The sequence below is a fragment of the Melospiza georgiana genome, chromosome 6 (genome assembly GCF_028018845.1).
Source record: "Melospiza georgiana isolate bMelGeo1 chromosome 6, bMelGeo1.pri, whole genome shotgun sequence".
NCBI lineage: Eukaryota > Metazoa > Chordata > Aves > Passeriformes > Passerellidae > Melospiza > Melospiza georgiana.
The window spans coordinates 6097987-6220180 of NC_080435.1; the positions used below are offsets into that span (position 1 = coordinate 6097987).

Here is a 122194-nt window from a genome sequence, read left to right on the forward strand (position 1 = left end):
GCCCTCGGTACCCCCTGGCGGCCGCGGCTTCTCCGGGCCCAGCCGGCCCTTGCCCCGTGCCGGACCCTGGAAACACGATAACCCCCCGGGAGAAGCACGGGCAGCGTCCTCGCCTGTGCCCGCAGGAGCCCAGGGCAGCATCGGCCTGGCTGCACAGAGGAGCGTTAGCCCCGGCACGGTGCCCCTGCCTAGGCTGTCACCCCGAGCGTCCCTCAACCCCTGCCGGCACTGCCCCGCCCCGAGCTGCGGCCTTGGGGTGACTGAGGAGTCGAAGGTTCCCCCAAGAGCCACAGGTTGGGGGAAAAGCCGTGTTTGGCTCACAGGGGCCCTCCCAGGCTGCACCAGGGCTATGGCAGGATCCTGGCTTTCCTTGCAGCGTGTGACAGCTGCCATATACCCACTGCCAACCACAACTCTGAGACTACACAGACATTTCCCACCTCCACCCCAATGACCTCCTCAGATGGTACAGTATCCTACCTGCTTCCCACGCAGAAACAGCTGCATCTCTGGGATGTCTCTGGTCAAGAGGAGACCAGTGACTGTAACAACCTGGTTTATGTCCCTGGTTTATGCTCTCCCAAACGGGCCAGACCCTGACATCGCCACACAGGGTAGTTTCATCCATCCCCTTCTCATAGGGTAGTTTCATCCATCCCCTTCTCATTGGTTGTTTTGTGGGCTGCAAAATCCATGCTGCTGGAGCTACTGCTCTGGTTTCTGCAAGGGAGAATGCATCTTCCTGTGCAAGGCTGGTTTCCAGGTCAGACTGCACTCTAACGCTCATTTATCACCCCTTGACTCTCATTAGTGTTTGCTCTTTCTGCAAACCTTCAAGTGATGAGTGAGAAAATCAGATGATCTTCCCTGCTTCTTTCACTGTAGTTGAAAACAGCTCAGAAATGCAGTCAGGGAGCATTTGTCTCTGAATGACAAAGAGAAAGTAGATATGTGCAGCTATGGCGGAACAGGACTTGTCTGAAATCAGGAGTGGGGCAGGGTTTACTTTGCAGCTTGTTTAGAGCAAAGAGCAGAGCTGAGTCTTATTTTAATTCCTGACCTGTTAGGCATCTCAGCTTCAACATTCCTTATGCTTAGCCAACATAAATCATCTATAAGCTCCTCAGATCTGAATGGGACTTTTTTAGTTAGAGAAGTCCAGGGTACATTCTTCTCTACCTAGCAGCTTTTGAATTTCATGAACCCAGTCTATATTTAGCCTAAATGTGAAGGATGTGTAGACTGGATGTCCTGTTGGAAACGCATGGAAAACTGCCTGCTGACCTGACCCGTGCTTGCATTTCACCCAGCAGCTGCAGCCCCATTGGCACATTAAACACTTTCAAGTCATATTCTCCTGTATAAAGAAATATCCTGAGTTGCGTTGGCTGTGAGCAGGAGGGGAAGTGACCTCTTGGGTCAGTGTTTATTGCAGTAGTTATAAGAAACCAAGGAGTGACTCCATAAGGAGGGGCATGATCCCAAGACAATGCCTCTGGTAGGATGAGAACCTCTCTCAAATCTCCCAGTTTGGAGAACCCCACCTGAAATGGCAAAAGCAGGGCTCGAGGGATTGCTGTTTCCTTCTGCCAATGGTATACTCTACAGTCTTACACTTCCCACTTTCCTCTCTGTAAAGCAGGGACAAAAGCACCATGTTTGACAAGACCCCAGTGTGACTTAACTAGATAGAGCTTGCTTTGTGCTGTGGGATTCCTCAGCAGCTCAGGTGTGCATGGCTCAGAAGACGAGACAAGTCAGTCACTTCTCTTATCTCACAGTTACAGCAGTGCCAGGATGCAGATATTGCTTTGCTCAGAATCCTTCTGAGACCTTGGCCTGCACAAACTGGCACTTTGAAATAGTCTCCAGCTTGTTCAGTCTCCACATTCACATGTCCACCTCCAGTCTCCAACCTAGAATGCTGTTGTTCTCCCACACACAATAATATCATTTACGTATTAGGCCATGGGCTTTTCAAGGTCAGTGTCATCAATATATGGAAAGCACTAGAGGACAATAACAGGTTGATAAATCACATGGCAAATTAGGAAAAGGCCCTCAAGGGCTGTAAAGTGTATCAGATCTACTTATCACAACCCTTTCTGATAGTTTCTCTGAATCCCTGGTAGTAAACATCCTGCTTACTGTGCCAATGTTGCTTCCTCATTGTGTGGTATCAGGCAGCTGTCAATCCCAGCCACTTCTGATATAAACCTGACATTCTCCTTTCTTTCTCTTGACAGGAACAACTCGAGTCATTCACCCTGCAGAGCTGAGCAATCTCTTCTGCTTTCAAATCTCATGAGACACAAGCGAGGGCTCTGTGAAGAAATGCTGCCGAATCCCTTTGGATTGTGCTAAGATGTTTGCACTTGTTGAGGAATACATTTGGTATTGCCAGCTCAGTGTCCAGCTGAAGGGGGAATGACAGCACACTCAGAAACAGCAGGAGCTGATGATGCCAGGCTTTGGCATGCTTAGACTGTGAGGGCATAAAAGCCGAGGGTTTCCTTTTTTTGGGGTCCCTCCTTGGAGGCACATAGAGCAAATTGTTATTATGATTAAATTATTTTAAGGATTCTGATGTCTGAGAGTCTGCTATGGGGGAAAGCTAGGGCTGAACTGGTAAGGAAACCTGGTCTGACTGGGATGGAGGGGGTGGTGTGTCACCATGAAGGGGCCTTGGTCCCAGCTCAGGTGGTGCATGTGTGACTGCCAGTGTGGCTCCTGGGTGGTCACACAGAGAAGTTCCCTCCTTGCTTTGCTTCAGAGTCAGTAGCTGGGACAGCAGCCAGAGGTGCTTTGAGAATGGTAGGGCAGGGCAATATTATGAGACATCTGTAAAACAGTGATGTGGCAGGAGTAATCTAGGATCAAGGTTCCTCTATCCTAGTGAAACTAATGTTGCCAGGCACTGGTATATTGCCTACTCTGTCAAATGGAAGTGTCTATTGCACAGTTTTGTCCTGTGAAGCAGCTCCAGGCATGGCATAGGAATTAGCACAATATGGACGTGAATGGTTCAATGCTATATAGCCTCAGTGCTGAAAAAAGTCCCAGGTTCATTTAATTTCATAGTACAGATGTACCATATGGCTCCAGAGCTGTAATTTGCTGACTCTTGGAAGGAAGGAACACAGACCTCTTACCTGTTCTAAGCGTCTGATTCCTGGGAGGAAGGTGGCTCACTCACCATTCAGTTTAGCAGAGCAGGGACAGACACAGCACTGAGCAGCACAGGCACATCCAGCAAACACACTCCTTTCTACCCATTCTTGGGGTGGGATTCACCTCCCCTGAGAACAGCTCTGTCTCCCTGCAGAAGGGTGGAGGAGGACAGACACCTCCAGAAGGTGGTTCCTCCCACCTTGGCTGATGCTAGGTGCCTAATCTGAGTCTGGCTGAAAGGAGATGTTTTCTCACAGCTCGTGGGCTGGCATATGCCGAAAGGGTGATTTGTGTCCCCCAGCCAGAGAACAATTCTCCCCATAGGATATGGACACGGCAGACAAGTGAAACATTCACTGAGGAAGAAATGACCCAGTTATCTTCATCCTGTTAGCTCTGTTCCTGCCAAACTGGGTCCAGTGTCACTTGGAGATAAAGAGCAAGCACCTTATTATCACCACCATGTCTGCCCTTGAGGGTTTATTCTTTCACCCCCTCCTGTCTTTGTTTCTTTCCCCCTTCCCTGATTTTTTTTCTGTGTTGTCTCCCTACTTCCTACCATGCAATTCCCATTTCCCATATGGGTTTCATTCCTACCCTGTCCCCATCCTGTCTGCTAAAATAATCAGCAGTGAAACCCGGAATATGGCTGTTCACATTGTTTCCATGGGACTCGGTGGCAAGTCTCCTAGTGCGATGAATGAAGGCAGGACGCACTTCTCAGAGCCATTGTTTCAAGCTGTCTGCTGTCTCAGGAAAGCACTGCCAGCTCCATTTACACTGAGTCCTTGACTGCTGTGTTTTCTCCTCCATCTGCTGTGAGTAAGAAAAGAATCAGGTCCTTGCAATTTAAACAGTGGCTGCTTAGTTTGTGGAGTGCATGCTTCATCACAGTGCTTCCCATGGGCCAGAGCTGATCCATGGGGAGGATGTCAGATGAGAGCATCATGAGGTGGTCCTTTGTAAGCAGCCACAGACTATATTCACTCCCTGATGTGGTTGTTAAGAGCGGGAATCTGGCTCATGACTGTGGAATAGAATTGACAAACCTGAACTGAGGTTCTCCTCCTCCCTGGAAGCCCTGATGTCATGTTCATCATATTTACCGTTTTCAGTCCACTGAAAGCACGGAAGAAGACAGCCCACATGTGTTTGGAGAGAGCTGCACAGACATCTCCTAACTCAGAATAACAATAATGAAAACATGCTGCAGCACCTTTTAGCTATGACACATGGTACCTCCAGTCTGTGCTGGTCATTTGAAACATTTTAGTACATGATCTAAAACTGCCCACAAGGAAGCAGGAATTATGGTAGATGAACCTGGAAGACATCAGTAGGATTTGCAGGTTGTAAAATAGTTTCTTTTCGGAAACATTTCAGATTGTTTTAATAGTTTCCAGGCTTCCAGCATACAGAAACTGGCAGGACCTTGTCCAATGTCTGAACAGCTGAACCGTACAGTTTACAAACATGATTCACAAAAAGAAGACTAAGTGGGATCTGAATACAGACGTAATAAAAGTGAATATGAAGTGTGACATCCCGTCTGCTGAAGAAACCAGTTTCCTGGTAATTTACCAGTTCAAGTACCAGTTTTCTGGTAATTGAAAATTCAAGGCAGTCTCGCCTATTTCAGTGAAAACATCTTCCCATACCAGGAGAACAGCTTCCCATTCATGTCCTGCTCAGTGTTGCAAGAAATTTGTTCTGTCTCCTACTGCTCTTCCCATTTTGACCCAAGTGCTGGATAAACGTCCTTCTGTGCAGTTTGTATATGCTGGAAGTGTGTAGATAGAGGCCCTGGTATAACAGAGCCTGGAGGGTCCCAACCTCCTATCCTAAACAAGAGATTCCCTGAACACAGGGAGGGTGACAATTTCTTGTAAAATGCCATTCCTTTCACAACCACAGATCGTCCCCCAAAGCTCTCCTACTTCCCCCCATGCAGAACCAGGCTGTGATGATTCCTCTGTGGGCACAATGAGAGGGTTTCACTCCTTCAGCCCGAGCAGGAGGTAGATGTCCTATCCAAAGATCTCTGTGAGGATCTCCCAGCTCCTGTGACAGTGTAAGTCCTTAGGCCTGGTTCTGGGTTTATTTCTGGTTTATTTCTTTTTCTGGGTTGTTTCTTGCTTTATCACATATAAATCCAGGCTAAGATTAAAGATTCCTGGAAGAAGGGGGATTCAGCAGCCAAACTCTTCCAAGCCAAATTCCTCTTAAGAAGGAGGACCTAAATTACTTGTGCTGCTTCTATTCATCACAGTCCCTGGCTAGTCCCTTGAGGAAAACAGCTTCAGCCTAACACTTTAAGAGTGCCCTTCATCTCCAAATGCTCCAAGAGGTGGAGCATTTGCCTTAGACATGCAGGACCAGGAGAGAGAGAAACTCCTCCAGCTGTTCTTGTGGAAGGAACCACTAAGGACTAGAGAGCAGGCAACATGGACAGCAGTTGAATGGTTAGTGTTCCTGGGTAGAAAGAGGAGTGGATGTGTTCAGACAGTGATATTTGAGCAGTTTGTGCTCTTTGTATGACAACTGCATATTTTACAAATGCATCAGAATGCGCAGTGCCCTCAGAACATCAGTGGCATAGCTACAACATTTGGTGAGTGGGATTTCTGCAACACATGATTCACCCTTGATGGCCCAAGTCCTTTCCCAGACCCAAGCCCTTTTCTAGATCTAAGCCTAGGCAACTCATCAATTTGCCAAAATCAGGTTGCCTAGGATAAACAGGTCTTTAACCACTGTGTCATCCTGGGTCTTTGTGCCATTTGTTATTTCATAATCTTTCCTAGGCAGCTAACAGTTTCAAAAAATCAGTTCTTTTTGTGGTAATTACAGTTTCAGTTTGCTTTCCCCAGCAGCTGCAGAAGGAGGTACAAGCACAAAGCACATATGTGGCATTGTGGGTGGGGAGGGAGAAATTCTTCTACAAAAGTATTTGTAGATTAGAAATATGGCTGCCAAAAAGCAAGTTCCAAATGCCTGGGGTCCACATGTTGCATAAAAACAGAGTACCGTATTGGCATGGAAAAGGAACACTGCATGAAGGAACTCAGAATCTCTCCAGGTCACATTGTCCTTACCCAAGATGAAAGCCCATGAGCTGCCAAGTGGTACCCCATCAGCTGCCTTTGCCACCAGGCAATGACTTGCTTTGCTTTGACTGCTTTGAAAGAAAACCCCTTACAGGAAACATGTGCTGGGTATACAAATGCAGCGTTTCGTTTATTTATGACACAAATGCAAAACCAAACAGGCTTTCACAGTTCTAGGTCACAGATGTCTTTAACGAAAACCAGCTATTGGAATGTTAATAACAGCTTCTTGTATCGTAAGCAATGAGTCCACTCAGTCATGCTTTTAGGAACTTAACAGTTTCAACAGATCAACCTATTAATCACTTGGCCTCCTAATAGTTCACATAAGGGCAGCTCTTATGAATCTGTTAGTGTGCTGTGCTGACAGTTTTCCGAGCAGTACAAGTGCCCCAGATTCTGCTCCTCTGAGGTCCAAGAGGGACAGGATCTCCCCTGCGATAGCAATGAAGAATCCATTTGACCCAAACTGCTTCCATTCATTCAGTCTTTAGTCACTTAGTTAACTTGGAAATGCTGCTGTGGCTACAAAATATTCACCAGTGCTAAGAAGATGACAATTCATAACCCCACACCAGCCACTCTGGAAACCTAAGTGACAAACTGGTGTAAAATACTGTCCCTTAGTGCAGTCAGGGAAAGATGATGATTTATACTGCCCATGAGAAAAACTGTGAGGTGAAATTGTTGTTTTATTTCATTGGTAAGAGGCAGGCAATCTGGGCAAATATTTCTAAAAAGTGTTAGCTTGGAAAAATTGTGGAGTTCCTGTAGATTGAATCTCTGTGTTTTCCTATGCAAGGTCTGCTGCTGCTGCTTCTGCTCTGTGGCTTCATTCTTCAGAGCCTTCATGTCAAGCTGCTTAAATTGATCTGGGATGGAACAGACAATGACACCTGTGGGTTTTGTCCAATTTTCAGCCAGAAGCATGCACAGCACTAAACTGCACCATGTAAGCTCATTACTTCTATGTATTTTTAGACATTCTTTCAAGGTTAATCACTGCTGTTGTCATTAGAAAGCCAGGAAAGATTAGCTACAGCTGGACTTTCCTCTCCTAAAGCTTCAGCTTCAGAAGTAAGCAAGGGTTTTGTGATCAGTCCTGGTGCATAGCATGGAGTTACAGCCCAGAGAAGCTTTAGCTGTTCTCACTCTCCGGTTCCTCTGCTGCAGCCCTGTGCTTAACACGGTGCCACAACGGCTCTCCAGGTCCTGAGGCTGCTGGTGGGTGGGTTGAGCTAAGACATGATGTTCCCAGTGCAGAAGCAGGTACATGTCATGGTGGGGATGGTAACTTCTGGCACAGGAGCAGGGTGGGTAGCTGGAGTCAAAAGTCTGATTGTCAAACATTTGAATCAGCAGCTTCTTCATGGGACAATATAAGGCAAATGAAGCTGCCCATTCTTTGTTCCATATCTGTATCTTACTCACTCTGTGCTATATTTCCTTCCCCTTCTCAGAACACGAGTAACTAGCTATGTAATCAAGGTGACAGCCTGAAAGATATTTTCCTTTTATTCCTAGCAAAAGACACAGAGTCATGCTTTGGGCCATTATGGGCTTGTGTCCTCCAGCTGAAAGTCCAAGTCATGGCAGTGGGATCCTGCTACAGCAGCTTACCCAGTGCAGGGCAGCTGGCCCACAAGGATGGACATGCTTTCCAATTGAAACAACACTGTCTACAGAGAGCAGTGCAGACCAATACTCTAAGTGTTCAACCCTGGTCCTTTGCTACACCTCATTCCAACAGAAGCTCACATTTTTAATCAAGGCATTCCATTATTAAATGAGAAACCTCTGGCTGACAAGAGCTGATTACATGGTGTAATCTAATACAATACTGTCTACATGGTGTACCCAGGTTTTCTCCCCATCTGTATCCACACATACAATTTACACCCTGTGGTGTATTTTCTTCATCAGAACTAATTGTATTCCAATTATAGAGACAATATCACAGCTTACATCATAATGCTGGACTGCACATTTAATACATGTGTCTTGGGATCTCTGCCCTAATGGGACATAAGCACTGCCAGTGTCACCAGGAAAGGTCTGTGCTTACCCCAAAGAAAAGAGAGTCCCATAATCTGCAAACCATCATCTCTTTTCCAGGAAGATGAATTCACAGATAATAATTGGTTCATGGGAAAGGAAGAGGACATGTAAGGAGAGAACTGCTGAAAATGCAATGGTTTGCTACGTAACACTGATGCTTAGCCTGCTGTTTCAAAGGTGAAAGTTTAAGAATGAAGAGTCCTTGCCTCCCCATGCTGCATGAGAAAAACCAGCGTCACAGCCCACAGAAGGCAGTTGTTTTTGTGCAGGGTTCCTGTTTGTTACTCATTTCCCCTCCTGTGTCCCAACACTCTGCCCCTTTAAAGCTCTTCCAAGATTCCTTATAGGAGAAGGCCTGCTGCCAGCTCAGAGCTTCCTGTTGTACTCTGAGAGAGTCTTATCTCTGCAATCTTCATGCAGACTGCAAGGAGATTTTGTGTTTGTTTGTGTTTTTACAAACCAGGCCATTTCTATGGACTAAGTAGTCTCAGTGCTGACTGTGGTGGGGCACTTTGTCGGAAAAGTCATTAAGTAGATTTCTTTAGTTTGAAGGTTTCAAATAATTCTCTCTAATTTCTGACAAATTAACACTGCCAGGTTGCCTTATTTAAAAGTCCTTTTTAAAGGTCTTAAAATGCCCCAGAGAGATGCCTAAGGATCTGGCAAGTGAGTCTCTCTGCCTTTCTTTGGTCTCTTTTTTCTTTTGGTTTTCTAGCATAGCTCTCATCTCTGGGCCTCTACATCATAATTGTGCTCTGGAAATAAGGGCTTAATTTTCTTGTAGCTCTTCTCAACAGCAAGGGCATCATTGCATTTCTCAGGTCCACTGAAAGTCTGTCAGCATTCAAAATTAATGTAAAAAACCTTCATTTCTGAGATCATCCTTAATTTTAAATGTCTCCTTACCTCTGCATTTGTGCCTCTCTGCATAGAACCTGTATGAAAGTGAAGCTTTAAAAATATTATAGTATCACTAATTCTTTCTTACCAAGTTCTACTTTGGCTCTGGATAAAGATGGCTGTTTATGTCTGCTCAGAGGTACAAGAATCCTTCTGTTGCAAGCTGATGATGTTACATGTCCAGTGGCATTCCAGGCAGCTGCCAGCAGTAGGATGAGAGCACTGGCTGTAGCTGCCAGAACAACTTTTATCCAGGAGAAGTCAACCTGAGCTTGCTCACAACAAGCCAACAACACACGCTCCCTGGGTCAAACTCCAGATGCTAAATTTATTGAGAAGTGGCTAGCATCTCTAAGAATACCTAGGACTGTTCCAGAATGTTCCACTTACTGCAGTAACTATTGGGCATCGATATCCTGGAGCATCTGGTTTGTTAATGGCACCAAAGGGACCAACAGCAGGGTTAGCTCTCAGGAAGGTCCCTGCCAGAGCAGAATTCAGAGCAGGGAGTCCTGAATCTCAGCTCTGCCCTGTACCCATTTCTCTAAGGCCATAGGATATATTTCACATGTTTGGAGGAGGGGTTGTACCAGCTACTTAGACACTTCTCATGCTAATGAATAATTGTGGACCTTCCCAGACACTCAGTCTATATTAGGAAAGGATTTCTCTGCTATTAGTTAAAATAAGAACAGCAGGAAGGCCTAATATCCTGGATCAGTTCTTCATGCAAGAGCCAGGCTGAGCTGGCTTTGCTCTCCACATGAATCACACACTTGTTCTTGTGACTCTGTCTAGGAATGAGGTATGGATGCCCTGAGGCTGCTCTCTGGGGAAGAGCTACAGTGTGCCAGTGCTGCCATGGAGAAGGTGCTTTCTTCTTTCTGTTCTTCTGATGAAACTTGCAGTGAAAATGTTGTGGTGCCCAGCCAGATGATGGTATATCACCTGATATGCTGCAGTGAGCAGCTTGGGCATGCTCATGGCTTTGGGATCCACAGAGGCAGTGTCATCTACATTCACCAATGCAGTGACTCCAGAGATGGACAGTTCAAGGGAGCTTGGAAGCAAAGAAGTGGCAGTTTGCTCTGTGTGTTGGCATGAAAGAGTGCAAATTCCAGCTTGTCCACGTGTTTGGATGCAAGAAAAATTGGTGTGCTGAGTGGTAGCTTTCCTTTCCCTTTGTGAGGGAAATACAGGAGTCAGAGCAGCACAGCATGGACGAGAAGGTGAGCATTATTTCCAGGACTGAGAACAGAACAGTGCCAAATGCTGCACAGTGGGACAATTTGGGAGCGAGGAAGGCTCCAGGTGATGCACAGGGTGGCAAATGCTTCGTGTGTGCAAATGGAGAATGAAGTACTCTGTTCAAAATAGTGAAAGGAGAAGGAAATAATCTGTTGAAGGAAACATGTGGGGGCTTGAGAGGAAAAAAAGAATATGGAAGAGGTGAGAAAAGTCCTTCCGGTGCTTGGGAACAAAGCAGTGCAATGTAATATGGTATCTCCTCAAGTGAATTCTCAAAACAAGAGAGCAATATGTAGCTGAGAAGTGCGGTTTGGCCTCTCAATTAATAAGCCAAGGGGTGATCATCATTACCAGGAATTCACTCGTGAGGGCATGAGAGGAAAACATCAGCTTTGAACAGACCTGTCCTACTGAGAATGTTAACTATTTTGCCTCATAGAAAAACACGTGTGGACCTTTCTACAGCACTGACCTTTCAACATGACTTCATGCACTGCAAGGATCCTGTTTCCAAATAGCCCCATGAAACTGTCAGACACAAATTTTACCTTTCATTTCTCAACAGTTTACTCTTCTATTCTAATAAGGTTGCTCCAACTGTCCTCACCAGAGACCTGTCAAGCCAAGGCAGACTGTGACTATAGCAGTGTCAGATGAAGAAGGAGCAGGTGGCCATGCCCCTAAGCTCTTTTCTTCCCCCACTGTCACCCTTGGAGAATGCTTATCAATGCGGCAGCCTTGCTTTTGGCAAGAGAAATTAATTTTCTAGCAAATTATTGAAAATTCAAAGTTACTCTCATTTTCCACACAGCAGCAAATAATAAACTATTAATATTGTTGTGAGTTGAAGACCTGTGTAGTTTGCCAAAGTGAGATAATTATTTGGCTACTTTGAGCAGACACCATCAGGTAGCCTTTTGTGACATTCATTTACTGCTGGGTCCCCAAAGCCTCATTATATGGTGCCCTGGGGAAGAGGTGGAAAACTCCTTTCTCTCCATTGTCAGCACAAGGCTACATTACATGGTGCTGAGCCCTGACATGCACAGTTCTTCAGAGCATGAACATGGTCCATCCCTCTGGCCCCAGACAGTTTTGGGGATGCTGGTGATCCTTGGGGTATTACTGGCCCTGGCTGAGGAAGATATCAGTTTAGCTGCTGTACCCATCTAGAGCACAGATGTCCATATTTGATCTCCTTGACTGGACTCACTTCTAACACCTGAAAAGTTCAGGCACTTCTAATGTGTAGTTCACCTCAGCCTAAAGCAGAGGGCTGGAAGAGCTCAGATTATTTGCTCTCTCTCCACTGACTGAAAAGATACTGTCTCAGATTTGGGGAGATAGGTTTGTTTGCTCTGTTTACCAAAAGCTGACTCTGACAAAGCACTCATCTGGGGGTCAGAAATATATTACAGTGTGATGTTATATTAAAGTGTGACATTTAATATAAAGTCCTGTGGGGAGGGAGATAAGCCTTAGTTGGAGAGTCTGACTCTCAGCACAAAATGTGATGGGAGCAACATGCTTCCCAAAGGAGAGCTGCAGCACCACAGCCCCAGCAGAACCACTGAAGCACCAAAGCACCTCAGTTGCCTCCAGCTGCCACCACCTTTATTGGGTGGGAAAAGGAAGAAGTCCTGGGTGAAAGAGCAAGGTAGCCCAACAGCCAAAGCACTTCTGCATACGCGGGTTTGATCCCTGTGTGAGCCATTAATTAAGGATTAGACTTGATCCTTCTGGATCCCTTTTGACTGAGATTCTGTGATTCTGTAACTTCTGAATGCTTTTGAAGAGCTACCACTATCATGCTGATGGTTTTGCCTGGTCATCCGTAACCAATTTTTCTTCAATCTCCAGACATCGTTTGTCTGTAACCTTTTCAGGTTGCCCTTCTCAGCATGAGCAATAATCTGCTCTGTGCTAAGCATGGCCCAGCCCTGCTGGCCCATGGAGGACTGAAAACTGCCAAGGCATATACCAAGAAAGGATCAAAGAGTAGTTCAAATATAGGGTAATAGGGGCATCTCCTAGATGGTCACATGAGCACTCACATCACACTCCCAGCTCCCATTTTCTATCTCATCCCCTCATTCGAGACAGTTTTCAAAGCTGCCAATTCTCCTGTGCTCTCACAACTCCAGGCTCCTTTCACAGAAAAAAACCTGGTGATAAAAGGAGAGTAACAAAGTTCTCCTTTTCCAGTTCTGACCAACATCAATAATTTAAGAACAATCATTATTTTGGTGTTTCCTTTTTTTTTTTTCCCCTCACATTTCTAGACCAGTTCAGGGAAGGGAGGAAGAAGTGGCAGACAGTATTTTGAGCCTATCAGTCATGGTGTGAGATGAAACCGAAGAGTTTCTACGTCACTGCAAGGTCTAAGTCCCCTTGAATGTTCTTTAGATACTAAAACTGCTAAAGCCCAGAGGAAATCAGAGGTAATGATAGTCTTAAAAGTCTGAATTACTTGATCAGAGATAGCAGCTGATAAGTACACCTTGCAAAAATTTGCCTATTTATAAATGAGCTTTTTCCCTGCCTTTCCTCAGTGCCAATTGAGTGCAAGTGTTGGCAAGATCTGCGCTGGTTTGTCTGGACTCTGAGCCACTTTGCTGAATACTTAATCAAGCTGCTCGCCTCCCTTTCCCAACAGAGGCCATTTATAGAGCAAGGGAATCAGCTGGTCGATGCAGCAGACAAGTGGAGCAGGGGAGAGGGAGCAAGCTCTTTGAATGGGATGAGAACAGAGCCACCGGCACCTCAAGAAAGTTTATCTGTCTCCAGTGCCAAGCATACACAGTGCTAATCTTTTGTTGCCATGAATATTCAAGCCCAGCTGCCAGCAACAGAGGGAGCAGCTGCAGTGGCAGAGCTGGCAGGTCCCCTCGTGGTGCCCTCGCTTGCCGACCCTGGCATCTGGGTCTGTCTGGGTGTGGGGAGGGGGAGATGCTGCTTGCATTGCAGACAACAGACAACAAGGCACTGAGCAGCCCAGCCCCACGCTTCCTGAGCAGCAAGAAGTCAGGAACTCACTCGCCTTGGAGAGCCCAGGACTGTCCTGTCTTGCTAACATGGGTATGCCAGCTGCTGCAGATGTTTGGGGTCATGTGAAGCCCTGGAGGGAAGAGGTGAGTCCGGGATAAGAAAGTGCAACAGCTGGGGCACTATAGGATTGAAGGATGTCTGCTGCTGCTCGGAGAAAATAGTGAGACAAAATCCTGCAGGCTCCCTGGAAAGCTAGATGTACATAGCCCTAGGCAGATCACAAGTCTCATGGCTTATTTGGCAAAGATGCCTGTTTGTTATGACAGGGTGGGCTGGTGAAATGCCATTACAAGAACGCAGCACTGGTCACAGACAAGTTGGCAGGTGAATGCTGCTGCAGTGTCATGGAAGAGCTGAAGGATTTTTGTCACGTGAGGTGGGAAGCTGCAGTAGGAGAAAGCCATGACCAACTTGTTCTTCTCCACAATTTAGGGCAGCATTTTAGGGACAGGGCAATGTAAGAGCAAGTATTTGCCTCAGCATACTCCATAGGGGCAGATAAATGCTCTGGTACAAGTGTCAAGAGACAGCAGGTCAGAGCAGACATCCATGCTGCCAAGGAATCCCTCTGCCCAGCACCAAAGGCTATAATGAGCCTGCTTTGGCATGGAAGATCACTGAGACCCACTTTGCTTGGATTTTCCCTGCAATGCAATGAAATACGCCAGGGGAAAAAAAAGAAATTAACCACCCCCCATCCCCTGCCAAAACAAAACCAAAATATGACTGAAGAAGGCAAGACCAAGCTTCAAGAAACACCTGAGGCTCAGATTACTTCCCATCAAACCCAGGGTGGTCACTGTTATAGAGCTTTGGGAGGCTGGAGACTGCTGCTGAACTTTTTGCTCCTGCGTGTTGAAGAAGATGGCTCCTGGAGCCCTTGCTACGATCAGCTGTAAACTGCTGGCATTCAAAAATGTTAATTCCCATTCTTCTGAAGCTCTAATTCCCTTCAAGAAAGCAGAGCCTCAGAGCAGCAATATATTCGTGTTACAATGCCACAAGCACAACATTGCCTAACCAGAAGTGCAAATTTCCTGCTCTCTGGCACAGAACTTTCCATCAAGCTCAGGCACACAGCCACAAAACAGACCAGTTATCCAGGCCTCCTTGGTACAGGGCTCAGAACTGTGGAGTAGTTGATATTGCTAGAAAAAGTACCAGAAACAGAGATAGACAGGTATCCTAGGAGAGGGAACAGTCTTTGAAGGCTGGAGGTGGACATTGTGCAGTTAGCTGCTGATCTCCAAGAAATGGGGGACTGGAATTTTCCAGTAGAGGATCAGACCTGATCATCTGGGGGTTTGTGTCCCCAGAACAATTTCTGTAGGCAGCCTGTAAGGAAAAATAAGCCATAGACGTGCCTTGGGATTTACATTTTAGAACACCACATGGACCAGGATAAGCACTCTTAAGCAAGAAATAATGCAGCACAGCAAAGGGAAAAAAAGTGATCTCTTGATAATGCTGAACTTTTCAGTTTTCAGTGCTGTCTCAATCCTTCCAAATTAAGAACAAAATTCTCTCCTAACTGTATCTGCAAATAGGCCATCTCAGACAAAGAGGGGAAAGTAGGAATAAAGGCAGGAGAAATCACATCTATCAAAATCTTTCATGTTTTCTTTGCCTTTTATGTATCAATTTTTAAAAGGTAACCCAAATTGAAAAAGCTGATGACATATTTTACATTTTAGTAGGAGCCTTAATGATAAACACAAATGTAATAGTACCTACTTGAATAATCTGATTTTTTTTTGCCTAAATATAATTTTCCCAATTTTCTAGCAAAACCCTTCACAGAGTAAGAGCCCAGCCACCCCACAGTCCACTTGCCTGGCACACATCTCATTCAGGACTAGAATGGACACAGTATATAGATGCCTCACATAGATTTATGGCTATCTTTGTCCCTAGATTGATATTAAATGATAAACAGTTTGTGGAAAAGAGCTTTATCCACAGCAAATCCACCTCCGCCTGCTGCTGCTTTTTCACACGAAGAGGTCAAGGGTTTAGAAGCTGATTTCAGACTCCCAAGCTGTCACCGACAAAGTGCTGATATAGCAGAAGGAAGGGCCGTGGTCACAAAAGGTATCTTTGTTTGCAAGAATTTAAAATCCCTTTTCATATTCCACTGCTACTGTATTTCCTTCCACCAAGTTTCACCTTGGACTGAGCTACATCCTCCTGGCCTTAGTACCATTAGATATATTTTTCTCATGCTTTTTTCTGGATTTGAACACAGTGGATCACATGGACTTCAGCTCTGTGCTTTGGGAGTTGCATGACTTTAGCCAGAGTGTTCCTGATGATCCCTCATTGCTTTGAAATGCTGCTCTGCACTCTCCAACCCATCAGGTGTGTGTGCACGCAGTGCTGCTGCTGTGCCACAAGCACATTATAGACCAGATGAGCATAGAACAAGGATCTGCTATCCAAAATGAGAAAACCCCTTCAAACTCTCATCACAAACCACTGCAAAAGGGAGAAGGGTTTTAATAGGGAGAGAGAGCAGGAGAAGTTGACAATGCCAAGGAAGACATGAAGGGTCCTACAGATCAGATTTAGGAAAAGATGGTCAAGGGAATATTTGGACTTTATTTTTATTTCTATTCTGCTAAAAACACAGCTGAAATGCCACCAGGGTATACTCAGCACCCGGTGCAAAAAGTTTTAACCCCACCTGAAGGAAGCTAAGGGACTTGGTGTAGCCACATCTGGTTCCCTGCTGCCCAGCATCCAGAAAGGAGTCCAGATCCACAGGCTGGGGGGAGGCACTGAGTCTCCTCACAAGACTGCTCTACCTTGCAGATGTAAATGGGATCCCCCAGACTGCCTGAAGGGGAAGTGTGCACTTCCCACAGAGGAAGGCAGCTCAGCAGAGAAGGGGGATTGGGGTCCCAAGGGGATGAGGAGTGAGGATCCCTCTTGCACTTGTCTTCTGGCTCGATGGGTATTGGGTTCTTCCCCACACAGTGAAACTTTTTAATAGGAGTCATCAAAACTATTCCCCAGCATCCTGTGGTTTTTCTCAGCAAATGTACACCTGGGAATGGTTTAGGTAAGCTCTGAGGAAGACAGGTACTAAATTGTTCAGAACAACAAAAACAAAGCTTTTTCTGGGCATGGTGATTTCTTTTGAGGGCAGGAAAAAAAAAAAAAAAAAAAAAGGTGCTAAGTGAGAGAGAGGAGAGTAGGAATTTCGGGTTTAGTACCTGAACTCAACCTCCTGAATTCTGCCAAACAACCTGTTCAAACACCTAACTCTTTACTTAGGCCAAACAAATAACAAGTACAGTTAATCAGCTATATTTGCAATCTGGGAATAGTTTGTGCATGTGTTGTGGTGGGAGGGAGAGTGTCATGCAGAGACTTGCAGACTTACCTGTGCTTGGTGTACACATTTCCCTTCATCCCTCCCATCTGACATAAGAGTAGTTACACAGAATGGAAGCATCTCATTTTTTGGTGATGTGGAACTTCTCAGCACTGCATCCCCTCCTCTGCTGGGGGCCAGTCAAGCAAGGACTGCTGGGGGGAGCACATGTGCTCAAACACATCAGCTGCTCTTGGCATGCTGGCTGATCCCAGTACATGGATGCAGCTGGCAGAAGCCTAGCAAGAGGAGGAGGAACTGATGGGAAATACATTACATGTATCTTGGGTAGTAAATCATCTTGTTGCAGCCCCGACTTGAGGGCAATCAGTGAGAAGGGGACTGATTCAGAGGGCTTTTCTTCTGATGCACTCAAAGGTAGGAACAAACCATACAGGCGGCACTCCATTCTGCCCCCTCTCCTGAAATCCAGCCCATGGTGCCCTTTACAGGGAAGCATGTGCTGCTCTTTCCCCAGGTGGGCTGGAGGCACGCCCTCAGCCCAACCTCGTCTCCAACCCACTGGCCATTAAACTTTGCTAAGCTTCCCACTGCTTCCTGCATGTCTGATGTCTTCCTCTGCCAGGCTAGTGTCTGGCCTCTTCTCCCTGTTTAAATACAGGCAAGATGTTTTTCTGCTAGTTATTTTGTAACAGTTTCTTAAGATATTTCCTGTTTGGTTGGGGGTTTTAAATTTTTTCCTTTTCACCACAAATTGGGTTTTTATGCCTGTGCATTCAAAGCCCAACCCACAGGCTAAAGGGCATCTGTCTTGTTTTGCCAGGTGCCAGAAACAGCAACTGGACTCTACTCACAGCCTGGTGGATGGCAATATTCTTCACCGTTTCTACAGCACTTCCAATTTCCAATTTTGTAGAATTCTCTCCAAGTCTGCTGTATAACACAGATACTGTTGCAAATCACTCTGACGCTGGTTTAACAACTTTAGTCTTTAGTGCTAAAGTGATCCAGGGAGCAGAGGGTCATGCTGGCAAATTTAACTGAAGCTTGGCACAGAAAACACAAAGACCTTAATTCAAGACTTTCAAATGACCCTCGGGACTTCACATAGTAAAAGGAGATGTATAGGAACATATGTAATTCTTTCTCTTGCACCCTCTCATTTGGAGCCCTCCAGAAAATCTGTGCCCAGAACAACAAATATGGCCAAATCCATACTGCAGTTGAACCTATAACAAACCAAAACCAGCAGCATAAATTTCTAACCAACACTCATACAAAAAATCCAGTTCTACCCCCAAAAAAATGGACAGAGAATTCCTTGAGCCTTTCTACTGTCACAGAAACAGGCTGGTGCTCTGGGTCTTTTGTCCTCAGTGGAATATGGAGCCACTGCCTTCTCAGATGCTGGGGAGGACAGGCTTTACAATGTGCATAAATTAGAGGAGAAGCTGGAAGATGCACCCTCTGCACTCCATGTGTCAGGCAGCACTGAATCCTGCATCCATGAGGGGACAGCTCTTTCACAATCATCCATCAGCTCTAGGGCCATGGAATACCACAAGCCAGCAACCACCCAGCACACGTGTTAGGGCTGCCCGTGTCTCTCTGCACTCCTTCAGACCCTGGAAGCTGCTGCTGCTGCACTTTCCACATGGACAAGCAAGAGTTTGCAGTCTACAGTTTTGATGCAATCCTGAAAGCAGCTTGAAACTCTGGTGGAAGTGGTTCAATGTAAGTGTCTGCAGCGCACAAGAATCCTTTGGATTCTTGACAAGTGGCAAAGCTTCCGTTTCGGCACGAGAAAAAGATGAGGGAGCATCGCAGGGCTGGAAAGGGATATTTCAGATATTCTTATGCCATCCCTGCCTAGTTTTATCTGCCTTACAGGTGCTTAACTGCTGATGTAGCTCTTTAAAGCTCTGTGTTGCTCGGGTCTGTGTTTTTTAACTTGTGCCATGTGTTTGGCTCCAAGGTGTCCCCTTTCGCATGGCAAATCCATCAATAAGAAAAATTTGAAGACATCTGTAGGATGAGGACTTAAAACTGATGTCAGCCCCATTTCATCAAAGTACTTCAATGCAAGCACTTTAAGTGGGGCCATAAATCACAGTATAGTAAACTTCTAGACTGATCTCTGTCCAGTGTAACACTGCAATGCCATTTTGATATGCACATTGATACACGGCGTTAAGAACTTCAAAGATTTAATAAAAAAGTGGGGCACCTAAACTACTGATCATTTCTAAGCCCAAATAACTAAAACAAAAATCCAAATCTCTGTTTTGTTGCTCTCTTAATAGTATAATTGTGGCCAGATGTATGGTGCCTATTTTTTTCAAAGTAAACTGAATTTTAGAGGGGAAAAAAGCTCATTTCACAATTTGCTGATGCAGTACCTCAAGCTGATGCCAGACAAGATTTGGCTGACGTGCAATTTTTCCAGTTCATGCATCTTATGGGTAAATTATCATATTTATGCTTCTATGCTTAGTTCAATACTAGAAACTTTTCTACTGGGTCACTAGAAAACTTTGTAGCATATCTGAACGGAGGTTGTGCGATGCACAGTGCTTCCTGCCACTCGAGTACTGCATTGCACGTGTGTGCAGGTACAGCTCGGTACCATGGTGCTGGACACAGAGCTGTGTCCCACCCAGGACCTCCACTGGGAACCTCAAACGTCCCAGCAGGGGCACTTAGTAGGAACCTGCCTCTGGAGGGGTGAATGAACTACAAAAGGGGTAAAAGCATTCCCTGACATTACACAGCTGCAGCAATGTGCACCTGAGCAGGCCCAGCCAGGGAGGCCATGGAAGCCCAAACAGCCTTGAGCTGCAGCGGAGCTCTAATCCCAGCTGCCCCTGTGGCAGGTGACAACTGAGGCAGAGACTGGGGTATTTTGTGTGCCTGTCGGTCATGTGCCATCGCCACAAGAGCAGATGGGGCAGGCACGGCACACTGGGACCTGCCTGTGCGACGAGTAAATACACAGAGCTCATTCAAGGCTCTTGCCTTGAATACGCTCACTGGTTCACCCTCAACCCAGTCCCGCGTGTGGGCAGTCGGCAAATTTGGCCTCAGGCCCAGCCTCGAGGCTGCTCTTAAAATTCAGCGTGGCTGCAGCACGGAGTCAGCCTTGGCACGGCAGGGCCCAGAGCCCGGCTCCGGCGGGCACCGAGCGGCACTGCGGCCACGCTCGGGCCCGGCACCGTGGGCACGGCCCCGCAACCGCTGCTGCTCCTGCAGGGCCGCAACCGCGGGCCAGAGGGAACCAGACCCTTCCCGACAAAGCAAGCTGCGTGGAGGCAGCGTGTTCGCTTACCCCAAACTGTGAATCACTTCTGAAAAGGCAGACCTGTTCCTGGTGTGTTTATACATATAGGGAATCTGCATAAACATGCCACATGTCTAAGCACATGGGCCCAGCCATATGCACCCATGAATACACACACGCTTCCTTCCGTGTGTGTGCGTGTGCCTATGTATCCCTCTGCCAGCACCAGATTTCTGGCAGGAGCTCCTTCTGCCCTTGCCCCACAAACAGCAGGCACTAATTCTCCCATCTGCAGGCTTCACCCTTTTCCTTGCCTTGCTTTCTTGCCTGCCAGCAGACATGCCCTCTCTTTACCTAGTCAGTCTTGCAGTCTCCCCACCACTTCCTAAACTGGCGCTTTTTATCAAGCAATTTCTCTGTTGAAGCATGGTGTCGTCAGGGGAAGAGCTGCAGGGGCCAAATGCTGCAGAGATTAAGACAGCATGATGTGCCAAAGCCTGCCCACACCCCCCTCCGACTGGCACCCCAGAGGCACAGCTGGGCACACCTGAAAACCCCAGAACCAGAGCAATAACATACCATTTATCTCTGCCTTGGCTCGTGGTGAATGGTATTGCATACTGAGGATAAAAACACAATAGCAAGAGATCACAAGGAAAGTTTCAAATATGCTGATTTCTGTTTTTCTTTTGTTTTCTAAATTTGTCTATAGGTTATTGTAATTCTCTGTAGCACAGTGATGCTTTGGCTTGAAGCCAAAGGCAGTAGAATTTTAAGGCAGTTGACTGAAGGGTTAGAAATTGGGTTAATACATTTTTAAAAACAGCTTTAATATTAGGTGGTCATCTGCTTTCCCTATTGGATCAGTCTTTTTAATCTTTAGCTATGCTATTTAGCTGCATGCTGTTCATGAGATTTCACAGTTATTTGAAAACCAGACTTTGTCCCGGCACTTCTATCTTACGTGTTTCGAGAGACAGCTTCAAATCTAGCCTCATCCACTGAAAAGATGAAACCTTCATAGAGAACTGCCTTAAGTTTAATTAAAGTAGAAATGCAATTATACTTTCTTTTCCTGACTCTTTACAGAAGTTTTTTTAAACCTGTACAAGTGTTAAATTCACTCTGAGGTGAAGCTGGTGAGAATATTTGTTCTGAATAATTGTTCACTTTTTACCACTTTCAAATAAGAATGAGAAATTTGAGAACAAGTTCTGTAATATTTGTTTTGACAGCATTGCTGAATTAAGAAAGCTTGAAGGACCATCCTGATATCTCTTCAAACCTCCTTTGTATAATTTTATCAGACATGAGTACCATGTCTCTTCCTAGCACCATCTCCTTAAAATAAACAATCAGAGGCAAAGGAGGCTAAAAAGAAAACAGAGGAATGTGTAGATGAGGAAAACTTTTTTTTTTTTTACAACAAAACCAGCTCCAAAGCTGGCAAATATGTGTCTCTCACATGTTTTATCCTCTCCCCAGATCCTTCCTAGGTTGTGTCATTTTAAAAACCTGCAAGCTGGGACATCAAAGAGAGTCTGGGCATAAGAGGAAAGCAAGCATGGAGGCACTGTAAAGAATTAATACACAAAGACCTGTGGGATTAGTGCCTGGAGATTTAGGTCTGTTCACAGCCACAGTGGATACTGTGCAGGCAGGGCATGAGAAAAGATCTGCCTTGAATATCAGAGTTTCCTGGTCAAGGCTTTTTTTCAGCTCTGCTTTGCAGGATGGGAAGGCAAAGTCAGCACAAGCAGATCTACACTGAAACAAGAACTGAGTTACTGCTACTGCCTCTACTCAAGATCCCTTCCTCGCAGTCAGGGCTGTCACAAAGGCAGGTTTGGTTTTGTTGGGGCAGTTTGTTTTGGTTTTGGAAGGATATGCTTTGTCCTTGAGATTTTTTCTTGTTGGACAACCAACATTTGGGGCAATGCCATAGATTCCATCAATGCGGGAGCCTGCTGCGCCTTTTCTTTCTAGACTGAGCCCCCAGCCTGTGAGACCAGCATGGTGTCTCTTGATCCCTCCAAATGAAATTAGGAAAATGGGCTGGCTGACTTGCATCTGCCCTACGCTGCACGAAACGGCCTTGCAGAGAGGGCGTATTTGCTCGGAGAAGTAATAAATGTAATTTCCTCCATGAATTAGCTGTGCCACACTGGCTCCAAAGGGGTCGAAGGGAAAACAAGAAAAGAGCCACTGTCTGTTAAAATACCAGCCCCTGACTTATCAAAGGAAACGGGATATCAGGTCATACTTCAAAACCTAATGACAGCAGTTCAGGGGATTTGATCAGACCCATTTCCTTTACCCAATTTTTACGGGGCACTGGCTACCTTAGGGTGAGCACGGAGCCATCTGTGCCTTTGAGGAGAAGGTGACTGAAGGATTGACCAAAGGGATGGAGGGGAGGGCAAAGCAGGGCACCGGGTTGTAACCAACTGGCTCTGTTGGTGCCTAAAGTGACCTTGTGTAGAAGCAGGAAGAATTTCAGGTCGGCAGAATGTAATTACTCTGGTTGGAAAATTGCCAAGATTCTGGCATTAACATCCCCATGCCTCTAAAAAATGCCACAGGGCCAGAACTATAGATTTCTCCATGACTGAAAAACAGCACTGGAGAGGTAGAGGAGCCTGTAAGCTTTGTAAGCAGCTTGAATTATTATATAGTGGAGATTGCAAGAGCAGTTAGGTTTTTCAAATCTCTCTTTTAGCTTAAAAAACGTGGCTAAATGAAAGTAAGATGGTGGATATTCCCTTCTACTCTCCATCCCCCAAGCCCCCCTCCCCCACCCTTTCCTCTCTCCAAGAAAAGCAAGAAGAAAATCCCATAGAACTGCAGCAAATACAACCTGGTAAAACAGCACACATGGATTATTTATCTTCCCCTCTTCCGCCAGTGTCATTGCTTTTTGCAAATCAATCTCATTCAGGACAAAGTCTATAGCAGATAGAACAACACTCAATTCTAGCATTATCCTAACACCAGATAAAGACTGAGAGCTACAGTGCCACAACAACACAAAGGTGAGGGGTTTTTTACTGAGCACCTCCTTCTACTTTGTGACAATTTAGAGGAAGCCAAACTGAGTGCCCTACGCTTGGCCAAAGTTTACCAGGACTTTCTGTAGCACAAAAGGCAATAATACTATTGCAGAGTATTGAGCCCTGCTTGAATTCACTGGCCAGCAGAAACACTTTGTACAACCAGGTGTGGAGGTTTCCTATACAGGTCTCCAAAATCCAGGGGCCCACATCTGGTGCCAGAGGAGAGGAAGTGACACACGCTAGCACAACAGCTGTATTGGATTGTATTCATAATTCTCAGAAATGTACCAAAACACTTTCCAGCATGCAAACACTTGTGCTTCAGGATTAGTCTTGAAAAGGCAGAATCAAATTCTTCCCTTTCCTGGCACTCTCCTCTTGACCCACAGGGGATCAATCAGCTTGAGAGCTACAAATGAATATTTGCACACAATAAAGACTCTTTTCAGATACAGCATTTGGCAGCGGCTCATTAGAGGAAAAAACGGCACTGATTTAGACAAGGAGTGGCATTAACTTTTCTCCTTGCAAAAGGCAAAGGATATAATTTTCACAGAAAACAGACATGAAGTTCTGAGAACAGGACCCAGTAGAAAAGCCTGAGTGACTCTGAGAGCCCTATGGCATTGCCACAGACTGCATGTGCAGCCATGCCATGTGACAAAGTTGTGAATATGTACTATGTCTTCACTTTTGGGTCAGACCTGTGTCTCTTTATGTGAGAGTTGTACAGAAGAGCTTGAAAAAGCAAACTGGAATGGTCACTGTGACAACTCTCACATCTTTCTTTTCAGATTTGTTTTAAAGCCCAGGCTCTGAAAGAAGACAATGATTAAATATTTGTATTTTCAAAGTTAGCTTCTGTCCTTCTCTGCTATAGAATAATGTCCAAAAAATGCTGGAGGCCCAAAACAGAAGCAGCAGAACTTCATTTTGTAAGTGTCAAAATTTCTTGGACTCATGCTCTCTAGCTGGCAAGATTGTTTGAAAGCCCTGAGGGCTTCTTCCTCAGGAGCTTGCCTGACCTGCAACATCTAGACAAACATGCGCAGGAACATATCCTTTCATTGCTTTCCTACAATTTTTGCTCCTATAATTATACATATTTTATGAAGGCTAACAAGAGAGGTGAATAGTCTAACTCTCCATGAGGGCTGTGTTTTTCTGAGGGGAAAATCTGTAAGTTTCCACAGTATTGTTGCTCTCGTTTGGACCTAAGGGCCTAATAAAAGTTAACCACTCCTGCACAGATTTTTGGTGGAAGTGCATTTGCTACTTTTTATAACAAGGAAAAACAGAAGCAGACTGCCAAAGAAACTCACATGACTGACTGAAGTGAATCACCCAGTGCTACTTCTTGTGTATGCATAAAGTTTTTCAGTCCCAGCATGCCCAGTCCTCAGAGAAGGGTCTCCCTCTTACTCTATTTTGACTCACAACAATTGCATTTCTTCTGTAGCATCAGCCCAAATTGAAGCCCAAACTGTTCTGCGTGCCAGAGAGAATAATCCTACTGGAAACATTTTAAAAGGCAGTCATGGGATGTCTCAGATTATGCAAAATGATGCCCTGATGTAATCCTGATGTAATACAGAAAACTACTCAAGAAGAGGGTAAGTGGAAAAAAAAAAAAAAAAAAAAAAAGCTAGAAAAACTGACCATAAGCCTGTATTTTAGGCAGGGGAAGGGAGCTCAGCTGGTGTCATTCCAGTATGGACCAACTTTGTTTCACAATTTAAAATGTGTTGTGATTGAAATAAAGCTGTCTATACAAGCATTGCCTGCCTCAGAAGTACTCTGTAATTCTAAGCCCTGGTGCTCACAATTGTTTGATAATGTTTAAGCAATGTATCTGCACCCTGAACCACTGTAGGCACTGCTTTTATATATAACAATTTTCAAAAACTTAAGTATGTATTAATCAAGGTACAATACTGAATAGGTATATTGCCCCCACAAGGCAGCCTTCAAAGTATTCCTCAGTTCCAGAGGAACATGAAGCAGGAGCAGCAAGAAATCACCAAGGACTTCCTAGGTGCTCACTGTAAGGTCACTGGATTGCAATGAGACAGTCCCAGTGGAACATTAGGAAAGAGTATTTTTTTTTTAGAATGACAACAGTGTAATTTTCTGGCCTCCCCATGCATGATTGGAGGTCTCGCATTTCTGGATGATCTGGATTAGTGTAACTTTAATCTGTTGCAGCATTCATTCCATCACCAGCTCTGGCAGCAATCCAGGCAGAGGACAGAAAACCTCCAACAGACTTTCTTTGGGAGCCTTCTTTTCCCTATCCACTTCACAGACATGGTGAGAGTGCTTTTACTGACTCAGAAATAAGCCTGTCTTATACTCCTGTTGGCTTTGTGAGCCTGAGATAGCCACACAGCCATCTGCCACAGGTATCATTCTTCTTACTTTATCATACCACTATGTGACTCTCAAACCACAGAGCAGGCAAGTGGCAGAACCAGGAAGATGTACTGCGTTTTTTACACCTTCAAAGAACAACAGCATTAAGCAGATGGTAACTTATCATGAACTATTTTATTTGGTTCTGGTTTGCACCAGTTTTAAGAAAAAGGTGTTGACTGCATGAAGAATCCACTGTTGTATACTGTGATAAGAGGAGAAGAGAAAAAAAGCAGTGCTCAGTTAAAAATAGACTCTCCCCAAAATAGGCTTTCTTTTGGTCAACCCTGTAAAGTGAGAGCAGAAAATGAAGCCCTGCTGAACAAAACCTAGAATTGTGGTACTTCTCATGTGTGGTGGCAGATTAAACTGTGATAGTTATGGAACAATCCCCCATCTCTTCCTGCAGCCATCTGCCATGTCTCCCTCAAGCAGGGAGCTGCACCCTCACTGCAGGATCAGCTGCAATCAGGTGAAGTGCCATAGCAGCTCCTGTACCACCATCATGTATCAAAGCCAAGTTCACAATGGGGTTTCTTTTGCTATCTGCTGCTAATTATCAAGGGGTAAGATACTCCTCACCACCAGATCCTCTTTCCTACTTAGCAGAGCTGTTTAGGCTGGTTCAAGAAGAGAAGTTGTTCTCTAAGAGTGTGAGCACTGATTTTTCTCTTCTACTCAGATCTTCCCCAGCTAACACCACTGCAAAGCAGCCATTTTGGGGAGGGACAGAACAGCTGTGGATCCTAATCACTTCAGACATCTCAGCTTAATCTGTTGCCTATACACTACCTGCATCATCCCTACTCTGCAGCTCTTAGCACTTCTCTGGAGCTTTGCAGCACTGACAGACTTATGAAGTGTCCTGCCTGATGATGGCCTGACCAAGACTCAGGATGTATAGCAGAGTGGAATGCTTTGTGGAGGACCCAAAAACTTACACCACTCCGTGGCTGCAAATCTTCCTAGCTCTTATTAAAGATTAGTCTTTACAAGTGTCCAGTCCTCTCTCAGAATCACCCACCATATGACACAAGAACACAATCAGTTTCACTCTAGAGCTGGGGCTGCTATGAACAAGCCCCTTTAAAGATGAATTAAAAGTGTGCCATCTGTAGATAAAGTAACCTGCACTTGTGAAGCCAGACATCTTCACTAGGAAGAAAGGCTCTCAAGTCAAAGGCAATAAAATATCTCAGTAGGACTGTTGCAGAGCTAAATTCCCTCTTTGAAGTAGCACACAGGACTGTTGTTATGTGTGCTAATGAATAGCTCAGCATTCTCAGACTAGTTAGTTAAGCACTACAAGGAATTAGAAATGCCTTGTGCCAGCCACTCTTTTCTATGGAACCACTGGCAATATTTTTGTAGTAGTTTGTCTCTGAAGCCTTAGAAGTGGCATTGATGAGGCTTCCCAGAGAAGCAGGGAAGGAAGAAAGTGAAAGCAGGTGGATAAATAATAAAAACCTGCAATTTATTTCCAAAAAGTCCCAAGATGCAATTTCAGCAGCAGCAAACACAGGTGTTCAGCCACACTCTGAACAAACCCATGCAAATTAGGATGAGATAAAGACATGTAGAAATGAGAGTTCCCTATTCCCTCTTAGTCCTTTTGGTTATGTTCATCTGAAAAAAGACTAAGGCCAGAGAAAGCAGTTAGATATCTGTAATGAATAACAAATAACTGCTTTTGAACAGCAAACTTTGCACCTCTCTGCTGTCTGAAAAAATAGTGTATGGGGCATCTTTCACAGGAGATGCACAGTATTATTATGTGGACCAAAGCCAGGAGTCAAAGCCAGGATAGCAGCAGAGAGAAAATAACTGTGATAAGCTATTAACAGCAGTTCAGTGGCTCCTAAGTTTAGCCTCACTTTTGCCAGCAGGAAAGGTCCTGAATACTACTTCATTGAACACAACTGTCTTAAGCAACATAGCCTCATTTATTTGAGCATCTGTTTCACCTGCTAAAGAGAAGTGGTTTTGGTCTTGTATAGGCTTGAAGTGACAGCAGCCTTGAGAACACTTTCAAGGAAACTTATGGAGAGGGAGGCTCTTAAAAACATTAAAGCCCCTCTGCTTTTATTTCTGTTTTCCAGATGCACTTCTATTTGTCCCCTAAATAAACCCTCACTCTCTCAATTTCTTGACTCAAAAGATTGGTGCAGAAGTCCCAGTGCCTCTGTGGATCATTGTAACTAGTGTGACAGCCTCAATCTATGCATGGTCCCTGGGAATTCAGTGGCAGAAACAGCTCTGTTCAACCTCCCTGAGAAGGAGCAGGCTCAGCAGCATTATCCTCTGCCAGCAGTCAAGGAACTCTGCTCTCCCAGCTAACAAATGCAGCTGTCTTTGCAAAGATCAACACATCTGGGATGGGGAGAGATGGACACAGTCCAGACCCCATCTCTCCTCCTGGAAAACCCCCTTCCCCCCATGCAGATACCCATAACCCAGCTAAAGAAGCCCCCTTTAAGCACAAGGGACACCTCCCCAGCCTCTGCTGCCTGACAGAGCTCTGCCCAAGAGCTCTGCTCATTACCAGCAGCCTGTGCTGTCACTGAGTCCCAAGTGGCCTGTGCAGACCCAAGTCCTGCCCCAGAGTGCCTCTGTTTCCCATGGCAGAGAATACCTAACCCTGCACCAGCACTGCACATAAAGTCTGCTCACTACTGCAACCAGCTAACACCAGGCAGGGCCCTGGGTAAAGAAAGATGCATTAACACACAGTGCTCTTTGGGAGAAACATAAAACCCAAAACCAGCTCCCCTCCACCCCACACACACTTGTTTTTACTTACACTCTGATCAGTTCCAAGAAGTCTGTTTTTCACCCAGCATGCTGCTGTCAGGATACACACAGTCTTGCAGTTGACTCCCATTTGTCATGATTATTATTTCCACCAAGAGAGCTCCTGTCTTGGCAATACACATTATCTTTACATATCCAAACTCTCAGCAGCCTGAGACACAGTAAATTAAATAGCTCACTGTTACCAGGAGATGAAAGTCCTTTCCCCTTTTCTCACCTCTTCTGTCCCTACACATACCTTGTCAGATCTTATTGCCCACTGGTGTCATCCACAAGCCAGAAGAATCAAATGCCAGCTCAGATGCACGTGAAGTCTCTGCCTCAGGGTTTTCTCTCTCCCTGCAGGGCTTCTGGGCAAGACCCAACTTAATCAGGGGTCACCTGTTCAACAGAATAGCTAAAAGCTCCATCTTTCTTTACAAACATCACCCTCTAACACAGGACATGGTTCAGCCATTCTCTTTCCAGAAAATAAATAGAACATGTTAATAAGTGTCCTGCAGGTATCTACAAGGATGGTCTGTAGGGTTGCAGTGGTGCTAAATTAGGACAGTCATAGACAGTCTCTGAAAAATACAAGGAACTTGGGGTTTTTCCCTCACAGTGACTACTGGGGCTAGTTTTCACTAACGATTGCAGAAGTCAAATTAAAGAAGATAGCTATTATATGAATTAGCATTTGAACTCTCATGTGTCTAGTAAGTTCCAGCATCAGAAGCATCTTTTCCTCTGGCCACAGCCTCCCCTCTTTTTCTTTCATATAGATTCTCTAGTATCTCCAATTCTGAATGTACACCATGGGTGTTGTCTTTAGAGTCATTGCCCATCATCTATGTTCAGGAAACTTACAGTAAGTCAGTAACTTTAAATGTATCTCTCAAATAAAATTGCACTTGGCAAATAAATTCAGAAAGCATAGAGAAAAACCACAGACAGAGAAAAAAAGGATATAACAAATGTGCACAAGCTCAGATGCCCATGTATTATTTCCTTAGAAACCAGGCAAAGGCCAGGAAAATCCTGTAACCAACAGCAATGTCTGTAGTAAGGCCTCAAGACTTAATAGTAAATCCTTGTCCTTTAGAGTATGAGCTCAAAAAAAATCCTCCCTCTCCTGGAGAGGGAGGATACAGCTGCAACACATGGACAGGAGTAGATAGTGATTGCCTTGTAAGGTTCAGGTGCTAAAATTAATAGTGACAAGTGATACAGCTGAGAATGTGATAAATATCATCCTTGCAAAGAGCTGCATTAACAGCACCCAGAGTAAACAGAAAGGTTTATCAGGGAAAACATCTGCATTTACTATTCTATGGAATCAAGTCTGAATTTCAGAAATCTCCATCTAGATCTTAAAGCAAGGAAGGGATTCCACAAAGTAAAAGAGGTTTGATGGAAATTTGTCTGTCATGTCTGCCAGTCCACCTGGAGAACAGCCCAGCATTAGCACCCACTTGTGTAAGGCTGATTTTTAAAAACAGTTCTTCAATCCAAATCCTTTGCCAAAAGTCACAGTAAATGGCACCAAAATGGTTTTTGAGTGAGTGTTATAGGGCTCATTTCAGATAGGGACAGTTAGAGTCCAAGCATCCTGTAGATTTCAAACAGTGAAAATCTGTACTACACATCTTGTGCAGCACAGGAAACTGGTGGTATAAGATATACCACTCCAATAACACTGTTCTAGAGTGTTCCAGAGAAGACTTCTTCCTGCAAGGACTCTGGAGTAGATTAGATGTAGGCTTGTGTGAGGCTGTGTCAACGTGCAAAGCTGTAGAATTTGTTTGAAGAACTCCAAAACACAGGGAATTGGGAAGTCTTTCTTTCATACTAGGTATTAGACAGTGTAAAGTGATGTTGGTCCAAGGGAGATGGGGATCTTCTTGCCTTGTGGTACAACTGGGGGAAATTGTCTCAGAAAACAGAAAAAGGAAATTATTTCTGACCAGATTGGTCAGTTAGCAGTCTTGATCACAAGAGGATTGAGCATTCATTCCTAATACTCTGGGTGCAGCCTCTGACTCTGGCTAAAATCCTAATCTGTGTTCTGGAGTGTGTGTGTACCTCCAGAAATCTTAACAGTAGTTGGAAGAATTTGGTTCCTCCCTTACTCTTTCTTTAACTCAAGAGAAGGTGCTGGTTGTCTGACAGTGCAATCTTTGAGCCAGTGGAAATGGAAAAAAACCATGAAACCTGTTCACAAGCTGATTATTATGCAGATCAGCAATCATTATCCTTTCTCTCATTACCTCAAATGCTTTCTGCCATCTGTTGGTAACAAACCTGCATCTGGCAGATTACCAGAGGAGCCCTAATCAATGGGTAATTGGGGTAGAGGATTGTGTGGACAATCCTGGCAATGAAAGCACAGAAAAACTTAGAGTGGGAGAAGAAAGTTGCCCCTTACAAAGGTGAGATTCTATACCCAGCATTTCTCTACCATTCTGACATAATTCCTTCTAGGTGGGAGGTGTGTGGAGGGGTTAGACAGATACTTGTCACAGGCAATGGGATGAATTATACCAGCCTGTGTAACAATACCTCAAGCAAAAGGTTAATTTCTGACAGATTATGCCAGCAAGTGCTGCCAGGAGAGGCACAAGCAGAGCAAGCACAAACATGCATGAGTTTGCATTTCCACAGTTGCCTTTTAGAACCATCTGTTAATGAGACACAGAGGATGCTATGGACTCATTCAAGTAAGGGCTCCTAATCTAGTGCCTTCTGATAGGAAATGCAAAATATGTCCACTGCAGGTTTTCCTTCTCCAGCCATGCATTCAGGGTTCTGCTCCATTCCACATAGTCCCAAGCCTTGATTACAGCAGCTCAGATCTAATATTCACATTATTCCTCTGGCTTCCAAAGGAAACAAAGCTTCTAAAATCATATTTCTGGTGCTGAGCTCCCAGAGACATACTGACAAATTTTAACTGAAATTTCAGAATGAGGCAGAGTTACCGGATTCCTACAATTTTTTGAGGGAAATGACATCTGAGTGAAACAGAGAAACCCAGACAGAATCACCAGCAAGGGAAGGGAAAAGTGAATTTGCTGCTCTGCATTCCCCAGCCAGAAATTGCTTTGGGCTACTCTGCACATGAGGACCTGTCAAGCAGCCACCTCTGCTGATGTCCTTCTCTACCATGAGTACCTAGGAAGTAAGATGAAACTTCAAGTGGCAATTGTAAAGATTTCTGGAAGAATCAGATTTTATTGATTCACCTTTCGAAGAATGGATGAAAACAAAACCAGTACAGTGCTGTTTGAAAGTTCCACCCTTCTGCCACTCTGTAGATCCAGAGGAAATTATCAACCATAAAAATGTTCAGGGCATTTGACTCTCTCTCCATCTCTAACCACATTGTAATAGCGCTTGAGATGTCAAGATACTTGAGTTTAATAATGACACAATAAATCAACAAGGCTAAATAATCTCCCAAAACTAAATCTAAGGGTGTGAAAAAGGTGGTACTTTTTTTTTCCCCTCAGTGCCTTTCAGGCCAGTGCTGTGCTATGCCTGTTTGCACTGGCCCTGGCAGCTGGGAAGGCACATACATAACATCCTCTGCCCAGCCACCACCCTAGAAGGGTTGCATTCACCGGTGCATGGAAGAAATCAGAAATTCTTGTAGTAAGAAAGTGGCCCAAAGAAAAGAAGGAAGTAGAAATCCCTATAAATATCCAAGTGCTGCCAATGCCCACGCATGCTGGGCTGGGATCCAATCTCACTGTTTTGGGGTGATAAGAACCCATATTAGGCACCTGAATATGGGAGAGGAACACCAACACCCAAATTAAGACATTAGTAAGACTGTGACTAAAAACCAACACCCTCAAGTGATCTAAAATCCAGGCTGAGGTGACTAAAATGTGACAATGTGAATTTTTACTATTCAGAGGGACTAAAAGGAGACATAGGAATGCAAGTGAAAGTTGGTTTTAGAAGCATGTTCCCAAGAGATACAGATCTTATTTCCTTCCTGCTATTAAAGGAAGGGGGCCTTTGATATGTACTGGACTACATAAGGGCAGAGAGCAACACCCCCATTTATTCAAATCCAACGACTTTGCTTTTCTTTTTTTTTTTTTTTAATTCAGTTTTTCAGGGACATTACTGCAATCTCCATCTAACAGCTGCAACCTGCAACATGTTGCGTTTACGTCCCCACTCAGAAGGCATCTGAACACAATAACTTCTCATAGGCTACCAGCTTGGACTGCTACCAAAAGCCAAGGGTTTTGTACTGCTTGTAACCCAAATTAGCTAACTTAAAACTTTCAGAGAGGGAACAGAAATAAAGCTGGTTGAGAGAGATTTGCCACACTGCTTTTTTGGATAGGGCTGTTTTTGTTTTCAAGGAGATATTGTGTGGCCTATCTTGAAACGGGGAAGAGCAACTCAGTCACTTCTCTGCAAGATCAGATTCCTGATTGTCAATGGGAGGAATATTTTCTCCAGCCATCTTGAGCCTCCCATACTCACTAATAGTATAAGTCAGAAAGATGGAAGCACAGTGAAAAACCAAATCCTGTTCACATGTCATTTGTGGCACTGAAAAAGCAGTGAAAAAAACCACCAAAAAAATCCAGACTCAGTTCTTCAATATGACTATGCTATTGTGGGCAATCTCTGCAGACTTAAATCACAACCTTTGCTAAAACAGCAATCCCATTGCTTTGCTACTGAGACATCTCAGCACAGCTACCTGGACATGCCAGAAGTGGCTTTAATTCAGACACGACACTGAATTGTCCTGCTGACACCTCAGGAGTGACTCAGCTGCGCAAGCATCTAAGAGCACTTTAATGATCCTGAGTATTTCCATATATACACAGTGTTGTTTAGGAAATAAAATCACCTAAAAGCCAGCTATGATAAGAGCCTCTAGGAGAGCTGTTTATACACCCTCTTGAATCCAAAGTATGCTCTGTCCTGCTCTCTAACTCCTCATTTCATTAATAAAGGAGGCTTGTAGATCATCCTCTGTGCCTGCTGCAAATTATAAAATCTAAAACTCTTTTCTCTTCACAAATCTGTGATGTTCCTTTCTATGATTCAGAGAAAAGTAATACACTGTTCAGAAAAGAGAGACTTGCCAGAAGCAAGAATGTTCACAGCTTGTACTAATTCTGCTGTATTGAAATAAGCATTGCAATACACATCACACTACCCTGGCACAGCTTTGGTCTGTATCCCATGTTTCATCCTTCTGAAATCTGAAACCCAGAGGGCCTCTTGTTACCTTCTTCATATAATTCTCTTCCTTTCTTCCTTAATTTTCAAGCTTAGTGGCAGGGAGCTTCACCACTCCCCATGTATTAACCCTTCCTCTATTTATGCCAGAATCAAACAGTTCTTTGCTAAATCAATGAGCAAAGGAGGTGAAAGAATTAAGTGAGAGACAAAGGTGTCTGCTAAGATGGTGCCTGTCCCAATGATAGAGGAATCAATTAAAATGATTTTTTTAGCCATTACTCTTGACTCAGGGTCTCAAATGAAGGTAGTCAGCTCCACCAGTGTCCTAATTTCTGAAGAACAGGATAAGAAGACAGCACTTTGAACCTCTGCTCAAGGCCCTACCTACAGATTTTTGTTGACCTACAGAGAGTATTTAACCTTGCTCTGACCTAAACAATGCAGATGTGCTGAAGAACTCACAGCAATATCTATGTTGTGTGCAGAAATTCTTCCTCTTTCCTCATTTTAACATGAATTTCTCAAATTGTTGATTTCATTCAGAGCATAACCCAGAGCAGGACAAGGTGCCTGGCAGGTAAATAACCCACACCTTTACCTTTGGTTCAGCTGCCACAGCATCAAGCAAGCAACTCACAGCTGCTAAAACACCATACTGAACCACTCAATTCCCTAAGTTACCACTTTCCAGGCAACCTCTCCATAAGGGTACAAGAGCTGTTCAAGATTCTTCTGGAAACTCCCTTCTGTTTCTGTCACCATACTGCAGAGGAAAGCAGCCTTCAGGGAGAAAACTCTGATTCTACACCAGCAAAGAAACTACTGCCAGAGCCCAGTCTTGCTGCCTTCTCAACACTGCTACACATTGTTCCACTACACTGTCTCCTAGGACTGGCTGTAGGTACCAATATTAGGTGCATCCAGGTCACAAGACATTTCCCAATCAACAGCCAAAAACAAATTTAAGAAGATGCTACTTATAGACAGAAAAGTCCACATTAATTGATTTGCACCCCCTCAAGTTTACAGAAGATGACATTTCTGTTCACCTTACTATTAGATGTTTCCTGTACTAAAATACTTTTTGCTTTGGAAATCCTGCCACTGCAAGTCTTTGAAGCATATATTGAGGATTACCATAAGCAACTTATCAGAAGAACATAGAAAGATAACATGGTCCTAGTTGTTCCAATCTCGTTAACTGGGCAAGCAGGCAAGTGTTTGAAACAGACTGCAGAACATAAGGAAATGTGTTTCTCCCCAAAAGGCTGCTCAGCAGAATGTACCACTGTGACACAAATGCAGGTGTCACTCTGAGGCAGTCACACTGTGACACACAGGCAAGCATTCAACAAAGAACTGAGGCATCCAGGAGCATAAGCCTCAAGTCTCTCTCTCCTCCTCACCCAACCACCGTTCAATTCTCTCAAACATGAGCTCATCTAAGTCCACAGTCCTGTTATCAAGGATGGCAAAATATTGTTCAGCTTCATGTGGAATTTTTTATTTAGATCAATGATACTGTTATCTTGATAGCTACTGGTAGTGGTAATTAGTCAAAGAGCAATTTTTTACTACCCTTGCCTTTCTAGGCTCTTAGCAGAGAATAAGTGTCTTGTTCACATGGTGAAAAACACGCAGCAATCAAACACAGCCAGGGCAGCTGCTAATAATTGTCATGCAGAGTCTGTAGAAAAGAGTCCTCAAAAACTAATCCATCAGCCTTTGTGCTCCTCTTTGCCTGTGACATTCCTCAAAACCACACTGTGTACCTCACTTTTAATAAACATGTGAAAATAAAAGAGAATCTTTAGATAGGAACAACTTCCTTATGAACCCAGTTTCACAGTAATAATTTGTTTACTAGAAAATCTATTCAGCATGTGCACACAAAGAGATGAAAAAAGACTGTTGAATAACTGACTAATTGGAAAACACAGATGTCTGCTTAAGCAGAGTCCAGCAGCCTCCAAGTTCAGGCTGTGTTCTGAAGATCATGCCCCATGCCAAGTGACCAGCACACACGATGTAGGGAATGTCTGGTTTTGGATACCAAACCAGTTGTTCAATGCTTTTCCTCTTAGCCATCACCTACAATGAACCATTCAGGATGGATCATGAAATGAGGGGCAGGCTATAGTTCAGCTCCTGTGGAACTTACACTGTAATAACTCTACCAAAAACTAGTATTCTCAGTTCAGATGAAGCAAACAAACCATGTGTTAAATGAAAGGCTGTATCTAATCCTCTTCTGAAGACAGCACAGCCCACAGCCAACACAGCAGCACAGCAGGAATATATGAACTCCTGCAAAGTAGGGAAATTCCTGCCTGTCTCACATCAGGTATGGCCTGTATGACCCTTTATAAAGCAAGGGTATTTCTGTGGTGCTAGGAGACATATGATGGAAAGCTCTGTGCAGTGAGGCAGCCTGATATCATACAGACTTATCAGTTGTGCTTATTCCCACACCTACCAAGCTCTGCAGCTCAAGTGTTGAATTAGAACAGCTCTCCCATCACCACAGGGACCTAGAGGCACTGTAGCAAGTCTGAACCCAATACAGACTGAACCCAATCCTCTACTGAGCTGCCCCTCCATGGCAAAGACAGTGTACAGGATTAGTTAGAGATGTACTGTAACCTTAGAATGCTCCTGTAGCCTCCCTGTTTCTAAGCAACCAGTCCTACTGAAACAAACTGCCTCCAATACCTCTGGCCATGACAGAGAGGAAATGCCTGAGCCCCTTTTTCTCTCCATTCCAACAAGTTTCAACGAGCAGATCTAACAAGTTTGTCTAATCCTTTCCCCCTTCCTTTCACCTGAAAGCAGTTGCAGGCCAGGTCGCTTTGAAATTCATACCCTAAATAAGTTGCCTGATACCTTTCCATGAGATCTGGGAGTGAAAAAAACAGTGAAAAAACAGAAAAAAACAATGAGGGGGAAGTATCACAAGTCTCCAAAATCACAGTATTACCATAAAATGTAAATCCCAAAGGATTCAGAAGGTGTAAAGTCAGGACTGGGCATAATCAGAGATAGCAGACAGTTTAGGAGCTGAATGCATGCATAATTCACAATGAATTTAAGGAATGCCTGTAATGTCCCTCTTTAAAGCCCTAAGCTCTTCAATTTTAACAAAGTCCTTATTTCAAAGGAAATTATTTTTCTTCTTTATCATCTCAGCATGAGAAGTACAGATCCATCAATATCAGTTTCACTGCAAAGCTTCCCTGAAGTCAGAAACATGAAGTTTGGCCAAATTATTTTACAGAAACCACCATTCCCTTTCCCTTCTAGTGCATCACTTCCTTCATGTACAAAACCAACAGAAGACCGTGGACAGCCCCTCTCTTCTGTGTAGATGCCATAAGATTCTCTCATAAATACTACACATACCACAGTGAATCACATCTTACTTCCTCTATTCTAGAGAAAAATACTTAATCCATCTCAATAGTAATGACTTAAAATTCAAAAACACCATAAATCTTGTACATTTCAAACCTCAAACTTCAGCTCAGCACACTTACTGTAAGTAAGAAATCTAGTTTTGGTCTGTCTTCCCACAGCTCAGTATAGAGTTGCTGGACGAAGTGAAGCAAGGAACAGACTTCCCATGAAATCCCACTAGAAACTAAGAATTTGCACTTGTAAACATAGACAATCTATATGTTGGCCTTGACAGGGCAGGGGTGAATGGGAACTACCCATTCCAAGAAATACATGCTAATACATGACGACAGTCTGAGTCAAACTACATCTTATTTTGATAGAGTACAAGATGTACCTACTCCCACTTGCTGTTTTATGGGGATTATGATGCTACAACTCCAAAGGAAAAAGCAAACATACTAGCTTATCTGTTTGTGCAAGTCAGTGAGTGTCCAATGTCACATTACAAACCCAGCTTTACTGGTGCTTTTAACAAGACTAACTAAAAGTGAACTCAGGCAACTAAGGAGCTGCTGTCATGAGAGTATGAAGAAGCAGCAAGCAAAGATGACCACAGACCCAAGGCCACCAGATTTTGCACCTCCAAGCCCAGGGATGATCTCTCTGCAGTTTACTAAATCAGCCAGGTCTAAAGGGAACTTACACTAGAATACAATTCAACAAAAGAGGCCACACCTCAAATCCCACGTTGAGTCTCAGGCCTCTCACTACAAGACAGATACTGAGGTGCTGGAGCACCAAAAGGCATCCAAAGAGCAGCAAGGGTCTGGAGTTAAGAGTGGCCAAGGGAACTGGGGTTGTTTAGACTGGAAAAAAGGAGGCCCAGCTGGAATTTTACTGTCCTTTACAACTACCTGAAAGAAGGTTGTAGCAAGGGGCCAGTTGGCCTCTTCTCCCAGGCCACAACAGGATGAGAGGAAAGGCCATTTAAGTTGTGCCAGGGGAGGTTAAGTTTGGATATTATGAAACATTTCTTTAGTGAAAGAGTGGTCAGGCACTGGAACAGGCTGTCCAGGGAAGGGCTGGAATCACCATCACAGAAGGCATTTAAAAGGCATGTGGATGTGGCACTTGGAGATGTGGTTTAGTGGTGGATTTGGCTATGTTGGGTTGTGATCTTAAAGGTCTTTTCCAACGTAAATGATTCCACAATTCTATGATACTCATTTACTAACATAGTAAATGTAGCTTTTGATGTTCAAAACATTAAAATCAGTGATCTGTGAGCTGAAATTGCCATTTAGTTAGAGACAATTTTTTAGCATCTTTACCTCAAATCCTTACACCAAATCCAAACTACCTTACACCAAAGGCTGTGTCTCCAAGCACCCAGCACATCCCCTCAAAAGCACTGAGATCCTGCTTCAGGTCCTCACTTTTGTGCCATTCTTCCTTCAGCTACAGAACGCTTACAGCTCTCCACAGCAAACCCCAGTATTTAAATGGACAGCAATGACATCTAGTGGCTGCTTTAACAATTTGCCTTTCTAAATTCCCAGCCTGGGCATTCGTTTTTAGAAAGGAGACAGAACCTACTGCTTTCAGCATTTCACTTAGCTGCTGCCAACTACAGGAAGTGCACCCGAAATTCTCTACAAACTCTTTCAAAACACACACCACTGTCTCCCCCAGCTCAGAGCATTTCCCCCTATCCCTTGCTCAAAGCCTAGGAGAGGCCATGTAGTAGGCACAAGTTTGCTTTAGGCCTTGCCTGCACTACTGAATTTCTTCAGTGCAGATGGAGCTACAGATATTTGTTCTGGGTACACAGGGCTGGGGCTTCCCCACACCCTTTTGGTTATGCTGTTCTTCAGCTGCATAAGGCTAAGTGGTAGGAGTTATTCACACAGACAAGGACAAGACCCAAGGCCACAGTTTTGAACAGCTGGTCCAGTTCATTCATAGTTTAAAATACATACAAAGGACTGTAAGTTCTAAAATGTAACTGTGCTGAAGTTACAAGGAGAAAAGATAAAAATGCTATTCTGAATGCAAAGAGGAAGAGATCTTGAAGATTAGATTTATGGGAGAACAGTAAGCAGTTCACTTCCCTCCACCACCACAAACCCACCCCTCCCAAGAAAAAATAAACCCTCTTACCTTTTTCACTGAGTGATGTTGCAAAATTGCCAAGAAGCACAGGTAAGTGGTTACTGAAACTTTTTGAAGCACGTGACAATGTAAAGAAAGTTTGGAAGATACCTTTATGTACCTTTTTGTATTACTGCCACTAGTCATTTAATCACTACTGCAGTCTTTGCCAGCAGTAACACTCTCTATAACCTTGACAACAAATCAAATCATTTTTCAGTTAACAATGGTGAGGAAGAATGAGATTTGTGGTCCATGTATCTGGTGCATGTGCCTACAGGCCTCAGAGAATATTGCATACTAGTCATTAAAAAAATACATAGTTCTGGTTTTGTTAACTGAGATCTATTAATACCCATGACTGGAATCAGAGGCACCTTTCCCCACCACCCAATCTCAGGCAAAGACAAGAGGGTTTTTATTTACTTGCTATGCCTCATTTCCCACAGCTTCTTCCAATACTCTGGACAAGTAGATCACCCTGCAATGGTCTATTTACTGATGTGACTTCTCTAGCACAAACAGGCAAAATAATGGAAGACTATAATAATTCTAATATACCAGGAAAGCATTCTGTAAAAACCCAAAAGAGATGGAACAAGTGTTAAGAACATGTCAAAATAATGTGAAATTACCCCTGCATCCGAATGAGCTGATACACATGTTCTGCTAAAGGGCAGAAAAAGAGCCAGTTACCTTTGACCAGAAATTGGTTTGGGTGGGAGGCTACTGTTGGTTTGCAATGACAAACCTTAAATATCACACCGCTTACAGGAAAAGATGATGATTCACAGGAATGGCCAGTTATAACAGGTTTAATGGTAAACTTCAAAAGACATCACATTTAGGTCTCATCACAAATCCTCCTGCCAGACCCACCAACTTATTCAAAGCAAAAGGCTATGCAAAGCCAAAGAAAACTACAGCAGGTGGGTTTTCTGAAAAAGTGCTTTCTGACAAGCCAGCAAACACACACCACGAGGTGCTAATGGGACTGCCTATCCCATGGCTCCACCAAAGAAAAGAGGATCTTGAAACCTCAGGTCTTCCTAATTTCATTTCTGTTTTTTACCACTCGTGTCATTTTACACAGATAAAATTAGTTCGTTCCAGGCTGATGCTCCCAACAAAAACATAAATGTTCTTCTGAAGTTCTGAACTCAGAATTCTTAGGTCAGATCCTTGAGGAAACCAATACATATTCTCCTACAATAACATGAAGACCCATTTCTACAACCCTACAAGCAGGGTAAGGGGTTAGGAGATTGAGAGAGGTATTCGAGACAAGCACACATATTCATGTGAAAGAACTGAGGTGGCTTTTCAGAAGACAGTATTTTCTATTGCCTTAATTACAAGAATTGTATTTTGTCTTTTAGAACATTCAATTCTTCTGCCAATCACTACCTTTGTGATTCAGTCCCAAACAACAAAACCTAATTAAAATCTTATTTTCCTAAAACAAAACAAGGAACCCTTGCTAAACTGTTAATGACAACTTTTAATTCTCTCACTCACAACATAGTGATTGCTACCTTCTGGGAAAAATTTTCCAAGTTGGAGCAATAGATAGATGCATTGACATGCAGCCATCTCCAAAAAGTGGAAGGCAAAAGACTGTTTAGGCACAAGGTACTAGCTTCAAAGGGCAAAGCAAATTTCACATCAACAGGACTTTTCTGTAGACTACCCTCGAGCAAACCCCTGACTAGATCCTGACTCCAGTGCTCAAGTGCAGAAGAGAACCACAGCAAGATACACAAACAGATTGTGCTCCTGCTTGCAGAGTGTCAGTTGAAACCCTACTGCTGCATCTATCAGTTTTGGTTTGGGGTGAAGAGAAAACCAAGACCCACTACACAAAGGCAGTTATAGTAGAAATAGGATGGGAAGAGGAGTGGTGAACAGGCATTTTGAGAAACAGTACCTACAGAAAATCCAAATGTGCCTGGTCTCATGCATAAAGCTTATGAGAAAGAGAATTATACACCCTGAATTGCACACAAATTACTTTTATAATTTTCCTGCAAGATTGTATAATTGAATAACTGAAAATTATACACATTCTTGTATCACATTGTGTAGAAACATGTATTTGTGTAGCATGATGTTTACAAAATATTAATATGTAAGAGCTTCTGTCCTTTGATGTTCTTTCTATGTATGTGGTTATAGACTCCAACAAAAAGGAAACAGAGGGCAATTCTAGCTTTGAAAATTATGAATGAAGACTACTTTGCTTAGTGGCCTTCACTGCCTTTCTCTTTCAGCTCATCTTCACCAAAACAAATACCACACAACAGGGCAGATAAATCACAGGCTGTTCCCAATTCCTTCTGGACAACAAGGCACTCCATTTAGCTTCACACTGAGAACCTAAGAAGAACTGCAAGCAGAAACACCTGCTAAATATATTCCAGTTGGTTAGCTCTAAGTATTGTTAAAGTTCTTAGACAGCCATAGCTACATCTCCCCACTTCTCAAGACTAGTTCTCCCTAACCCTGGTAAAAAGACTGCACTACCCTTTGTTTAGAGTTGCACAGAAGTCACTGTGTTCCTGCTCCTGGAGGTTATATCCCCAGCACAGAAGCTTCACAATTTGTTTGACAGTTGAAGATTTGGAAAATTACAGCCAGCTTTGCATCTCCTCTTCATACTTCTGGGGATCAATAAAAGGCTTGTCAATGGACCGGATCATCAGCTCACCACAGTACACACACTCAGCTGCCACAATGTCATCAATGTCAGCTTTGATCTGTTCCCGGCTCTGCTGGCCCTTCCCCAAGCTAATGGTGTCTGCATCCTTGGGACGATGGTGGCTCTTGGATGGCTGGCTGGTAGCTGCCAGCTTCTTCTGAAGATCTTCAAGTTTTGCCTGCTTATAGGCAGGAAGGTTAGGGAAAACTGCTTGAAGGAGACAGTCATAGTGAAACATGTGACCACAGAGGAAAAGGTAAAAAGGGCGGTTTAGAAGAGGAAAGTCACAAGCAGCACATTTTTCCTGAGGCTCCACAGAGCCATATTTATTTCTCATTTCCTGGATGTCCTCTCGGATCCTCTTGGCACTCTGCGTGGCTTCCTCCATCTCCCTTTTCAGCTCCTCGATGTGCTTGTTGTAATCCTCCAGGGAGTTACAGATTGCCTCCTTGAAATGGTCAATAGTGACAAAGTCTGGAAAGAATGGCAGCACATCCTCAATCTTCAGCAGGGCACAGCTGGAGAGGCAGGCCATTGCCTTCTTGACATCCTTCTCTTCCTGGACAACATGGCGAGCGATCTTCAACCACAGCTTCTTCCGGAGCTCCTCATCATCTTCAGGAAGATCTGCACAGGACTTGGCAAGATCAACATCCACCTAGAAGTTGGACAGACAAGGAAACAGAGTTAAGCTTCCCTCTTTGTTTATCTACCATTCAGCTTCAAAGCCTGCTGTCCATTTTAAGAGGCATTTAGAAAACCTCTATTGCTATCTCACCGCCTAGGACAGCACTACTGGCCTGCTCCATGTTTCCATGGCAAACACCTCTCCTCTCCACCAGCACTCCTCACTGAAGATGAGCTTGCTACCCAACAGCACAGAAAGGGCAAATTCATGTTATAGTATCTTTGCTGGCCTCACATTTCAGCGAAGACACAGCAATTCAATAGGAAAAAAATCCAGCATCTCCCTGAAGGTCAGACTAAGCTGACAAAGACTTCTGTGATAATTACCAAAGCTATGAATAGGTAATTAGAATCCTTAACAATAGCTACACAAATCTTGCATAAATGCAGATATGTTAAAGGTATTTTATGTCAGAGACTGAGCTTGAGACAGACAGTGCTCTTCCTTGTAGTATCCATGCCTCCACCCTCAGTTATGGCTTGCCAGTCAGCTGCCTACTTGAAACAGTTGTGAAAGCACACAAAAATATTAACAGAGACAGGTCTTTTTTCCAAGCCTCAGCTACACTGCTTTGATACCTGTGGGTCCGTCCAGCTCCTCTCAATGCTCTGCTGTTCAAGGTAACTTGAACAAGCTACATTCCCGTGTACCACAGCATGCACAGATACACACATACCTGTAAGGCGAGATCCACAGCCTCCTCATATAATTCCATCACTTTGTAAATGTGGACGCACGCACGGTGGTGCCCATGCTCTGCACACAGGCGTAGTGCATACTTCAGGTCGTAGTGGATCCTGTTTGGGTTGGTTCCTGCTTGCTCCAGGTATGACAGCAACGAGTCCGGCCGACACAAAGCATAAAGAGACAACAGGTAGTTGTGTATGGCTTGCTGGGTTTCCTCCAACTGGTAGACACAGAACTCCATATATCTGATGGCTTCATTGATCTGCTGGGTGCTGGCACTCTGGCTGTAGTTAACAAGGGCTGGAATGAGGTTCCTGGCATCCAGCCTAGAGCCCATAGAAATCCAAGCATCAACCACCTTCTTGGGAATATGCTGGATGAGAACCGGAGAGAACTTGTAGAAGAGTTTCTCGTCTCTGTGCCTGGACAGCACATTTAGAGCCTCATCGTACTCGTCGTGCTGGCAGTGGTGAGCTACTACACGCTCGTAATCCTGCATGATGACTGCAAAGTAGACCATGTGCTCTGTGTCGCCATGGCTTGCCAACAGTTCATAAATAGATGCCCTATTATTAAAAAGACAGTCTTTGTTTTTAGGGCTGCTCAGGAAAGTGCGGAACTTCTCCCGTGTATCCAAATAGAGATTTCGCTGTGAGAGATCTCCTTGCAATATGCCCAGCCAGTTCAGGTACAGCTCTGTCAACCACGTGGTCAGCAGAGTAGTCTGTGTCTTCTCCGAAGGCTTTAGGTTACTTAGCTTCTTAATCAGAAACTCCATCAGGGCCTCCTCTTGCTTGGCTTCAATGAACTTCAGAGCAATTTCCTCAAAGTAGTTCTGGGTCAGCGCATAACATTTGGCACTGTCCAGATACCTCTTATTTTGGAAGCAGTGCTCTGCCTCTTTGGCCAACACAATGTCAAGACACTCTGGACGGTCCTTACAATACTCTTTTGCTAAATCAAATTTGTTCATATTCATATACATCTTCCACACATCTCTGGATTCCCGCTGGACATGGTAGCGGAACACTACTTTCTCAGTGTGGATCCATATCTGCTGGACTGTGGGATCTTTAATCATGCGTGTCAGCAAGCCAAACTTCTCCAGGAACAGATCCTGAAAAACAACCTGTCCGTTCAGAGTGCAGACAGCCTTCACCCGGTCAGGCAGCAGCAACAGAAAGTGGAACTGGGTAAGCACGATGGATATTGGCTTGTTCACAGTTATGTCGATGTCAGGAGGATAAACCCAGACCCGTTCATCGCTCAGAATTGAATCAGGACGACTGTAATCCAAGGTACCATATAGAACACCGTTTCCCATCATCCAGGCAAAGGAGCGTGGGTTGGAACGCAGTTTCGGAGTGTAAAAGGCAATCTCGCTGAAACCCAAGTTGGCTGGAAACTCCCGAAAGCTGGGCAGATGGTCAGCATGCACAGCAAATATGGAGCTGAAGCCTTGCTGCTCTGTCCCTTCAGGCACCTTGCCAACAAACTGGAAGAGTCTCTTCCTGGTGGTGGCTATAATAAAAAATTTCCCTTCTAGCCCTCGTTCAATTTCCAAGCAGCAGACTGGGGCAGGTCCAGATTCCTCCTCCAGAGTGTAGACCTGTCGGAAGTACTGGTCAGGGTTAGTGCTGAAGAGGCTTCCTTCACTGACAGAGATTTCAGCCTCATAGATCTGCCCCTGGGATGTCCCCACCAGGATAGGCCCTGTGTTGGTTTCTGAACCAAGAAATTTGTTCCAGCCCACACTTTCAATCAAGTGTCCTTTCCAGCGGGAGAGTGCCCGCACTTTCTGAACACTTCTGTTCAGGTAAAGGCATTCGCTGGTGTTCAGAGCAATCAGGAGATGAGAGCCTGCCAACAGCAGATGGGTATGGGAGGGAGAAGGAGAGAACAAATCAAGACTGTGCCTAAGCAAGCCAAATTCCTGCAGCTTCTAATCTTAACATTTGATAAATTCCAATATCAACATACTTAATCCAAGACTTTCCCAGGCATTCATGGGAATGTGGGGGATTTCCATGCTGGATCATAACAGTAGTCCATATATTGCAATGTTAAATAACTGGTACCAGATGCTTTAGCAAGAAGGTATTCTGTTTAAATAAATGTTCTAAGGATAAACACTTCCCAGAGTTCCCTCCTATCCCTGGCAGTTGGCGAGAGATATGAGCATCTCTTTCCAAATTTTTGTTCAGTTTTTTTAAATCAGTCTAGGCTACAGTGAACTGCAGATGTTCTATGGCCCTTTTTTAAAATTCCTATATAAACCATACAGCAGAGAGTGACTACAAACCTTCCTTTGATTGGTTTTAGCCTTGCTCAGAACAGCCTAATTGCATGTGTTCATTTCAGAGTCTGAAAACACAACACAGGCACAAGCCTGTGCTTTACTAATAGCAAAAGGGCAAACCAGTGGGCAGGGGCCCTGGAAAAAGACTCTGGCTCCAGCAAGATTGGTCTGTTCTCCTTTTGCACAAAGCAGAAAGAGAACTCCTTCACCAGCACTTGCTCTGCTCTGTTCACTGTCTGTAAATATCCATCACCCACTGCCTCACCTGTGTGGTCCAAAAACATCTTGTAGACTTTGGCTTCATCTTTGCGTCCCAGCTCTACCTGATTAGGTTCATCTGGCTTTCCAAGATCAATCCTGCAAAGAGAAACCACAAAAGCATGCTGCCAACAAAAGTTCACATACTGTAACTCCTCACCTGTTTCCCATATTGGGCTTGCGGCTTTTTATCCAGTTTGCAAACATAAGCTCTCTAACAACTTAGGGGAAAAAAAGAAGGCAGGGGAAAAACAAACAATAACTTAAGGTTCTGGCAGCATTACCTGAGAAGGGTGTCTTTCCCAAGGCTCATACAGAGCTGGTTAGAGGAGACCACTAAGCTGTTAATTTTCTCAGGAGGAGCAAAATCAATCCTCTGCTTGTTAAATATTGGCGTTTCCTTCTCCAGTCGTGCATTGACATATCCTGGAGAAGGAATGTGAACACTTAGAAACTGAATAAGACAAAACCCCATAACAACAACCACAAACTACATCAAAATCCAGCCTAAAATACTAAGAGGATTGTGTCCTGCTCCAAGTTTTACTGAAAAGGAAGTGTGCTCCATGGAGCAGGAATACAGAGGGAAAAAAACTCTCTAGTTCCAGCCCTACTGGTGGTGTTGCAAAAGACAATGTAGTAATGGAAAGTAGCCTGCTACTAGTAGGCAAGTCCTTTAATTGTCTGTTCTACCAATGCTTTCTCCTTGCCTCTGCCTCTCCTCTAGACCAGCTGCAGAATCCTTAAAATACACTTTTTCCAGAAGAAGATGCACATTCAGGAAGAGACAAAGCAATCACAGCCTGACTAGGCAGCCTTTTGCATGTGCCTTTTTCTTATGCATCGATCCACACCTTACACACTACCCATTTACACAAGAGTGCATTCCTTTATTTCCAGTTAAGTAGAACTGATGTTCTTCTTTTCAGATTAGGGAGCTGCAATGCCACAGTTTAAATTCGCTGGTATGAACTGCGGTTCAAAACACGTACAAAAAGTTCCCAAGGTACAGATTCACATGATATCACAGCTAACCAATAAATACCTATTTTTATATATATATAAAAGGGAAGGATTACTCTGGAAAACCCACATGTTACCAGATCATCAAGTCACATTCATCCAGGTAATGTCAAATTTTTTTCAGACTGTCACCTGGCAAAGCAAGGTTGACTCAGCAAAGAAACTCAGAGGCAGGAAGGAAAGGGAACAAATAGCACCTGTACAGAGGTAAGGGTTTAGAGTTAAGGAGAAGCTGTTTATGGTTTAATTCTGTCATAGTTCAAGCCAAAGTATTGGATTTTAGCATTCTGGGCTCTTTAGGCCTGTATCCATTACATTTATAACATCCACAGGATCATCACCATTAACATGAGGATTTTAGCTATTGTCCCTAATAGGAGAAGGAAGAGCTTCCTTAATATACAGTTCTCTGTACAAAGGACATGTCCATTTTATAACATTCATTCCTTTCAAACAGTCTCCTCCCTCATCTTGCCCCCAAATGTCCCTCTTCTGTTTAATCAAGATTCTACTGCATCATTTCACACCCTGATTTCTGGGCAAAGCTACCTATTTCCTCAGATCTTTTAATCTGTCCAAAGATCTAAGATCACCAGTACAGTCTAGTGGGTCAAAGCAGGCTTTTCAAAGCTAGAGCTACAGTACTTGAAGTTCCCAATGCAGCAGGACTTCAGGTTGGATACAGAGTCACTGCTTGTTTATCTACAACCTTGAGAAACAGTACCTGCAGTTAAACAAGCATAAGGATCACTTCCCTGAAACTGAGGAATAAGTTTCAGCATCTTCCAAAACTGCAAACCTAACATTAAGGACTGCTTTCAGGAAGGTAACTATTGTATCTTTTTACAATATAAATTTACTTACACTTCAGATTGCCCACAACTTTTACCAACCCAAATTTTGTTAAAAATTGCCTGTGTGGCCTAATTAAGAATAACTGAAATCCTGATTAGGCTGTGCCTTTGCAACTAAGCAGTTTCCCAAACCTCCTCTGCCAATATCAACTGTGAGCAAACAGGCAGATTTCTCAAGTGTAAGACAGCCATGACTGAAGACAGTGTTGCAGCTGTCGAGAAGAAAAGCTGAGTCCTGAAAAATTTATTTTCCGTGACACGACTTGTCCTAACGCTGTTCTGCACAACACCTATTCAGGCCACTTATTCTATATCTAACATTGCACAATGAAATAACCAAGCACGTCAAAACAAACAAGGGGAACATACCTACCTCAATATCTAGACTCAGAGTAACTGTGCCAGTGTATTTATACTCCATAATATACATAGTATGGCAGAATTTTGATAAATTCTTAGCACGTAAATGAACCTCACAATTTGGTTTCCCTGAAAGTTACCAGTGGGCAACACTACACCAGGAAAAAAACTTGAAAGAATGTGTCCATGTATTTCCAAACTTGTAACCCAAAACCACCAGCTCTGCATAGCAGTTGATACTACCATGAAAATTCAGGTACAACAGAATTCTCTCATACCCTACATTTCCCTGACACACCGAAAAAACATTGAGAGGTGACATGCAGTAGAAAATGGTTATTGAACCTAATAAATATTGAATTTATCATGGAATAATAATGAAATAAATTTCTCTGACATGAAAGAAAAAACGGACTGGTCATCACACCATTACTTGACACTGATGGGACGCTACACTGAGCAGTGCAGTATAGCAAAGCCTCACACCCTTTGACAGAAAAGTGTAGCAGTGATAAGGACTGCTCTGCTGGTCACCTCGCCATCGTGTAGTGAGCCGAAAGGAACCACTCTAGAGAAACGAAGTCCTTGGTAAACTGAGCTTGGGTTAGGAAAGGAGCTCCGTGCAGGAACAGCTGTGCACACACCCGTAACACGGTAAAGCGAGGCTTCCAGAGAGGAGCAGAAAGGAGAAGTAAAGTGACGGAGCGTTCATAACCCTCTGGCACAGCTCTAGCTGCACAGGGCTGAGGTGTGGCTGGGTGTAATTTGTGACACACAGGCACCTGCGACTCCACGCACCCTTGAGCGTTTGCTCCCGCAGCCCCTCCGGCCGCAGCCTCCCACACAGCACGGCACGGCGGGTTCGCCGGCCTGGCCCGCACCAGCACTCTGCCCAGCCAGGAATGGAGCGCTCCTCGTCCCCAAACACGTCCCACAGCGAGCCGTGGCAAAGACAAGCCGCAGCCGAACGCTTGGCCCCACACGCACACAGTGACACACCTCTTCCAGGCAGCACAGCCTGGCGTGCCCTGCTCCCCCCCCGGAGCTGCCGCCTCGCCTCCCCCTCTCGGCAGGAAGGCCGCACGCGGGAGGCCCCGGGGCACACGTACCGGAGTGCGGGATGCCCACGGCGGCGCGGCTCTGCGGCACGGACACGGAGCGGTGCAGCGAGTCCTCGTACTCGTCCAGGATGGACGCCATGGCCCAGCGCGGCCCGAGCGCGGCGCGCTCAGCTGACCCGCGGCACGTGCGCCTGCGCATGCGCGGGCGGGGCGGGGCGGGGCCGCTGCCTCACAGCGATGGCGGCGGGCCTGGGGTGGCGCGGGTGTATCCCGACACTGCCGTCCCCGGCACTGCCGTCCCCGGCACTGCCGTCCCCGGCACTGCCGTCCCCGGTGTTCCCCCGGAGCTGTCCGGTCGCCCTGTGCCCTTGCTGCCGGGCCTTGGCCTCCGCCGCTTCTGCTCACTGCCGCGGGTACCGAAAGGCTTTTGTCGAATTAAGAAAGGGCCCACTCGAATAAACAAAGTCAGCATTTTTATACGCCCGTAGTAACCAGAAGTTCCTCTAGGTGGGATATACGCTCTGAGTTTGTTGTTGAATATAACATCACAACTTGAATTTGCCACCAAAGAGGGCTACAAAGAAGTAGGTTAGCGTCCCACACGACCACTGGAGATCCCTCAAATGACCATTAGAATCCCCTTCCCTGATACATAAGCATGGTAATAAGACCTACACAATTAATCAGCAGATGTAGAAGGCTGCTTGGAAATGGCTGTAAACTTCTTGGAATGTAAATACATATTCATATTAAAAAATTGTATGTAGGTAATAGAAATGTGAATCTTAGTGTGCATAACAGGCAGAGAGACACCCCTACGCCCCATTAACCTGGCACTGTAACAAAGTAGTGGTGGCTTTCCAATCTGTAGCTCTGGTTTGAAGGTTTTCTTACCCAGTTTTCAGTGACACTGTCCTGTTGTGTGCAGCTACATGTGTGAGAAATTACCTCATTAATGCAGCAGTGTGCCCTACTAGAATCAGTCATGATTGCCAGAGCAATTCTACTGACGGCAACTGGGAATTATCTGGTTTAAAACACTCTGTAAAAACTCCTGTGTTGTGGCTCTCGTGTAGCATTGGGTGGCAGAATCTTGGCTTTATCACTAGAATGATCATTGAGGTGCAGCATAAGGGGATCCAGCGTAAGGTGCTCCTTGAACTACACTAGACTTGCTCTGCAAGTTTATCCCAGGCTTCTGTGTTGGACCCAGTTTCTGTGTCGCTAAATACTATTTATAACCTGGAGTTTTCTTATGTACTGGTATACCAACAACTGTTATTTACAGTTTTACCCTATAAAATGAGCCGAGATGTATATGTGTACACTCTATGTGTGCTATACACCATACTGTGAGTATACTGTATACTGCATATTAGATACAAGCTTCACTTTCTGGAAGCGATGGAGAAATGTCTCTCAGGGTACAGGACAGCTTGCAACACAGAGGGATCCATTACAACACACTAGAGGTCTTCCCAAACTTAGTTTGCACATCAGGTGGCAGTGAGGCACCACAAGCAGCAGTTCCATGTGGTTGGCCTCTCACAAACCAAGTTACACCTCCTTTTGCTCTGCTCTTACTGGACACCACACCCTCATAAACTAGGGCTGTGGTCTGCATCACTCAGCCTCAGGCCTTCTCCCCAGTGCTGAGCCAGACATGCAGGTCCCACGCTAGCTGGGCTCCTGAGGCTCCCATGGCACGCCTCCACAGGGTCACCTCTGCCTGCTTTGCTAAAAACAGAACACGGCTTTTGCTGACCTAGCCTGCCTGCAAGCACCAGTCCCAGCCTCTGCTGTTTACCCTCTTCATGTGGCAGCTCTGAGCCAAAATAGCAAAACCACATTCTTTTGCTGTCTAATCATCCTGATCTTCATAAGCAGCGACTGTTCTCTTTCAGCATCTCAAAAGGCACAAACAAATTACATTAGGTTTAGGGTAATGAGGTAGGAAGGGTCTTCTTGGACTATCAGATCCATTCTCCCACTCTTGCAGATAACACATCACATAGTAGTCCTTTCTCTATTCCTGTCAAGCTCTGTCTGATAGTGTGGGCATTTTTCCCCTGACTGCTCTAGCTCATACCTGTTCCAAACACTCCCATGATTTCGAGCTCTGATTTCTAGTCTAACATAAGCTGTGGCTAGTCTGAATCCTTTTGTTCTTGTTCAAACACTGATCTTTAGTATACAGGACATTACTGAGCTTTCATTTCCTCAGCAAAATCATCACCAATCATAACCTTCATTTGGAGGTATCAAATCCAGGATTTATCAAACCAGGAAGTTCCTGACTTCTCTTAAGAGGAGGTGATTACTTCCTTGGAGCATCCTACAATTCTCTACATTGGTTGCAGCTTCAGCTCATGTTTATGTCACAGGGCTGAACATAGTTGACCCCTCGTTTGAGATGAGGTCTCCCCCTGTTGTCTTCAGCAATGATGCTTCTACTTTTCCCCTTTGTAGTCATATTTTAGCAGTAGAAAACTGAAGGGTTATTTGGTAAGAGGGAAATAAACTGTCTTGAAATATATCTGGATATTAGGGTAAATTGACATTAGTGCACAAACTTCTCAGCGTGCAGCTCTGTTTCAACTCAAAGCCTAGATCAGGCCATGCTTTATAAGTTGTTTTTTTTTTTTTGGTCAGGTCTAGAAATGGAAGAGATTTTTGTTCTCATTCTGGCAGATACTATTGCCTGTTAGGGCTAATACCTCATGAGAAACCTGTGTCTGATTTTAATGTGGTTAAATTGGAAGCCAGATTTTCACCTTATTTGGAAATAAAACATCAGCCTAAAGCTAACCCAAGCCCACAAGCCTGCTCCATCCATCTGCAGTATCATCTGCTGTGATTATTTAATTTACAAACATGTGCAATAATTATATCCCAGTGCTACATTCACAGATTTGGTATTCTGAAAAGAAGAGAAGAGCAAGGGTTGCAGAGGAAAGATTTATCAGCTCTTTGATTCACCAGGAATGTGTGGAGAATCAGGTGATTACATTTTGTAGCAGTGGTGTAAGTCTATGACAGGGACTTGAGTGAGAGAATTTAGGAGATTTTGGTGATATGTTTGGGTTGGAAACCTAAATCCTTGTCTTGCTTTGGTATGGCTGTGGTCACAGCAGCAATTTGCAGTAATTTTCACTTAAACAGTTAACCTTTTCTCCAAGCTGTGGACACAGCTATCAACATCTACGGCTTGCATGGCATGTTATTCTCCTCAAATGCCTAGAGAAACAGGTAATTCTAGATAACTACATTGATAAACATACAATGTGTCCAAGGCTCAGACTCCCAGGAGATAAACCCTGTCTAAATCTGGGCTTCCTCAATGCTGTCTGTGTCATTCCTGCCTGCCGTGTCCAACCCCCTCTTGGTGCACAACAGTTTGTATATGACTGCAGAGTGAGACAGTTCATTGCCCTGCAGCAGATGACTCTGTTATTCCATGATGTAAACATGAGTGCTGGTGCAGAGGAGAGGGCAGGAAGATGTGGCTGTGGAAAGAAGTAAGAGCAGAATCTAGTGACACAATTAAAATTTGAATTAAACCCTGGACTTCCTCACAGATTTCCGCTACAGACGGTACTGATCATCACTCCACCTCACTGTATATAGAATATTCCTTCACAGTGATGAGCATAACAAATACCCTATGTTCTTAGAAGCCGTAGGCAAATAGGTGTGTAACCTAACCCCCTAAATGCACCAGCCTCCATAAGATACTCACAAAGGTGTAACATGCTCCCAGGCTGTGAGACACCCCTGTAACTGCTTTGAGGAGAGTGCTGCAGATACCTGTGTCCCCCACTCAATAAAGAGACCTTGTCCCAAGAGAAAGGACAGCATTTCTGAGTGACCTTTTGAATGCTGTATAAAAATTTAATGCAGTAAACAGAATTTCAGTGGCTGTGTACCTTGGGTATCGCAGTTACCCATGAGAACCTGAACTGGAATCTACACGGGGAGCCATAGGACAATTAGAATTTACCCTGGAAGAGATCAAAGCTCAAAATCTTGCCAGAGCCCGCCTCCTAACCATTAACCAGCCTCCCAAGCTCTTCAAACCCATTGTCAGAAACAGACTCCTACAGACCAGTAAACACTGGGTGGAACTGTATCGTGCCCGAGCAGCAATTGCAGACCTGCAGACCGCGGCTCCCCTGGCACTTTGTTTTCCCACAGGTGAACTACCGATGTCTGTTGCTGTTACATGTGCATTCTAGAGCAGGCTGCCCTTTGTTAACCCACCGAGTGCCCCCAAGGAAACCCTAGGACGTAACCCATCTGTCCTAGAGTGTGAAAAAAGCAGGATGGGAACATGCTTTTGCAGTGAGAAAACCTTTTTCCCATCACCAGCACCCTGTGGCTAATCCCTCAGTTTTGATCCTCAACGGAGATCCATAAATGATAAGCCTGAGAACTGAAACTGATAACTTGGCAGAGACAGTGATCTTGGAGCATTTTATGGTGTTCCGATCCCTCTTAAACCCAGCCCTTCACTGTTTAGTGTTAACTGCCTGCCTTTCCTTGTTTCCCATGAGGTATGTGAACTTTAGCACCTTTCTCTTGCTAATTCCCTCACCCATTCCTGTTAAACGTTAGCGCCTCTTTTGGTGTAAAACGTCCGATTGAGTGACATAATTAAATTAAGCTCAGAGCATTGTCTTCCAACCCGTCTTTAGTCTGAAATTTGCTGTTTCTCTTTCAGATTTAAACAAAGTCTTTGAAGGCCTTAAACTTTGCCTGTTCTTTCATATTCAGCAGTTGATGTATTAAAATATGTACTTTCTCCAGCAGATGGCAACACACTTCTAAATTATTCACAGCATGTCTGAGGGATAGGACTAGTTCCTAAGCAAGTCAGGAGATGAAGTAGAGTTTGAGAAAGGGACTTAGTGGAATATGGTGCTTGTCTCCCATTGGCACGTTCAAGAAAATATTTTTGAAGCTAGCGGCATTGTTATTTCATTTAAACTTACTATTATTTAATATGAAAATAAAATAATATTCTTGTGGTTCTTTGCCTCCACATTTAACAAGAGTGTCAGTGAACAGGTGAATCAGAACCTCTCTGTGCATCTCTGATATTGCCTTTATTTGCAAACAGCAATGAACTAGTTCAGAGGCCGGGACAGTGGGAGCTGTATTCTAGTATTGTTTCTTTCTCCTTTTATTTTTCCCCAAAGGCATTTCGAAAGCACACATCTCCAGTTCACAGCAGAAGTATCCATTAGATGCTATAGAATTGTAAAGCATTTTTATTGCTGGAGACTCAGAAACTATGGAGTTCCTATTAATCAAAATCTCTATAAAGGAAAGAAAGTACTAGAATGATTCTTCCTTAGACTTCTCCTGTCATAATTTTTTCTATGAATGGGTACAGCCTGATGTTTCGCTGACTTTGTGTTATGTCTGTTTCTGCCTCAGCGAAATTGATTGAAAATGATACAAAGAAGCGTTTGACATCACTTCCTGAAGGTTGCAGTAACTAGACAAGGCACACCACAAGGGAAAACCAGGCTCCAGCTCGTCTTCTCCCTTTTGTCTGTCACTCCTTTTAAGTGGTAATTATAGTTAGCTCGATTTTTCCCAGGGAGGAAGCACACTCAGGTGCATGACAAACACTGGGTGACTCAGAACTGGTTGTGTCATTGCTTGCAATTACGAATTCGACCAGCTGGGCAGCGGCTGCGCCTCGATTTCTTCAGTGTCTCTTGGCATCACAGGATCCAGTTTGCTCTGGCACCTGCACTCCAGTTTAGCTCCCCTCTCAATGTGGATCCCCACCCACCTGCCCTGTGTGTGATGGCGTTGTCGCCTGTTCTCACTGTGCCCCCCTTTCTCGTTGTTTAGGTTTTTCTTGTGCAGTCTGTGAACAGACTCAGGGATGGGATCCCAGGGCACCATTTGCTAAGGAGCCGTATTGACAAATGCAGCCCACTTGTACAAATGCAGGTAATGCTGAAGGCTGGGCTTGCTCACTGCCATGTTAGGAGGGGCTGATATTTTTTTTTTCCTTTCCCTTGGTGAGAAGGGAGCTATGCTATTTTTAAAACTGCCACCTCCCATAACATATGATGCTTTTTCTGAGGCAACATGAGTAATTTGCTAAGCTTTGCAAAAATGAGAATGGCTTCCACTCTGTGAGTTTCAGACAAGACTGGGAAGCAAAATATCATCCAAGGAGGCAGAACACAATGATGTCAGAGCAACAGAATACAAGGTTGTTGGAGGTCAAGTATCGCTCAGGAGCCACTGAAAGTCAGGACCACTATCTGCTAAAAATCCCAGTGTCACCATTTCCCCATATTATAGTACTGCACTTCAGAATGGAAATTATATGGAATAGTTTGAGCTGATCTGTAGTTTCATCCCCACAAGGGACAAGCCCATGTGTCCTCCTCATCCAAATTGGCTTATGTCCTGTTCTTGATTTGGTCCATAGATGGACTTCTCCTGCCACAGCAGTGGTGAGAAAAGTTATTAGAATTAATAGGAATGGGCAGAACAGAAGTGACTTCCTCTAAATAACTGAGTTTTTTAATAACAGGACTTTGTACAGATGTATAAAATTTCTTTGGTGGTGACAGTCACACACTGCCTGAATACAGAAATCTATTTCCACTGTAAATTACTTTATTGGAGCAGCCTAGATAGTGCAGCCCAGCTGAGTAATGGCTACAAACTAACAGGACCTGAAATCTGTATTTGATCTGCCTGGAAAGAGTTTGATCTTCTGCACTTAGTTCTTGGTGGATAGGAATTCACATAATGAGAAATACCATCATAATTTGTACTAATTATAATTCCTGGGAGTGAGGCCAAATACAGCCTTGCAGACTGTGTATTTCCCACTCAGGCACAACTGATTTTGGCAGAGGAGCATGTCAGGCAAGCAGCACACGACGGAGCTCTCCTAATGTACCTGCTGCCTACACAGGCAGAGCCAGTCCCCAGAGCTGTTGGTTCAGCAGCTCAGGGAATGACACAGACTTTCACTGCAAAAAAGCCAGAACTGTGAAAAAAAATCTGGCAAACCCAAAATATCTGACTGCTCTCTGCGTTGTGAAACTAAACCTGCATCCACTGTTAGCTGCCAGGACCAAGGAAAGACCTGAGAAACGAATCCATGGGAGCGGCCCTGTTTGTTTGCTTAATCACTTTGTTTAAATATAGATTAAAAATCACTTAAGCTCACTGACAAATTAAGTGTGTGTCAACCAACGGTTGTCAGAAACTGCAAGGAAAAAGGAGCATAGTCCCAGAAGGAAGAGATTTTAGGTAAGGAATAAGAGAAGAAAGGCTGGATCTGTGGCGTGGGGCAACAGTGTATCTTCTTAAGGGAGATACATTCCTAAGCCAGCAGCAAATAGGGAACTTGAACTGTTCGACTTCTCTTCATCTCTTGTCCCTGCCAACAGTGAACAATTTGGTGAATAATCCCTCATTTACATTCATTTCTTCTGATTAAATGGAAATGTCATAGTTCATAGAAAGTCAGCCGGTCTGAAACGCACTGGGAAAGCTTTGTAAGATCCTTGTTTGGTGTGCTGCCTGTCCCAGCTGCAGTGTAGCGTGTCCTTGCTGGTCCTGTTGGAGGCACTGCCACAGCTCACACACTGCAGAGTATGGCCTGCCCCAGTGCATTCTGCCTTTTCTGGAGCAGTTCAGCTGTCACCTGGCTCTGAACTAGCACTGAGGAGCATGGCACTGGAAAAAAACAGTCTAATGCAAGCCAGTCCCTTGAGATAGCAGCCACTTGCTCTAGCAAGACTACCTGGCACATGTTTTAGCAGCAGCCTAGTTTCTAATACCATCCCCATTTTTTGTAGCTGTAGAAATTCAAGGCTGTGCTCTGTGTAAAAACATATAAGGAGTTGATTCAAACAAACTGCTAGAGAAAACTGCAGAGGAAAAGCCTTCTTGCAGTTCCCAGGAAGCTTATTGGCCATCTCCAAAGAGAGGACATGCTTTGTCCACTGAACCTGAAGGGTTACAGTGCTCATGACTTTCTGTCACCCACACGGAAAAGTACTCTAGACTGTACCTGACTTAAAGATTTCTTCTCAAGTTCAGCATTAGTGTAGGTGGAACACCTTTGTATATTTCTCAGCATGGATGCAAACTACAGCAAGACAAACTCACCAACTGCTAATCAGCAGCTGCTTGCAGCACAGACCTGCCTAGTGCAGACAGGTCTGCCTTGCTGAGAGGACCCTGAAGGACATCATGGTAACTAAATGAGTATTGTTCATTGATAGCCTGAGTCTAGCTCCTCCATTAGGAGGCAGCTCCACATTCAAAGCTAATGTTGCAATATTGGGGATTGCAGGAATTAATACTTTCCCTCCAGTGTTTCCAATCACTTGGAGGTGCTACACTGGTGTGCAGTGATGGCTGAGATAGTGTGGTTGTGTCTCTCCTTTTAAGTGGTGTGTTCCCACTCCTGTGTTTAGTCATACTGCTTTAGACGGCGAGCTCCTCAGGGCAGGGATGGAGCTGTCTTCTTAGCTGCCAAGGGCGCAGTGTGGTGTGGGAGCTACCAGAGGTGAATATGAAAAACAGTCAGCAGACTGGGAACTCCTGCACTTGTCCATGCAGCTGGGAAAATACACTTTGCAGCTTTTGCCAGCAGGTAGGAACAGCTTGGCTGGGCCCCAGCAACCCAGTAATGCCAATCATGTAGTTAACAGATGGGATGACTTCTGGCCATTTGTTTTACATTGTCCTTCACAATATTGACCAGCACTGTTGGCTTTACTTCTGTCCTGATTTCATGGCAGAAATCACAGATGCCCCAAACGGCACAGTGGAGCTGCTTCTCTCAAAAAGCAAGCGGGAGCGACTCGGAAGGAGCGCGGCTTTCCCGTGTGTGCGCGGCTCAGAGGCCGGCGTGGCACCTGCCGAAGTTCCGAGGGCAGGCGCCGCTCGGGGCCCTGGCGGGGCATGGGGCGCCGCAGCGGGACCCTCGCCCGCGGGACGGCGGCGGGAGGAGGCGGCAGAGCAGGGCTGGGCCCGGCCGCCTCCCGGCGGGGCGGGACAGGGCGGGACTAGGGAAATGGGGGCTGGTTTTGTGCGCAGGGCGGCAGGTGCAGTGATGAGGAGCGAAGCTCGGCGGGCTGGAGAAGGTGGCCCCGCACGGCAGCTCCGACAGCAGCCCGCTCTCAGGAGCATGGCAGCGGCCCTGCCGCGCCGCTCCCCACGCTGAGCCCTGTCGAGTCCGCCGTGCCACCGTCAGTGCCATTGCCATGCCTCCCCAGGAGCTCCTGGATTACCCGCCCGCCGTACGGAGACACAGCCCGTCCCGGGGCAGCGGCCCGGAGCTCGGAATCAAGTGCGTGCTGGTGGGCGATGGCGCCGTGGGGAAGACCAGCCTGGTGGTCAGCTACACCACCAACGGGTACCCCGACGAGTACCAGCCCACCGCCCTCGACACCTTCTCCGGTAGGTGCCCGCCCGGGCTGCGCGGGGCACGGGGCGGCCCGGAGGATCCAGCCTGGAGCAGCGAGACCGCGGGAAGCTCGGCAGGAGCGGGGCCCCGGCGCGGGTGGGGGCGGGCGCTCCCGGGAGCGCGGGCTGCGCACCGGGGGCTCTGCGGGCACACAGCCCGCGGTCATTCCTGGGACTCGGACCCAGTCCCTCCCGCGTTTTGTGAGGTTTAGCAGGTGGAGATCCTCCGTTCTGCATCTGTGTCAAGTTGATTTGCAAGTTCTATGAACTTGGGCATCTTCCTGGTTTTGTGGTGTTGTTATGACTAAATAGAAGGGGGCTTAGTTGCTTTTTTTTTTTTATTGTTAGTGGGTTTTGCTTCAGAAATGGTCTACAGTGTAAGGCTGTGATTTTAGCTTCAACTGATACTCGGGAAAACCATCCTTTTCTCTCCGTGTCTGGTGAAGTTTGCATTGAACAGAGGTTGTCAAAAAGTTGACAGGTTTTATAAGTCTGGCTAGAATTGCAAGCTGATGAGGTCTCATTAGTTTCCACTTTTGTAAATGCTATCTTTGTTCTTGTTCTACACTCCTCTTCCTTTGGGCTCCAATTTCTAATATAAACCCCAGGAGAATACAAAGCCCTTTGAAAGACTTCTTATCTTCATTTGATATGAAGAAACACAGCACTACTTGGCAATGTAGATTGGTAGATTAGAGATGTGCTCAAGTCAAACCAGGAATGAGACATCCAATGTGTCATAGTCTTAGGGGTGCTTAGAGGGAGTGTTTTGTTTCAATGTCCCCCCTCAGTTGCTCACGCTGAGAGCTGTTGATTTACCTTCTCCAAGCTATTCCACTGTTACTTGAAGGAACTGGACTGGGAACACGCTGCTGTTCATGGTCCAGAAGGCCTTTGTGAACAGATGTAAGGAATCATCAGTCCTCCAAGGGAAAGGTTACTGCACTCTCTGCTGTCTTTGCATGAATGTGTATGGATTGGACTAAGAGAGGCTTAACATTACTGTAGTTATTAGACTGCACATTTTTGGAAGTGCAAATCTATAATAAAATGGTCCAGAAAGGTGAAGGCAAGATGAATGCAGAGACTTCCTGATTAACAGCAGGTATTCTGAAGATAGCTGCACATGGGTTTAGTTCCAGTCTGGATGTCCCAGTACTGAGTCTGCCTTCAGAGGTTCATAGGGTTTGTAATTATATAAATCAAAAACATTAAAAATGTGTCTTGTGAAGTTCACTTTCTGCTTATTGGGAGGAAATGGAAGAACAGACAAGTTTCCTTTCGCACTCCTACTCTTACCCTGGGTAAGCCTGAAGAAAGTCCCTTCCTGGAGTCAAATATTATGCTTCAGGATCCAGCTCAGAAATTTCAATCCAATTCCTTCCACTTTTGGGGAATACCTGCCATTGAAACAGCCTGCAGAACTCAGCAGTTTAAATTCTAACCTTAATCCTGCTCATGGGACTGTGATGCCAATAACAAGATAGGAGAAGGTGTTGCGTTGTCAGGGGGACGTCTCTGGGACAGCGACCCAGCCACATACAGATGTAGTCTGGCTCTACCTCCTGCTGGGTGTCGCTGCCAGCTAGAGCAGCCTTGAGTGAAATGTGCACCCGGTGACCTTTCTCCACCAGGCTATCCTGTTCTGCCAGCCCCTTCGCTATTGTACCATGATCTATCCTCATCCTGAGGGTGTGGACCTTGTGAGGGCGGTATTTGGAGGGCTGTTGCAGAGTTGCTAACGTAGCTCAAGCTAGCAGCAGATGGGATGAAACTGTGCAGACGCTGGAGCAGTAGGTAATATGTGTGGTGAGTTTCTTCTGAAGATGGCGAGACATTTCAGAGATGCTAATTCCTTCTCTCAGTGCACTTGTGAGACAGAGAAAACCAGATACTAGAAAGTCAAATGCCTGCTGCCTTGAAGATCAAGTCAGGATCTAGCAGGTTCTTTGATCAGGAACAGGTTTCTCTTCCTCCTCTGGGGCAGATATGGTAACAACCCAACTGTTTCCCAGTCACACGGAAGCAATGACTTTCAGCTACGCCGCGAGGAGTGGCTCTGTGGTGGGCGCACCCACCCCTTCTTTTTTCTTCCAGTCTTGGTCTCCCACCAAACTTCAGTTCATCTTTTTGTCTGTGTCCCCCTTTTTTCCCCAAGACTGTTTTCAGGGAGGAGTGCTCTCCTTCAAAAGCTTGTGTTAAACTCTCTTCTGTCACTTCTCACCTGACAAGTTACTTCAAGAATCACAAAAGATTTATCTTGCTTCTGGTTGTGAGATTTTTTTCTGTTTCTGGGTTTTGGAGGGCTTTTTGGTTTTGTTTGTTTCATATTTTTTTTTTTTTAACAAAAAAGACAATAAGGCCTCCTCCCTGCACACAGCCCTGGAGCTTACTAATGTCAAGTGTCAGCCATTGTCACCTTAGCCATGATGTCTGCCTCTATTCATCCAAGCACAGCCCCATCCACCTTGTCAGAACTTTTAAAGTGATTTTCAGCTCCACAACCCTTTTTTCCCCCCTCTTCTCAGTTCCTAGTCTAATCTCTGTGGTGTCTATGCACTTCAACATCTAACAGTTTCATTCCTGATTGCCATCAGAGGTCCTGCCAGCTCTCAGGCTGAGTCAGTTGATACCACATGAAGGCTTACTGTGATTAGGGAGTGAAATGGGAGCAAGCCTTACATGTGTAACTCAGCAGTTTTTTGGTGTGTGGATAGTCTGAAAGGGATTTCACTGATCACTGTTTCCTTAATAGCTTCTTCATTACAAAGGTGGGTTTTAAATGGTTCTCAGGGAACTGTTTGGCTAAGGGCTCTCCTTTTCCAGAGGAGCAGTTGTCCAGTAACATGGAACTATTCTTTCAGAATTCTGGAGACGAGCACAAAACACGTGAGAGCTAACAAAACAGGTCTGCTGCAGTTCTCTTAGTGTTTCCAGTGTAAGCTTCAAGTCTTAGTGAGGTTTGGGAGGATGCTCAGCTAGGAGGAGATGTGAGTGATTTCAGTGAGTCCGTTCAGCAGGGTATGAAGCAAAGTGCTCAGGAAAAACCTTGAGTGTACTTGTGTATGCTGGCCAGCTGCTTTAGACTCATCCTTATTCTCCTTCTGCTACAGTGCAGGTCCTCGTGGATGGAGCCCCAGTCCGAATTCAGCTGTGGGACACTGCTGGACAGGTAAGCTTTATCAAAGCAGCTGTCTACTCTGGTCCTGTGGGACAGGCATTGTTTTCAGGCTTTGAGGAAGGAGGTGTTTAACTGGGAAGAGAGGAAATGCACTGGTCCAGCACCAGCCATTTGCTGGTATGGCAGTCACAGACAAGTGAATGACAGATGCCCGCAACTCTAAAACTTGTGTCTGAAATGTGGCATGGCCATGAAGTCAGTACAATGCCCTGCCTCTGTTGCTATCCTAGTTAACTTGTAGAAAAGCTACTGCAGCATCATGCTGTTAGAAGAGCAGTCCAGTGAAGATTTTTTTTCCCCTCCCTTTTCTACAGGAGGACTTTGACTGTTTGCGCTCGCTTTGTTACCCTGACACCGACGTCTTCCTTGTCTGCTTCAGTGTGGTAAACCCAAGCTCCTTCCAGAACATTACAGAGAAATGGATCCCTGAGATACGAACTCACAACCCGCGGGCGCCAGTGCTGCTCGTGGGGACACAGGCAGACCTGCGGGACGATGTCAATGTCCTCATCAGCCTGGATCGCTACCACGTGAAGCCCGTGCCCCGGCCTCAGGCAGAAGGTCTAGCTGACAAAATCCGGGCTGAAGCCTACCTGGAATGCTCAGCACTGACCCAGAAGAACCTTAAAGAAGTTTTTGACATGGCCATTGTCAGTGGTGTTGAGCACAAGGCACGTCAGGAAAAGAAGATGACTGCCAAAGGCATCAAGACTCTCTCTAAGTGCCGCTGGAAGAAGTTCTTTTGCTTTGTCTGAAGCTGCTTTGAGGGAGGGGAAAAGAAACACCCAATGCCAGAATTGGCTCTGCACCTTCTTGGAGTGACTGCTCCTATGGCCCCAGCAAGGAGGGTATGATAAGCTGCTGGGCTTGGAAACCTGTCTCTTGCTGGGTACAGTATCAGATGCCAAGGAGACATGAACTAGATTTCCATGGTGCTGAGATGTGGAATGGTCCAGGCAGCTGAAACACCTGCTGGACATGTCTGTAGTGTCCCAGACTAATGGGAGCCGTTTGTACATCAAGACTCAGTACCCCAGAACAGGCAGGTTCCTTACATTGTTCAAAATGACCAGTTTTCTGGTTGAAACTCACACACTTTCATAGAGTTCTGATGCAGCATAATAAACATGAGGGACTTCTGAAATCAGCCTGTGTCTTGGCTGGTTTACAGGCATGGCAGAGAGTAAGGCGGGGCAGTTACATGCAACTGCAATGTGGTCAGGCATGGGGTGCAGAGTTTGTAGCATGAGACTTGGGTTCCCCCTCTGATTCCATTTACCAAAATAGGTAGAATTCACTTGGATGTGAAAAAGCAGCTCTCTTTCTTAAAGGTCCTGTACTAGGAGTACTCTTGAGAAGTTGTTTCCTAAATAAAGGCCATTAGCAGGCTGAAGAGAAAATGCGCTGGGAGCTACAGTAATACTTTGAGCAAAACCTTCTCTGAGAGGACTCTCTAGTCCTCTGGGTGCAGATGTTACAGTCCTATCCTAAGAGGTAGTTGTGGACTTGGAGACCAACTTTGAAAGGCCTTTTGTGTGTGTGGTGTTTCAAAAGAAAGAAGAGGTGAGAAAGAGTGAGGTGTGACTCTGTCTAGCAGAGAAAAAATTGGGTCAGCAAAGGGTTTATAACACTACCAAGGGGTCAAGTGTAGATGGAGGGAGAAGGAAGAAAAGGAAGCAAATAGAATGGAGAAAGATGGAATGAAGAAAGGTAGATGGAGAAGGAAAGGAGAATTAATGTAGTTAAATTAAAGTTGTGATTCTACTTAGCTGAGATGCTAATATGCAGGGCAACCTTTAGGGACCTGAAAATTTTGCTAGTGATATGAATTTCAAAGTAATATTGTCAATACATTCAGTTCTGAATCAAAAGGAGGGGGTTGTAGTGAGAGAGTTTCTCTTTATTAGTAAAATCTTCAATTTCAGATCTATACCGAAGAATGGAATTTACCTTGTACTGCTTTTCCTGAGGCTGCAGAACAGGAACAGAGGACTCAGGGCTTCTTTCTGTTATGCTTCCCTTTTTTAAAAGCCACTGCTTGATCTGCTGAAATCAAAAGCAAAGGAAATCCATGAAGTTTTTACTGGAGAAAATAATTCCTCTGGTTTCACTCCCTTCCCCTCTCACCACTTTCTCAGGGGATTAATACCTCAGAGAGTCTATTCACATTTTATTATATTTTATTACAAAACTTGCAGCAATTTCTAAATGTTCTTTTGAAGAGACATTTCATATTGGTTTATGTAGCAGAGAGCATGACAGGTCTGTCAAGAGATGCTTTTGATACTCAGGGGGTTCTCTGCATCTGGCCACAGCCCATCGCTTTGAGGAGACTCTGGAGTAATGTGACAGAAAGAGAACTAGCTGTGAATGGTTTGCCCTCGGCCAAAGGCAAGCACAGGTGAGCTGGTGAGCCTGTAGCAAGGCAAATGTGACTAATGCAGTCTGGCTCCAAACAAATGCCTCCCAACAGCTCTCAGAGCCGGCTGGTTTTGTATTGCCGCTTATGTTGTTCCCAGGATGTGAGACAAGACTGCTGTCTCCCTGGGCAGTATTGCAGGATAAAAGAGGTGAAGTGTTCCTGGGAAGGGAAGTGGCCCACAGCCTTGGAGCTGCTTCTAGGGTAAGGCTCAGAGACCTGAAAAGGATGGTGCAGCAAAACGAGCTGAATGTTGAAAGGACTCCTCCATCTGAAATGTCATTTGGGTCCATGAGGAGTCCCAAGAGACGGTGAGCACAGAGACAGTAGCTAGAAGTGACATGTCTGACACAGGTCTAGGTAGGACACCTGACAAAACTCTCACTCAGCAATGCATCCCTGTGTGCATATCCTACCTGTACAGGCACCTTGCTGCATCACTAGTTCAGGTTGTCTGTTGGGTCTTTACACATTTCTTTAGCCTGTGAGAACAAGGGCTGTGGTGTGACCTGCCAAAGAGCATGCCACATCCCTGTGGAGCAAAGCCACAGGTGGAAAGAACACCAGCCTCCTTCCTGCCAAGGACAGCAAGGGTTGTCCTGCAGTAGCTTGGTATGAAACAGGGGCTATTTCATTCTGGAAAAGAAACTGTACTGAGAGCTAATTTCATTCTATGTGATTGTGTCTAAAATTTGTTCAAATAAATTTTTTAATGTCCACAATTTGTGTTCGTAATTTTGTCAGTGCAAATTAAGTTGGAATTTAATTTGGAGAGGGAGTTACTCCATTTTACTGACAAAAACCATAACAGGGAAATGGCCCCACTTCTCACTCTGTGTCCTAACCCCCACTAGCAATGGTAAAAATCCCCTCATAGCTGAAACTTTCCAGGTTCCTTCTCTTACCTCAGTTAATCTTTCTCGACCTCAGCAGTCCCTCAGTATGGAGGCTGCTGAGGGGGATGGAGTAGCAAACATGCAGGGTTTTCAATGCCTCTCCCCAGAAGCCACTCTCCAGGGACCAGTCAGGAAGCCCTCCCAGCCCTCACTGGGCCAAGCTCATGCAGGACTTGCATTTGGAGCCTTGATGACAGCATGCTGCTCTGTCATTAGGCTGATGGGTAATTTAGGACCAGCTTCACTTCGCTTACCTTGGCAGTTAAACGCAGCTCAAATGCTGAAAAATTTTGCCTGTGCTACATAGGATGCAAAGGCTCCATCCAAGACAGCTCACAGGACTAACACTTTTAGCCTTGTCTTCGGTATTACAGATAGGTCAGGGCTCCTGCCTGTCCAGATGTGGGACCCCATAGCTGCTCCAGAGTCAGAGGGCTGGAAAGTGAGGTTGCTGAGGGAGGAGTATGGTGGATCAGCAGAGAGCTAGGAAAGAAAATGGACAAAAAACCAGAGTGGCAGAGGTAATGGGGAAATTTAGAAATTAGAAGGGAATAGGAAATCACTACCAATACAACATGATTTGGGAACTTGTGGTTTGGGTGAGGAGGTTGTTGGGATTTTTAGGATTTGTTTGGGTTTTTTTGGGGGGAGGGGGCATGGCTATTTACCAAGTCTGCAATCACACTCTCCTTCTACAGACCCACTGTTTCCTAGGTGTAAAGTAACCTATGGGAGTATTTGGGGCTGACTCCCAGCTTTGTAACTTCCTGGCACTAAATCTTACAGAAGCACCTGTGAATGGAAATAGCAGCAAAGTGTGAATTGACTTTACAGGGAGTGAGTCATTCTACTGAGCCATATCCTGTCATATGCACAATAAGCACTCTAAACTCCCTGAAATCCGTGAACAAAGCTGAACTTCTGGGTGTGGGGAGGTGAATCTATCTCATTAAATGGAGCTTCCTACCAAAGCCACCTGAGGTGTCTGTAAAGCCTTGCTCTCATCCTCTTATGGCGCAGTTCTGGATCTGTGCTACTACCTGGCTTTGGTAGAGTCTGGGCTTGTTTCTGTCTTGCAGCGCTGCTTGACCAACCTGTATTTTCAGATGCTGCTGAGAGCTCAGAGGAGTTCCTGGGAAACTGTTGCTAACACAAGCCACCCCACCAGGCTGGGTGAAGTTAGCCCAGTCCATTGGTAGGCCAGCACAATTCCTCACAAGTGCTGCTTAGCTTCTTCCACAAAGGATTCTTGTGATTAGTTTATCTGACTCGTTCCATAGCAAAAACTCAGCATCAAATGCTAAAAGCACCAACATTTCTACAGGGTAGAAATTTCCTAATACCTTCTTTCTTGCTCAGGGCTTTGACTTGGATCCTGGGTAGTAGACTGCTGCATATCCTTGCTTCCCGCAGAGTAACTGATAAGGAAGACTGTCCTTACTTACTGGAGAATGCTGGTTGAGACCCAGCATAGGTAACAGTCCAAGTACTTCAGTACAGGTACACACCATGCTTTTTTAAATCCTCAAGAAGCCAGTGTGCTTGCTGCCGTTGCCAAAGGACCTGAGCTTGGATGTCAGCAACAGAAGGGACACAGTATGGAAAGGACCCTTTAGTTTCCTTTTTCTGTAGGTATTGCACCCGAAATGGGCTTAGCTGTGCCAAAAATGTTTCCAGCTAAAAACACTTTCCTTAGCTTCCACTGAACTCTGACTGGGAACTAAACCCCAAAATAATACCAAGTTTCATCTGACTCAGCACATCCTCATTCCAGCACCAAAAGGGCAAGTCTGAAAGTCCTTCTGGAGATCTTTATGCCCTTTAGGTTTCATCCTATTTATTTTGAAGGGACAGGCTGAACTATTACCAGGTCAGGAGCTGACATGAGCCCAGCAGGAGGAACCCTGCTGAAATGCAATTACCTCGGAATGGCATCCTCCCCCCATTTCCTGAGAGGGTGTGATTACATTGACAACCTTATCACTTTCTTAATACTCCCCAATTTAATCCTCAGGTGCTAACTGGCTTTTTCTTCACGTTGCTCCAAGTTAGGTCCAGCTTGGAAGCAGGGTCTGACGTTTCTCAGCTCTACTGGCAGATAAGTAACCTGCTTCAACTTTGCTCCTAATGCATTCCTACTCCTAATTTGGCCTAGATTGGTCCTTTCCCATGGTCTTTTCTGCAGTCCCTCAAAGAGCAGTGTGGGAATACCACAAGAGCAGAAGGGAGCAGAGGCACTGCTCAAACAGATGCTGTCACCACAAGGCATGTTTTTCCTCTCACAGCCTGTGTGCAAACTGAACTGCTGCTGTTCTGTTCTGCTGAGAGTCCCTTTTGCCCAGGATGCTGCCCCTGGCCACACGGTCTGCTTGTACATCTCGAGTCAGTTTACATCATTGCCTCTCTTTGACCCTGCTAAATCACTCTGCAGTGAGCCTAGGAAATAAAGCATTTCTCCAAAGGAACCACTTGAACTTTACAATATGGCTCTAAGACAGTCCTTCCTGTAGTGGAGAATGCTGGTTGGGGCCCAGCACTTGCTCTGCTTCTGCTCCCAGAGAAGGCATCAAAGAGCTGGCCCAGCTGGCACCTGGGCCTCCTGGAAGCTGCTTACTCATGCCTCTGCAGAGTCCAGCCCTGGGCTCCCCATTCCCACCGTATAAGTACAGCATTGTACTTGCAAAGACCTATTGCACAAGAGGGCAGGGTATGTCTCAACTTATCCCTGAGACAGGTTCCCTCTGCTGCAGCCCCACGTGATCCTGGTTCCCAGGGTGACACCATGCCCTTTCCAGCTCCCAGACTGAGCTGCTTGGCATCCAAACTTGCAGGACTTGTTCTAGAGGAGCAGGAGATGTGGGTCCCATCCTCCCCCTCCAACCCCTTATCCTCAGTGCTACCCCTAGGGCAGTGTTGTGAACTAAAATACTCTGGTTTCTGCTGCTATGGAGGAATATCAGGTGCAAAGAAATTTGGCTGTGGGACAAGTTTCACCACGAGTCACTGAGCCAGGCTTTTCTTTCCCATGAGATAATCTTGGGCGGGGCAGACAATCTCTTAAAATTAAAATACAATGAAAATACACGGGCTTCCCAGGGTCTGGGGTAAAGCTCTCTTTCCTTGTTTTCTCAGAAAGTGAGCCAGGCGCTGCTGAAACCTTCCCCAGGCTCTCAGGGCAGAAGGAAGCACTGCAGCAGCAGCCTCAGAGCCAGGCCTGGTGCCTGCTGCTCCCTGGTGCCTGCTTCCACCCATGGGACCTGGCTCTGCTGGTCCTGAGGGTGGAAGAGCTCGACCTCCTGTGGAAGAGAGCCCAGTTTAGCGAATCAATCACACACAGCAAAGTCCCCTTCCTGTGGCTGCACTGTGCCGCTGGCATGGTGGAATTTCATGGTGGGGACAGCACTGGAGATTCCCAAGCAGTTACTGACATGTGAATGGTGATGGTGGTGCCATCACAAATGTTAAACTCTGCAGGGAGCTCAGGGCGCTCAAGCCGTGGGCTTGTCCCTTCCTCCCCCATCCTCATAAGCATCTCACCCTGCCACGGAGCTTAACTCTCTGCTTCTCCAGGTAAACACCTGGTTACATTGCTCAGTGGCAGCAGGGACACAGGGATGTAGCTGGAATCTGCCAAGGATCTAGCTGGAGTCTCCCTTGAAAGGTGGGTCAACACCTCAGCCCTACACACGGGAGATCCTTTCTCCTCCAAAGGGGAAAGTCAGCATCACGTGCTGAAGGACAGCTCAACGTGGGAGGACTTGGTTTTCCCGTCAGAGGCTGCATCCCTGCAGGGCTGGATGGGAGAGAGGCTGGGAAAGCGCTGCCCAAGCGGTGCCCATGGGTTTCTGTGGTGCGCAGAGCCCTCGCTGCTCGCCTGCAGGGAGCCCTTTGCCGCTCCTGGGGAGCGGCTGTGCCCGGGGACAGCCGGGGCCTGCGCTGGGACGGCTCTCCCCGTCCGCAGTGAGGCGGCAGCAGGAGCGCCCTGCTACGGGCAGAGCTTCAGAACGAGCGCATTCATCTTCCCTGCCAGCGGGGCAGGGAGCGCCCGGGGCAGGCTGGTGACGCACGGCACACCTGAGATCATTTCCATGGGAATAGACCCGTGAGAGACTGAGAGAGGAAGAGTCAGGGAAACTCTCCCAGCGCTTCAGTCAGTGTCAGCATTCACAGGGCAGATTTCACAAGATAAACAAAAGCCTTTAATAACCGCAGTGGAGGGAGACTTTGAAACCCTGTGAAAGCTCTGCCAGGAAAGGAGAGCAGCAGGCTTCTTGCGGAGTGCCAATGCCACCGGCCAGCCAGAGGCTTGGCAGGCACCGAGAAAAAAGGCTTGCAAAACCCAAACCATAAAGATCCAAGTGTGGGTGCCCAGGCTGTATTCCCAGCTGTGAATTGTTTTACACATGGTGCTATACATAGCACAGAGGAATTTTCATTCCGCTTGCTAAGGGGTTTTAATAACATAGAGTAGATGAAAGATGTCAGCCACCCTGGAATATTATCTGGACGGCAATGTATAATTTGAAGGGAGGGTAGGAGAGGATATCTAGTGTTGTGATATCTTCTGCAGGATGATTTGGTTTTTTTCTTGTAAGCCAAATAGATTTGTAGAGCAATAAGTTAGTAGCATCTAACAGTAAATCTTATATGTACAAAACTCCTGTCAAAGGATGCTGAACTTGAAATACAGGGACTCTGTGCAAATAAATAAAATACATCCATACTTTGGGAGGAAGAGGACTTCTTGCAGTACCAGCCTGCCTTGTGAGTGCCAGTAATGGCAGTATCATAGCTTTACATGCAGTGCACTTATTCACTATCGCCAAACATCTCTTTTTGGATAATAAAGATAGTGTATTAGGTGTTGAGGGAGAAGATAAGTCTAAATATAATTTAGGTCATCAGAAACCTGGAAGTGCTATCCCAGGCTTTAACATAATTTCCCTGTGCAGTTTTGGGTGAATGACTTCCATTTTCCATTTGCAAAATGGAGTTCCTTTCCCTTTGTGGGGTATGATAAACATTTATGAACTGGTACACAGACGGTGCCATAGGAGGGGAAGGGTTATTGCCAGGAACAAGACAATGCATTTTTTCATGGTCCTTAAAATGAAATTAAAGTCCTAAAATGTGTCCATTATTGCCCTTCATGAGTTTCCAGAGAGAACTGGAAAATCAAACCCTCTTGGTTATATCTCTAGCTCTGAGAGCAATTATCTCCAATATATCTTTATAATATATATATTATAAAATTATATTATCTTTACAATATTATATATTTATAATATCTTTAGTATTGCTGAAGGAAACATGAATCATATGGTCTGCAAAGTTAGGAGATATTAAAAGGAAGCTCTATGCCTATTGCTACTCAGTAGTGCATATTGCACCTTGGTGATGTGGTGGGAGAGGAGGAAGACTGAAATGTGATGTCTCCATGCAGCATCAAGTCCCCAGATAAAATAAAGAGATGGGCTCAAGAGCAGAATGTGGGACATTCATGTCTGTTCTGCTTCTTCCATGTGATGCCTGCAGCACAGGCAGCACTATCTGAGCACAGCCACAGCCCATGTGGACGAGAGGACACCACACAGGAAGTCCAGGAGCCCAGCAGCAGCAGCAACTCTTCCAGAACAGGAGTCTGAACTAGCTTTAATTATGGGTGTAGAAACGGCATCCCATTCTGAGTCTATCCTTTTTAGGAGGGGCAGAGGAGGAAGAGGCATTCTGAATACTGAGACACCTCTGCAGGCTTCAGTAGCCAAGAGCAGCTGATGAGCAGCATAGGGTTCCATGCAGGCCAAGGTCTCTGGGTAAGCAGCTGGTGTCGGTTTCTCGGCTGTTTAGGTGGCCTGGAAAGGCCCAGGGTGGCCTTGGACAGCCGGCGCTTCAAAGGACGAGGAGAGACTTCTGATCTTGTCTCGGTCTCGGTGTTTATTAATTGTTTATCTAAAAGATTTTCTTTCAGCCCAACAGAGGTCTGCCCAGCAGCCAGCCATGAGCACACTGCGAGCCCCCGGGGCGGTCACCTATCTTTATACCCGAAGTTACGTATACAATATTTATAATTTTTCCCCAATACCTTCTACCCTTATTAACCAGTGCACTTTTAGTAATAACCAATCCCAAAGTGCCACCATCACCACAGAAGATGGAGGCCAAGAAGAAGAAGAAGAACAGGACATGCCCCAATTCCTCCATCTTACTTCTTTAGACCCCCCTGTACAGAAATCCTAAACCCTGTGTTTTACACTCTAATTAACTTATCCCTTCACCATTCACCCCAGTGAAATCCTCCCATCCTCATACAGGTGTCGTCTCCTGTGTAGGATCAAAGTCCAGCCACCAGACACTTCTGGCAACGTTCCAGGACTCCCGAGCCCCCCAAGGGTGGTCTCGGCCACTCTGCACCTCCGTCCTGAGGTGCTGAGATCCCACAGCTGGTGCCCGGGCGGTCATGTCCAAGGCCACACTGAAGTCCGTGCTGCTGTCACGACACTCAACGTGGCTGGACAACGTGAGCTCAGCACCTCCAGCTCCCACCACACCTCCTGACTGAGCTGCAGACAGATGCACCCAAGGGGCATGAAAGCCTTGTGCTGCCACTTGCTGTCAAGCATGGCTTGGACCATTCCCCTCTCCCTCCTGCAGAGGTGAGACCAGAGTGGGGCTGCTGAGCACCTGGGGTGTTCATCAAGAGGAAACAGCACACTCTGGGGGCAGCCTTCTTCCTGCCTCATCCACATAAATAGCCAGTAAAGATGTAGTGTTTCCTCTGCTAAATATCAGTGCTGACTTCACTGATGCTGCCCTTCCATGTTTTATTGGAATCCACTGGAAATCTCTGGCTGCCTCTGTTGTCTAAATAATTACAGCCTCTGAGCAAGAAAGGGTGAGGGGGCAGCACAAGCATTTAAATGCTACAAATGGGACTCCACAGCAATCCTGGGTTGCTCTTCCCTAAACTCCTTTCTATACATCAAGGATCACAAAAGAGTAGGAAGAGACCGAGTCCTGCTCTCAACCCTCTATTCTAGAGCATGGCTTTATTGGTAATTAAAAACTACATCTCAGCTTAATTTTCTTCCCACACTTGGCTGTACTCTATCTTACCCCATCTCAAAGAGGCATGTCAGTCCTTTCATATCCTCATTGGAGTTCACAGAAGTTTGCCAGCATTAATCAGAGGCAATTACCTTTGCCTCTTTGGGCAGGGATATCAGACCTGAGCCGAGGGTGACTCACTGCAAGATCGCTTCCCCCTGCAAGGTTCTTCCAGACATCTCCTTTGACTGGAGTCCTCAGCTGTTGCCTTTGGTCATTCTACTCTTGGGAAACTCTCCTGGCAGGGAGCAAGCACCAACTACTACACAGCCTCATGTACTCTGCATACCTGTCTTTTCATCTCACACAGCATGACTGATAAAAGGGTTACAGGCTGGTACTGGCCAGGAATTATCTAATCAACATTTTCACATTTTGATCAAGTATTTTTTTCCCATAGATTTGTGTATGGAACAGTCCCATTTTGGTGATAACCCATTGCAATGCAACCAGGGCTGCTGGATCACAGGCCTGTTCTCAACAATGAACCCTGGAAAAAAGCCAACCACACTGACCATTCCTGATTTGGTCATCTTCTGGATTTTTGGCTTCCTGCTGAAAAGAAACAAGTTGCACCTTCAGCCCTTGCAGCTCTGATACCATCAGAGCCCTCGCTGGAAGGGTATCTCTTTCAAGATCCCTTGTATCTGTGGGAAAAGAGATCTCTCTGAGGTGAGCACACCATGCTGCCTCTTTCATTCATGAATGAAAGGATTCATGGCTTCCTAGAGGGGAAGTTTTCTGTCCTACAGAAATCCTGGGGTTCAGTGCAGCTCATAACAAAAATCTGCATTGGAATATTTGCCAGAAATATTCCAAAGCAGTATGAATATATGCCCCAGAGAAGAAATCCAGTTCCAGCAAGCTGCAGCACTTGGAAGAAAAGTGAATATACACAATATGAAGTAGGTACTATGTTACTGTTAGTAACTAATTCATGTTTTTGTTATTCAGCTCATGTTTTTGTTATCCACACTCCTGGATGCTGGCTGCAGGCTTCCTTACAGCTGAAGTCTGTGCCAACCTCAGAGACCCTGACTGTAGATAAACACTCAGGTGACCCTGGCCTACCAGCCTGCCTATACCTCCAGAGATCCCAGCAAGCATTTGCAGGAGAGCAAAAGAAGCCTGGTGGTTTAAAATTGCACTTCCATCATGACTTGCAGCAAAACCTCTCTGGCTGGTCAGGAAGCAGAGCATTTCACATCACACCTATCACGCTATGAAATGAGGCTGGAAAAGTACAGGTGTCAGGAGCCTGCCGGGATAGCTCCATGAGGATCACTGCCCTTTTATTTCTTCTCTTGCCCTCCAAGCAATCCATCATCTAGGACAGAATTCTGCTCTTCTGCAATAGCATGGATGCACTTTCTGTAGCTCTGGCTGCTGTGTAAATACACTGCTTTGCTGTTCTGGGTCAAGAAGGAAAAATGAGCAGGAAGAAAAGCAACTGAATTAAAATAAACCACATCCCAGAAAAGAGATGGAAGATTGTAAGGGATAATCTAGTTTTGTGTACAAGGGTCAGAGTTCTAAGAAACCCAGGGAACTGGAAAAAGGCCTGCCTTTCACAAAGGCTGGAAAGCACCTTGGAGGGACTCACTCCATATGTGAGGTGCTGCACAGAGGGTCCTGCCTCAGCACTGCTGAGTGAGTAGGGCATGAATGCTTTACACAAAGCATTCCTCTGCAAAGTAAATACTGCTCTGGGTATAAGGAAGCTGCCCAGTCATAATAACCATGGCTGGCTGCAGAGTTGCACAAGAAGAAGCTGGTTCTGACGTAGGTGAGAGCAGCTCTGAGAGCCCCATGGAATGGCAGGGCCTGGCTGGGCAGCATCTCACATCCCACAGTTTCCCAGATGATGCTGAACACAGACTTCATTTCAAAGGCAGAACCTCAGTGAGCAAAGAGGAAAAATGGACATGAGGAAAAAATGTAAATGTCTTCTGCACGCTACTTAATGACATGCACAGATGTGCTCCACTGCTGGCAGCAAAGGCAAAACAAATGAGCTGTCAGTTCCATCCCAGGCACTGCTGGTGACAGGGAAATCCTTTGATAATAGGGACAGATTTGCAATGAGAAGAACATTTTTTTGCTTGGCACTTCCCTTTTTACTAAGACCTTTTTTTCATCTCCTTAGCCAGCAGGTACACCCCTGGCTTCTGTTCTTAAAAAGTGGACAATAGCCTCCTTACCAACAGGAATTACCTCTGTGCTGTGAAGAGGACAGGGACATCAAAAGCAGGCTTCTCTGACAGGGCAAGCCTTTCCTTCACAGCAAAACACTGCAGTGCATAACAGGCTACAAAACTGTTTTGGTGCCCATTGTTCCTTTGCATAAAAGCCTTTGAACCAGAGTCAGTAATTATGGGAGCCGCACCGTGCTCAGCTCCTCAGCTGCTGATATGTTTATCAGCAGAGCATCAATCTGACTTGCTTCCTGGAGGTTTAGATGGCATGGGGTCATGCTTGCATCAGCTAATAAACTCCTCAGAGCTGGGCTGATCTCTTTCTTCTGTATCTGTGAAGCAGAGAGCATCAATGGAGTTCCCATCCCTAATTTAAATAGCAGTCTCAATTCAGCAGGGACAACCTGCAAGGCTTTAGGCTTGGGGACTGGAGAGTAAAGGGGAGGGGTGTTCCTGAGAGTCTGGGGAGGTTGAAAACGGATGGGCTTTTAAACTAAATGAGCAAACAGGTCTTGCTATGTTAAAATATATTTTGTCAGGAAAACATGGAGGTTTGCTTTCCTCTCACTCTGTCTAAACCTTGGCCAAGTATGGCTGGCAAACAAGTGACTTGGAAAGAGTCACTGGCCTTGGCAGAATTCTCTTGGACACCAACCCTTGCCTGAGAGGAACAGCGATGCTGGCACAGCAGGGTAGTCCCTCTAATTTGTCCTAGAGGTGATCAGCACTCTTAGTTTCTTTAGACACCCCAAGAATTTCTGAAATCTCTCTAATTTTGTGAGATTCACTGCTAATACTATGGAGCCAGGAGGTCCAATGCTCTAACAAGTACACACTGCAGTTTGGGACAAACTGCAAGGAGCAGTTGAGACGTAGACACTGGATAACCTCATCATGAAATTCTCAGCCTGCTCATGCTAGGAATAGAAAAGAAGATTTATAAACAAAAGAGCAATTTTGGACAAAAATTAGGTGGGTATGAGCTGGACAAAATTCAAGACAGGTTAGAAAGCAGATTTTTTTTCATCACAGAACCTGGAGGTTCTGGAGAGTTTAGCAGATGGAACACTGTAAGGACAACCCCTTCCCTGGGATACCAAACACGTATTGTTTGTGAAAACTACTAGATGACAAAGTTGTCTAAAATAGAAGGTAAGTGGACATGAGTCAGGAGGCCCTTTCCAGCCCTGCACTAAAAGCAGTTTCAAAGGACTGCCATGCCTCACAATTACAATCAGGCTGGGGCTGGCTCCTGAGCTCTGCCCAGCTCCACAACACTCATCTCTATGAGAAATTTGGACTGTACCATATACAACGTGTATTATTCCACTCTAATTGCAGCACAAACAAGCATTGACCTGGTTAGGAACCAAGCAGGTTTGTCTCAGTGCTTCCAGTGGTCATTTTTAAGATGCACCATGCATCATCTTTTCCCTTGTAACAGTGTCCTTAATGAGGAGCCTGGGCTCCTGATTTTCCAGGAAAAACTGGGCAGAGAGCTGATTTAGTAACTGCTTCAGCTGGGGCAAGGAGTCTGCCCCCCAACAGGTTTGGACTCACAAAACTCTACCCAAGACACCCGGAGCACGCTCTCAGCAGACAGCCCCAAACCTGTGCCACATAAGCAGCAGTCAGGTCACAAGGAGGTGGCTAGTCAAGCGCTGAACATTTTAAGGAGGAGTTGTTTTTTCTTCTGCTCCAAGAAGAGGAAAGGCACTCTGGAGAGCACATTTTGGTTCGTATTTGCTGAAAAGCACTGTTAAGCTGGATGAGAGAACAGTCAGGTCATTTTTATCTTCACACGACTGCTGGACATTGCCCACAGATAGGAGCTGGAGTGTGTGTCCAGTGTGGATATACTGGGGTGAACATTTCCTTATCTTGAATTTTGCTGTTTACTCAACTGAGGTTGGCTTTCTTCAAATCAGAGGCACCTTTTTTTTTTTTTTTTTTTTTTTTTTTACAGACAGGTGTATTTTCAATCATTAGGGTTCCCATGGAGATTTCTGCAAAGTTTGCAAGTGTCCCACCCAGACAGCTATTGCAGTGGTTTGCACAGTGCCAAAAATCCCCTTAGTGGTTCAAACTGGGAAAAATTATTATAACTTCCTTTTTTTGACACCCTTACATCTGGTGCAGAAGGTTTACCATGTCCAGGAACATACAGAGAGACATGGGACTTCTGCATCTTAGAAAGATGCTATCTCCGGCCTGATGCTGTGATATTTACATTGTGCCACACAATCTGGCAGTTCCAGACATCTTGCAATGCATATCAGAAGTCTCTGGGGGAAAAACAGAAAAACAGGAAAGGAGGGTGTGCTGAGAGTCAAACAAAGGTAGAGTTTATGGGAAAGTGAACGGGAGAGGGGCAAAGGAGCAATAGGATGTTAAGACTTTGAACAAGCCCAGTCATGACTCAGGTACTCGTTCTACCTGTCTGCTGCCTGACCACAGCCCAGTCTGCCCAGTGACTGCAGTGGGAACTGGGTGCTGAGCAGCACAGAGCATGGGGCTTGCTTGCTGGTTGTGTTCCTGTGGGGGAGAGGCGGCCAAGACACCCTGCAATGAGTGTGCCTGTCAGCTGGCAGCCCTTGCCACAGGTTCATGTGCAGGAACCAGAAACGGCTCTGGAGAGGAAACACTGATCCAGGTGTGGCATCTCCATTGCAGGACTGGGGAAGCAAGTGGATGGTGACAGAGGAGGTTTCAGTGATCTCTGCAGTCACCTCAAGGTGCATATGCTTGCTGAAAGGGATGGCAGAGGAGGCCCTGGCTACAGGACCAGGTAGATTCCCAGTCATTGCAGTTTAACATGACCCTCTCTCCACAGAAGACAAGTGACCCTATCCAGAACATTTGCCTTTCTCCTACCCTACAATCTTTGCATGGTCTGACCAAGCTCTGAGCTTGGTAAGAAGAGGCAGCACTCAAAGCAAACAGATGGGCACACAAGCTCTTCTCTATTCTGAAACAGAAACAGCATACTCCAAAGCCAATTACAAACTGAGATTAACTGTTCTGGATTTCATTAATTACATATCAATTATGCCATCTCAGAAGGAAAGCTCATTAGGAGCTACGAAGTGGAAAGGGCATTAGGAGGACAGAGTCAGGAAAGACAGTTATCTCCCAGGTTAGGACAAGCATCCTGTGCTCTCTGCCATCCTCAGTTTCCCCTCAAGGTTTGAAGCCAACCACTACGCATTTCTGCTGTGCTTCTGCTGAAGACAGCAAGTAAAGGGAGACTCAAGAGCCCAGTCTGCAGGTTTTGTGAGATTTGCGATCAACTCAGCCACAAAAACTTCAGGAGGAACTTCCTTGAGCACAGGAAGGGGAGCAGGGACAAAGGGCTTGGTTCCCTCCAGCCTAGAAACCTGACAAGCTCTTCAGCACTCCTGAAAAAAAACCAAAAAGGCTTTTCTCCTGACCTGCTGATGGTCACACACACAACCCTGCAACCCTGCCAGGAAATATTTGGCCTGCTGTCTCAGGTGACTTATGCAAAATCACTGGTTGCTTTTCTCCCAAAGACAGGTTCTACTTGACACTGCACTCCTGGGCGTTTGTAGCCTGCTCTCCTGCTGCAGAAATCCAGGCTCAAGAGAGAAGCTTTTGCAGTTTCATATGCAAACCACCACTGTTTCCTGGCTCTTCCCTCATGGTTTCCTTGGAAAAGACAGTCAGAGGAGTTTCCAGCCCACAGCTAACTAATCACGCCCAACATAACATAAACCTGAATGTAGTGGGGAAAAAAGAAAGCTGGGAAAGCCCCCTTTTCTCAGCAGCTGGATGAGGCAATTTGCAGAAAGCCCGGAGGCATGGGGGAAGCAGGAGCCTTTCATGAGGTTGCTGCGGGTCCATGTGAAAAGGCAGATGAGGGCAGTTTAGGGCAGCACTTGGGCTCCCTCAGCTTCAGCGCTGTGGGCCAAAGCAGGACAGCAGGGAAGCTGCCTGCCCAAACACCAGCCTTGCTACAAACGGTGTAGGGGAAAGCTCTGAACCATGGGGAGGGCCAAGAGCAACATGACAACAGACAGAACCTGGATGCAATTTCCTGGAGCCTCAGTCCAGCCCTGCAGAGCCAGAGCATATGGGGCATGGGGGGATGTCAGGACCGATGGGTACAGTTTGATGTTTATGAGTAGCTTCCCTCAGAGATGCTCTCCAAGCCATGCTCCTGTGGGCTCTCTTCTGCCAGCACTGGTGCTCAGCTGGTGCCCTGGGGTGTTGGTTCAAGGAGCTGTACTAGCAGAAAACAGATTCCTGAAAAGTGAATTGCTTTTCTCCAGGATGTTTCAGGGCCAGCAGCACTAATGTGAGGAAAGCTAAATGAGTGCAGAGCTACTCCTTCAGCAGGGGCTAGCTGTAGGACAGACTGAGTTGTAATGCTGAGCTGCTCCTTTGGACTCGAGTTTTACCATCAGCTCTGCAGGCTGCTGCTCACCCAGGGGTCCTACCCTGCCCTGCACCCTTGGCTGGAGGCTCCCACCACACAGAGGGCCAGGACAGCCCCGCAGAAAGCTCACCCAGCAGAGAAACCATGTCCCTGCAGCCTGTCCCACCACGTGGACCTGCCTGACACTTGGCAATATAAAGACCATTGCCCATCTGAAGGAGCACAGCTCGCCTCCAGTGCACAGAGACAAACATGTTCTGGAAGAAGCTGCAGTGGATTGTGAAACACCAGCTGTGAGGCACAGCATGTCAGGTCTTAGATCAGTTCTTTGAATCCAGGGCCTTGTGGAGAAAGGGGGGCCTAGTGGTGAAAAAACACTGATGAAAACAAAAAGCTATTTTCTTGGTACTTGGACTTCCTTCTGGACCTCACCCACTTGCCCCAGGGTTTGCCAACAGTGGAAGTTGCCCCAGTACACAACGCTTTAATATTTAAATTGCAATGTCTGGTACATTGACTATTTCCAAGCAGAGCCCTCCAGATGCTTACTCATTTTGTGATGGCCGGGTATTTGCATGGGTTTTACAGCCTTGAATACTTAAGACAGTGGTAATGTGATGGGAATGCAAGAGAAAAGAGAGAAGATAAAGCCTCTCTAGCTGAGAATGTGCATATACAAGGGGATGGGAAGAATGGCATTGGGCACATACACCCTGTGCCATCTCTTCCCTCTATCTGAGGGGTTGTGCTCTGCACAGATTCTGTGTCTGGCCAATGCCTTGGCTGCTGTATGGAAGTAGGATGCAAATTGCACGGCTGAGCAGCAGAGGAGTGGTGGATGGATCAGCTAGCTGAAGACATGGCAAACAAGAAGCAATTTCTGGGGAAATTCATTTTCCATTTAAATCAGACTAGCCCAGACTTTGGGGTAAAGGGGAGAAGAGCTCCCCCATCCCAAAATACTAAGAGGAGACGGAACGGAAAATTCGTTGAGAGGGTGTAATTCTACAGCATAAGCAGGGATAGTTTCTAAATATGAGAGAGAACCAGTTCAAACTGGTTTAACAGAAACTCCATGCACCAAAAACCTCTAGCGAGGACATTAGAATAAGAGCGATGCATCCTCGCCGGCAGCTCCTGTCTGCTCGCCTGCAGAGCTGCATGGTCCAGCAATGACCCCACAGCTCCCCAGAGCTGCTGAGCCACCTCAAGTGTGTCACAAATGCCCCATCATCCTCTAATGCAGATTTGCAGGGAAGGGTTGTATGGCGAAGCTTGGGAGACAGAGCTACCAGCTTCCAAATTTGGTGACAGCCTAGTAAAAGGATTGTTTTGGCTTGCTTTTGTTTTAATGAAGGTTCTACTGCCTGAAGTCCTCTGATTACTGGGAAAAAGTCTCTTATTTCTTTCAAAGTGTAGTGTGTAAGTTGGGGACAGCAGTAGAGCAAAAGAAATTTGGGAAACTGATCCAAATAGCTAAAGAAAGAGAAGCACCCACGTGGGTTGTTTTTTTTGTAAAGTCGCACTGATAAGTTTTTGGGGCTGGACTGGTGACCCCAGTATCTGGGGCTTCCTCTGTGTAACCCATACAAAACCAAAGGGAAGTAAACCCAGGGCACAGGACACCCACAAGAGGTGTGGGAGACCCTAAGTCAATCCTCTGTTCTTCTGAAGGTTTTACCACCTCTCCCCGTCTGGCAGGTGAATACGATGCTTTGAGACCTGGGCGAGTATAATACTGACCATAACATTAGACCATGATATAGATGGGGATGAAGGGAACAGGACCTCACATCTTATGGAGCTCACAGAGGCTCACAGCTCACACTCAGCACCAACTCCAGCAGTGCACCATGTCCCTGCTGCTTCGACAGTACAGTGTCCAAGGCAACTCCAAGAGAGAGATTAAGAGATTGCTGCCCCCCTCTTGTGGACATCTCAAAAGGAGCTGACAAACCACTCTGGGCAGCTGCTCTGGCTGAACAACACCCAACACTGAATAAAAAAATGCAGCAGTGCAGCCCGGAGCCCATGGCAGAGGCAGAAGTCTTGGGGCCCCTGGGGATGCAGCTGAGGGAGGGAAGGGCTCCCACCGTGCCTACATGAGAGGGACATTATAGTTTCATTTAAAGAAGAGTTTCTGGCTGGGGGAGTCCCAGCAGCTCAAATTTCCGGACCTATGTTTTGCTTCAACTGCTCACAAATATTTTTTAACAGTCCTGAAGCAGCTGTCATGTGGGTCAGGTGTGTCAGGGCAGAGAACAAAGACACAGGCTCTTTGTATGCACGGAGACTCGTGGAAAAATTCCCTTCCTATCACAGCACCTGGCTGGCTCCAGCAGGGCTCCTCTTGCTCTGCATCTCTCATCTGCTGCTCACTGTCATTTTGTGTATCCTCTCATGTAGGCTGGCTCTGGGCAACCTGGCCAAGATGGTAATTAAATATTGGGTGGCCTCTGCAAAATCTTCTAAAGCTCTTACAGGAACTGATGGTTAGTTTCAAAACTCCTGACACAGCTGGAGATGAGGACATCTCGGAGAGGCAGCTATTGAATAAGGGCCACACAAACTCTGTCACACCTCATGTGGCACCTTGCCCAGGAAACACTTACTGGTCAGCCAGGTTTCCTTGCAGAAAGGTTCCTCCACGCCCTGTTAGGGGCTGCACAAGAGATCAGAGGTGCTAGAATTTCTAGAGGTGATTGTATTTCTCTGTGACTACAAGCTACTACAATAACATGCAGTTCTATGCTTGATAACCAAGGGACAGTATTTACAGATTCTCTCTCCGTGATTACAAGGAGGAAAAGAAAACACAAAAACCCAAAACTGTCTGGGAAGTTTTCACAGGCTATTTCTCACACAGGCACTACTTTAGTGAGCAAGGTTTGCTTACCACAAAGCAGACAAGACTTCAAATCTGCATGTGTGCCATTTAGGAGCTCAAAGCACACTCCAGTAGGAGCAAGTCTGGTCATTCCTACTGCTTGAAGTAAGGTGGGCAAAAATGAGATTCAAGATCTGTCTTTACATTATGCAGTGCTTGCATCAAACTGTTCCTTCTTTCCCCCAGCTTTAGGACTCTTCTTTTTAACCAGAATGAACAGTTTGGTCTCAAAACTAAAATAATTTCTTCCTTAGGCAATAAATTTATTAGGCCTGAGGGCCAAAGCAACTTATCAGAAAGTTTTACCTCAGTGCAGCTTTTGTGTGTGGAACAGTACGCTGGCCAAGGGAGCCATCCCTTGTTGTATCAGGGCAGCTGCTGCATTGGTTTGCAGAGCCATGGTGCCCTGGGGAAGCCAGAGACACACACACGATGTTTAGCTGTGAGCTAATGCTTCCTGTATCCAGGCCAGTCAGCCACACAAACCCTGTGAGGTCCCCTCCAGCCTGCTGGTTTAATCTCAGCTAAAAGCTCAGGAGAATCCTCCTTTCTGACTGCCCAAGCAAGGCGACTAAACAGCTTTGCTGGTCAGGAAGGACAGAGAAGTTCCACAGTTATCCTTCTGCAGAGGTGGACACCACCAGCAGGCAGACTGGACAATGTGAAGGAGCAGGAATTTCCCCTCAGTGAGGCAGCAGCTCCTGGGGTCTGGCAGGAGCCTGGCTCCTCAAGGCTTGGAACAACCCTTTGGAAAACACTGACCAAGGCATTGTCTGTGTACACTGCAAGGACAGGGGGCAGGTGCAGAGCTCAGAGCCTCCTGCCCTGAGCCAGCCAGCAGCTTCAGACAGCTGCATGTTCCTGGCAGCTGGGGAACATGGAGGATGTTCTCCCCGTCTGACACAGCCAGTGCAATGGGGCAGCTCAGCTGTCACTGAACACTGCTCTTGCTTGGGCAGTAAGGCAGGAAGGCAGCCTCCCCTCACTGCTGGCCCCTGAGGAGTGGGATTCCCATTTTGCAAAGTTTCAAACTCTAGGCTCTTGTTCCCATCTGAAAATTTCCAAGAGCTAAGATTTCCTGGGAAGCAGGAGCCCTTGTGTCAGGTGGGGGTGCAGGGGCTGAAGGCAGGTGGGATCTGGGGGGAGCAGGCCCAGAAGCCTCACGGGAAGGGCCAGGCCAGACCTGCAGCCTCTGACAGGGCTGTGTCCAACAGCAGGGACACAAAGGTGTGCTGTGAGCCTGCAAAGCACGTACCTGCCTCTCTCTGGGGACTGTCACGAGTGCAGCACTCGTGGTTTCAGTGGCGCTCCCAGGCCAGGGGTCAGTGCCGGGAGGGGAGCAGCGGCCCCATCGGCCCAGCTGAGCCCCCGGAGCAGCACTTCAGGGGACAGGAGGGAAAATGTCTGCACTCACACCTCTAAGGGGCTGGAGATGGCACAATGGCAGGGCTGCTGCAGAGTCGTGCTCAGGCCAGAGCAAAGCCCAGAGCCCAGAGCAGTGCGGGCAGGAAGCGTTCCTGCTGCAAGCAGCACTCGGAGCCCAGCCAGGATGGCCGGGTCAGAGGAGCAGGGCAGGCCCACCTGGTTGCTGGACAAACCCACTGCCAATTAGCCAGTTACACTTAGCTGACTTTACATGGCAGTTCTTGAGTGATCACCGGCCCGAAGACACAGTTAGAGCAACTCCTGTCTAAAGAATAGTGTCTGCTTTTGGTTTCAGACCCAAAGCACAAACCAGTCTGACCAGCTGGAGCCCAGTTTCAGGTTACACCCTGCCTTGCTCTCTGGGTGACTTAGTAGGTAATAATCTTTCTCCCAGAACACCTCCTGCAGGAGTTTCCTCTTCAGGTACCCACAGATGTTGCACACCCACTTGCAGCCCTCCCCACTGCTGCCAGGGGCCCGCTGCTGCAGCAGCTCTCCTGAGTTCCCAAAGCTGGGGCAGATGAAAGGCTGTGAGATAGCAGGCATGGGAACTGTACCTGCACCCTCTGCGGGCCATCGCTCCTCAGACACCACTCCCAAGCCAGATAAGACAAACATCTCTTTATTATCAGAGTAAGCACACAAAAAATAAATCAAGACATTAGGTTTATTGCATAGGCCACGATAGGCTGTGGGAAAAACAGAGAGATGGAAGAAATGATACGAGATAGGTCACAAAAAGGAGGAATCTGACCCAGGAATGCTGAGGCAGATGCCTGTGATGGGGAGAGGCCTGCAGTCAGAATGCCAGCAGACTCTGGGCAGCAGTTTCTTTCCTTTCAGCCCAGGCATCAGCCCAAGGAGGCAGCTCTCCTGCCACTGCACTTGAGAGGACCTGAGCCATGTCCTGAGCTGGGAATGCCTTCACCAGAGCACTCCAGAACCACTCTGCCCTTGGCTCTGAGAGTCCCAAGCATTTAAATTAAAGTCTGTACATAGATTTATGCTATGTTCCTTACATACATACACACACACACACACACACACACACACACTGGTTTCCTCTCTCCTCACAGCAGTTTTCCAAGAGCAGCAGGCACTTGAAGTTTAGGGATTGGTGCCAGCCCCACAGCTGACAGCACATCAGGCCCTTCACAAATAGCTTCTTCTGCCTCAACAGAAATCCTCAGCTCACTGAGGTACAAGCCTGGACCAGCAGATGCAGGACAAAGCTCAGAAGCATCTCATTGCAAAGGGAGTACAGGGGAACATATAGGACCAGGACTGGGAACAGGACATTGGCAAAGAGGGGATTTCACATGCTGCCTTGCGGCCAGACATGAGCTTTGGACCTGCCAGAGCTGGGCTGGGCTCATCTTGCATCAGAAGGGACAAGCCAGCAGGAGTAAGGAAGCCTGTGGATATTAGCTGGTGGTATCCAGCCCACTCCTGTGCTCTGGGAGATGCCAGGGACTCAGGTCAGGCAGTGTGCTCAGAGGAACATGCAGTGAAATCAGAGCTGCAGCTTTCCTGCACAATCAGCAGGAAAAGTATGGACGTTTACTTCATGAGAGAATAAATAGATATTTTCTCAATGTCTTTGGGTTCACTGGGAAAGTAACCAGGGCAACTCACAGAGAGAAAAATGGTGAACATGTACTGTACACAGGAGACTAAAACACAGCAGCCAGCCAGCAAAATGTCTAGGTGCGCTTTTCTGTTAAAAAACAAAGCCTAGTGACGTAAGCAGGTATTTCTGTTTCTGTCCATGTTGAAAACAGGAACTGCCAGAGAGTGTCAGAGAGCCCTTGGATCAGGTCTGAATGATTATGTGAATCCCACAGACCTCAAGGGATGTACCATGACCAGGTAGACTGCTGAAAGGCAGAGCACCTTGCTGAAGAGGAGGAAAATACAAATTGAGTGGCAGAAGGTGACACTGAAAACAAATTGCTGGCTATGGTGAGCTTGCACCATTCACCAACATGAATGCTACACAGATCCAGTTCCAGACTCCTTCAGGAAGTTGAGCAAAGTTGTGCCCCAGGTTTGAGCAGGAAGAAGGATGTAATTCAGAGTTTTGCTGGATTGTTTGAGGTTAGGAATGGATGGATGTCAGAGAGCAACAGAATGCTCCCAGCTCCTCACTTTGCAGAGCAGCCATTTAGCCTAGACAATCACAAATACTAGTACTGCCAAATCACAGTTAAATCTTGGCCTGATGCTCCAAATGTCTTCACAGAGAATGAGTCCTTCAGGCACAGACCTGTGTCTAAAAACAGAACCTCAGAAGTTTTGGGGAGTGCCCCAGTGCTGATCTGGAGAGAGAGGCTGTAGGTCAGACTGGTTTGATGCCACTGCCGTAGAACAGATGCTCAGTGTCCTCTGTGGTGGAGAGGGTTGAGTTGGTAGCAGTGGGAGGCTGACGGCGGTGGCTGCTCTTCTTCCTTTTCTTCAGGAAGAAGTAGCCAATGAACACCAGGACCACCATGATGCAGATCCCGAGGAGAACAGCAATCACCACCTCAAAGGCACCTGCAGGAATACAAGAACGCGTTAGAAGGGATGCTCCACAAACTCCGACGCAGCAGGAGTGGCCAGGATGAGGCAAGCACAAAAGCTGCTGCAGAAATTGTGCCGGCAAAGAGGCAACAGCCGACACAACAGCGTGGTGGTCACTGCACAGCCGGCAGAGAAGGAAGATGGCAGCTGCATGTCACAGCCAGCCTGTGGCTCCCTAGTGATAGCTCCTAACCTTTCCCAGATGCACCACGCCCTCTAAAGGCTGTTCCATGACTCTGACAGCCCTAGGAACATCAAATCCTTCTGCAGCAGCAGCCTTGTGCCATACCTCAACAGGGAGGCCACCAAACGGTGGTCACAGAAGGCAGCTCCTGGCTGGGACAACACCGAGGGAGCGAGCTATGGAGGATAGGCTGAGTTTGTGGGAAAGTACTCTTGGCAGGGCTGTGGGCACTTCTCCAACCAAGCAAACCCCTGCCTCATCAGTGGAGACAGTCAAACATGATGCTTTTGAGTGTGAATTTAAAGATTAAATCAATCTCTAGGACTTAAGAGCAATAACCTTCATGTGACATTTTTAAAAGAATTTGTATTTCAGTAACATTGGGCTTTTTTAGTGCTGTAGAGAGGTTGTATAGTGTCATCACATTTCCCCCCAGTCTAGCACTTGATATAATTCACATATCCACTTGAGCTTTCTTTCTTGTAGAAGTTAGTAGTCCTTATGTGAAACTGGTCCTTAGGAAGAGTTTTACTTCCCATTTTTTGATGTTGGACAGTGGAACATTCACGCAAGTTGATGGAAAGGAAAACAGGAGTCTCTGTAAGAGCTACTGAGTCACAGACACAGGAAAAAATGGACCACAGCTGCACAATGCACAGAAGCAGCTCTTGCCACTGCCAGCATCCCATAAATCCCACACTGCTCCCCCAGCCTCAAAAGGGGTGTGGGAGAGAAGACTACTCTTTGCAAGGAAAGACAAAGTATTTTTCAGGACAAGGAGAAGCAACAAGAAAGACTGGTTGGGAAAATTGTTACTCACTTAGCATAGCAGTTTGGGACTCAAATGATTCCCATCTTCGGCCAATGACATCTGCTTCTGAATTGGAACACAGAGGGAAGAAAAAAGGTTTTACAAAGAAGGCTGGGAACAAGGGATAAGACAGGTTTCTGAGGAGCGTATTTCCAGTGCTCTGAAGTGACTGAAGGCACACAGCATCCCTCCTTGACAGCCATGGCACTGAGCCCTCAGGGTGGGCTGTGAGGCCCTGTGTAGCTGAGGGAGGCAGCTTGCCTCTTAACAGGTACAGTTTGGCAGTATTCTTCCTGTTGGCCTCCAAAGCAATATGTACCAAGTGTAACCCTTTCCCTGCTTTGTTTAAAGCTTCAGGCTAGTATGTGTCATTGAGGATTTTCTCAATTTCTCTCCTCTCACTTGGGGAGACCTGGAGCCAAGATACCAGGTTAGATTCTCTTCAAAGCAGATATATCTCTGGCTAGTTTTGTTATCTTCCTTTGTCTCTTCTTCAATATCAGCACCCAAAATGCTTTCCAGCTCTGTGAAATGACAGGCTGCACTGCAGAAAGATGCTGTAGATCCCCCACAGACCATACTGTGGGTATGGCCAGGGTTTGACAGCAGAGCAGCTTTGACTGAAAGCTCCCAAGGCACTGCCTCTTTGGGACCACAGAACTTAATCCAAAGTGGGTTTCCCAGCTTGATCAGTAAAACTCCAGCCCTCATTATGAATGCTTACTTGTGATGCCTGAACATGATTTCATGCACTCTTCCTCTTGCTCAAAGTTGTTTCTGTTGCCCCCACAGCCCCCGTAGGTGAAGGGGTCACATTTCTCCAGGAAGGGGTTGTAGTACCAGCGGGAGATGCTCTCAGTGCACTGTCCAGTATCAGGCAAGTCCAAACAGTGACCTGGCAAAGCAAGGCAGAGGTGCTTTAGCCCAAGCAGTGTCTTCCCAGAGCAGCAAAACTTTCTGCTCACAACAAAAGAGCACAAGCACCATGGCAGAGGAAATCCATAGCCGGAACAGTGGCTCTCAGGTCCCCACTGCTCAGTTGCCAGCTGGTCAAATTTGCAATGCAAAGGTGAGCTGGCACCTGCCATATACCCAACTAGCAAGCAGAAAAAGGAACTTGAGAGTAAGGAGTCATGGTAAACCCTGGATTCACTCCCCTGTGGAAATGACTTGTCCTCCCTGGGAGGCAGAAGGGAACATGAAGAACCTGGACACAGAAACCACAGATCAGCTCAGGTCTCCTGTACAACCCAGCTGCATTTAAGTGACTTGGAATATATTCTTTTAGCCCTGTGATAGGTCTACTGTCTACAGTTTAATAAACAAGGCAAAGATAGGGGATCAAGCACAGACATTGCTGTGTCCCCCACACTGCTTTGGTTGGCACTGTTTAAAAAAAAATGCAAACTGTGCTGTAGGCTTGTGTACAGGCCAGGTACTGTGCCCAGCAAGCAACATGCATCAGACCTACCTGGATGGAAAAAGTTTAGGCAGGAGAGTCAATGCCTGCTGCCAACAGCTGCCCTCAAGGTGAGAGAACAGGCCCTTGCTCATTTTCAGTACAGGGACTATCCAGATGCTACACCTGGTTTTGGATTTATAGAGGGAAGCAGTTTTACCATGGAACAACAAACTGAAGAAAAAAACCAAAAGCTGGCAGAGGTCAGCCTAGGTGCTTGGATGGTACATACCTTGCCTATGTGTGACATTGATTTTCTGCAGTCTGTTGAACTCACGAGCATCTGCAAGGGAAACATTTCATGTTGCTTTTCTCACCAGTTGAAAAGAAACGCCTCTGTCCATGCAGACATGGGCAGACAGGGCTTTCCTGCACCTTCCTTTGCTATCACGAGCCAGAGGAAGGGAGATATCATTTGATGTTCTTATGTATCTCAAAGCCATGAGAAGAACATGGGAAAAATAAAATGTAGTAACAAGAAACTCTTCCCAATTTCCAATTCACATATACAGAGACAAAACTCAGGAAAACAAAGGCTGCTCTCTTATTTTGGTTTTCCATCAACAAGTATGGAAAGTGTCACTCCAGGTTTTAAGAAATATAAAAGGGCACTAGTGCAGAATATATGAGAGGGCGAGAGAGATGCATCATAGGCTTGCAAATCTAAAAAGGCAACCAAATACCCACACATAGGAAAGAGATTATGGGAATTCAGAAGAGCTGAGGAGGGATGGAAGAAGGGAGGAGATAGGGTGCATTTACATTAGTGTAAGAAGACATTAAAGGGACTGTGCCACGGGACAGACTTGGAGAAATAATGGTTTCCTTCCCCATTTCCCCACTCTAAGAGAGCAGGTAAGGTCATTCAGTGAGAAAAATATTGAAAGGAGACAGAAAGGCAGGCCTGAAGTCTTACAGATAGGTGCAGAGAAGAGAGTCAAAGCCCATTAAAGAGGCAGGAAACATCACAGAAGGAAAGTCATCTCTTGCAGTCAGCAGAGATACAGGACATGGCAGAACCTGCACACAGTAATACTGTGGAAAGAGATAGTGCAGGGTCAGGAGTTAAGAACAGAAGACATCAAACAGTGTTGACTCAGCACCTGTAACTTACATTGGACCCATTCCTGGGCAGATGGTAAAGTTGTCTGAGCCAGAACTTAAAGTACTTACACTGCTCACAGTACATCTCATCCGATTCATCAGCACAGTCGGGAGTTTCATCACACTCCAGATAGGCATCAATGCAGCAACCATCCTTGCATCTGAAGAAGGGGGCCTGACAGTTCCCATTGCATACTGCATCAGAAACAGTTCAGAGAGTTCATTAAAATTCATTGCTTCTCCCTGCCAGATGCTTTACAAAGGACTTAAAAGCTGCTGATAGGACTGGCAAACAAGAAACAAGGCAGACTGGTAAAGGTCTCTTCTCAATGCCACCCTAAACCCAAAAATAAAAAAAAATCCTGTTTATAAAAGAAACATTACTCTGGAAACAGCCATGTTTCCTCTCAGAAAGAAGTACATAGCAGGTGAAAGCAAGAATTAGTTACTCAGGAAGAATATGGAGACATTGCCCAAGCGTGGGGGATTAAATTAGGAAAGCCAAACTGAAACCTGCACACTGGGCTGCAAAAGCCTCAAGCCTCTTTGCTCTAGAGGTGGTCTCAAGTGCTGAGTACTGTGCCCAGTTCTCAGCTCCCCAGCGACAAAAAACATTGGCATACTAGAGTAAATCTCAGCAAGAGCCTGGAGCACAAGACCTCACATGAGGAGAACACAGAGATTGTAGAAGAGACATTCATTTTGGAGCACAGTAGTAGGATGAGCAGCAACAGACAGGAGTTGCAACAAGGGAAAGCAATCCAATATAAGGGGAAAAAATTATAATGCAGGTCATCAAACACTGGCATGGTTTGACCAGACAAAGTGTAAAATCTCCTTTTTCAGAGATACCCAAAACTGAACTGGATAAAGAGCTGAGCAACCTAGTGTGACTCAAACCTGGGCCTGCTTTCAGTAGTGGGTTGGATCAGATGACCTCTAGAGGTAATCCCCAACCTAAATTATCCTATGACATGAAAGTGAAAGGCTTACTAAAGAAATTACTCTCCAGTGCCTCACTTTCCACAGAGTCCTAATCAAAAGCCACAGGAATGGACATGAGACACTCAGCCCAAGCTTGCAGTAGGATTACACTGTCCTATGGGAGACTCACCTGGCTGTTGTCGCCCACCAACAGAACCTGAAGAGACAAGGGGAAAAATGAAATAAAATAAAATAAACTTACCACAGCATTTTTTCAGCTTAAGAACAGCTTTATATTGCCTTCATGTATCACATGAGAAGAGCATATTTTCTGCAAGGAGGCCCTGGATTACAGAGGTGAAATATGGATGCCCACCACTCAGAGATCCAGATGAGCTGTACCTATGTGAGGCCTGGAGGAGTACAGGGGAACTTCCCACCACAAGGTAGACCATTTCCAAATTGTCTTTCTTTTCCCAGGCTTTAACCTCCTTCTTAAGCTGTGCACTGCAATGGGCCTGGCAGAGGCTCAGCCCATTTATCTGAGCAGCACTGAATTGTTCTCAGTGGCTTGAGGGTGGCAATGAGGGAGATTAACTTCATTTCTGGCACCCAGCTGCACGATCCTGCTCTCTGAATTTAGGCTTCAGATGCAACACAAAGATTGGATGAGGGCTTCTGCAGCCAGAGGAATACCAGGGACACTGTCCAGGGCTTCAGGAGCTGGCTCAGATACGTTGGCAGCTCAAGGCAATGACTGCCCATCCACAATTAGCCCAGTCTCCTCTGCTTGCTGGGCTCTAACTAAGTATCAGCCAAGAGGCTGCAGTACTTGTCCTTAGGGTCATCCCAATCCTGTGAGAAAGAGGGATGCTGGATTTTTGAAGGACTCACCTCTGACATTCTTGCAGGCGAGTTCGCACTCCTCTTCCCGTAGGTAGTTATTCTTGTTGGGCTTGCAGCCACCAAAAATGAACTCCTCACACTGCTGAAGGCTCGGGTTGTAAAACCAGCGTGGAAAAGATCCCCGACACCAACCCACCTTCTTTGGAGTCAAACAATGCTCTGTCAAGAAGGTTAGCACAAAAGGGTCTGGGTTAGATAAGTCCTTTGGAAAACTTTCTGTTTTGTATATGTGAAGGCAAACAAAAATCTTCCAAAAGACATGTCTGAAAGGTTTATAAAATCTTGACCAACATGGAGAAGGAGAGTAGGAAATCATGGAATTAATTTTTTTATATGAAAGGGAGGGTCACAAAATGTAATTAGAAGGTGCTACATCCATAAAAAAAAAAAAGAGCTGCATCCCCACACAGCTCATAGTTAAGCTGTGAAACTCCTTGCTTCAGGAGGTTGCTGCTTTTCAAAGATTACATGAGGCCAAAAAGGGATTCATACATGGTTATTCAACACAAAGACACCATCTTCTGCTCAAAAACATCTCCCAGCTGCAAAATCCTTGGGGATTACTCAAGCATAGTAGAGATTTACTGACAGCATTTAATGTTCTTGCACTCTTTCCAAAGTACCAACCTCTGCACACTGTTGAATGCAGTGTATTGGACTTTGGTCATACCTTTAGCATCACTTGACATGGCTGCTCTTATATTTTTATGGTACCTGAGGTAGGAGACATCCCCTGTTTAGCTACTAGTCCACCATTTCTCCAAGAACTCCTCACTCCTACTACACTTGTAATGCTAAACATTTTCATCATTAAATAAAGCTATTAAAGAAAAAATAAATAAATCCAGGGATACACTGGATGTCCTGCAGATGACTCCACCTACCCTGCAAGCTAAGGGCCTTCACAGCAAAACCCAGAGTCAACAAGACCTTTCACATTCTCCTGTTCTGCAACCTCAGTTGCACCCCAAGCTTCATCCACTCTGGTGTCACCCAGCAGAGAGCAATGACAGGCAGAGCAGATGGGGTTATTGCAGGCACCATCTCCTGCAAGGGTCCATGAAAGCTCCAAAATAGATCACTAAGAATGCAGAGACCTTGCACTACTAGTGCAGGCTATTACTGGGAAAAGCTGACATGCAAGTCCAGGCTCTTGGTTGTGCTCTTCTCCCATGCACCCCTCTGAGAAGAGCACCAGTAATGCCAGAGCAGCACCCAGGCTCGAGGACTGCAGGTAGATATGTGTGGGCTCAGGCTCACCTTCTGTCTGCTCAGAGCTCAGCACCACGATGGTGATGTTGGTGAAGTCTTGCTGCTGTGCCGTGTCCGTGACAGTGAGCTGGAAGACGTAAGTCCCCACCTGGAGGTTGGAGATTTCTACCTGATCTTCTTCATGCTTCTGAGAATGCAAAAGAAAGGCTTATGTAGGAGAAAACTACATCTAAGAAAGAAGCGACTGAAGCCATGCAAGGTCCATGTTCCTGTATTAGGGAAAAAGGAACTTGGATGGAAACCTTCAAGCAGGTGTCTGGCATGAAAAATGTCTCAGGACTAGACAATCCCCCCAAACCCATGGACTGGTATCCAACTGCAATAGAGAGATACCAAGTACCACAAGCAGAATCAGATACTTCATGGTTTGGGGCATTGTGAAAGCACAAGGGAAAATAAAACTCTTTTGAGAGAACAGAAATACTTGTAGTTTTTACTTACCTTTTTAAAATTCAAAACCTATTATGAATCATTTACTTAGTACATAGGGAATAAGGTAGCTGTATTTAATTATTTTGTCAGAAGAGAAAGCTACAATATTATTGACACAAACTTTTCTTCTATATTTACAACAGAATTGGACATTCATTTCCATGCTATCTCTAGTTTTGATTAGGTTTCAAAAGAACACAGCCTTGCCATATATAATTTTTATGTAGTTTAAAACAGCGTAATATTAGGGGACCTCCCCCCCTCCAAGGGAGTTGCCTTGGTTGGGCTAGGGCAAAGGGAAAAGGGAAGGAGCACTTGCTGGATTACACAGACCCCTTGGCACTTTAGAGTTCATCACTGCTGATGTCCAATATCAGTTGAGGGCCTGATGTACTCGTTAGCTAATTCTTCCAAAAGGTGCTGCAAGAACTCCACATCAACTCCACTGCTTTCCAGAGCATTTCACAGAAGTTTAAAATAAATAATTTGCCCTTCTAAAGCCACAATTCACTTTTAACATCTAGCAAATAGGCAGCGTGCACACCCCAGAGATCTTGGATCTCTGCTCCAGCTCAAGATAAAATAGGAGGAAGAAAACAATTTAAAGAGAGGCAAAGTCCAGGAAAAGCCCCAAGAGAACAGAAGCAGAGCCCGAGACCAGATTGTTCAGAGACAGAAGAGGAAATCAACTGAAGTGGACAGAGTAAAACTAAGAGAAGGCCCTTCACTTAACTACGGGATCTTGGGACCAGAGGCAGCTCCTGCATGGAAGCTCTGCCCTCTCAGCTGCTCCCACTCAGGCAGGTCAGGTGTTGCTCAGGGTAGCTTGTGACAGCATCCTGTGCAGGGAGCCTGAGACCTAATGAGGCCAAAAATGACACTTCTAAATAGTGTGTGAGACAGGGAGGGCAACCGCAAGGACCGCTCCATAGTTTTTGGGAACAGGCTCCTGCATGGACTGGCTTGAAGAGGGAAGAACAAGGTGAACTTTAAGTCAAGCTTTAAGGTGACCTTTAAGTCAGGGCTCTGACTGACCAACCTAGTGCAGAACACAGGTGCCATGAGCAAGCTGCTTATTCCCTGCAGCTCCCTACCTTCATCTCCGCAGAGGGGTCGCCAAGGATCTGCTTCCATTCATAGCTGACTATCCCATGGTCATCTGTGCTCTCTGTGCCTCTCAGCATCACTGGCTCCCCTGGCTGTACCCGCATGTCCTTGACAGCACGGGCTATTGGAGGGTGGTCATCTGCAGAAGAAATGTAGAACAAGGCTTGGGTAAGAGGCTGAAGGGTCCAATCCTTGTCTCCATTACAGGAAGACAAGGGAAGGGGATTCTTCCAGGCTAAATCAATCCAGACTTTGACTGCTAAAAGGAAAACATTTTTATACAGCTGTGCCCCTTGTAGCCTGAGCAACCAACAGGCAATCAGTACTGTTATTAGTGCTCTCACTAATTTAATGAGTCCACAACCCACTATGGCAGTCTCTTTGAGCCAGCTGGCTCCCTGGGCACTTCTGTCCCCAGGAACCACCATAAAAGGGGTGGCCCTGTGGCTGCAGCCGTTGTGCCCCTGAGAGTGGGACCACATCCTCACAGAAGAGCACAGAGCAATGCCTGCCCTTCACTTGGCAAGATGGCCTCATGTGGGTGGTGAAGAATGTGGAACTGACTCCCATCATTCCTCCCACTATCTCTAAGCACTCCATTAGTGTATTTAGCCAGAGCTATACAATGTGGGACTTGGATGGGAAATATTTCTCTTCCAGCTCATCTTCCACCCCACTCTCTGACATACACGCTTTCAAAACAGCACAAAAAACCATTCATGAGATTGTTATTTTTGTACTGTTCCACAGATTATCTTACCAGCAACTTCCACAATCTATTAAATGTTTTTCCAGACTGTAAGTAAAAGAGATGTAAATTGATCCCTGCCCATGCCAGCAAGAACAGGCTATACAATGACACTGGTGAGCCTGACTCATAGTTCCTTCTGGCCTGAACGTCTCTGATTGCAGGCTTTGTGCATTGCTCAGCCCATAAAACTCCACCTGGTAGCACCTGTACCAAGTCCAAGACTCAGAGTTCCAGCTGAGCCTGAGTCTTTTGTAAAGGCACAAACCATCACTCGTAAGCTAGATAGAAATCACTCTGCCATTACACTGTTCTATCGACTGTGACTGAAGGAGAGGATTAGTGGCCAAACCCCTTAGAAAATTACTCCATTAGCTGATTATTTTCACTGATGCAGACTTGCTCCTAATTTCCTGTTTGAATTCTGTGTGTCTGGATTCAGATCCCAGCTGCTGACTCTTGCTGCAGTCTACTGAAGGGACATTTAATACAAGGCATATGTACAAACAAACCTGACATTAAAACAGACCACTTAGCTCTTTTGTCACCTTGTACACACCACTGCAAGCTCTGGAAAGGGGTCACATTCCTGCCATTCCTGCTAGGCAAACACCAGGAGCCCGGCAGGGAGAAAGGCAGCCTACTCCCTGCCACTGTCCTGCAGGGTGAGCCCAGTAGGTGGGTGCAATTGCACAAGGAAAAGACCAGTTTTTCAACAACACAGGGGCTGATCCTTAACTCGTGACTCCAAATCATGTTTTTTCCTTGACATACGTAAGCTCATACACTTAAAACAAAAAATTGCAGGCCAAACATCCAGCTACTTTGCATTGTGGGTTGCATGATCAAGTAAAAGCTCAGTTCTATTCAATGGGTCAGCAACTTCTCCAGTTCCCATCTCTGATTAGCCAAATTTACTGACTCTCTTCACACCCAGAAGAAGAGTCAAGAGTATTTCTTTATTTTGGTGACTGCCAAGGAGTAATGCTCACTAGAATTTAAGGACCTGTTTTTCAAGTCTATCTCTTTTCTCCTTAGGATGTCTGAAAGTTCAGTGACTTTGGAGTATTTGTGCCACACTGACTGCATGAAGCCTTCCCTGGCAACGTGGCTATTTTCCACCTGAGCTTCAGAACCAAGTGCTGACTGACCCACAGTGAGTATCAGCAAACTGCTCATACAACAGAGATTCCACTGTTTTGCTCTGAAAGTCTGTAGGAAAAATGAAAGTAACCTTTGCTATAATGCTCTTTCGACCATGGAAAGTTTCTGCTGTAAAACTCTGTAATTAGCAGGGAGGTTAAAGCTTTATGATGCTGTCTGTGGCGTGCTTTTTACTGTCAAACATACTCCTGGAGTCACATTGTCAGCAACAATTTCCTCTCCCGTTTATATAACACATTAGTAGGGGATGTAGCTTTTCTTTATGATTCCAGAGGAAAGCATGACAGAGGGACTCCAAATTGCTTAAAAAAGTTTTATTACTCATGCTCTACTCATGCCTGAGACGCTGGTTTTTACTTTTTAAAAAATTTCTTGTTTAAAAGCTCATGCAGTCAGTGGCTTGTCTGGCTTCACCTCAAATGAGTTAACTTGAACCAAAAGTGAGGGGGGAACTGGAATTTAAAGGACATTAATTTCTACAAGGGCTTCAAAAATAAGCATCTAAGTGGGGGAGAGACTCCACTAGGGACCTTACTATGCAGGCACCATTGAGATCCCATGGCAGAATGTATTTGCAAAGCTCACAGTTTGGAGGTTTTTCTCTTCTGGAATTCAGATATTAGCTTATGCCCTTGAGATCTACCTAAAACCAGATTTCCTCCATTCCAGAGCTCATGCAGATACACCCTGAGTAGCTGAGACTACAAAGCAATGCTTAAAAATACCTCAGAATGATTTGAGGTTGTCACTAGAAAGAGAAGGAAAGCTTTCTCATGGTGACTGAGGGGCCCTTACAGCTCTCTGTTGACTCCTGCTTTGCAGGAGCAACTTGCAAACGAGACAAGTGTGGTTTGCACCAGGGACAAAAGCCACTGCTCAAGCCACTGACCGGGCCAGGAGCAGAGACAGGAGCAAAAATGAGGCCACCCAAATTCCAGCATCCATGAGACACAGGACCTTGGAGATTTCAAGTGTCAGAAGCCAGCAGAACCTGTCTGCTGCAAAAGAAGGTGGGCAGCAGTGTGGCTCTTCCCACAAATGTTAAACTGCTGCTGCATTGCTTCCAGGGAGCTCATTCAAAAGTGAACAGCCATCCACACTAGAAAACTCTCCATTTCCATGGGCAGAGGTAATGAAGGATGACACTTCTGCCACAGTATTAATTTGCCTGAGGTGGAAAGAGAGAAAAGGGAACAAGGCAACGCAATGCAGCGCCTGGAGAAAGAGAAATTCAGGCTCTTTAGGGCTTCATACTGGCTGGGCAGCAAATACAGTCATGATAAATTAAAGCCATACAGTTTTCTAACAAGTCACGCACAGCCAAGCAGCTCTCAGCATTAGTTTCTAGTGGTTTTTGTAGTGGTTTGTAAGTGGTGCACAGAGCAGATCAACTTAACCTCTCTAAAACAATACAGTATGACTGAATGGATTATATTTTCAGAATAACATAAGATGCTGCTGTCACTAGGTTCCCTTCATCCTTCCTCAGAGTGTGGGAAACCACTCCTATCTGCTTTGGCAGGCAGAGGGAAAGACTCTCCCACAGGTATTTATGCTATTTCAGTGAAGATTGGTTTGTGCCTCCAGGCTCTTTGAGGAGACTGGAGCTCTGGAGACAGGACATGATGTAGCCACTTCAGTAAATGCTGCATGACAAACACTCACTCATTTCACAGCAAGTGGAGTGGAAGGCCTTCATCAGCCACTCTGAGCAGGGAGCTGGACCAGCTGGTCTTCCAGGACCCTTCCAGTACACATGAGCCTCTGAACCTGTGCTGTGGGTACTGACTGTGCAAATTCCCATCCGCTGGCCTGAGCTTAAGGATGAGCAGCTGGCTCAGGGCTCAAGAGCATCCCCCAAAGGGGACCAGTCCCAGCCCCAGCTGTGATGCCACTGCTGCTCATTTTAGTTGTCCACAGAATGGAAACCAGCATAGGACCAAACATTTGAGGAGGGATGAGCTTTACTCTTGGGGAGCTCTCCTTCTGAATTGCATTATCAAAGTTTTAGCCTGCGAATCTCCCTCCATGGTGAGGCAGGAGCAGACATATCTGATCAGAGCCCCGTGGTTCTTTCTGTCTCCCACTCACAAGCCTTGGATTCAACAGGAGTAGGAGAGTGCCACTGAGCATTTCAAAACAACCACAAAAGGTTCAGTTCAAGAAATGGACAAAGGTTCAGGAAGGTCATTTTCCAGTTTCACACCCAAAACTGGTTTGCCTAGACCAGAATAAGCTGGGCTAGTTACTTAAACACTGGGCTCCATTATAACCAATAAAGTGCATGGTGAGCCTGCCCCTCCCGGATGAGCCAGGCAGAAAACTCGCACCAAAGTTCAGGCTCAGGAATCACTTAAGAAGATTGTGCCTTTTAACAATAACATCAGAGACTTCAGGCTGTATGTTAGCTGAAACAGGCAAGAGACAGTGCCAAGCTGTCGTCACCAGCTTGTGAAGAACTCAGAAACTCCTGCTCTGCAAAACACTGAAAATACATTCAGAAGATGTGCAGAATCCAGATTTCAGCTGTATTCATTGTTGACTGTACCCACAGGTTTTTCTGAAGTCATAACAATGTAAGAGTGGCAAGAGTGGGTTAGAACAGGTTCCCCTGTCCCTGTGTTCACTTGCCATCCATCATTGTGGATTTCTGAACAGAAGCAAGAGCACTGCAAGAATATGCTCTTCCAGCTACTTCCATCAGGCTCCAGAAACACTCCAAGATTAAATTTGTCCATTCAGCAGCCCCCAGCTGTGTGTTCTCTTTCAAGTGTTACCTAGTCTCCTCCTAAACATATATAAACCTCTTAATTCAACAGGTCTGCTCCCTGTAATAGCAGCAGTAGTGTGGGTCTTATAACCTGTGACTTTTTTGTTTAATATCACCCACTGGAATCACTCACTGGTTATTTCATTATTCACTAGAAAAAACATGCATTTAATTCTTATCATTGCAGAGGGTGTTGAAAGAGTGATACAGGTAAAGGCTCCCAGGACACCTGACAGCAGGCACACAGGAAAGGAATGCATGATAAAGCAGCAGATAAGCTTCCTGCGGACCCTTAGGGCCAGAATCAGGGGGCTGATAGTAACCTGGGATACAGAGTAGTCACAAAACTTCGTGTTTTAGCAGTGATACAGTGCAACAGCAGGAAAACAACACAGTTCTGTCTCCAGTCCAAAACCTGGGCCAAGATTTTGGGAGGAAGCCCTGACATGCCAAAACCAGCTTCCTTTAACGCTTGTTTCACCCGGCCTCTTCAGGCATCCCTAAAAGGCCCAGAAGCAAAAATGCTGTAGAGCTCCCTTATGCTGCCAGGCAGACACACTCAGTGCCCAGAGGCTCCTGCACCTGCCCCAGTGTGCCCTTCCCCTCTTCCCCCTCACTGACAGCCAGGCATCCACCTTCCTGTCCAGACAGGTCCTGCATGCACCCAATTCCAGCATCATGGCTGGAAGGGCTTGGGGTTTTGCTCTGGATTTTTTTGCTTTATATCTGAATCAAAATGGACATCCTGTAGGGAGGAGGACTAAGTTATTTATCCAGTAACATAACTCCCTTGGTCTCTTTCCCCTGCTAGCCCTCCAGTGTCATTCAAAGTTATTCAAAAAGCTTTTGGTATCAAAGACAATGCCTAAAATATTCAGAGAGGAGGGAAACACATTTCCAATAAAAGCCCAGCACGAACATTGCAGCCTGACCCAAATAACAGCGGTGAGTGCCCAGTGTCTGTCACTACAGCTGGAGATCTGCCTGGCACCCAGCACCCTCTGAAAGACAAAGGCAGCTCTAGAAGAGACCAAGCCCTTCCTACACCCACAGCAGCCCGAGGCACAAGCCCCATGTGAGTAAGGAGAGGCACCCAAACTGCATTTCTGGAGTGCTTTTCACCTCTCACTGATAAACCCTCCCGGGTCTTCCTGCTCCACCACAGCCATGCCAGGATCGGTGAAAGGAGCACCAGGGGAGGATCTGGGGTGCTGCAGCTCGGTGCCATATTTTAGCAAACATGTCACTGCTGGTCACACAGAGAGGTCAGTGACCCTGGGACACTTTCTAAAGATCTGCACACACGGAATGCCAGGTCCTGGGACCAGCCAAGGGACAAGGGCCTTGCAGTCTTCTTGTATGAGGCACTGCTCCACAGAGGTAAAGAGGCTGAATTGCTCAAGAGTTCATTGTATTTTAATCTAATCTTGTGAAATCAGGATGTACGAGAGATGATGCATTCCCTTTTCCTCCTACAGCAAAGCATATAGGAGTTTAGATAGCTGCCAGCATGCCACCTCCAGTCTTGGTGATGTGGCATTCAGTTCCTCCCTAACTGCAGCTCCTGTGAAAAGGATTTTAAGCCTGGAACAGAGATGTGGGGGAACTACTGAAACAGTCAGACCCCTGACAAAAAGCCCTAAAATCCAGTAGGAAGCCATGAGCAGAGGATCAGGAGGACCAACACTGCCACACTGCTGTTCAAACCAGCAACACCCAAGGGCCGCTTCAGAGAAGTTGTGCCCTGCTCCAAAGCCTCACACTGCTACTCAGGATAGAGAAGTGGTCATTGTGGAGCTTGGGGCCATTTCCCACTTCCAGCACCCACGAGGCCTCAGGCTGGCACTTCCCAGCAGAAGATCAAAGATCTATTCAGCTCATATCACCAAGCCCTTGCACCCACCTGGATGCTCCCCTTGCCATCTTCACAGATCCTTTCCTTCCCACAGGTGGGCTGGGAGGGGGTGTGAGGAGGATTACCCATAGAGATATCCCGAACAGCCCTGCCCAGGGACCAACAAATGATAAACTGGTTGCCAAAGCTCCAGCCAGGCTAGAAACATGTCAGCCTTCTTACTCTTCAACCAAAACAGAAGGAGGCAAAAGGAGAAGCTGCTGTGGTTTTAGTGTTTCTGAGCACACTGCAATTCTTTGGAGATGGCAGGTGACCAGCTTCAGATTAGTTCCTTTTCCACCTTGTGTCCAGGTGCAATCTTTTAGAGCAGGGAAACGGATTGCAGAAGAGAAACCCACCTCCAAAGGGGAAATGTTACGACCAGCTGCTCCTCTCCCAGCAGCAACAAGCAGAAACAGCCCCAACAAGCAGAGAAGTACAGACGCACCTCACCATCCAGGCTGCTGTTAAATAAAGGGAAGTGGATTGCATCCTGCCTTCAGCCCCTAAGCAATTAAGAGATTAATGCAGCCCTTTAAAACCTGGTGATGTGTAGCTTTTTAGAAGATTTCACTTTCCAACCTCAAAGGCCCAAGGGAAGGGAGAAGAAAAATAACACCTTTTTCTCTACATTGCCAAGTAGCAAAATCTCTCACTGGTTAATCACACACTCCACCTGCTTCAAACAGGTTAAAGATAGATTCCTTATTCATTTACTAACAAGTAAACTGAGGCACAGATCTTAAAAATGAGCATTGGGGTTTGGGAAAAACCTTTGTGGCAGAAGAAAACACAGAAACACCATCTTTAGCATCACCCTACCCCGAGTGTTTGGCAGCACTGCTGCTCATAGGATGGCCGGAGGAGCTGGCACCAGTGACCATTAATGCTCATAGGATGGCCGGAGGAGGTGGCACCATTAATGCCCATAGGATGGCCGGAGGAGCTGGCACCAAGCGACCATTAATGCTCATAGGATGGCCGGAGGAGCTGGCACCATTAATGCTCATAGGATGGCCTGAGGAGCTGGCACCAGTGACCATTAATGCTCATAGGATGGCCGGAGGAGCTGGCACCATTAATGCTCATAGGATGGCCTGAGGAGCTGGCACCAGTGACCATTAATGCTCATAGGATGGCCGGAGGAGCTGGCACCATTAATGCCCATAGGATGGCCGGAGGAGCTGGCACCAGTGACCATTAATGCTCATAGGATGGCCGGAGGAGCTGGCACCAGTGACCATTAATGCTCATAGGATGGCCGGAGGAGCTGGCACCCAGTGACCATTAATGCTCATAGGATGGCCGGAGGAGCTGGCACCATTAATGCCCATAGGATGGCCGGAGGAGCTGGCACCAGTGACCATTAATGCCCATATGATGGCCGGAGGAGCTGGCACCCAGTGACCATTAATACTCTTCCAGACCCGGCTTGCAGGGATCCATTACGGGCACCTTACCACTAGGTCTGTGATTCTGCATTGCCAGGTAGGAATCGTACACGTCCTTCTTCAAGAAGTTGAGAAAGCCGATCTTCCTGGCAAACCTGCAAACGAAAGCCTTCTCATAGAGGCAATTGAGGAGGAAGCAGCCCTGGATGCGGTCTTCCTCCGAGCGCGGGCCCTGCTCCACGAGAGCCAGGTTACAAGCGGGGTCCTTGCAGCAGGCTCGCATGCAGTCCCTGCTCCTGTGCACCATGGGGGACGACAAGAAGGTGGCTCCATTCTGCACGGAGGCGTCTGTGTCCAGCACCCAGTCCGGCAGCCCTGCCGTGAAGTCCTCCAGGCACATCTCACCGAAGGGTTTTTCCTTCTGCCCTTCGCCCAAGCGCAGCGCCAGCACCAGGCAGACCCAGGGCACAAACCACGGACCCGGACTCCTTCTGGCCATCTTGGCGCCCCGATTCTCACTGACTTAAGACTTCAGTCCTTTCCTAAAGGGAAGGAGAAGACATATGAAGCTAAGAGGGACAGCGTTCGGGTGCATGACCACCCGGGGCGAGGGGGAGCCGGAGCTCGGCCGAGGCTGCGCTCCGGATCCCGGCTCGCCCCGAGGCAGCCGGGCTGTCCCCTGTGCCCGTCCCTGAGCGCAGCCGTGCGCTCTCAGCCCCACCTGGGCGCTCTCCGCTCAGCTGCTGCGGGAGGGAGCGGGCTGTCCCCGCCGCCCCGCCGTGCCTTCGCCCCTCAGGTGCGCCTTCAGCTGCGCCCAGCCGAGACAAAGGCTCGGCGAGCACAGGAAGTGAAAACCAACTCCCTGAGAGAGTGAAAAAAAAAAAAAAAAATCAAGTCACTCCCTCGCATGCTGAATTGCGTAAGAGGAAGGGGAGGAGAGGCAAGCTGATACGATCTTCTACTCCCCTTGGAGCGGAGCCGAGCTGGCTTCTCTCGCTGCCGCAGGTGCGAGCGCAGCCGCTGCCGAGGAGCATCCCGCCTGCTGGGGGCTAGCTGCATCCCCGTGCTAAGGATGCTCCAGAGGGACTGAAAGCCGAGAAGCAGACGATCTGTGTCCTGTGGCAGTCGCCCTTGTGCTCGGCGTGGTCACCGGCACCATTAGCCCTTGTCTCGGTAGCCCAAATGAGTCCGCCTTGCAGCCCTGCCTGCAGTGCTCACCGCCGCCGCTGCTGCTGCAAGAGGTTTTGTGCTCAGCGCAGGCATCCCGAAATCATGAATTCCCTGCTCTTGGGACACAGTATTTTTGGTTTTTACAGCGAAAGCCCTTGGGATCGTACCTGGAGGCTGCCTGAATGGCAGGACCCCTGCTACCCCAGCAGTGAAAATCTAAAATAATCACCCCTGCACTCATGAGCAGCCCTTCATTGTTCTCCTCAGTCTCGTACAGGTTAGCCATGGTCCGTTTGTAGTGTCCTTGCCTTGAAGGACGGTGCTCTTTGGGGCCACACGAATGCAAAGGCTGCCTGTCCATATATTTAATTTCCCCCTTCATGCTTTTACTTGCAGATCCATGATCAAATTCCTCTGTTCAACACATTCACCTGTGTCATCCACCCCTCTATGTGTAAACAGTCCTAAAACCCCTGGGCAAACTGCTCTTATCCCTCTGTCATTGTCCTTAGGAAGGCTGGGAGTGTTGGCAATTTGCTTGGACATTATTTATAATGAAATACTTCATCACTTAAAATAACAACAGCAAATCTGAGATGGCATTCCATGGTATGTCTTCAGAAAGAAGTGGTGAGCAGCAGCTATGTATCACAGTTGGCTTTGTGGTTTGTGAGACCACTCTGGTGTCCAGCATTTCAATTCTTGCTGTTTCTTTTTGTAACTCTGATCCAGGATTTCAGGAATCCTCACAGGATTTCTTGGGAGGCCTTAGAGACGTGTTTTCTGCCTCCTGGCTGTCACAAGCATGACAGGAGGATAATGTTGTGGGAATATAATTTTTCCTTACCTCTAATGACTTTCTATGGCACCTGATGTTGACATTTGTATAGTACTGGCATCTGTTAGGAAAAAGGAATTGCTTTGATCTGGCAGTGGTAAAGTATAAAATAAACCTTGAAAATTGATAGAGAAAACATGAATATCTGCAGAGAAAGGAGATGTTTTCTTTCCTCGTTGGCTTTATGAGCCTTTGTCAGAAGCATGGGTGTCTCCCACTGCATTTACAAACCAGACCTTTTGGACCTGCTTGCAGACCATGCAAGCGGTAAAGGGGGAGCTGATCTTGCTTGTTTTGTTGTATTTGAACATCTCAATAGGTGCAGAAGAAACAAAAATGGCAACAAGGTTGTCTCCTCCTTCTGTTCTGCACTGCCTGAGATGCTCTGCTGGGAACTCTCTCTTGTGTTTAACCTGAAATAGATTTTTCCTGGATAAATATTCAAAGCCTTCAGAGTGGAGCCAGGTAAGGCTCCGTGCAGTTCTCTGGCAGAGGAGCAGGGAGCAGTTGGCCCCATGGCAAACCAGTGACTGTGTTTGGGTATCTCCACTGGCAGAATTGTGCCTAAACACTGCAGTTTGGTATTTTTGTCTCACTGACAATAATTTAATCTGCCTCAGCAGTAGTGTTGTGTGACAAAATCTGTCACAGATTTCCTGCAAACCTGAAGGACATGATGTCTCTTCTGCTTGTGCCAAACAATACAGGAGTAATGTAATTCCTACAAACACAGAACTGTGAGGATTCATTGGCATCTCTAATGTCTCCCCCCACTTTAAAAAAAATATTTGTGAAAGTCTCTTCATAAGAGGATGAAGCCTAGCCTTTAGAATAGGTGTTTTTATTGGCTTTTGGCAGAAGGCTGAGCTAAATTCTGCTGCAAGGTTTTCTGCTGTTCACCCTGACTGTCTTTACAGTCACTTCATACTTAGTTTTATTCAGTGTATTCAGTAACAGTAGCACAGTTTCTAAATATGCCCAGTTTATTCTGGAGGAATTCAGTAATTAAAATTTTACTTGAGATAGGGCCCAAGATCAAGGACTTCTACTAGGAGCCCCTCTCTGTGGCAACACCTTTTCTTCCAACTCAGTAATTCCATTTTAGCTCTCCTAATCTCAAAATCCCATTACAGACCTCATCTTCTGCAAAATTAATAAATTCCCATGGCTTCAGCTGAGACATGTATTACTCATGTTAGCATGAAGGGAAAGTAGGGTGTGTGATTTTATAACTCGGGAGTGTTTTAAAGGGGTCCTGAAACAGTGAGTCATTGTTAACTTTTGTCTGACTTTAAAGTGTCTGCTCTCAGTCTGGAAAGAACTATTCCGACAATGACTCAGGGGGGTAAATCACACCATAGTTTAATATTTGACTAAGATTAAAAGAGGTCTTAGACATGCATGCCTTGTAACAAATGCAGTGCAGGAGCCTCTATCACCTGCCTTCTTTCTCTGTGATTACTCTTCAGACCACAGCGCCTTTGGCAGCTGGATGCTCACCTTCCAGGAGGAAGTGACTCCAACAGGCAGAAAAATAAGGAAGGCTTGATTCAGGTTCCCCTTTGCCCCGCTGTGCAGCCCAGCTCCATGGCATCATCATCTGCAATGACTTCCTCACAGCAGCTTGTCCTACCAGCTACTGCAGGTGAATCCATTCTGCTGTGTTTTACCTGGGAACTGCTCCACGTGTAATTAAAACTTGGGAGACAGGTTTGCTTGCTTGTTTTGTTGTATTTGCCTCAGGTTAAAGCTCCTGGTGTGGTTTAGGGGTGAGACCCGGATGCAAGGGATGGCACAAAGATGTGGCAAAGGAAGGAGACAGGAAGGGATCTCATCAGGCTATGACTAACCACTGGTCCTGTGGAACAAAGCAGGAGAAAGGATGACAGCTTGCTGAGTCCTCCTGAGAGCCGTTCCCATTGCATCGAGGTAGCTTTGGGGAAGGGAGTTACAATGAGGCTATATTGTTTCTTTGGGGATGTTCTTGTCTACGGTTTTGTGCCACTGGTTTTTATTTTAATGTTGTTGGCCAAGATAAACCCTTAAAGGCAGGAGCAATGGGAAAGGAAGAGGTGGAAATAGTGTCTAGACTGGTCACACCAAGAAAGTATTTGCATTTTTATGTGCTAGGCTTTTACAGGGACGTAGGTATGAAAATGTGAAGCAAAACCCCTTCAATTTGCAGGAACTAGAAGAAACTTGCATTTCCCACTGAAGTTCTCACAGACAACTTGGTTTGTTCTTCATTGCACCAGTGGGCGGAACAGGATCAGCCATAGGGTTCCCTATAGACTCTCTTCCATTACTTCCTACAGCAACTGCATCACCAGAAATCTTTTTTCCACACCTTCAGGCCAGCTGCCAGTGCCTTGTGGGAAAGTCTGCTCTCCCCTCTGCTTGTAGATGGCATTTTCCCTGCAGGTCTGAGCAGTACAGTCCCTGCAAATGGAATGTACCCTTTCAAGAGGACTGGGTCATAATAAACTTATTGGTGCAAGAGCTGTACCACCTCTGCAAGCCTAAAATGTTGAAAGCAGGCTGGAAAACAATTAAGATCCCCTTCAACTATTCAGTTTGAATTGTGCTTTTATTGTCTCCAAGTCCACCATTCAAAGACTTGCTGAAACTTCTGTGTTACATGAAGCCAAGTAACACATGCCAGTTTTGCTATCAGTGTCTCAGACCTTTTCCTCTAGGGAAACAGCAGTAATGAGGGAGAGCAACAAACAAGAGGGATAGAAACAAACAACATGGGCAGGTTTTCAAAGATCTCCAAACAATTATTTTGGCATCTAATTCATGCTGTCAGCTTCACTAGGTATTCAAGGGGAAGGGGGCCTTCTTCCTCAGTGGAGATGCTTACTCAACCTGCTACCTCCAGCCAGTCTGTGGATGGACACAGACAAGGAAAATTGGTGTGCCAAAGGAGTAGGTGCAACTATTTCTCATTTACCCTTCTGAGCTGCTGATGAGACATCAGCCTTTATGCTTCACTGGACTGCTGGTGACTGAGGCCAGAGGAAGGGCAGGTGGGCAGGCCAGCTTACCTGACCTCTTTATTGCTGAGACCTCTCTATTCTCAGTGCCAAAGAGTGCAATTTGGGTCAATCAGTCAAATTGGGAAATGTTTTCCTCTGGCACTTGTCATTATTCCTTCTCAGTGCCCTTTCAGTGCCTTGTGAAAGGTGAGCCTGTCAGGAGAAAGGAATAAGGCTGATTACTGACACCTGGCTTCTCAGCTTGTGCTGATGGGAAGGTGGCAGTGCTTCTCAGGGGAAGCTGGGGACTTTATGAGCTGGATATTCCTTTCTGCTTCCCTACATCTCCAGAAGCTGAGGGTGAGAGATGATGCATTCTCCCTCTACTTGCTAGAACTCTAGGGCAATGATGCAGACTTTTTGGACATCAAGGTGCTGGGTGTACTGGGCTTGCTCACCTAGGGCTGGATTTTTTAAATCTCCAGTCCTGGTTACACTGTCTTATTGCACAACATTTTTTCTGTGCCTATTCCTGTTCCCAGGAAGGAACAGAACCTCTCTACCTTGTGGTGTCACTGTAGTATTGATACAGTCACCTCTGCTGGCTTCTCTGGTTTAATTTGTGTTAACTATCACACTTGCAACCACAGGGAAAGTGATTATTTTCTAAAGCAGGTGGAGAGTGCCTTCTGCTGTATTGAAGGGAAATGTTCTTCACTCGGCTGGGACTCAAGGGAAAGGGGCCAACCTGGTTCTGTGGAAAGATGAGCTGGGCCCCCTCTGAATTATTAAGCACACACCAGAGTCATCAGCGCAGGAAGAAAGAGAAGCACCAGGTTAGGTCACAGGTGTGGGATGGAGATTATTAGCTTCAAGAGCAGAGGAGTGTAACTGGATCTGACTCATGCCCTTGGATGCTCTGCAGCCTGGATCAATGTCACAGCTGTTTGGTACTGTGATGCCTATGCTGAGCTGGGTTTGGTGGCCCTCTCTGGCACCACAGACAGCCATAAAAGTCCAACTCCACAGTACTGAATCCTCCCCTCCTTTCAGAGGCACTGCACTTTTAGGGTAGGGCTGGAGGATCAGCAACCCCAGGTCACGCACATGGAAACTGAGGCATAGTGCTTCTTTCAGTCTAACAATTCAAATATGTTGGTCATGTTTAAGCTCCCTTTATTCAGCAACATAAATGATGTGCAGATTTGCAGAGAAGATGATCACAAGCAGCTGTGGCAGGAGGTCCATTGGAGCTTACATGTGCACAGCTCTTTTGAAAAAACAGATTGTCTGATTAGATGACTTTGTTGCCCAAGTATGTGTGTTCACTCCAGAAATTTTGTTCCAGGTTGTATGCCTGAGGCCATAGGGAGAAATAACTAGGCTGAAAATGAGATTCCATCTCCTAGCCATGCCTGACATCTCTGAGATTCTGTCCAAATAAAATGGTGAATGTCTTTTTGTCCCTTTGGCCCGTGAGTCTGCTGTATGCAAGCAAAGGACAGGATGGGGTGTGGCACTATGAAGGAAGTCTTGGACCTGCATTTGTTTTGGTGGCAGCTGGCATTTACCAACACTGGCAGGTGGCACCTGTAGGAGATGCTGCCTCATTCAAGGGGACAATATCCCCTACCTTGAATGAGGCATCCAGTCCTGTTCCTGCAGGAACTTCTGCCACACCTACTGGTCTTGCACTGGTTTTGCTTCTTCTTGCTTTAATCATAGATTAAAACATTTTATTACTGGAGGAAGCCTACTTTATCAGTAAACATGTGTTTCTATATTGCCACCTTCTTATTACAACAAATTCATGACTAAGCTGAAATAAGCCCAAGCAGTATGATGAACATCCTGTGATCTGGCTCATTTTGGCCTGCAGCTTTCCTGAGAGGGCCCCTGACATCATCCTCCAAACGTCTTGTTCAGCTGCAGGGTGGCACTGAGGGAGCAGCAGGAGGGCTTGTGCCCCTTGTTTGTTACTGTTCTGATGGAGTACAGGTCCTGGGGTGAGTCTGTTAGTCAGTGAACAGGCCTGTGGACCTTTTCAGATGTGGCATCTCAGCTCCAGTGAGGTTACAACTTAACAGCAGTTCAAGCTATTTGAAGAGCCACTAGAGCAGGTTATGTTCCCTTTCTCCTCATTTTCACAGCTCCCCTGTGAGTTCTGGATCCTCTGCTTCATAAATTCAACCATGCTGGCAGAATATTAACAGGGCAAACCCTACCTTTCATGTAGAGATTTACTAAACTGCTCAAGAGCACCAGAGTTAGCACAGGAGATGGAAGAAAGGGGCTGCCCCGCCGGCCCTTCAGCCGCTGCAGACATTTGGAGTGACTTAGAGATAACAAGTAGCTTCTCCTTTAAGTCTGGTCCTCTTTTGCTGGTCTTAATGCCAGCCTCTCTGGAGATTCTTGGGACCAAAGAAGTACAGTTTCCCCCTCTTTCCCCCCTTCAAATATGTCAATCCTTGAACACCAAAATAGAGCACTTGTGTTTGGAAACAAGAATTTGTCACCTGAATGTGTGTCCTTTGGTCCGGACTTACTTTGTGAATATCTGCCCATTTTAGGCCATATTAACCTTTGAAAAGTCAATAGTTGTAAAGGTATTATAAGTTGTTCAATGGGATTTACAAGGTTTCCACTAGTTAAGAATCTCTGAAGAATTTGCACTCACTAAGTGTGCTACAAGCCTCTCAACACAGATTTTTCTGTGTAACTTTGATCTAAATAAGAAAGTTTTAGGAGTGGAATTAGAGCAGGGATACAGCCAAGCAGTAAGGAAAAATGGGCAAAGCTGCTAAAATTAAATAGCTAACAGTTGTCTTCTGGACAGAAATTTTAGGCTGTCAGAGAAACAGAGGAGATAATATCAGTTTCAGGTATAATTTAACACTTTATTCTTCACGTATGTGAAAGCAAATTGCAGAATTTCCAGTCTGAAAAGGGTTTTAAAATATTTTAATTTTAATTTTTTTTTTTTTTTTTTTTTGCTGACATTAAGGATGAAAAGGGCTGTAATGTCCCTACTCTTTTTTCTACTACCCTGTGTACAAGATTTTGCTGGCTGGCTGTACCACCATCCCTCTGGGGATGGGGACAGAGCTGTGCCAGGGAGACTGAGCAAACTTTTGAGAGACCAGCCCCTCTGCAGACTGCCTCATGCTGCCTGGCAGCACCTTTCAGCAGGAGAAGGGTCAGCTGCTTTTCCTTTGGCTTTTCTGGCTCTTGGCCTCCAAACTGGAAACACCTTGGCTCCTGACAGCAAAGGTTTGCTTGCTTTTCCCACATGAATCATGAGACTGGAGGTGCTTGATCTGCTTCAGGATGGAGAAGTCTCAGTTGGTTTGTCCATGGGGTGGGGCAGCTCCCTGGGCAGACTGCTGAAGGGCTCTGGGAACAGCTGGAAAAAGAGGTGTCCTGGCACCCTGTAATCACAGCCAGCCTGATTTCTGTTCCTCTGAACAGAGCAGCAGTGTGCACTTCTCACACATATTCTTCTAAATGTCATAGGGCAATAATGCTGCAGACCTTTAACCAGGTGGGGAGGAACTGTAAACCAAGCATTGATAATATATAGTCTGATAGTCATTTGTGATGCCTCAGCAGGTGAACATGTGTACCATGAGTACTCTTCTGTGGGAAGGAGATGGTGCTATATCCCTAGTGAGGTCTTCCCCTGCAGTGCCATCACATCAAATAGTGTTCCTTTTGGAGCACAGATATGTTCTTTTATCCCAAAATTTCCTTGCACAAATAATTTCAAATTCATGATACTGGGATTTCTACAGAAATTTCTGAGAGAGCTGGAGACTTAACTTAGAGAATATAGAATGAAAAATGGAACTGCTGAGCCTAACTTTGTGTTGCAGTGTCATTTCCTGACCTACTGCTATAAAATAATGAATGAGCTGCCTGATTCCAGACCACTTCTTGTCTGTGCTGGGTCCAGTGCTTTAGCTGGAAAATGCCAAATATACCATCTCAAAGGGAGCTAAACCCTGTAGCTGCAGGCAGTTTACTGAGTATGAACTGCAGCAGGACTCAATGCATTATGTATGGCTCAGCCCTCTGGAATTGCACATGTGTGTAAGTTATGCCTGTAGGAAAACAGTAATTTAAAACCTCCTTCTTCCCCACCTCTGGGACCTGACTTGTGTTAAATATTAACAAACATGGTTCATCAATTCCCTGGTTCACTTGGCTTCTTTTAACAACAGATGTTATTACAACAACTCTGCCTGCCTCCCTGCTCCTGTCAGCACGTCTGATGGTGAAACCCAAGAGTCCGCAGCTGTAACTCAGCCTGCAGAGCCTGGCTGCTGCCCCAGCCCTGTGGCCACCCCTAACTCTCTCCCCAGCATCACCAATGCCTGCCAGCCCTGGTGCCTGTAACTAGCTTGTGCTGGGAGGCACTGCTTGCAGAGAGGCTTTGGTAAAGGAGGCAGAGAAAAGGGGTGAGAGAGCCCAAAGGAAGGAGAGTTCCTGCTGTCAGAGGAGGAGGCACTGAGGATGGCCAGCAACTCCAGTGCACTGCCCCGGGTGACTTTCCAGACACCAGAGAAACCTGGGGAGGAATCATCACACAGGAAACTGGGCAAGCTGACCATAAAGTACAACCGCAAAGACCTACAGCGCTGGCTGGACCTGGAGGAATGGATCAACGCCCAGCTGCAGGAGCTCTACCAGTGCCGGGTGAGTAGCTGGGACACACGGACCCCTTGCTTGTCAGGTGAATGGATCTAGAGGCCCTGTGTGCTGGCAGAGAGGTTTGCTTGCTCTGCTTCACTGGAAATAGTTCCTTGTCTTCAGCTTCCAGCAGGTTATCTCCGTGCCCCCTCTGCAGCACTCTGGTGTGTCGGCAGGCAGGGAAGCTTGCACTGATGCAATCCAGCTGGCTTTGAACTGCCTGGAGCTGCATCCACTGAGGGGGTGTAGCTATTGCTCAGCATGAGTAGCACAACCTAGAGAGATGTATAAACCTGGGATGACTCCTGTTGCTGAGCTCCATGTGGTGAGTGGCTTTGTGGTGAGCAGTAGCCAGGCTAGCTGGGTTAGAATGATCAGTGTATGCCTGTTCTTTTTGGACACAACAGTGAGGCTCTACCTGCTGTTTGAATGAGACACTTCAGAATGTGCTGTAACTGCAGAGTCTGCACACACTACTGGCAACAGGGGAGATTGGAAAAAAAAACTCCTTGCTCACATGTAGAAATCTTATGCCTCCATCTTCACCAAACCTCAGAGCTGTCTCCCTTGCCTGAGCTTTCCTTTGCACCAGGAACAGTCCCTCCCAAATTTTTCCTGCCTGACTGAGAGCTGTCCCAGTAGGAAAGAGCCAGGAGTGCCTATAGCATCTGAATGGTACAGGATTTTACTTCAGCTGTTGCATTTTTTCGCTGGGTTAGTGACATTCAAGTTCCAGCACTGCCAGGGTATACTGAAATTTTAACCCTGTACTATCACTTCTATTCATATATTGTCCTTAGATGCATGATAGTTATGGTGGGTGCTTTCAGAAGCAATAGCATTCTTCTGTGGTTGAGATAATCCTTTGGAATGTGGTACAGTAAAAGATGAAAGCTTTTCCTCCATTGTACATCATGATCTTAAATATATTTAAATAGCTTGATTAAGGATTTTGCTTTTCTCTCTAGGGCAGTGGCTGATACAGTAAGAAAATACAGCTTTCTTGACTCACAGAGAATCTCCATCTTCAACAGATGACACAAATGGGTTTAACAAATTGTGTAAAACTGCTTATTTATGTCCTGGATGGGGATGGACTAAATGAACTGCCAGGCCCTTTCTGCCCTGTACTCTGTATTTGCACCCCAGCACAGTGTTAAGCACACGTTTGAGACACAAGGAAATAAGAGCTGATGATATTTTAGAGCCTTCCACTCTGAGCATCAGCAGTTTCAAATTGCAATCAACACTGAAGTGGACATTCAGAACAGGCCATGAATGGTGTGTTTCATGCTACTTGCCATGATGGTACAGAAAATTTTTTGCCTGCCCAGGCTGATTTTCTGGGCCTGAGAGCTATAGAATAATGTCACCTTCATAGCTGAAGACCCAGACTTCAGGAACTGCTTCTAAGTCTGTCCTTATTATGGTTGTTGCTGTTGCTTTTATTATTATGATCATTATTATAATAATTTTCTGTGTGACTTCCTGTGTGACTGTGTATTTGATATTTGTGTGGGAATGTGCCAGATTCTCATGCCATGTTGGGAGATAAAATATTTCTGTTTTAATTTATGTCTTATGCAAAGAACAGGCAGAAAACAAATATGGAGAAAAAAGTCATTTCTTCTTCTGCAAATGCATGGCTCCTCTGAAAATGAGTATATTACTGCTTCTGTTAACTAACTGTTTTAGATTTCCCAAACACAGCTTGCCCAGTAAAAATTACTAATCTCTTCAAGTTAGTTGTGAATTTCCAGTTGTTTTCTATAGCTTATTAAAATGATAGTAAGAAATTCTTAGCTGTATCTTATGCCTCTTGATAATGCATTATGAAACATTATACAGTGCACATGGGAGCAGAAGTTATCTGCAGACCCAGTCAGACAGGCAAAATTCAGTGTGTCTGCAAAGTGCTACCGTGGTAGTCCTGCTGAATGAAGGCTGTTCAAAAGAGTGGCAGTGACAACATTGCTTCCCAGCCATCCTGCACTGGCATTTGAGGGACTGTCCCTGGAGTTGGTAGCTCAATTCAGAGTTCTTTTCCTGACTGTTGAGGTTTGCTAGAGATAAACAAGGAGAATGTCTGCTGCTTTGAGTAACAGAACATCGTGCCCTTTGGAGAATTACTGCAGTTTTAAAGAGTTACATTTTTGTCACTTTTTTTTTCTGAGACAGACAAGAAGCACTTGGTATGACCAGTAACATGACCCAGGATGGGGTCCTCCATGTGCTACTCTTACTTGCTGAAGTGTACAGAGATAGACCTTTACACGTCAAAGGTGTCAGTAAAACAAGTCAGTTTATGTTCAGTTCTGTTTTCCAGAGAATGAAGGCTGTTTACTGTCATCAGAGCAGATGCCCAAAGGGGATTCTTTTTCCTTACTGCAAAATCCCAGCAGGCACAAGTGAGAAACCCAGGAACACATTGCTCTTGCTAGTATCTCTTCAGCATGAGAGATTTCCCTGCTTCCTGATGTATTCAGGCCAGCATAAGAGATTTGCTACAAGGAACTACATAACATAATGTCGTGCCAGGTCAGAGACTGTTACCAGGATCTCTTCAAATACATACATGTGCCACAGTAAATTACTTGTAATCACAGAGATGTCCAGCAGGTCATCCTGCTCTCCTCTGTGCATTGTGACAAGACTATTTAGTTGCCCTGCTTCTTTAGGCTTCCTTGTATCCATCAACTTCCATTACAATTGTCTCTTTGTTACCTCTTACTTTGCTCCACCTGCCCTTGGCAGTGCACAGTTCCTGGGTGTCTTCCAGAGACTCAAATGACAGCAAGGTTAGCTCAAACATTACCCCCTGATGCAGGGAATGCTACCATGTTTATTGTCACCAAGACTCATTTTCGAGATGATTCCTTGCACATGGAATCCAGAAGAACATCCACACTAGGACTAAAAACCACATGGATTTCCTACCCTATCTCACCCTCCCAGCCTACTTAGCTTTCCCAGCCTACTTAGCTTCTTAACCAGAGACAAAGTCAGCCTGGATCAACACCTGTTTTCTAAAAAGTCACATGAAAAATATTACTTTTAAGAAGAAATACTGTGTGGGTCACAGTGCAATATATTTAACTCTGGTTTATTATTTATTCTTAAGTTAGCTGTGTATCAAAGTTAAACAAGGGCTTTCTACTTCCTCTCTGGCTTAGTATCAGTGACTGCCCAGGAAAAGTTTCTTTTTTTCCTGTAAGTATTGTCTTTAATGTTTGATGTTTTACAGACACATCCATAAATGCCACAACCTGGCAATCAGAAACTGTGCTGTTCACCCAGTATCCTTATTCTACTGATTACTATGCCAAAATATCACTAGTCTTGTGTTAGATTAATTTTGGAAATACACTGGAAAAACACAGGCGGCTTTCCTTGCAGAGATTTGTGAAGCTAAAATGTGTCTGTGATCAAGTGTACAAATGTTTCCAACTAACACCCCTGTGCAGTACAAGATTATCACTCCAGTCACCAAAAATTGGAGTTCCTCTCATATTAAAGGAGACTGTTATATCCCTCTCATATCTATTAGAGAAATCTGGCAAAATATTGTTAGGTCTTTCAACAGCATAATTTTCTCTCCATTACTGCCAAGAGCCTTAGTATAAATACAAAGTAGATGAGTGTAATTAGCATAAAACCCTAAAATCTCCTTCTGTTATTTATGCCTCTCTAAGATTAAGCCTGTTGGAGTTCTGTTTGGTGAACTCCTCATAGAGGAAGGGTGTCACAGGCTGGTATATGTGGCACTGCAGTTTGATATCCTTGAAATGGTGTTCCAATGGTGGGTGATGATCCCTGAGCCATGTAGTGCTTGGAAAAGATGAAGAATGTCTATGTCAGGATGTGTGGCTGTAGCAGACACTACAAAGGGGCTGGAATCCATGCCCTCATTACAAGAACCTCTCTTTTTTGAGATGATTTATATCTTGACCTCAACTTTGCTGCATAGTTTTATTGCAACTCAGCTGCTTAGTTCTTTAAAGATGGCCTCTAGAGTTCTTAAGAAGTTTGAAGGTTAATTAACTCTGGTGTTTTTTTCCCTTTTAGCTAAGGGAGGAAACAGAGGCAGCAGCTCCTGAACCACAAATTGATCTTGAAGATCTCCTGGAGGTCCCTAATGAAGAACAGAAAATAAAACTACAGGTCAGATTGAGGGACTTGGTGATTTTAAGTTAGTGAAGTTCTCTTCATAAAGACTAGTGGCATGTGGGGTAGAGAACAGATGTTGGTAGTGTTGCATGATGCTTTCTTGTGCCTTCCTCTTTGTAGGGAGGGGAGAACTAGATTAACTCATGAAATACTAAAATGATGACTCCTTGTTTTTTTAGGAAATCCTCCATGAGTGCTCCAGCCCCACAGAGGTGAGTGAAGCATATAAATTTACATGTGTACATGTTATACTATTCTGTAACAGTGTCTTTGCTGCTGCTTGGCTGAGTAGCCAAGACACTACTGTGCTGCAGATTTGTTTAATCATAATGGGAGGTGTTTGCCACTTTATTCTGTGATTGTAAAATTACACATAAATGCACATGAATGAGCTGAAGGCAGAGCACTAGAGCAAATAAGGAATTATGCTTTACAATCACAGGAAGTTCTTTCCATGTTTCAGACATCATAAGCTGATCAGTCTGAGCTGCTGTTTGATCCTCAGTGTAGAAAAGCCATAGACAGTGCCATAGCTCACATAACCATTTTTACATTGTTAACTGAATGCATTCTTAGCTTAAAACACTAGGGTTATGAGTGACAAGGATGTAGAACGGCCCTTAGGTTAGACTGGACAGATAACTGCTGAGCAGTGGCCATGTAGGTTAATTTTACACATGGATTTTTTCCCCCCACATAACTTTGCAAGTTTTTACTTTGAATTAGACAGTTAAATTCCCCAATGTCCAGACAATTGGAGGCAATACTGTGTGCATGCACCACACAGGGACTGCCTTTGCTGCACTGCACACCTGTGCAAAATGTGGCTCCCATCACTGCTTCAGCCCCATGCACTGCATGTGAACATTCTGCTTGCACATCATCCATCAGACTCCACCTGTTGTCAAGCTGATGTGGCTGTGCAGTGTGAACATACAGAAAATGAGATGAATGCATGACTGAAATTCAATCACTGAATCAATATTAGTATCGCTGAAATTTTTTTAAATTAAACTGGGCTGCAGCAATCATCACAGATACTCTCCTAGCAGGGCTTTCAGCAAAGCTGGTAAAATGAAATAGTTTTCAGAGTGTCTGAATGTCAGATCTGAGGCAAGAATTTCACATTCCCAGAGCGGTAACATAAGAGAGTTTGCTCTGCTAAGTCAGAAGCCATGAAAGTGTCTTGTGGACAGCACAGTATACCTGCTGAATATAGATACTGCTGCCCTGTTGGCAAAAACACATACTTTCACCCTGGGGATCTTGAATCCAGTCCCCTTGAAAGATCTCAGGAGTTTAACTGCAGAAGACAGACAAGAAACTGAAAGGACTGACTGAAAAGAAAGGTATGATCCTAGGCATTTACTTCCAGAGCATGATGTGGCAACCTCTGATCACCCAAGTGAGGATGCTGGGATTCCACACAGCACAAATGGTAACAAGCTGCAGTATTTCCAGCGACCTTGCCCAATTACAAGAACATGTAGCAATGTCTCTGGGTAAGAAAGGCTGCACACCTCTTTATGGTGGTGTTACTTGCCATGCAGAGGGTAAAGTTTGCACATTGCCTTCTGCTTGGAATAACCAGATAGGCCAGTTTAGTTCATAGTCCCTGGCTGTGTCAGCAAAGTAGTCAGGGTTTGTCTCCATTAACTGCTCATCTATCTGCTCTGCCTATCCTCAACCCCTGCTCAACATTATCATTAGTCCTACATGTTTTGCTCCACCTCTTCTCTGCCAGCCACTTCCTTGTAGAACTGGCACAGCTCCAGGATGGTTTGAAATTCACATGGAGCTCTACTGGTTCAACAAGAGGGACAGCTTGCTTTGTCCTAGATTGGGAGGGCAGCAGAAGTGGGCAGGAGGTTATGGTGGCAACAGGAAGCAGTGGAACTTAAAAGAGAACAACAGCATCCTGAGGTCATCTCACAGTGGGAAAAGCAGGTATCTGGGATAAAGAGGGTCAGGCTAGCTCCTGAGGAGAAAGTAAACATGGCTGTTCCAAAGGGAGACAGGGAAAGGGGAGGAGCTTTTAGACCCTTCTCATCCTTTCCTAAGCTGAAAGATATGTTTGCTCAATACATGTCAAAATTGTGGTTTCTGCTCAATGTAAGGGTGAATGTGGGAATGATGGAAATGCCACAGTCGCTTTGGGCTGGTGAGTGCTGGAATTAATACAACATCCTTTTCCAACCAACTCTTATTGTAGGACTTCATCACGGAATTGCTCAGTCGATTGAGAGGTCTCCGAAGAGTCACCAATCCTCAGAAGAAATGACCTTGCTCACATGGAAACTCCAGCTTTGGTTACAAGGAAACAAGTATCTTCCTGACAAAAACCAGGATCAGCAACAGAACTTCTGAGTATGTTTAGGACTTATTATTATTATTGAGAAACTTCAGCAAATTTGTGAACTTTGTACCAGTGGTTTGAAGTCTCCACTCCTTCCAAATCTACACACACAGCAGGGAGCTAGATTGTACATTTTCCTGATTCTTAAAGAGTGTGTTAACCTGAGGAACAGGACAAGACATCCCTCCTTTAGATTCTTCTAGGAATTTCCATGCTGGCCAAGGAGCACTGAATACAATTCTCAGGAGTTCATCAAGACTTCTTTTTTTTTCGTCCACTCCAAGGCAAACAAGGCATTGGTTATCGCTCATTCATCAACATGGAAAATCAGCCACTGTTAAGCTGCACCTCATTTTAGTCTGGCTTAAACCCAACTGTGATCTCCTGCCTGTTACTTTTGTGCCTGACTCTACAGCATTGCACACACTTTGTAAGTCTTACTAAGCCTCTGTTATTTATGAAGATTGGACAGAAAATATATATGATAATTTGAGTGCGCCTGGTCTACTTAAGGGGAAGCTTGTGAAGCAACTGCTACAGCTAATGGCTATTTTTTTTCCATTTTGTGGAATTTAAGACTTAGAAGCCTTTTCTAAAGGAACAAGGTCTGGGAATGATTTTTCTCCTAGTTCAAAAAGATGTTGGAAAAATACCTATTTTATATTAAAACAGAAAACCAGCCATGCACTGCTTGATTTTGCTCTCTCTTTCGATTCTAAAGAAAAACTGAAGTAAAAAATACCTGCTCCCAACTTCCCTTCAGGGAGCATCTCAGAGGGAGTCTTTTGCAGACAGGTAGGTCGCACAAATGAGCAGGGAAATAGGACACAGTACTTTGCTGCACAAACTCTTCTGACTACAACTAGTATTTGCCTGGAAAAATACAGAGGAAACTACATCCAGCCTCTCAGCAAGTCAGTAACTTGACACATGGACTAGGAAATAAGACAGCAAATGGAAGCTGATTGCTGAGGCAGAGTGCTCTCACATTATGCCTTGTCCCTATGTTGATACCTGGCCACGCAAACATAAGAGATGAGTCACATCCAGAGGAGCTCCTAAAGAGCACAACATTCAAGGCCAGCTTTTGAGTAATGTTTTGTCTGTTTGGTGAGTCAGGCAGAAGGGACCAACTATGGAACCAGAGGGGCATGCAGGTTAGCTAACAAACAAGGACTCTTGGGCTGGACCAGTAATATCTTAAACCCAGTAGTCTTTCCATCTTTATCAGTAGCAGTGTGATGACTATTATCTTGTTCTTCCCTCCTATTTTCCAGCTGTCATTGAACAAATTGTAGGTTGTGTCCTCTAAGAAGACAAAATCCAAGCTGCAGTACCAACTGTGATATAAGGGCCTGCTTCCTTTCACATGCTTTTCTTGTATCTGATTGGAAGTTGGCAAGCCATGGACCTCATGTTTTGTTCTAAGGCTGCTCCAAGATGTTCTAAGCCTCACCCACTAGGCTGGAAAATGGTCTTTCTTTATAAGGTCCAATATATGTCTTTGATGGCTCTGGGAACATGCCAATTTGGGCTTAATAAGGGGCCAGTGGGACATGCCTACCCTCATGAAATCTCAACTTAATCAGTAAAATAACAACAAAAATCCAGACCTGCAATGGGTGCAGATCTGGCTTATGGATGACACCTGCTACTCATGTAACACACCCCTGGAGAAATGAGAGCAGCATATCGACAAAAAGCTCTGAGCACTGGTAAAAAAAAGACTAGGATCAAACAGAAGTTCAGGTGGAAGAGCTAGATGGACAGGACATGAGGAGAATGTCCTAAACTAGAGATGCAATTAGCTACTGCACAGCAGTATAGGAGATCAGATTACTTACATACCCCACTAAGAGTTTTTGTTTTATTCTGCTGAGTTGCAACAGCACAAAAACATGACATGCCTCTCCTCTGGCTCAAGAGAAACAGTTTCTTCCCCCAGGAACTGTTCTGTATTTCCTCAATATGGAGTGAGGCAAAAGGAATTTTTGTCTGTGCTTTAAGGTAGACATTGTTAAAATCAAAACCAAAGCAGGTTCTGAAAACTCTGCTTGACCAAAGTTGTCTTTATGCTTATTCTGCAAGTAACAGGAAAAGAGTAAGCTATAGGCCCTATCATGTGCAGTTGCTTCTGACACATAAGGAATTCTGATACATAATGATACCTGAGAGCACTTCAGCTGAGCACACTGAGATTAGGGGACCAAGGCAACATGTGGCCAGTGCTAGATGGTTTATCAGCTCACTGGTGCAAAAGAAAAAGCAATGTAATGCAATCAGAGTAACTTCTTTTTTGTTTCATTCTTAAACAGTAGTAAATCGCATTTGGTTTGGTTGATGTTTTAGCTGTTCTCACACTAGACCACAAGGATAGATTAAAATCAATGCTTGAAAAATTTTCGTTACAAACATCTTCCAGTAAACTTTGTTGTTTCTCAGCACCACCACTAGCATAAGTATGTAGATTCTGTCTAAGAATGTTGCTTGAAAGGAACTTTGCCCTCTTGATTATACCAAGATAATCCAATGTATGAAAGTTCATGAGCTTTTCTAATTTGAATTCTTGTTGGAGTGGAGCCCACATTTGATAATTCACATACAAAACATTATGAGAGGGAAAGAAAATCCCTCATGACTTGCTACAAAGACAAGAGCAAACAAGTTGAATCTCTTTCTGGAAGATGCCAAGCTGTCTTCTGTGCTTGAACAGCTATGACTGAAGTTGGTCTGGCCTGTCAGGAATTGACTGATTACCAGTGCCTTTGTTTACCAGCACCTTTTCAAAGACAAGGATAGCGAGTAAGTAACACAGCTAACAGTGCACTGCCCACTTAAAGGTCATGCAGCATTCCTCTTTCACAACACAGATTGAACTAGGTGTGCTTCCTGCAGACAGCCCATCTGGATACCCCTCTGCCCCTCCTACATGGAGTTCACTGAGGCAACAGCTACAGTGGGAACAGCTTTTCAGGGGAAAGTGATTGGGCTACTACTAAAATGCCCCATTACACGCAGAAAGTGCAGCAGCCACAAAAATGTCCATTAGTGGTGCAGGGAAAATAGTAGCTTGTGTCTGTATGACTTGAAGAGAGTCTTCCATGTATGACTAAGTTCTATTTCAGGTAATGGGTTGGGTGCATGTCTAGATTCCTTGGGATGGCCCCACAGAAACCAATTTGGGAATCTAAATAAACTGCTTCCGGCTGCAACCTGCTCCATTACTACTGATGTGAAGAGGGCAGGGCTTACAAGACAGAGGCTGCCTAACTGCAAGGGAGCTCAAAGTTTTGTCGTGGCTGATGAAGCATTCAAAATGTTGCAAGTATCATACCAGCTCATACTAAGATATTGAAAAAACCAGCAGCTGTAAATCCAGAAACAAAATTACTACTAGCTGCTTGCGGAAGACACTGGCTGAAGCCCAAAGCAGTGGATCAATTTAGGAGAGAAATAAAAACAGATAGTTGTACCTTCCCCTGTATGCATAAAACATGAAGGCTTTAACCTCAGATAGAACTGGGTTGTCTTACTATCAGACTAATTATCCATGTCAAATAGCAATGAAAAAGTATCATGATAACATAAAAAAAGAACAGCATTTTGTTTTGATTTTTAAGACTGCAAGCTCCTCAGGGCTTACTTAAATAACTTACTTAAATTTTGTGTGTCACAGGGTTAATTGCAAGCTCTTGCATCAGAACAACTCAAGTAATTTTCCCATCTACCTGTCCCAATGAGACAGGCACTGGTGAAGCAAGGGCTGCCAGGAGAAAGAAGGTCCTCCACAGAAGTTGGATTTTGCCACCCCTTCCTAAGAGAAGGCACTGCTGGATACGCTTGCCATTTTTAGTGTGTTGATCTAAAGTATTACTATTCTACATTGTTTGAATCAGGTTTCTGTTGAAGAGTCTGATCAAGAGCAACACATTAGCAGAAACCCACCTTCAACAGTGGTTTAATTCATTTGCTGTCCTCTGACCAGAGGTGCAGGTAAACACTGTTTCATCACTTCACCTCGGAGGCACTGACCTTAAGCACGGGGGCAAGGCAGACTGCTGGGAGTGGCAATGTCAAACCAGACAGGCAAGATTCATTGGAAATTCCCTGTCAAGGGCAAATCCTTTATTTTCTTGCAATCGGAATTTGTCAGCCTTAGAGAGCTCTCTCAGAAGTCACATTATTTGGAAAGAGCTCATCCTGA

General features: G+C 45.7%; 4 protein-coding genes across 5 annotated transcripts; 2 read left to right on the forward strand and 2 right to left on the reverse strand.

The window, feature by feature from the left end:
- Window positions 1–39968: 39968 nt before the first annotated feature.
- On the reverse strand, window positions 39969–49272 carry VPS18 (VPS18 core subunit of CORVET and HOPS complexes). The gene is made up of 5 exons (XM_058026930.1): window positions 49145–49272; window positions 46083–46224; window positions 45806–45897; window positions 43231–45101; window positions 39969–42524 (listed from the first exon to the last, which is right to left on the reverse strand). The coding sequence occupies exons 1-5, from the start codon at window positions 49233–49235 to the stop codon at window positions 41796–41798; spliced, it is 2925 nt and encodes a 974-aa protein (XP_057882913.1). The 5' UTR covers window positions 49236–49272; the 3' UTR covers window positions 39969–41795.
- A 9084-nt stretch (window positions 49273–58356) lies between these two features.
- On the forward strand, window positions 58357–62494 carry RHOV (ras homolog family member V). The gene is made up of 3 exons (XM_058026387.1): window positions 58357–58552; window positions 61672–61730; window positions 62054–62494. Exons 1-3 carry the CDS (start codon window positions 58357–58359, stop codon window positions 62492–62494), a joined length of 696 nt encoding a protein of 231 aa, XP_057882370.1.
- Window positions 62495–83690: 21196 nt separating this feature from the next.
- On the reverse strand, window positions 83691–102620 carry SPINT1 (serine peptidase inhibitor, Kunitz type 1). 2 transcript variants are annotated; one of them, XM_058027008.1, is made up of 11 exons: window positions 102514–102620; window positions 101862–102334; window positions 93813–93964; window positions 92275–92413; window positions 91003–91173; window positions 90299–90325; window positions 89254–89379; window positions 88313–88363; window positions 87346–87516; window positions 86631–86687; window positions 83691–85599 (listed from the first exon to the last, which is right to left on the reverse strand). In XM_058027008.1, exons 2-11 carry the CDS (start codon window positions 102289–102291, stop codon window positions 85403–85405), a joined length of 1521 nt encoding a protein of 506 aa, XP_057882991.1. In that variant the 5' UTR covers window positions 102292–102334; window positions 102514–102620; the 3' UTR covers window positions 83691–85402. The 2 variants fall into 2 exon arrangements, with proteins under 2 accessions (XP_057882991.1, XP_057882992.1); XM_058027009.1 differs by lacking the exons at window positions 86631–86687; window positions 87346–87516; window positions 88313–88363.
- An 8670-nt stretch (window positions 102621–111290) lies between these two features.
- PPP1R14D (protein phosphatase 1 regulatory inhibitor subunit 14D) lies at window positions 111291–118220 on the forward strand. The gene is made up of 4 exons (XM_058026770.1): window positions 111291–111473; window positions 115533–115628; window positions 115814–115846; window positions 117847–118220. The coding sequence occupies exons 1-4, from the start codon at window positions 111291–111293 to the stop codon at window positions 117913–117915; spliced, it is 381 nt and encodes a 126-aa protein (XP_057882753.1). The 3' UTR covers window positions 117916–118220.
- Window positions 118221–122194: the final 3974 nt, after the last annotated feature.

What these genes read in the sequence shown, in the direction of transcription:
- VPS18 (XM_058026930.1), bottom strand. Translation starts at nt 49,235, where the DNA reads ATGGCGTCCATCCTGGACGAGTACGAGGACTCGCTGCACCGCTCCGTG. An exon ending in GGGAAAGACACCCTTCTCAG is followed by an intron (nt 45,898 to 46,082) that starts GTAATGCTGCCA and finishes TTCTCTTTGCAG; the next exon opens with GATTGATCTTGGAAAGCCAG. An exon ending in GATGTTTTTGGACCACACAG is followed by an intron (nt 45,102 to 45,805) that starts GTGAGGCAGTGG and finishes TGCTGTTGGCAG; the next exon opens with GCTCTCATCTCCTGATTGCT.
- RHOV (XM_058026387.1), top strand. Translation starts at nt 58,357, where the DNA reads ATGCCTCCCCAGGAGCTCCTGGATTACCCGCCCGCCGTACGGAGACAC. An exon ending in CGCCCTCGACACCTTCTCCG is followed by an intron (nt 58,553 to 61,671) that starts GTAGGTGCCCGC and finishes CTTCTGCTACAG; the next exon opens with TGCAGGTCCTCGTGGATGGA. An exon ending in TGTGGGACACTGCTGGACAG is followed by an intron (nt 61,731 to 62,053) that starts GTAAGCTTTATC and finishes CCTTTTCTACAG; the next exon opens with GAGGACTTTGACTGTTTGCG.
- SPINT1 (XM_058027008.1), bottom strand. Translation starts at nt 102,291, where the DNA reads ATGGCCAGAAGGAGTCCGGGTCCGTGGTTTGTGCCCTGGGTCTGCCTG. An exon ending in ACCCCTCTGCGGAGATGAAG is followed by an intron (nt 92,414 to 93,812) that starts GTAGGGAGCTGC and finishes TTGCATTCTCAG; the next exon opens with AAGCATGAAGAAGATCAGGT. An exon ending in CAATGTCACACATAGGCAAG is followed by an intron (nt 87,517 to 88,312) that starts GTATGTACCATC and finishes TTGCTTTGCCAG; the next exon opens with GTCACTGTTTGGACTTGCCT.
- PPP1R14D (XM_058026770.1), top strand. Translation starts at nt 111,291, where the DNA reads ATGGCCAGCAACTCCAGTGCACTGCCCCGGGTGACTTTCCAGACACCA. An exon ending in AGGAGCTCTACCAGTGCCGG is followed by an intron (nt 111,474 to 115,532) that starts GTGAGTAGCTGG and finishes TTTCCCTTTTAG; the next exon opens with CTAAGGGAGGAAACAGAGGC. An exon ending in AACAGAAAATAAAACTACAG is followed by an intron (nt 115,629 to 115,813) that starts GTCAGATTGAGG and finishes TTGTTTTTTTAG; the next exon opens with GAAATCCTCCATGAGTGCTC.